Genomic DNA, 121,896 nt, shown 5'->3' with positions numbered 1-121,896 from the left:
ACAAAAGGGAGATGGTTTCTCTCAGTTAGAAGGTTCAGCACCTTCCTGGCATGTCCCAAGCCCTGGGTTCCATCACTTCCACCTCATCAATCAGGCGTTCTGCTGTGCCCTTAAGCCTTGGGCAGTGGAAGTGGAGGATGGGAAGTTCAAGAGCTCCTGGGCTGCATAATTAGCTACTAGCCTAGACTGTTGCTAGCCTGGACTGCTGCTAGCCTGGACTGCTGCTAGCCTGGACTTAATCTTAAAGGTCAACTTGAAGGGCATGTAAAGAACCTTCTAGATTGGGTTAGCTGAGATGGAGAGACCTACCCTAAATGTGGGTGGTACCATCCCACTGGTGGGTCCCAGGCAGAATAATAGAGGAAAGTGAGCAGACCAGTGTTCATCTCTCTCTGCCTCTTGATTTTGGATGCAATGTGCTTAGCTGCCTCAAGATCCTGATGCCATGGCATGTCCACCATGATGCACTGACAAGCCAGAGACTGCCAGCCCTCCCTCTTCCTCCTTCCTCTTTTTTCTCCCTCCCCTCCTCCCTCCCCATTCTTTCCTCCTTCCGTCCTTCCCCTCCTACCATCTTCCATCCTCTGTCCCCTCCTTCCTCCCCCCTTCCTTCAACTGCATTTGTTGGGCATTTTGTTGTCACAGCAACTAGAGAAGTAACTAATACACCTACCTAAAATGAAAACAGAGGTGCCCCAGGTTATGGTGGTACAGGCCTTTAATCCCAGCACTCAGGAGGCAGAAGCAGCCGGATCTCTAAGGTCTACAAAGTGACTTTCAGGCCTGCCAGAACTACACAGAGAAACCCTGGGGGCAGTGAGGAGACAGGTGCAAGGCCAGGTGGGAGGTTAGGCCTGTCCTGTCCTTCCTGGCTCATTACGATGACAAGATGCTAGGATTTGCATTTGGTGGCAGCTGAGCTCAGAACAGAGCTGGAAGGATCCTGTTTCACAAATAAGGAAGAGACCTTGCCTCCCCTGCACAGCACCTCCCCCTGCAGCTTCCACTCTCACTGCTACAATGGCCCCACTGCCTGCCCTGAGCCTCCTCGTGCCTGCAGAGTCCCAGAGAAGCCCAGAGGCTGCCTACCTCTATCCTCAGAACGTGTGAAGGAAGGAAACCCCAAGGTGTTGAGACCCCGATAGTGTGGCAAGGATGGTGGCCCAGGCCTAGAACCCCAGCGCCTGGGAGGTGAGGCAGGAAGAAGGGCTGGAGAGCGTCCTTGAGATTAGTCTGGGCCAGGTGAGACCCTGCCTGCTGGGAAGCGGGAGCCAGCCTGCCCAGATGTCCCACCGAGCATGTCGGTTGAATGGACTACCACACATTCCTACCAGGAAGACTAAGTATGGTTATACACAGTACTTGGGTGTTTTTGTATTTTCTTTCAATTTTTAAAATTGCATTTATTTATTTATAATTGGGTATGTGTGAAGGTCAGAGGACTAGTTGAAGGACTGGGTTCTCTCCTACCATGTGAATCCTGGAGTATCAAACTTGGGCCATTAGCCTCAGTGGCAAACAACTTAACCTGCTGAGCCATCTTGCTGGCCCAGGCACTTCTTACTGAAGCTCTACATGTCGGACACACTCTGTTTTAATTCTCACAACAACATTGTGAAGGGGAAGTTATTACTGACAGTGCAATGTAGATTGGAAGATTGCAGCACAGAGAAGTGAAGTCACTTAGCTAAGGTCACACAGTGTGTGAAAAGAATTGGGATTCATTCGCCATGTTAAAATGCTCTAGAAAGACCTTTTCGCTTGGAAACTGCTTTGACAAATTGTCCATGAAAAAAGCAAGGCACCCAATTGTGTGCTGTATAGTTTGTTTTTATGGGGGGAGGGTGTTAGTAAGAAAGTGTCTAAAAGGACACACACATAAAACAGTTCTGTTTATTTATGTTTTTAATTGCTCGGTGAACACAAGACACACACACCTGCCCTCACCTCATTTGATCTTCACGCCAACTTTATACAAAAAGAGGAAAACAAGCCGGGTGTTGGTGGCGCACGCCTTTATTCTCAGCACTTGGGAGGCAGAGGCAGGCGGATCTCTGTGAGTTCGAAGCCAGCCTGGTCTACAAGAGCTAGTTCCAGGATAGCCTCCAAAACAGTACAGAGAAACCCTGTCTCAAAAAACCAAAAAAATAGGGGCTGGAGAGATGGCTCAGCGGTTAAGAGCACCTACTGCTCTTCCAGAGGTCCTGAGTTCAATTCCCAGCAACCACATGATGGCTCACAACCATCTATAATGAGACCTGGTGCCCTCTTCTGGCATGCAGGCAGAACAGTGTATATATAATAAATAAATCTTTAAAAAAAAAAAAACCAAAAAAATAAAAGAGGAAAACAGAGAGACTTATTGTCTTGCCCAAAGTCACACAGCTAATAAATTGACGAGTCATGATTTGAACCCAGACCTCCCGGCTTCAAAGTTCATTAGGTATTGAATGAATGACCACCTAATGTCTAGAGCAAGCTCACACCCGGGGTGTGGAAAAATCTTCCAGAGAAAGAATGGAGGCCTTACCTACCTCATGGTCACAACCTGTGTTAGTGACCTCAACCATCACCACTCAAGGGAAACAATTTGAAGAAAAGAATTGTTATTTAGGCTTGTGGGTTTGTAGATGTTTACCCCCATAGTTGTTAATTACTGATTTCTAGGTCTGTGGTGAAGGTGAGCTTCACCACACTGGGAGTGTGTGACAGGGCTGCTCACCTTGTGGTAGGCAGGAAGCAGAGAGAAATAGGCTAGGCAGTGGTGGCACCTGCCTTTGATCCCAGCACTCGGGAGCCAAGAGACAGGCAGATCTCTGTGAGTTCAAGGAGAGCTTGGTCTACATAGCAAATTCCAGAGCAGCTAGAGCTACACAGAAACCCTGTCTGGAAAACCAAAAACAACAACAACAAAAATACGGGAAAGGGCCATTGCAAGAATCATCCCCCAAGGACACACCCCCACACTAGACTGCTTTCTCCAAGAGCCCCCACCTCCTGCCTCCTTCCTGCCTTTTGCCATGTCCCTACAATACCATTCTAGAACGGATCTGTCACATGAGGAAACACTGACTGGGTCTGTATCAGTTCCATTCCTGTTGCTGGGGTAAAAGACCCAACAAAGCAACTTTTGGAAAGACAGGTTAAGTTTGCCTTTCTGTTTGGGGTCCAACAAGGTAAGGAAGACATGGCAGCAGGAAGTCAAGCTGCTGCTCACATTCACAGTCAAGAAACAAAGGGAGGGGGCTGGAGAGATGGCTCAGAGGTTAAGAGCACTGGCTGCTCTTCAGAGGTCCTGAGTTCAATTCCCAGGAAACATGGTGACTCACAACCATCTATAATGAGATCTGGTGCCCTCTTCTGGCCTGCAGGCATACATGCAAACAGAACACTGTATACATAATAAATAAACAAATCTTTAAAAAAAGAAAGAAAAAAAGAAACAGGGGCTGGAGAGTAGAGATGGCTCAGAGGTTAAGAACACTGACTGCTCTTCCAGAGGTCCTGAGTTCAATTCCCAGCAACCACATAGTGGCTCACGACCACCTGTAATTAGATCTGGTGCCCTCTTTGGCCTGCAGGCATACATGCAAACAGAACACTGTATACATAATTAATAAATTAATATTTAAAAAAAAGAAAGAAAAAAGAAACAAAGGGGCTGGCAACTTAGGGCTCAGTTTCCAGCACTCACATACTGGTTTGCAACCATCCCTAATTCCAGTTCCAGGGGGTCCAGTACCCTCTTCTGACCTTTTTGGGCATCAGATACATAAACATAACTGTAGACAAAACACTTGTACGCAGAAGAGGAATAAACCCTGAAGAGGAAGATAAGTGCTCAAGCTCATCTCACTTTGCATTCTGTCCAGGATCCCAGCCCATAGAATGGTGAGGCCCACATTTAGGGTTGGTCTATTAGCCTGGTCTACAAGCTCCCTTAGACACACCAGAGATTTGTTTCCATGGTGATTCTAAATCCCATCCAGTTGACAACCAAGAGTGATCATCACAAAGTCTCAACCCCCAGGATTCAGTCATTTCCCAAATAGCAAACAGTGAAGTCATGAGGCTTTTGAGGACATCTCACATTCAAATCAGAACACCAGCCATACTGTGGTCTGGGAAAGGTGTCACATGTCCTCACAGAACCCCGATTTTACAGAAGGTACAGGACTGCATGTGAAGACTTGGGGCTCCTATTTGTGTCCACATTCCTGGGGAATGTCTGATCACTAGAACAAGATGCCACAATCACATTCCCTCTCTCCTCTAAGTTGCTTTTAGCAGAGGACTTTACTACAGCAACAGTAAAAGAAACCAAGACTCCTTCCCTTTTGTCAAAACAGTTGCTGGGACCTGAACCCTGAGCTTGCTTTGTGCTCCACCACAGGACCCCAGTATCAACTCTAGCCCAGGCAGGCCCTGCCTGTCTTACAGGGTAGACCAAAGGAACAAATAGAAAGAATGCGTGGGTGTCAATCGAGTAGAATGCTCTCCTTCAAGCTACACACAAAGCCCTGTGGTGGTGCTTGTCTGTAATCCTAGTGCTCAGGAAGCAGAAGCAGGAGGATTCCTGCATATCCAAGATCAGTCTAGTCTACATTGTGATTTCCAAGCCAGGGCTCCAGAGCTATACCCTGTATCAGAAAAGGTCAAATATATAAAATCAGGGGCTGGAGAGATGGCTCAGCAGTTAAGAGCAGTGGCTGCTCTTCCAGAGGTCCAATTCTCAGAGTTCTGCTCTTCTCAGAGTTCAGCCTCCTCGAGAGGTTCAATTGAACCCGGGTTCAATTCTCAGTACCCACATACAGCTCACAATTGTCTATAACTCCAGTTCCAGGGGATCTGACAGCTTTACACAGACATACATGCAAGCAAAATACCAGTATTCACAAAATGAAAATAAAGAAATCATTAAAATGAATAAATAAATAGATTTGAGCACAATAGGAGCTCCCAAGAGGAATTCAGCTAGGACTGTCTGATCCACCATGTTGAATAAATGTGTTGCCTCTTCCTCCCATGAAGTCCCTCTGCTCTCTTTAGGCCAGCCCAGCCAGCTTTGTTTGCATCCTGAGATAAGTAAAGCCTTTGGCGGGTGTCTCTCCTATCACTCCTTCCAGTGAGGCCCGGTGCTGGCAGAACCTGGGAGCGGCAACAGGAACAAGATGGCCTCTAAGTACCCACGGTCCCTCCGATGCTGCCTGCCCCTGTGGGCTTTCACGCTGCAGGTGGCTTTCATCCTTCTCCTCTGTTTTTTAATCTCCTCTGACATTCCCCAAATGCAACAGAAGTTCATGGTGACCTATCAAGGTGAGGGGCCTGGGGAAGTGGTAAAATGGACCGGGGGTAGGGAAGGTCTGTGGTTCCCCAAGGGCACAGGTGCTCCTTTTTACAGCATCCCCCGAAAGGAGTTCCAGCCCTTACATAGATTGCACTGAGGCCAGCTGACAGTGTGGGCTGGGCTTCAGCAGTGGCTCAGGCTTTGCCCGCTTCCCTGAGTCCCACCTGGGACTCAGAGCAGGGGACTTGTCTGTTGTGCTGAATTTCCTGTGCAAATAGCCTTTACAGTGTGCCACTTTCCTGTTCCTTCTCTCTCTTTGGCAGCAATGACTGTCACACTGTGTTGTGTTGTGAGGTGGGGGTGTCTCCTTTACTCACCTCTTTAAAAAACGTATTTGTGTTATTTTTAATCAGGTGTATGTGTCTGTGTATAGGTATGTGCACATGAATGTAGGATGCTCATGGGGGACAGAGGCACTGAATCCCTTGTTAGCCACGCAGTGTGGGGTGTTGGAAATACCGATGCTCTACAGGAAAGAGCCCTGGAACCGCCTCTCAGTTCTCCCTCGCCCCTGCCTCCTCTCCAGGGCAGGAAAGCCTGCTTTGGGTGGGAATCCAGAGCCAGAAAGAATGGCTGGAGGAGGAGGATGGCTTTTTGGTGAGCAGCTGTGTTGAGAGCAACCAGAAACAAATAGCTTGTTCACAGTGGTCTGTGTTTGCCTCTGTACAAAACATCCCGACATGGCTGGAGCCTCTCCCAGGCTGCTCGCAGAAAACACATAGGCCTCTTGAAAGGTGTCCCAGAGACAGAGCCGCAGCCCAAGCCTTGCAGAGTGGGACCTTGGACTTCGGCGATGTGAAACTGGCCCATTAGCTGGAGGCAGAGGCATGCATGCAAAGATTCCCGGTACAGTTCTAATTCCTTCTCATTCATCTCTCTTAAATCCAGCCCAGTGTTAGCCAGGTGGTGCTGGCACACACTTTTAATCCCAGCAGGAGGAGGAGGCAGGTGGATTTCTGTGAGGTAGAGGCCAGCCTAGTCTGTCTACAGAGCAAGTTCCAGGACCGGCAGGGCTTTGTTATACAGAGGAACCCTGTCACAAACAAAAACAAAAACAAAAAAATCCATCCTGGTGTTTACTGTAACTCTGTTCATTCCTGTTTCTCCACTAAGTTGAGTGTTGCATCCAGCATGGGGTCTGGACACACGGATCATGTGACTGGTTTTCATTGAGCACTTACTGTATACCAGGCACTTTTCAAACAGCTTCCTATTGGCCCCCACAACAACCCAATGAGACAGGCTATTTCCTCCATTTCTCATGGAGGAAATAGGTACTCAGATGTTAAGTCACTGGACCAGAGTTGCCTAGCAGGCATTGGGACATCAGGTTGACAGTCAGGCATGTTGGCTGGTTTTAGTTACACGCACCTGACTATTGTATCTCATGGCCCTTGTCACAGTAGGACTGAGCCACTTGTCCCCTAATCCGTAGGTATGGGAGCCACTCAGGCAGACTGATGCCTGCAAACTGACCTCTAACTACTATATGTCCCAAATAAATAAATAAAAACAGATGTAATCCTTTAAAGTTTTGTAATAAAACAGAACCTTAAAAAATTAAACTATTAGGGCTAGAGAGGTGACAGAGTGGTTAAAAGTCAGAGGATCTGGGCTGGAGAGATGGCTTAGCAGGTAAGAGCACTGACTGTTCTTCCAGAGGTCCTGAGTTCAATTCCTGGCAACCACATGGTGGCTCAAAACCATCTTGAATGAGGTCTGGTACCTTCTGCTGGCATGCAGGCAGAAGATTGTATACATAATAGATAAAAAAAAAAAAACAAAAGATCCAAGTTCAGTTCACACCATGCATATTTGTAACTCCAGCTCTAGGGCATCAATTCTGGCTTCCTTGCTAACCCTCACATAGCATACACACACACACACACACACACACACACACACACACACACACACCACCTTTAAAAGAATAAATAAAAAGGATTGAAAGCACTCAAGAAGTAGAGGCAGGTGGATCTCTGTGAGTTCAAGGCCAGCCTGGTCTACAGAGTGAGTTCCAGAACAACTAGGGCTGCTACACAGAGAAACCCTGTCTCAAAAAACAAAGAGTAGTGTGTATACGTAGATAAATACCACCAACTTTTATTACTAATCAGCTTAAATTTCTTTTTTTTTCTTTTTTTTTTTTAATTTTATTTTCCAGTTTAAATTTAGATAAGAAACAAGGTTGCTTCACAAAATTTCTTATGCTTTGTATAAAAAATAAACCTGGAAGTGCTAATGTTTTCTTCCAGAGACCTCTAAGGACTGTCTTGGGTACTTTCCAAGGCTCTGTGCTCTGATGACCATGTCTGGATGACTTATAATGGAGCCAAACAGGCAAGAGATGAGAGTAGAAGCAAGATCCATTTAGGAGATGGTAAAAGGGGGTGGGGGGGCCGGGCGTTAGTGGCTCACGCCTTTAATCCCAGCACTCAGGAGGCAGAGGCAGGCGGATCTCTGTGAGTTCGAGGCCAGCCTGGTCTAAAGAGCGAGTGCCAGGACAGCCTCCAAAACAATACAGAGAAACCCTGTCTTGAAAAAACAAAACAAACAAACAAAAAAACCAAAAAACAAAAGGGGGTGGGGGAATGCTACAGACATGTGATTGGACAATAGCTGTGTATATTACTTTCTATTCCTTTTTTTAAAGATTTACTCATTATATATACAGTGTCTGTCTGCATGTTTGTCTGCAGGCCAGAAGAGGGCACCAGATCTCATTACAGATGGTTGTGAGCCACCATGTGGTTGCTGGGAATTGAACTCAGGACCTCAGGAACAGCAGCAGCCAGTGCTCTTAACCTCTGAGCCATCTCTCTAGCCCTCTATTACTTTTCTATTACTGTGATGAAATACCATGACAAAGGCAACTTTTTTTCTTTTTCTTTTTCTTTTTCCAGACAGTTTCTTTGTATAGCCTTGGCTGTCCTAGAACTCACTCTGTAGACCAGGCTGGCCTTGAACTCACAGAGATCTGTCTGCCTCTGCTTCCTGAGTGCTGGGATTAAAGGTGTGTGCCACCACTGCCCAGTAGACAGAGGCAATTTTCAAAAGAAAGCATTTAATTGGGCTTATGGTTCCAGAGGGCTGGAATCCAGAGGCTGGAATCCATATTGGTGGGATGAAGTCAGGTGGCAGGAACAGATGCTCACCTATCAAACCTCAAGCAGGAGGCTAAGAGTGCAGTAGGGATGGCAGGATGCTTTTGAAGCCTGTGACACCCCTTCTCCAACAAGGCCACACCTCCGAATCAGTCTCAAACAGATTCACCAGTGAAGGACAGGTTATTCAAACATACAAGCATGTGGAGGCTATTCTCATTCAACTGCCACCCTGTGCCAGTTCTTAAGATAAAACACAAGTACAGATGTGGTGTAAATACACGATGACACATTCATCCTGGGCCAGAGGTTGAGATGCCTGTGAAATGCTTAAGGGAAGCAGAATCTATCAGTCACCGATAGCTGTGTAACAACCATCCCTAGCTTTAGTGCTTTAAAATAGCAATGGTGCTGTTTACCCATTTACCCACCACCATGATACTGTGGCTCCGCGAGTGGGTGTGGTTCAGCTGGCAGCTTCACTCAGGGACACTCATTTATTCAAAACCTAGAAATTCAAAACCAGGCTCCTCCTGGCCTCATTTCTCCATGGCAGGCAGATCGGGCCAGTTGGGAGCATCAGGTCAGCCCAGACTTCACATTGCAGCAGAGGCGTTCCAGCAGTGAGTGAGAACACAGTGGAGGTGTTGGTAAAATGTCTTCTACCCATACCCCATTCTCTAGAGCTAATGACAAGCTCAAACTCATAGAAGCAGCCTACATCCAGAGGCATGCTTCACTGTTCCATTACTGGAACACTTTGCCACAGACAGCCCATCCTAGGGATGCCAAACTGGGGAGCTGTCTCTTGGGCCTTTTGCTTTGTAAACCACTCATCCACCCCACTCCACCCCACTCCGCACACTTTCCTCAGGGGCAGGGAAAGGGGCTATGGGGAAAGAAGAGGGGGTTCCCAGTGGCAAGTGCTCCACACCGTCCACCTCAGGGACTCTCCGTCTCTCTTTCCTGCCTGCTGGGGTGACGTGGCATGGGAGGGAGCAGAGAATCTGGGTAAGGAGATGACACAGATGCTATGGCCCCGAGACTGTAGAGTTCCTCCCTGAGTCTTGTTCCCTCAAGCTATTAGGAGGGGCAAGAGTGGGCGGGCAGGACTGGAAGGGGACAGGAGACAGGTCAGGGTAGACAGATTCAAGGGCTGACCTGCAGTTATCCAAATGCACAGGCACAAAATGGGAATCGTCATGCAAAGTAATGCATGTCGCGTATGGAAGGCACAGGTGCTCCCGTCACAGCGCCAAGCCTTGCAGGAGCCAGTGAGCGGGTGCCACTACCCACTTTACAGATTAGGAAGCTGAGGCACACAGAGAGAACCAGGCCTTAGCCCTGATGTGCAAACTCAGAGGTCACGCTGCACCCGTAGGACGAGGAGTGGAGTTCAAATCTCTTTGTCCCCATTTACCAGCTGTGTGACCTGTGCTAGCCACAGCAGCCTTCTGTGCCTGTCTCCTCCATCTGTCATAGGACAGACAGAGACTGGGAAGTGGGTCTGTCATGAGGATGCTGGGGACTGCCTCTCTTGCCTCACTGCCGGACTCCAGGGTCGGTTTCCTTACCTCACAGAAGGCCCACCTCAGGCAGTGAAATTGTCTTGCCACCCAGTCCTCTCAGCTCCTTATCATGCCAAGCACCTTGCAGTCCACTAGTTTATCAGCCCCGGAGCAGAGCTGCACGGAGAGGCCTAGGCTGACGCCCAAGGAGGCGCCCTGATCCTCTGAGTGGGACTCAGTCCTAGGGTGGGGGTGGGGAGGGGCAGGAGTAAACCCTGAGAGCATTTCAGGATGCTGGAGAGGAAATGGGGAGAAGGGCGGGGTGGAGTCGGAGGTGGGAAGGCCAGATGTTATGCTAACCAGCTGGACTGTACAGGTTCCTAAAACGGCGAAACTGGAAACTGCTGAGCTGAGTCTCTTCCAGCCTAAGACACCAGTTCCTTCCTCAGGCGGACCGCCACCAGCCCCTATACCTGGAATTGGTGGCAGCTGGGCCAGGAAAAGCATTGCCCCACCGCATCCTCTCATTTTCTAACCTTCGGGCTCAACTCACCCTCTTCCTCTCTTACCCTCCCCGTCTTCAGACATCCCAGGGCTGTAAGGGCACAGAGACTATCAAGCCCAATCTTATGGTTTCCAGAGAGGGAAACTGAGGCTCAGAAAGAACAAAAGACTTGCCTGAGACCCTTTAGCATGATGAGGTGAAAACCAGAGCTAGAGACAGCCTCATTGGCAGAAAGGCGTTCTGTTCCAGTTCAGAGCTGAGTTCACTACAGGTGTGCTGTGTGACCTTGAGAAAGATCACTCCGGGAGGTCCCCCCCCCACCGCAACCTGCAGTGACTCTGCGTCCTGTGCATATATCAATGCTGCAAAGAGGCAGACAGGTTGTGTTTAAGAGCAGTAAGCAACGAAAGGCTTAATTGAAGTATTTCCAGGAGTGTGGTTTCAGTTGGCCACGGTTCTCATTCCCAAATGTGCACCGTACCTTCGCACACAGATTTCCTATTTGACTCCTGAGGAGTACGAACCATCCCAAGAGGGATGTACCAAGGATGCCATGTTCCTTACCTCACCCTTGGGATTGCCAAGAAGATGGACAGGGGAGAAGGAACCCCACCACCCCATCTTTCCTCCCACTTCAGGGGAGATGCTGGAGTCTCCTGGATGCTAGCATTTCAGCTATCCGATCCTGAGACAGTCCTCGATCCTTGGCCACCTCCTGCATCCCAGGGGTGTCATCACCGTTGAAGGCCTATGCCAGACAGCGTGCGTGCGTGCGTGCGTGCGTGCGTGCGTGCGTGCGTGTGTGTGTGTGTGTGTGTGTGTGTGTGTGTAGGGGGGAGTTCTTCGACGGAAGTGAGTTTCATTGGCCTCTGACGCCAAAGAAACTTTGTGGTAGTGAGGTAGTGAGAGAGTCCACCTCTTATGCAGAGCCAGGACTGAGACCCGAGGCAGATGATTTCCTCCTGTGGTGACTGATTGGTAAATGGCTCTCTCCACATGCCAGGCCCTGGACAGAAACAGCTTCGATAGTGCCCTGCCCATCAAATTAGCCGAATCCCCTCAGAGATTGTTTGGAAACCTCTCACTGTACACAAAAGTTGGGAAAATATGTCTCACCAGAAATTCCATTCTTTGGTGGACTTCTGCTGGCTAGGATTTGGGAAAGAAACTGCCAAGGGTGCAGTTGAGCCGTTTGGCATGTCACAGGGCTCTCTCTGCCTGTGATCGTGTTCATTCGCGCAGAAGAACACCATTTATACTGAGGTTATCCAGTAAAGACCATCAGGTGTGGTGATTCCATAGCAGATGGTCTGGGAATCACAATGAGGACATGACCAATCCAAAGTATAGTTGAGGAGGTTTTTATTGTAGGTATGAGGGAGATTACAGCTAGAGGCATCAGCAAAGGTCTAGATTGAACCAGGCCATGAGGGGAGAGAGAGAGGAAGAGAGAGGGTGGCAAGTGGCCAGAGCAAGCCAAGAGGGCAAAAGAAGACAAGAGAGCCAGAGACCTGAGAAAGCATGAAATGCCAGGGTCATATAGGAAAGAGGAACTGGGGGAAGGGAAGGAGAGGCTTAGGAGGGGGTGGTGGAGAGAAGAGCAGAGAGGAGCTGAAGGTACTGAGTGAGCCCGGAGGCCACTCTCTGCTTTGTTATGCTAATAGGCACCTCAGTGAGCCTTTTTTTTTTTTTTTTTTTTTTTTTTTTTGAGGCAGGGTTTCTCTGTGACCTTGGAGGCTATCCTGGAACTAGCTCTTGTAGACCAGGCTGGTATCGAACTGCCTCTGCCTCCCGAGTGCTGGGACTAAAGGCGTGCACCACCAACGCCCGGCCAAGGCTTGCCTCTTTTTTTGCTGCCCTCAGTATAATTGGAGACTGGCTCCAAGAACGACAGAGGAAGAGGTGGGAGTGTTTAGAGCACACGTTCCGGGGACTGGACAGCTGATGCCACGCCAAATTCAAAGACCCCAGGGGCCCAATATGGAGATATCTGATGATTTCTAGCATGCCATGAATCGGAAGGACTCTGTAGAGCCTGCTGAGAACCACACAGGCGCTGACTCCCTGTGGAACTGTGAGGGAACAGCCGGACTATCAAGAGGGGCATCTGGCCTCCCTTCCTGAAGATAGAAAGGCCTGACTCACTCCACTAGGGACGAGACAGCTGGCAAAGAGCATTCTTTAGGCAGAAGCTTGGGTGTGTAGGGAGGGCCTCTCTGATCTTTGTGACTGTCCTGGCTGGCATTTTAAAGATTGTGCATGAGGTCAGAGGTGAAGACTAACAAACACTGCCATCCGGGGCCTTCGGATTCTGAGCCAGCCCACCAGAGGCTCGTGGTAATACCCACGTAAGTATAAGCAGAGGGACAAGCGAGCCTCGATCCTCTGCAAGAGCAGAAAATGCTCTGAACCACTGAGTCACCTCTCCGGCCCCCCAGGTATAGCCCAGGCCAGCTATGAACTTCTGATCCTCCTGCCTCTGCAGCCACCAGTCTGCACCACAGCAGGCAAAATATTTTAAGATAGTGAAAGGGTGGCATGAACTCATGCTGAGAAAAGAAGACAGCAAGACAGTGAGTTGCGAGTGTCTGCTAACAAACCTCACACATCTGTCAAGGCGGGGGAAACCTGGGCAGGCATCACCCATGTGAAAATGGCCAGTGGCTGCTAGGAAAGCAGCCTTTCCATGCGTCATCCCAGGGTTTGAAGAGGAGGTGGAACTGGCCCCGTTACAAGGGTGGGAACCAAGCCCGGCGTTGGTGGCGCACGCCTTTAATCCCAGCACTCGGGAGGCAGAGGCAGGCGGATCTCTGAGTTCGAGGCCAGCCTGGTCTACAGAGTGAGTCCAGGACAGCCTTCAAAGCAATACAGAGAAACCCTGTCTCGAAAAAAAACAAACAAAACAAACAAACAAACAAACAAAAAAAAAAAACCAAGAGTGGGAACCAGAAGAGGAAGTCGTGGAAGCTGGGGGAAGCCTCCAACCAATGGTCTGTGGTGAGACCCCACCCTCCACACTACAGGAGGAAGTTGTTTAGCTTCTCCTTGTGGTGGGTTCCACATTCATGAACATCCGCCAACAGGACAGGTGTGAGGAGGACAGGAAACAGTTTACGTAAAGCAATCCACTTAGGTTGGACTTTTTCATTGCTGTGGCTAACACCTGAAGGGAAGGGGAAAAGATCGCCTTTGAGTTTGTGGGCAGCTGACTCCAGTTGTTTCTGGGTCCTGGTAAGACTGAACATCAAGGGGGAAAGGCACACTGCAGCAGGGATGCTTACCTTATAGTAGCCAGGAAACTGAAAGGAGCATCAGGGAGGGGGCAAAAACCAAGACATTGTTAGCTGTGCAGAGACATTTGGCTGATCTCCTGGGCATCTCATTACAGATGGTTGTGAGCTACCATGTGGTTGCTGGGAATTGAACTCATGACCTCCAGAAGGGCAGTCAGTGCTCTTAACCACTAAGCCATCTCTCCAGCCCTCTCCCAGGCATCTCAAAGCCCAATCAAGTTGCTGGTCAATATCAGCATCACTAGCTGTTAGCGGACATTTAGCATGGGTTCTTCTAAAGCTCAGAGAGGCTGAGTTCCAGATCAGATCACACAGCTAGAATGTGACCAGTCTCATCAAACCCTCTGCAATACACTTGCTAATTATTTTTCAAAACCAAAATCACATTAAAGTATCCCCCTCAACCTTCAACTGGAACCTCAGGGGTCACTTTTGCCTTCACCTGTCTTGGCAGCTGTCTCGTCTGCTGCGCGGCCTGTGTCCTAGAACGTGCGGAGGGTGTCGGGGATTGACAACACAGAGACTGGTTCAACGATATAAAGAAAACTTTAAGCAGGCCCCAAAAAGGTTCAAGAAAACTTCCTAAGAAAGGCTCCCACCAGAGAAGCTTCTGCTCTCTCCTCTACCCTGGCTGGTTCTGCTCTGACCCCAAAAACTGATCTGAGCGTGTCAGAAGAGGTGGTCAGTCTTTGGACAAGGTCGAGGTCAGGGTGGTTTCTGTGGGCAGGCCTTTTCCAGGAACTTATTGCCCCCGGGCATTGTATTGTTTTTAGTAAACATGTTTTTAGTAAACATTGTCTTACAGCTGCCTACTCCCAGGCCAAAGGGGAAGTGGGTCTCTGCTCAAGGTCTGGTGTTCCCACAATTCACCCCTTTTTATTTTCAAATGAGGCACTCCTGGCTTAGGTCAAGTAGGGTCACCCTCCCTTGCCCGTCTTCGGGGGACCTTGAACCCCTGTCTTAGGTGGGAGGGGTCTTCCCCACAAGTTGGCCGTCGTCGGAGACACCCCAACCTTAAATCATCTGTAACCAACCTTCATGGCTATCGGGATTGCCATGGGCTAAGTTAAGCAATACTTGGTTACGGATCTCTTGCCTCTGGAACAAGGCACGTTTGAGCTCGGCATAAAGCCAGAATGCCTACTGCCACTGTCACCATTTCCAGGACCCCCATTGACATAGCGCCTCTCCATCACCATACCCATCACCAGATCTGGGCCATAACATTCTACCAGCCTTCATCTGTTACAAGGGTAACATGCACGTGATTTACATTCTGTTACAAGGGTAACCCCCATGTGATTTACATTTACAATTTGATAAAGTTTACAATCGTTTCAAGATCTGCTCAGGAAAGCATTTAGAAAGTGCACTTGCACAGATACATTGGGCATAATCATTGATGTTACACATGTAACATTATAAAAAATATGAACAAGAGGCTTGTTGCACTATCCACAGAGCACCAATTTGTTCCTGTGGTGATGCAGTTTGTTCATTTAACGTCACTAGCCTCAGCTGAATATGCGACTTGAGCCAAAGGTCTCCTTTTTGTTGCATTAGGACAAATTGCATTTCTCCAGAAAAATACACTGGCCTAGGCGCGATTCCAGAAACAGGAACCACCAAGTCTGATATTTCAAGTGACCATGTCCTGTTCAAATACTGAAAAGAGGCTTTTGCCACTCATAGTCCATACCAATGTCCAAATGCTTTAAATGGGTCCTTTTTTCTCTGTTGGCTTCACGATGAAAACTCATGGGTCCGGAAGGTTGATGCAGCAGGTCTGTTGAGAAACTGGAAATCTCGAACCGACTGTTTTCTTTCTTTCTTGGGCTCTAGATTCGATGACATCAAGGGTCAGGAACACTGATTTAGGAGATCTCACTCAAACTGGTTTAGGTAGGCTCCCATGGTCTTAGGTCCAGTTTTTCTCTGCTCCATGCATCTCACTAAATGGTCTGACAGCTGCCAAAGCTTTATTCTTTTCCTGCAAGAAAACACAAACATGCCCTCGACCCCAAATTAGGGTCTTCTCCACTGTCTAGTGCATGGATGTCTCCATTTGGCCTGAGCAATGGTTGCTCAAGTTCCATCATGCCAGAATCTGTCTGAAGCTCACTGGCATTCACATTATAAAATTTTTAAACGAGGAGTGTATTATTTGATGAGTCATGTGGGGAATGGGGGCATTATTCCCCCTTTTTATTTTCTAAAAAAAAATTTTCTTTTTTGAACTGTTGAAGCTGGACCATAACAGTAGAAGGATTTGTCTACCCTCCTTGGTTAACTATCTAGGTAAATTGGGCTTACTACTTAGATTATTTGTAGATGCCCATTAAAAAGGACATATCCTTTGAATATTTCCCAAAAACTTCTGAAAATCACTCAAAGATTGTAAACTATACTGTATCCAAATAACTTTTGAAAATTATTTGAAGTCTGTGAGCAGTCTTTCCCAATCTAACCTGTAGAGCTCTCACTAGCTGACAAGGCCTCATTTGCATCTTAAATTTTTCTGTTAAAACATTAACATACTGGCTGGATGTTCCTTTTGGCTATATTTAAAGCAATCTAGGTAGCTTCTGAACTATTTTTGAAGGGATTTAAGTATCCTTTTAATCATATAAGCAGTTCACACTCACGCATTCACAATCACATTTCATACATACTGGTGTGGCCACACCATACATTCAGAATATATATGCATCTTTCAGTCATCCTTTTTCCCTAGGTCATGATTAGTCTGTTGCAATGAAGCTTCCTTAATTGAAATCTATGTAAAAGAACAACTCCAGCCAATCCTTGAACTAAAAGGGTTAAAAAGTCCTGTATGTTCTTTATCATTCCTCCATTTGAGCTACAGTCATGGGGTACAGCCGTACTGCTTGGGTTCTGAGGCAGGGAAGGCATTTTCTACTGGCCCATCAAGAAGTCCCTTGCAAGAACTGGGAAAGAACCAACTATTTCTCTCTCTCTCTCTCTCTTTCTCTCTCTTTCAACTTTCATCAGTGACAGTTCATACCTACAACTGGGAAGCAGAGACAGGAGGATCATTGTGAGTTTTTGTTTGTTTTGGGTTTTTGAGATAGCCCTGGCTGTCCTAGAACTCTCTCTGTAGACTAGGCTGGCCTTGAACTCAAATATGTGCCTGCCTCTGCCTCCTGAGTACTGGGATTAAAAGTATGCACCATCACTGCCTAGTGGATCTCTGTGAGTTTGAGATCAGCCTGGTCTACAGAGTGAGTTCCAGGACAGTCAGAGCTACATGAAACATCAACAACTAAACAAAAGTAAAAACAAAGAACTTTCATCACTTGCATGTGTGTGCATGAGCCTGTGGTCAGCTGTTGGGAGTTCATGTACCCTCCACTGTGTATTCACGTCAAAGTCAGGTCCCCAGGTTTGTGGGACAAGTACCTATTTCAACTGACCTATTTCACCCGCATCCCTGCTTCTTAGGAAGACGGGCTGGCTTGTGCCACAGTAACTCTGAGGCTACACCTGTCTTCTCTTCTCTATCTCACCTTGACTGCTCAGCTGCTGAGGCTGTGTGTACAACCAGGGTAGAAGCCTGCGCACAATCCCAGAGCAAATACCTTCACTGAATGCCAATGGTGGGCCGAGCAGGCACCCTGACACCGCATTTGTCCACATCAGAGTGTTTATCCCTCATAAATGTTGTCCATTTCCTGTGTGCTCCCATCTGCCTGAAGCACTTCACGAGCTTTCTCTCATCTACCCCTACCTCAGTCCTGTGTGCTCAGTAGTCATGGCCCCACTACTCAGATGAGAAAGTTGAGGCCCAAAGCAGAGAGGCAATTCTGCTTTGACCAAGTTCCTGTAAATGCTCTCAGCTGTGCCTTCCAGTGGCCATTCTGTCCAAGTCTCACCCGTTCTTGCTTTGTCTTCACCCACTCCTCTCCTTTCCTTTTCACAGTCATCCCGGATTTGACCCTTATGGCAGCCCTGGGCTTCGGTTTCCTTTCCTCGTCTTTTCGGAGACACAGCTGGAGCAGTGTGGCCTTCAACCTCTTTGTGTTGACCCTCGGGGTGCAGTGGTCAATCTTGCTGGACCGTTTCCTGAACCACAGCTTCATACAGGAAGTGACCATGAGTCTGTCGAGGTAACTGAAAACAGCTGGGTTGTTTTGGGTGCTTAGAATGCAGACAGAGAAGGTTCTAGAAGACCAGGGCGTCTCTCATTCTAGCTCTGACATCCATCACAAAATACTTGGGACATACTTTTTTTTTTTTTTTTTGGTTTTTTTCGAGACAGGGTTTCTTTGTGGCTTTGGAGGCTGTCCTGGAACTCACTCTGTAGACCAGGCTGGCCTCGAACTCACAGAGATCCAGCTGCCTCTGCCTCCCAAGGGCTGGGATTAAAGGCGTGCGCCACCAGCGCCCGGCGGGACATACTTTTTCTAGAAGATTTTCATTATTTACACAAAAATCTAATTTAATTGGACCCTACTGGGCGTTCCAACTCTGTGGTACCCAGGCATCTGGTGTTATAGCCCTCCCCGGATTCTCCCTGTTTTGCTTTTAATGCATCTGATTGTGTGACAGCCCTGGCTTCCATGCCCAGCCTACAATGAGAAAACAAAAGGAGGAGGAAGAAGAGGCAGAGGGGGAGAGGAGAGAGGAGGGGGAGACCAGGAAGTCAAGGAGAGGAGGGAGGAAGGAAGGAAGAGGACTCAGCTGAGATGCCAGTAGACAGGAAACAGTCACACCTTTATTTTCTTTAAACCAACACCAATCCGTGCAGATGTATTTAAATGAGATGGTACAAACTGGCACAGCTAGCCTGTACACACTCTGTGTTAACTGGGATGATGTTTATACAGGGAAAATCAGATTGATATGTGACCGGTGATTAATAAAGATGAGATGACTAACAGATGATTGATAGATACAGATTAGTCAGGGCTCTCAGAGGAACAGAGCCAATAGGATGAATATGTGTATATTATATATATGTATACACACATATATGTATATTTTTAAAATATTGAATTAGCTTACATTAAAATCATAACAGCTGCGCGGTGGTGGTGCACACCTTTAATACCAGCACTAGGGAGGTAGAGGCAGGTGATCTCTGGGTTTGAGGCCAGCCTGGTCTACAGAGTGAGTTCCAGGATAGTCAGGGCTACACAGAGAAACCCTGTCTTTAAAAGAACAACGATAACAATAACGTGTCCCACCCTGAGAGGCAGAGAAGATGGTAGTTACTTGATCCTTGAGACAGGGTGCCCCAGACGTTGGTGTAGTCCCATAGTGTCTGTCACATGCCAGTGGTGGACAGCCCGGTCCTAGCTCAGTCCTAGAGAGCGGCTGGTCCACAGTGGAAGTCTGGAAATGCTGGTTCTTCCATCAGCAAAGGAATCAGCAGTAGCAGGGTGGACCTCCTCTGTGGCAGGAGGGAGGGATGGGCAGGCAAGAGCGAACGAGCTTCCTAGCTTCCTCCTGCGGTGGCCCTTTTGTCTGGGTTAGCAGCAGCATCTTCCCACTTCAACTAGCAATTAAGAAAATGCCCCTCAGGCCAATCTGATGGAGACAATTCCTCAATAAGGGTCCCCTCTTGCCGGGCGGTGGCGCACGCCTTTAATCCCAGCACTCGGGAGGCAGAGGCAGGCGGATCTCTGTGAGTTCGAGGCCGGTCTGGACCGATAGCCTCCAAAACAATACAGAGAAACCCTGTCTCGTAAAAACCAAAAAAAAAAAAAAAAAAAAAAAAGGGTCCCCTCTTACAAGGTGATTCTAAACTAGCCACCACAGATAGTAGACAGACAGATAATTCATGTGGGACTCTACACTAAAGGGGAACTAAATACTTGATAGAATGAACTAGGTTATATTTTCCTCGAGAATGTTTTGTTGGCTGGATCGATTTCCAAGCTCATATACAGGTAAGGAAATAAAGGCTTAGAGAGGGTAAGACACGTGGCTGGGGTCATGCAGCTGGGGTCATAAGATTTTAACTTCCTTCCAGCTTCCCCACACACTGGAGAGCCGTCATGATGTTAAATGGTCCATTCCTTTTCTTTTTCTTTTCTTTTCTTTTCTTTTTTTTTTTTTATTTTTGAGACAGGGTTTCCCTGTGGCTTTGGAGGCTGTCGTGGAACTCGCTCGGTAGATCAGGCTGGTCTCGAACTCACAGTGATCCGCCTGCCTCTGCCTCCCGAGTGCTGGGTCCATTCCTTTTCAAATGCAGTTGAGTTAGCAGAGTGCTTGCCTAACGTGCATGAAGCCCTGGGTTTATTCCCAAAACTGCAAAAATAAAAAAAAAAATAAAACAAAACAAAACAAAGAAACTAACTAACAAAAAACCTGGATATTATGACACACTCAGTAATCCCAGTGCTTTGGAAGAGGAGGTAGGAAGCAGGACGATCAGGAGTTTTCAAGGTCACCCTCAGCTACACGGTGAGTCTGAGGCCAGCCTGGGCTAGGACACAACCCATGTTTAAAAATGACTTTTTTAAAGGCTTAGAGCTCCTGCCTGTGGGGATTGCATACCCCTTGGGTTGTGTCGAAGGACACCCTGGGGTTCTCACAGTGGCAGTCACCGCTAGGGCTTCACACAGATATTAGCCCTTGGCACACAAACAGGTCACACAGATATTAGCCTTTGGCACACAAACAAACCAGAGCAGGGCATTTCAGGACTGCTCCCTGTGATGTCCACAGGGACCTGTTGTCCTCCCTGCTACCCAGTTACCATTCTACCAAAAGCCGTTTGGATCCTCCCAGCTGAGGCACCGACTTTGCAGGGTTGAACAGTGGCACCCAACTGCCTGTCAGGCCGGGCTGGACCAGTGGGCTTTGCCTGCCCTGCTCCTTGAATTAGGGACAGAGACCACCCCCTCTCCTGATGGCCTGACTCAAACATGGGCTACTTGGCTTGGTACCAAATGGGTCCCTGCCTTCGGAATCCCTCCCACAGTAAGAACTTGGTAAATGTTCACTGGGATAAAAATGAAAACATAAGGGCCCTTCAGTGAGTAATGTCCAGCTCTCCACACACCTGGTGTTGGGGGTCAGACTAGGGCCTTTGCAAATGCTAGGCAAGCGCTCTGCGCCTGAGCCCCAGCCCCAACCATTGGTGATTTTTTTTTTCTGCTACTTAGGCTCATGTAACATGGACAGGTCCCAAATTCACTATGTAGCTGAGGATGGCCTTGAACTTCTGATCCTCCTGCCTCAACCTTCTGAGTGCTGAGATTACAGGTGTGCACTATCACACCTGATTTATGTGGTAGTGGGGATCAGACTCGGGGCTTTGTGCCAATTTATCCACACACCAGGTTCCAGGGATGTACTTTTAAAAAAAATGTATTTATTAGCTGGGTGGTGGCGGCACAGGCCTTTAATTCCAGCTCTCGGGAGGCAGAGGCAGGCAGATCATTGTGAGTTCGAGGCCAGCCTAGACTACAAAGGGAGTTCCAGTACTGGCACCATAGCTACTGGGAAACCCTGTCTTGAAAAACAAAAACAAAAAACAAAAGAGCATTTTTCTCTACCTGACTCCCCACACTGAGCCTGCACATTTGTCCAGGAGAGGAAGGGTTTGACAGTCTTCATAATGCCAGTCTCTATTCATGAATCCCCTTACATGCCTGCCTGTCTTTGCCTTAGATAGATACACGTATCCAAAGACTTCCTTCTAACCCCTGCCCAAGTTCAGGGAAACACATATGGTCGTTCCTAATCCCATGCTTTATGGGATTAAGTAGCTGCTTGGGTGGTAGAGCTGGGATGGGAAACCAGGTTTATTCTACTTTCAAGCTGCCAAACCCAGGCTCCACCTCCAGGAGAGAAATTAGGACGGTGGCGGGCCAGGCCAGCAGGTACAGAGCGCCCTCTATGGAGCGTCTGAGAGTGGGCTTGGGGTGGAATTCAGACAGCCATGTCCCTGGGGAAGAAGCAGCCACTTTGAATCACAGTGACATTTGTAGCAGAGGCTCTGAGCCTGTGGGCCTCCCTGTGCCATGGGTGTATGCAAAGAGAACTCAGACCACAGGTGTCGTCCAGGTGAGGGATAGAGCAGGTCCCCATTCTGTTGCAGCAGCCCTCCTGTGGGGGGACCTGATGAATGAGAGGTGCTCTTCCTTACTGGGTCTGTCTCTGTCTCTGTCTCTGTCTCTGTCTCTGTCTCTGTCTCTCTCTCTCTTTCTGTCTCTCCTCCCCCCCAGCATCCAGACAGGTACCATGAGCATCTCTCTCTCTCTCCCCTCTCTCCCCCAGCATCCAGACAGGTACCATGAGCATCTCTGTCTCTCTCCTCCCCTCCAACATCCAGACAGGTACCATGAGCATCTCTCTCTGTCTCTCCTCTCTCCCCCAGCATCCAGACAGGTACCATGAGCATCTCTCTCTCTCTCTCCTCCCCTCCAACATCCAGACAGGTACCATGAGCATCTCTCTCTCTCTCTCCTCTCTCCCCCAGCATCCAGACAGGTACCATGAACATCTCTCTCTCTCTCCTCTCTCCCCCAGCATCCAGACAGGTACCATGAGCATCTCTCTCTCTTACCTCTCTCCCCCAGCATCCAGACAGGTACCATGAGCATCTCTCTCTCTCTCCTCTCTCCCCCAGCATCCAGACAGGTACCATGAGCACAGTGCCTGTTCTCATCTCAGCAGTTGCTGTCCTTGGGAAGGCCAACTTGGTTCAGCTGGCTGTGATGGTGCTGATGGAGGCATCGGCCTTTGGAGTCACCAGGCTTGTTATCAAGAACACCTTCCATGTGAGTCCCAGGGGTGCCAGGGGGCTTTGGAGAAGGTAGGGAGACAGGACACTGATGCTCCTTGACGAGGTTTTACAGTTTTAAAAATAAAGATAGGCTCCAAGTGGAGCTGAAAGTCATTAGACGCCTCTGAATGTTAAACACAGCAAGTGAAGGCCTCAAGTGTCCCAAGATTATTATGGTATTCGCACATAAGATGGATTCCCAGAGTGTGTTAGTCAGGGTTCTCTAGAGAAACAGAACTGAATATATACAAAAAATCAAAACAAAAAAAAAAGAAAAGAAAGAGAGAAAAAAAGAAGAAAAGCAAAAGGAAAATTACTCACAGACGTAACTAGCCTCGAGTCTGGAGAGACAGCTGCCCTTCAAGAGGACCTGTTTCAGTTCCCAGCACCCACATGGCAGCTCCTAACTGCCTGTAATTCCAGTTTCAGGGGACCCAACAACTTCACATAGACATACATGCAGGCAAAACATGAAAGCACATGAAACAAAAATAACGAAATCATAAAAAAAGAAGTACCTAGGTTTTAGTTAATTCTAGATGTAGTCAACAACCAAGAGTAGTCAGAGCACAGAGCTGCCAAGGCAGTGGTCAACAAGTTCATATTGAATGTCTTATTTTATTTTTTTTTTGTTTTAGTTTTTTGAGACAGGGTTTCTCTGTATAACAGCTCTGGCTGTCCTAGAACTCACTCTGTAGATCAGGCTGGCCTAGAACTCCCAGAGTGCTAGGATTAAAGGCATGAGCCACCACTGCCCAGTCCTAGTGACTTCTTTTAGAGCAGCCATTGTGTTCATTACGATGTAGCATAACTTTCTCATCAGGGGAGAGTGTTGAAAGTCTGGGTTTGAAGCCAGCTTTAATGGTGCCAGTCCTAATGTCTCTCCCGGTTCCTCTGCCCTAACTCTGACTGCTGTGATCCTGACTGATGATATGGCTGGCTTTTCTCACATCTGAGAATATAAAGCCAATGCCTAGAGAGGGGAAGGAACTACTCCAAACCACATAGTTTCACAGCAGCATGGCCACATGGGTACCAGAGTCTCTTCCTGTATCAGGAGGAGAACCCTGGACTTCATGTCAGACTGGGGTGTGCACCCCAGCACTCCCCCCATCACTATAACTTCTTGGAGCCTCAGGCTCTTCAGCTGTCCCAGGAGGGTGATGCTACTACCTCAGAGGTCTGGGGAGTAAGTATATTAATTCACTGATATGACAGAGATCTTCAAGATGAGAGAAGTGTGGTGGGCTGCAGAGAGGGCTCCTTGGGTAAGGGTGATGCTGCCCAGCATGAGGATCTGAGTTCAAATTCCTAGCACTCCTGCAAAATCTAGGTGCAGTTGAGTATGTGCCCCCCACCACATCACACACCAAACTGCAAAGAGAGAGGGTCTTAGCGATGGTTTCTGTTGCTGTGATAAATACCACGACCGAAGCAACTTGGGGGAGCAAGGGTTTATTCTAGGGTTTTTGTTTGTGTGTTTGGGTTTTTCGAGACAGGGTTTCTCTGTAGCTTTGGAGCCTGTCCTGGAACTCACTCTGTAGACCAGGCTGGCCCCTATTCACATCTCCCTCCCATGGTCCCTTTAGACTGTCTTGACTTCTCCAGTTGCTCCATGCTGTATACATGCATCTGAAATTTTGAATATAGGAACAAAAAACAGTACACCACAGTTCTTGCCAATGATTCAAAGATATAAAATAAAGCAAAAGGGAGTAGGGAATGCTACAGAATTCTATTGATGACCTTTGAACTTTTATTGACTACCCAGGGCATTGAGATTTCCTACATCAAAACAGACTGGTGTGACATTATTGTTATTTGTTGCTCAAATCCACAATTCTGTATTCATTTAATTAGCATGCTTTTGTCTGGGTAGTAGCATAGTATTAAAATGAGACAGTAACATAAAAATTATATATCAAAGGGGCTGGAAGGATGGCTCAGAGGTTAAGAGCACTGGCTGTTCTTCCAGAGGTCCTGAGTTCATTTCCCAGGAACCACATGGTGGTTCACAACCATCTGTAATGAGATCTGGTGCCCTCTTCTGGCCTGCAGGCATACATGCAGACAGAACACTGTCTACATAATAAATAAACCTTTAAAAAATTATCTATCAAATAAAAAATTAGTTCTGAAAGACTCTCCTTTAAGAGAGCTGACATTGGAGCCGGGCGTTGGTGGCGCACGCCTTTAATCCCAGCACTCTGGAGGCAGAGGCAGGTGGATCCTGTGAGTTCGAGGCCAGCCTGGTCTACAGAGTGAGTTCCAGGACAGCCTCCAAAGCTACAGAGAAACCCTGTCTCGAAAAACCAAAAAAAAAAAAAAAAAAAAAAAAAAGAGAGCTGACATTGGAAATGTACATTTTAAATCCCCACAAGGGCTGGAGAGATGGTTCAGAGGTTAAGATCACTGACTGCTCTTCCAGGGGTCCTGAGTTCAATTCCCAGCAACCACATGGTGGCTCACAACCATCTGTAATGAGATCTGGTGCCCTGTTCTGACCTGGAGGCAGAACACTGTATACATAATAAATAAATCTTAAAAAAAAATCCCCACAAAATATGTATGCACTTTGGCCATCCATGTTGGTGGTTCAGTTGAGTCCAAGGGATCAGAAGTAATATCTACTTAGAAGAATTAATAGGAAGAATTAATAGGAACAAGAAGTGTGCTCACTAAGGAAGGGTGCTGTCTCAGCCATCGGTCAAGAAAACGCACAGGCCAGTCTGGTGGGGGCGTTTCCTCAACTGAGGCTTCCTCCTGTCAGATGACTCCAGCTTGTGTCAAGCTGATAAAAGGCTAGCCAGGAGGGGAGGGGAGGGAGGAAGAGAGAGAGAGAGAGAGAGGGAGAGGGAGGGAGGGAGAGAATGTTAGTGATTTCTTTGAGGTGAAAGACATTTGTTCACTGTTTTCGTCTCCTCAGAATAAGTTCATACAAAAACCTTGTCGCCGGGCGTTGGTGGCGCACGCTTTTAATCCCAGCACTCGGGAGGCAGAGGCAGGTGGATCTCTGTGAGTTCAAGGTCAGCCTGGTCTACAGAGAGAGTGCCAGGACAGTCTCCAAAACAATACAAAGAAACCCTGTCTTGAAAAACAAAACCCAAAAAACAAACAAGCAAATAAAAACCTTGTCTAGAGAGAGGAGGGTGAGATGGGGAGGGTGAGGATCAGCAGGGAAATGGAGCAGATATTGGGGTACAGAATGAGGGCAAGGGAAACTTTGCTTAAGATGGGTGATGCTATATAAAATAAATAAAAAAGTGTTATTCAAAGTAAAAAAAAAACATGGGCGATGCTGCCATATCAGTTAGACTAATCTGGAAAAACAGCTAAGACAGAAAGATGAACTCAAAGTGTCATATCTCTGAAGCAGAGAAGGAAAGGATTTGTTTAGTGCTTTCACAGTGGGGAGAGCTGGAGGGGTGGGGGCGGGGAGACAGGATGGTCTGCCAGCTCTGGGGTGGGGCCCACCCACAATGGCAGAGGGAGGACGCTTGCTTGGATGTCCTCAGGGGGACACAAGGTCAGGTCAGCTGCAGGGTGGGGTGGGAGGATGGGGAGCGGTGACCATCCGCAGTGACAAGAGCAGGCAGTGAGGTGGCAGGTCACCTTCCCTGGCCCTAGGGGGTCTGTGGTCAGTGCTCAGACCATGTGCCGCCTCTCTAGGACATGTGCAGAAGAAGGAGAGTGTTGGGGTACTCCCAGGAGAGGATGCAGGGTCCAAGAGCAATGACAGGTGGGGCTATTTGCAGAGCCAAGAGCAGAACAGGGAGCCAAAGCCATAGAAGGAAGGGGCGCCCTTCAGCTTGGGTCCAGCCTCAGCTCACTGATGGTTTATTAGGCAGAATTATGGGACTTTAGTAGACTCTCCAAGTCCAGAAAGTGCAGTTAGACGCCAAAAGTGACGAGAAATGGACAGGAAAGCCCTCCGAGGCCGCAGATGCCCAGATCATTTGGGTACACTCCTCCCAGAACAGTAACTTTCCCTTTCCTGAAGAATGGGGTCCATCTGTCCCGCTCTTTCCACTGTTGCTAGGTCCCAGGTCCTGTACAAGCAACACTCTTCTCCCTCAGTTTCAGTTCAAGAGAGGAGGGACAGAGCCTGTGTTATGGTAGCCTTGGGTCCAGCCAGCTGCCACTAGCAAAACATAATCTTCACGATAAAATGAAGTCATCAAGACAGGGTAAGGCCAGATGAGACAAACACCTGTAATCCCAGAACTGAGAAGGTATAAGCAGAAATTTTTCAGTCCCAGCAGCCGCTTCCCAAATAACCTACTCAGAGACTTAATATTAATTATAAATGCTTGGCCAATAGCTCAAACTTATTACTAACTAGCTCTTACTTTTTTTTTTTTTTTTTGGTATTTCGAGACAGGGTTTTCTGTGGCTTTGGCACACACCTTTAATCTCAGCACTCGGGAAGCAGAGGCAGGTGGATCTCTGTAAATTCGAGGTCAGCCTGTTCTACAGAGCTAGTTCCAGGACAGCCTCCAAAGCCACAGAGAAACCCTGTTTAGAAAAACCAAAAAAAAAAAAAAAAGAATAAGAATAAGAATAAGAATACTTTTTTGTTTGTTTGTTTTGGAGACAGGGTTTCATTTTGTAGACTATGCTTCTGAGAACTCACAGAGATCCACCCACCTCTGCCTCCTGAGTGCTGAGATCCAAGTCGTGCACCACCACCACGCAGTCACCTGATTTATTCTTTTTTGGGGGGGGGGGTTTCGAGACAGGGTTTCTCTGTGGCTTTGGAGGCTGTCCTGGAACTAGCTCTTGTAGACCAGGCTCTGATTTATTCTTGAGTAATGTCTGTAACCTTCTTTTTTTATATTTAGATTTTATTTATTTGTTTTATTTATTATGTATACAGTGTTCTGCCTGCATACCAGAAGAGGGCACCAGATCTCATTATAGATGGTTGTGAGCCACCATGTGGTTGCTCGGAATTGAACTCAGGACCTCTGGAAGAACAGCCAGTGCTCTTAACTACTGAGCCATCTCTCCAGCACCATGTAACCTTCTCTTTTTGCTTACTTTATTTTTTCAAAGATTTTATTAGGTACACAGTGTTCTGCCTGCATGTATGCTTTCAGGCCAGAAGAGGGCACAGACCTCATTATAAATGGTTGTGAGCTACCATGTGGTTGCTGGGAATTGAACTCAGGACCTTAGGAAGAGCAGCCAGAGCTCTTAACATCTGAGCCCTTTTGTTTACTTTTTTTTTTTTTCTTAGTGCCTCACTCTGAAAGAACAAATGTTCTTAGCTGCTGGGCTGTCTTTCCAGCCCCAACGTTCTTGTTTGTTTGCTTCTTTGTTTATTTATTTACCTATTTAGTTTTGGGGGCAGGGTTTCACTTTGTAGCTCTGGCTGTCCTGGAACTCATTATGTAGATCAGCCTGGCCTTGAATTCACAGCCATCCACTTGCCTCTGTCTCCTGAGTGCTGGGATTAAAGACATGTGCCCCAGTTTAGATGATGTTGGGGATTGAACCCAGGGCTTTGTGCTTGGGTTCAGCTGAATGGACTATGTATGAACTCCAATCTTAGATGTATCTGAGACAGGGTCTTTGTCCTGTAGCCCAGGTTGGCCCTGAACTCACAGCATCCTCTTGAGTACAGGCATGTCCTCTTTCTGGTCCTTAGGAAGAAGCAGTACAGGCTTGCATCTTTATGCATGGGTAAGGGTGCTTTAGCCTCATCCACCCATTTGAGAAGTACTTACCAAGTACCTATTATGTACCAGGCACTCTTGTGACCATGGGGAAGCACAAGTTCAGGGAAACCTGCTGCGGAAGAAACAGTTACCAATAAAAAAATGAAGTGAGTAAAAGATGTGTCATGATAGATAGGGACAAACTCAATAGGGAATCATAAAACAAAGGAGGGTGAGGCAGAGATGTGAGGGGCTGGATAAGACAGCAGGCAGAGAGGTAGGAAAGTATCATCAGGCAAATCGTGAGGCCAGCCCTGGAGGGTGTCTGGCAACAGCGGCCAGCCCCAGCAGGGTGTGTGGTAGATTGCATCTGTCCAGAGGCCTCTGTGTCTCTTGCTTCACACGTCTTGCCCCTTGGTGATAATAGGAAGCAGACAGATGTGTACCCTACTCCCCACCTAGGGCACACCACTTCCTCCCTGCCCATCCCCCTCTGCCCAGGGAAACAGCACTTAAGCTGTTGAACTACCTGAGGTGAGAGAGGGCTGGAGGTGTGCCGACTGGGAGAGGGTGTGGAGGGAAGAGGGTTGGGTGGGAGAAAGAGCAGACCTCACAGAGTCAGGCAAAGGACAGTCAGTCACTCTGAGTGAGATGGAAGCCACTGGATGATTCTGAGCTGGGAAGCGGCGGGGTCTGCAGCTGTTTAGAGAATAGTCAATAGGGACAAGGCTGGGAACCGGAAGTTCAGCTGGGAGGTTATTGCAGAAATCTGGGGTGTCTGTGAAGGTGGCTTTGGCCAAGGTAGCATCAGTGGGGAGTGGGTAAAGAGCCGATCAGTTCTGAGTGTTTGGGGAGACCCTGAAGACAGCCTTTACCCTAAATCCATTAAGAATGAGGCCTAGGGCTTATTAAATTTGCTATGCATGAGGCATGATTAGCATGAACCTGGCTGTGGTGAGTTATAAGACAGGCCGTGTCATCCATCATCACTCTGTCACTCCAGGTCTACCCGTGCGTGGTGGGCTTCTCCAAGGGGAGGGCAGCTGACTGGCCTGCATAAGCTCTGAACACCAGGTCAGAGTTCAAGTCAAACCTTCCGCAGGAAGCGCAGCAAGGCTGACCTCTTTACACAGGCCCGGGACACTCACCAAGCCGCCGTGTTCCATTGCAGGTGGACGGCCACATCTTCACCATGTACGGGCACGTGTTTGGGGCCTATTTTGGGCTGCTTGTGGCCTGGTGCCTCTCCAGGTCTTTGCCCAGGGGACTGGATGAAGAAGCCCAGACAGAGAAGGTTCAGATGGCTACAAGCTCCAGTCTGTTTGCTATGCTAGGTAAGGACAAAAGGGCAGGGTAGTCTCCAGTCTGAACAGAGTTGAGAACACATCCTGCTGAGAAATCTCTCCTTGGCCTATGACCTGAGAATACTGGTTCCTTCCATAAAGGCCCTTTAGGTTTTTGTTTGTTTGTTTGGTTTGGCTTGTTTTTTTTTCTTAAAAGATTTGCTTATTTATCACATATACAGTGTTCTGTCTACACGCCAGAAGAGAGCACCAGATTGAATTGTAGATGGTTATGAGCCACCATGTGGTTGCTGGGAATTGAACTCAGGGCCCCTGGAAGAGCAGTCAGTGCTCTTAACCTCTGAGCCATCTCTCCAGCCCTCGTGGGGATTTAAAATGTACATTTCCAATGTCAGCTCTCTCTCTTTTTTTTTTTTTTTTTTTTTTTGGTTTTTCGAGACAGGGTTTCTCTGTAGCTTTGGAGGCTGTCCTGGAACTCACTCTATAGACTGGGCTGGCCTCGAACTCACAGATATCTGCCTGCTTCTGCCTCTTGAGTGCGAAGATTAAAGGTGTGTACCACAGGCTGGAGAGATGGCTCTGTGGTTAAGAACACTAGTTGGTCTTCCAGAGGTCAGTCCTGAGTTCAATTTCCAGCTACCACATGATGGCTCACAACCATCTGTAGTGAGATCTGGTGCAGTCTTCTGACCTGCAGGCATACATGCAGACAGAACATTGTACCTAATAAATAAATTAAAGCCGGGCGTTGGTGGCGCACGCCTTTAATCCCAGCACTCCGGAGGCAGAGGCAGGCGGATCTCTGTGAGTTCGAGACCAGCCTGGACTACCAAGTGAGTTCCAGGACAGCCTCCAAAGCCACAGAGAAACCCTGTCTCGGAAAAAAAAAAAAAAAACAAAAAAACAAAATAAATTAAAAGAAAAAAAAAAGGCATGGGCCACTACTGCCCAACAAGGCCCCTTGTTTCTAGTAATGTTGTTGAGTTTATGTAGCTCTCTATACAGTTTTTATATTATAACACATTATGTTATTATATATAAACTGTAGTTATGTTACATATATGAACCATGTTATTATATATACACTATATATTCTATATCAACTATGAAACATATATATATATATATATACACATATATATATACATCATAGGGGCCGGGCATTGGTGGCGCATGCCTTTAATCTCAGCACTCGGGAGGCATAGGCAGGCGGATCTCAGGCGGATCTCTGTGAGTTTGAGGCCAGCCTGGTCTACAGAGTGAGTTCCAGGACAGCCTCCAAAGCCACAGAGAAACCTTGTCTTGAAAAACCAAAAAATAAATAAATAAATAAATAAATAAACATCATAGGTTTATATAGAATATCCTTGAGTTTATGTAGCTTTAGATTAAGCCTTTCCTTTTAGGGACCTCTCTTCAATAATATTCGGTGGAGACTTGGGTGTGGTAGTCACCCCTGGACCTCAGCCTTTGGAAAGCAGAGACAGGAAGACTGAAAGTTCAGAGAGGGCCGGGCAGTGTGGCGCATGCCTTTAATCCCAGCACTCGGGAGGCAGAGGCAGGTGGATCGCTGTGAGTTCGAGGCCAGGCTGGAACGACAGCCTCCAAAACAATACAGAGAAACCCTGTCTCGTAAAACCAAAAAAAAAAAAAAAAAGTATGCACCACTACTGCCTGACCTATTCTCTATATTTTTAAAAAGTATAATCTTTTAAAAAATATTTCGTATGGGGCTGGAGAGATGGCTTAGAGGTTAAGCGCACTGACTGCTCTTCCAGAGGTCCTGAGTTCAATTCCCAGCAACCACATGGTGGCTCACAAAGATCTACAAACCAATCCGGTGCCCTCTTCCGGCATGTAGGCAGAACACTGTACATGTAATAAATGAATCTTAAAAAAATTTAAAAAAATATTTCGTATGAGTGTTTCACCTGCATGTATGTGTGTGTACATTTGTAAGCCTGATGCCTGCAGAGGTCAGAAGAGGGCACAGGACCATCAGAACCAGGGTTAAAGGAGGCTGTGAGCCACCATATGGGTGCAGGGTCCCCTGCAAGAGCCATCAGTGCTCTAACCACTGAGCCACCTCTCCAGCTCCTCCCTCTGTTTCCTTATTTTAATTCTTGCTCTTACTCACAATGTTTACCTGCCCATAGGCTTCCTTTCTGTAAGAGACAAAAATATTGCATAAACTCACTTAAAGTCTAATGTAGGGGCTAGAGAGATGACTCAGTGGTTGGGAGCACTGAATACTCTTCCAGAGGACCTGGGTTCAATTCCCAGCAACCATGTGGCCCAGCTTGTGGTGCACACCTTTAATCCCAGCATTCAGGAGGCAGAGGCAGGCAGATCTCTGTGAGTTCAAAGTCAACCTGGTCTACAGAGTGAGTTCCAGGACAGCCAGGGCTACACAGAGAAACCCTGTCTCAAAAAATTTTTCTTTTAGTTTTGTGTATGACTATTTCACCCGCATACATGTATGTGTGCTATGTGCATGCTTTGGATTCCCTAGAACTGGGGTTACAGATGGCTGTGAGCCACCATCGGTTCTGGGAAGGAAACCCAGGTCCTCTGCAAGAGCAGCCGGTACTCTTAACCACTGAGCCATCTCTCCAGCCTCTGCCTTGCATTTTAAAAGGAAGTGTTTGATCGCTGAAGAGTGGAGTGAGGCCTAGCATTACATTCAATGCTCTGGGCATTAAATTCCTTGTCGGAAAATGTGTGTCTGTCTCCCACCAACCTGAGACTTCAGAGGGGAGAGGTGACTGATGGGGGATGTCCTTCTGTTATACTGTGAATAAATGTTTCCCTTATTGGTTGATGAATAAATGCTGATTGGTCATTAAGTAGCCAGGCAGGGGGTATAGGCAGGTCTACCAGACTAGGAGAATGCTGGGAAGAGAAATGCAGAGAGTCACCAGAGAGAGAGAGAGAGAGAGAGAGAGAGAGAGAGAGAGAGAGAGAGAGAGAGAGAGAGAGAGAGAGAGAGAGAGAGAGAGGCCATGTAGCTGCTGAGGGAGGAAGGGGCCAGGCATCACTGGCAAGCCAAGACAAAGTGGAGATATATAGATTAATAGAAATGGGTTAATAAATAAGAAGCCTGAGCCATTGGCCAGCTTATAATTAATATAGCCTCTGTGTGTTTATTTGGGACTAAACAGCTGTGGGATCAGGTGGAACAGAACCCCATCTTCAGGTGACTATTTAGTCACCCAGGGAAGGTGACCAGACTCACTTGCTAGCTTCAGACTGTTCCTCTGCTGTCCTTGAAGATGGTGATTTCAGAAATGAGCATGATCCTGGCTAACCCTTGCTCTGCCCTCCAGGAACCCTCCTCTTGTGGATATTCTGGCCAAGTTTCAACTCTGTCCTGGTGGAGGTGCCAAACGACAAGAGGAAGGCTGTGCTCAACACCTACTATGCCCTTGCAGTCAGTGCGGTGACAGCCACCTCCATGTCAGCCCTGAGTCACCCCCAGGGAAAGATCAACATGGTGAGGAGGAGGCTACCTCTTGGGCAGCATGTGTGTCTGTGCCTAACATACATGTTGACAGCTCCCACAAGCCAGGCTCTGGATGTGACATGTGTATCTGTGCTAACACATATGTTGACAGCTCCCACACAGGGCCAGGCTCTGGATGTGACAAGTGTCTCTGTGCCTAACATACATGCTGATAGCTCCCACAGAGCCAGACTCTGGATGTAACATGTGTATCTGTGCTAACACATATATTGACAGCTCCCACACAGGGGCAGGCTCTGGATGTAACATGTGTCTCTATGCCTAACATACATGTTTACAGATCTCCCACAGGGCCAGGCTCTGGATGTGACATGTGTCTCTGTGCCTAACACACACATGTTGACAGCTCTCCCACATGGCCGGGCTGGGGCTGGGGGTAGGGGCGATCCTGTGATGGGCCCTTCCTTCCTTGTCTGTCATTTGGGAACATCAGGATACTGGTGACTGGACAGGCTGTCTGGGGGCTGGTGCGTGTATGTGTGTGTATCTGCATGGTCACATGTGTGTGTTTAAATCAATGTTACTGTCACACAGACCCGGCTGTAGACCCCGTTTCCACTAGTTGTTGAAGCCAACAAACCACAAGCAGGAGTCAGCAGAACAAACTGGAATAAAATTAGCCAGCCTCTCTTCTTCCTTCAAGAAATTTTGCCAGACAGCAGTAGTGGCTCACGCCTCTAATCCCAGTTTTCGGAAGGCAGAGGCAGTCAGATCTCTGTGAGTTTGAGGCAAGACTGATCTACAAATTGAGTTCTAAGACAGCCTAATATACTTGCGGACAGCTCCCGCAGAGCCAAGCTCTGGATATGACATGTGTATCTGTACTACACAGGAAAAAAAATCTCAAAAGAAAAACAAGAACAAAAGAAGAAAGAAGTTTTAAGAATGCAATGAACACAATAAGAAGTTTTCTGCTTTGTTTTTTAAAGTCCCACTGGTTAGTTCAAACCATATCAGTACTTTGAGCCTTAACAATGCAGGAAGGCCGCAGAGATGGGCCAACCGTTAAGAGCACTTGTTCTTGCAAAGGATCCAGGTTCAGATCCAAGCACCCACATGTTGGCTCACAACCATCCAGAATTCCAATTCCAGGGAATCCAACGCCCTCTTCTGACTTCCTTGGGCACCAGGCACACATGTGGAACACATACATCCATGCATGCAGGCAAAACACTCATACATGTAAAATAAATACATCTTTTGAGAGAGAGAGAATTCAGGGGCTGGGGACAGAGCTCAGTTGGTAGAGTGCTTACCCAGCATGCCTGAGGCCCTGAATTCAAACCCCAGCACTGAGCATAGTAGTTAGTACCTGACTGTGATCCCAGGACTCAGGGGGTAAAAATAGGAGGAACGGGAGTTCTAAACTATCCTTGGCTATCGAGGGTTTGTTTTTGTTTTTAGAGACATTTTTTTTTCTGTGAAACAGCCCTGGCTGTCCTGGAACTCGCTCTGTAGACCAGGCTGGCCTCAAACTCACAGAAATCCCTTTGCCTCTGCTTCCTGAGTGCTGAGATTAAAGGCCTGTGCCACCACCGCCTGGTCTATATATCTAGTTTGAGGCCATCCTGGACTATATAAGACTCTGCTTAAAAGAAAAGAAAAGGAAGAAAAGGCAGGTGATATTCGAACAGTACTCTGTGAATGGGTGCTGGCACAGATACAGTGGGGACGTTTTGTGGAGAGGGATGGGTGAGAGTGACAAGCCAGGCTCAGCCCGCAGAGGCACTGGGAAGAGCTGGCAGATGGGGTAGAGTGGAGTGGGCTGTGTGTGGGGGAAGCTGTCCACAGGTGACAGGCCCCCAGCACATTTAGTCACTAGGGGAGGTTGGTGTACCCACAAGTGAACTTGTTGGTGACAGGAAGTCTAGGAGTAAATAAGGCAGAGTTGCTTAGGAAGACAAAGAGGCAGGTGTCAGGTGAAAGCCCAGAGCTCTGAGGCCTGGAATGGAGGGGTTAGAGAAGACAGGCTTCTCTGGGTCTAGCGGGAGGGACAGCAGAGTAGATATCTGACCCAGGAGCCAGAAACGGCATATTGGAGCCCACTGTGGTCATACAGGTGCCTAAGCAGCAAGTAGCTTTCATTAATGAACATGTGACAGTGGCTTCTGAGATCTGTGCCGGACCCTGGTCTAAGGTCTGACTCAGTGCCTACAGGAACTCTGGAATGAAGGCTGACGGTGGCTCAGCGGCTAACAGCCCAACATGATCCCCAGGTCCCATATGGTGGGAGGAGAGAACAGACTTCCAAAAGTTGTCTTGGGTGAATACATGTTCACACTGACACCTACACTAAATAAATGAAAACAAAACAAGAAAACCTCTAGGGCTGGAGAGATGGCTTAGGGGTCAAGAGCCGGCACTGCTCTCAGAGAGGAACTGGGTGGCTCACAAATGCCCAAAACTCCAGCTCTAGGCCCTCTAGTGCCCTCTTCTGGCACTGCAGGTACTGCACCCACAGGCACAATTCCCTCCCCCAGCTTCATTAAAAAAAAAGAAATTAAACCGGGTGTTGGGGGCACACACCTTTAATCCCATCACTCGGGAGGCAGAGGCAGGCGGATCTCTGTGAGTTCGAGGCCAGCCTGGTCCACAGAGCGAGTTCCAGGACAGCCTCCAAAACAATACAGAGAAACCCTGTCTTGGAAAAACCAAAAACAAACAAACAAACAAACAAAAAACCCAAAAAAGCAAAAAAAAAAAAAAACAGAAAACAAAAAACAAAAAAGAAATTAAGTGCCGCACACTTTAAATACCAGCACTTGAGGGGCAGAGGCAGGTGGATCTCTGAGTTTGAGGCCAATCTGGTTTACAGAGTGAGTTCCAGAACAGCCAAGGCTATACAGAGAAACCTTACCTTAGAAAACCAAAAATAAATAAATAAATCAAAAAATAAAACTTAAAAAATAAAGACAGGATCTTGGGGCTGGAGAGATGGCTCAGAAGTTAGGAACGCTGGCTCCTTTTCCAGAGGCTCTGGGTTTGGTTCCAAGCACTGATATGATAGCTCCATTACCAGAGGATCTGATGTCCTCTTCTAGACTCCACCAGCAGCAGACATGCATGTACTGCACAGATGTGTATGCAGTAAAACACTCACACAGAAATATAAAAATAAACACATCTTTTTAAAGTTAAAAAAAAAAGACAGGATCCTACCCCATGGCCTAGGCTGGTCTTGACCACAAGATAGCTCTGTCCTAGCCTCGTGAGTGCTGGGATTATAGCTCGAACTCTTTTAAGTGCTCAAGGGTGTGTTAGTAAGGGGTGGCCAGGATGCCGGGTCAGAAGGCTCCTCCCTGAGCCCCAGGGAACCTGTGGATGAACGGCGCCTCGTGCCAATGGACAGGAAGGAATGGCTTCAGGACCTGTGAGCCTGGAAGGTCATTAGGAGGCCGCTCATGGCCGATGTGCTGACAGGCTGTGGGCAAGAGTGTGCCCGCCCTGAGCCTCGCTTCACCCACCCACAGCTGTTTCTTTGCAGGTTCACCTCCACAATGCAGTGCTGGCAGGAGGCGTGGCGGTGGGCGCCCCATGTCTCCTGATTACTTCTCCTTGGGTTGCCATGGTGCTGGGCCTCACAGCTGGGTTGATCTCCATTGGGGGAGCCAAGTGTCTGCCGGTAAGGAACTGGACAACTACTGTCTTAGGGTTTCTATTGCTGTGAAGAGACACCATGACCACTGGAGCATGATCCTGACTGGTCTTAGCAATAAAAACCCAGAGTCAGATATCAGGTAAAAGCTGAAAGATCAGAGAAGCAGAGAAGCCACAAGTCACCTCTTACCTCTCTGAATCCTCAGAACAAAAGGGCTGAGATCCTGCCTCATCACTTCCTGTCTCTTCTCTGTACAGATCTCCAGACCTATATTTCCTACCTTTTCCCCCTTTTTGTGTAAATAAAAAGTGAAGGTTATAACTACCATAGAAAAACTATACAATAAGTACAATAACGATATACAATTATATACAGGCAATAATTACATTAACAGTGTCTAGTCCATTTGTATTTGACAAATTCAGAGAAAATACTCCATTATCTATCCTGTCTTGGTGAGTCCAAAGTCTTGTGTAATTCACTTTCTATCTTAACTTGTATTACCAACTCAAAACAATCCTTTGATGTCTGTCAGCCTTATAGACTTTACACCTCTTTGTGAATTTCTTTTCTGAATTAGTTAACAAGGAAAATTGTAACTATCTAGTCTTCAACTCCCTCAGAGGCTTGAGAAGGAAATAATATCACTTGAGTAAGCAGGAAGTACAAGCAAATAACTTCCAAAAGTTGTGAGAAATGACAGAAACATCTGGCTATTAGACAGTCACCCAAGGTTCCTCTGCAGTGTTGGGGCATCCATCTTCAGCCTACAGGTCTAGCATACCTGACAGGTTTTTCTGTGAAGCAGGATATTCTGAAAGGCTGTCCTACCTTGTCTTGGCAAAGTTTGGCAGTGGCTAACTTTTGCCCCAAAGAAAGTAAACTCCATGTGAAGTTTCTTTGATGCCCATCATCTCCTCTGAAGTTCAGGTGCTGCCAGGAGCAGACATGTCTCATTGTCATAAAAAAGAAACTTATGTTAATAAAACATCTTAAATGCCATATTTGTCGAACTCTGAAGTATTTGAGGACTACCTATCTAAAATATATGTCTGTTTGACCTTGAAAGCATACTTAATATGACTAGTTTGATTGTAATAGGTGACTATTTCCTGCATTTTTAATTATTCTATATAGTTTATAATAATAAATTTCAAGGACTAGAAATTTACATTGCATTGTTAAGTGAGCTGTATAGGTACAATACCTTGAACAAGTGTAGAAATCTATGTACAGTGTGTTCTAACAAAAATGACCTTAAGTTTGTCTCAATGTACAAAAATCGCATCAATGTAAAATATTTAAAACTAGTAGTTGCTTTTTTGGTTTAAAAGTAGATTCAATAACCTACTTTTTTATCTTATCATTTCTTTTTTTTTTTTTTTTTTTGGTTTTTCGAGACAGGGTTTCTCTGGCTTTGGAGGCTGTCCTGGAACTCTCTCTGTAGACCAGGCTGGTCTCGAACTCACAGAGATCCGCCTGCCTCTGCCTCCCGAGTGCTGGGATTAAAGGCGTGCGCCACCAACGCCCGGCGCTTATCTTATCATTTCTATAACACATATACAGTATAACAAAAGTAACCTTAAGTTTGTGTCAGTATACAAAAATTCAAGCCAATGTAAAAAAAATTTTTTCAAGACAGGGTTTCTCTGTATTGTTTTGGAGGCTGTCCTGGAACTCGCTCTGTAGACCAGGATGGCCTCAAACTCACAGAGATCCACCTGCCTCTGCCTCCAGAGTGCTGGCATTAAAGGCGTGCACCACCAATGCCTGGCTCTGGCTGAGATTTTAAAATCAAGATTTTTATTTATTTTTTATTGGAATGAAAGTTTTGCCTGAATATACCTTTGTGGACCGCATGCAGAATGCAGAGGCCAGATCCGCTACAACCAGAATTACAGATGGTGGGAAGCCACCATGAGGGTGCTCAGAACTGACCCTGAAGTTCTGAAGGACCTGTAAAAGAGCAGCCAGTGCTCCTAACTGCGGGGTCATCTCTCCAGGCCTCTCCTCTTGGCATTTGAAATGTTTCCTGGGGGGGATGTGAATGTACTGTATGGTATCTTTCAGTGAGCCTGTGGAAGAACTAGGAGAAACTATGGGTCTTGCTTATAGATCTGCTTATAACACCATTTTGTCACTAGGTGTGTTTGAACCACATTCTGCAGATCCAGAACCCTGGTGGCATCCACTATACCTTTGGCTTGCCGGGTCTGCTTGGAGCAGTCACCTACATTCTGATGAACAAGTACGGTATATTCGAGTGGGTACCTTGGCCTCTTTCCTTAACCTGCATTCAACTTGGGAGGAAATATACCCAGAGTCAACTAATTCAGAAAACCTTTTTTCTTTTTAATTATTAAATTTAGACCGAATAAGTTGGGCATGGGGGTGCATGCCTTTAATCCCAGCATTCAGCAGGCAGAGACAGATGGATATCTGTGAGTTATAGGCTAGCCTGGTCTACAGAGTGAGTTCCAGGACAATCAGCTGTTACACAGAGAAACTCTGTCTTGGAAATTTTATTTATGTATTTTATTTTATTTTATTTGGTTTTTCGAGACAGGGTTTCTCTGTATTGTTTTGAAGGCTGTCCTGGAACTCTCTCAGTAGACCAGGCTGGCCTCAAACTCACAGAGATCCACCTGCCTCTGCCTCCGGAGTGCTGGGATTAAAGGCGTGCACCACCAACGCCCGGCTGGAAATTTTATTTTTTTAAGACAGGGTCTTACACTGTAGCTCAGATTGGCCTAGAACTCACTCATGCCTCAGCCTCCTGAGTGCTGAGATTACAGGTGTGAGCCTCATCTGTCCTTGTAAATGTTCCTGACCTATACTCTGTATGGAGTTACCAGATCTCCAGGTCACCTCTTCTCAAACAGGAGGCAGCTTAAGACCAGGGCACAGGAGCACAGGTACATAGCTTGGAGGATCTACAAGTCTACACAGCAGGCCAATAGGGTTCAAGCCCACTGAGACACTTTTGACAGCCATGGTAGTTTGAGGTCAAAATGTTAAGTTTTACTATGGAGTCAAGAGTGGCATTGAAGCCATTGTGGGGGTGGTAGTGAAGACTTTGGGGTGCAGAGAAGAGAAAACTGTATTTCAAATTTCTTACAATTGTCTTTTTTTTTTTTTTTTTTTTTTTGGTTTTTTTGAGACAAGGTTTCTCTGTGGCTTTGGAGGCTGTCCTGGAACTCGCTCTGTAGACCAGGCTGGCCTCGAACTCACAGAGATCTGCCTGCCTCTGCCTCCCGAGTGCTGGGGTTAAAGGCGTGCGCCACCAACGCCCGGCTCTTACAATTGTCTTAGAGTTCAGAGAGAAGCAAGGAGCGCCGCCTAATTACAAGACAAAATGTGTAGGCAAGGGTGATGTTCTGGTAGCTGCGCCCCGCCTTCCATTTCTTGTGTTTCTACTCGTCTGTGGACTATTGACTCAAGAAAGCAGTGCTCAAAGACGCTCGGTTAAGAGAGGGGCTGTGGCTCAGCTGGTCGTGTTTTCCATCCGCTAGCACAAACACTGGGTGTGGTGGCACACATCTGGAATCCCAGAACCTGGAAGGTGGAGGCCGGAGGACCGAGAGCTCAAAATCATCTTCTGCTTGGTAGAGGTAGAGTCTACCTCGTAGCCTCTTGGAGGCCAGCCTGGATTAATGAGGTCTGAAGGGGAAAGCTGGGTTGTTCAACGCCTCTGACTGTATGATTACACTGAAGAGCCAGTGTCGGCCAGGCTTGGGCTGACCCGCGGAGCCTGGAGACTTTGATGTGCCAGAGAGGGCTGTGCAACCTCTCCTCCTGTCCCAACTACATTAGCATAACTCTACAAGAAAGTGGCAGGGACATGGCAGCTGGGGAAAGGCCACTGGGTTTCTTTACAGTCCTTTTTGGCCATGTCACCACTAGTGCCATCTGTCTTGTTTGTCCCCATGCCTGCAGCCTGATATGTGAGTGACCTCTCTGCTTTGTCCATTCTAGGCTTCCAAGCCAGTTGATCAATGACTTTGGGGCTCTCAGCTTTGTTCTGGCGATGGGAATGGCATCTGGACTCCTAACAGGTCAGTGCAGTACTGGGCTTTAGTTCACTAGAGGGCGCCATGCTACACATGTGCATGCCTGGTCTATTTCTCCAGAATGCACCCCTCAGGTCCAGCTTTTCTCTGTGTAGCTCTGGCTGTCCTGGAATTCACTCTGTACACCAGGCTGGCCTCGAACTCACAGAAATCCACCTGCCTCTGCCTCCCGAGTGCTGGGATTAAAGGCATGTGCCACCACCCATCTTATTTCAGTAATTTCTGCATATTTTTAAAATATATTTATTTTTATTTTATGTGCACTTGTGTTTTGCCTTCATGTATTTCTGTGTGAGGATGTCAAATCCCCTGGAATTGGAGTTACAGACAGTTGTGAGCTGCCATGTGGTTGCTGGGAATTGAACCCAGGTCCTCTGGAAGAGCAGCCAGTGCTCTTAACTGCTGAGCCATCTCTCCCGCCCCGCTCTCTGCATATTTTAACATTTAACTATCATTTGTTTAAGGTTGTCTCCTAACTGCCAAAGTGTGGAGAGCTCCCCACACATCCAAGTACTTTGATGATCAGGCTTTCTGGGAGGTAAGATTTTAAGTTATTAGTATGATAAATGTATTGTGTGTATGGGTGTGTGTGTTCAAGGAGATCAGAGGACAACTCCTGGGTGTACTCTTCAGGTACCTCAAGTTTAAACATAAGAAAATAGAGGCCCATTAGCAGGCTACAACAGGAAAATCTCAAACTGCTCAGAGGCTTGGGGAAAACAAAAGAAAATCTAGCCAGTTGGGCAGTGACTCCAGCATGAGTCTTGTGTGCAGCTCCAGCCTGTGCTGGTGGCTGCAAAGCCACAGGCAAGTGGCTTTTTCATGAATTTGTACCCCAACAGTTGGGTGCCAAATGTAGCATGAATAAAAAACAACCCAGTGACAGATATGGGGTTAAAGCTGAAGATCAGAAAAGCAAAGCAGTCAAGCCTCCACCAAGAAAGGGCCAGTCCTCAGGGTGACTGCAGACTACACTGAGCTCCTACCCTAACGTGGTGGTAATTGGGAGTTCCAGGCCAGCCAGGGCAGTTACACAGAGAAACCCTGTAGATCAGGCTGGCCTCCACCTTCTTTTTTTAAAAAGAATTAGAAGTCGCCGGGCGTTGGTGGCGCACACCTTTAATCTCAGCACTCGGGAGGCATAGGCAGGCGGATCTCTGTGAGTTTGAGGCCAGCCTGGTCTACAGAGTGAGTTCCAGGACAGCCTCCAAAGCTACAGAGAAACCCTGTCTCGAAAAAAAACCAAAAAAAAAAAAAAAAAAAAAAAAGGAATTAGGAGTAATTAGGAGTAATTTAAGCACACAAACACACACCAAAAAACAAACCAATGAAAAATAGAGAAAGAGAAATATAGAACTAAGATCTCTCCTAACTTAAGATTTTGAAAGTGACAGCTGAATCCCACCATACCCTACATAGTGAGTTCCAGGACAGCCAGAGCTAACACAGAAACTGTCTCAAAAAACCAAAAACCAGCCGGGCGTTGGTGGCGCACGCCTTTAACCCCAGCACTCGGGAGGCAGAGGCAGGTGGATCTCTGTGAGTTCAAGGCCAGCCTGGTCTACAAAGCGAGTTCCAGGACAGCTTCCAAGACAATACAGAGAAACCCTGTCTCGAAAAACCAAAAACCAAACAAACAAACAGACCAAAAACCAATGAAATAAAATGTGTGCTTTGCCTTCACAGTTCCCTCACTTGGCTGTTGGGTTTTAAACAAAAACATCTGAGAACGAGGATGGTCGTGATGTCCCTCTCCTTGCATTCCATTTGTGTTTGCAACGTGTTACAAGAAAGTCTTCCAAGTGGTGATTTGCGTTTAAATAGGTTTGGTTTCATGACAGACACCATCAGTACTGCTTGCTGCAGGCACCTCATTAAAGTTCTGGTCCAATTCTGTGGACAACTGTTTCGTTCTTCTCACACTTAATAATGCCACTGCCCAGGTGGTTAACTCCTGGCTGCAGCAGCACAGGGAGTGATGGGCAATAGGGAACGAAGAACCTCACATCTGGCCACGGCACAGAGGCTTTGGATGCCCCAGACTGTGCTGTGCTGAGTGGGGCTGGTTATGGGACGAGGGTGCGTGCTCTTAAGTCCCTAAGAGGTGGACTCAAATCCATTCCCTGTGGGTGTGTGACGCCGTGGAGGGCAGCAGTGAGGCAGTCCTCTGTGTCTTGACAAGTCAACATCATTCAAACACACAGCCAGTGGATGTGGAGGAGTCCACACATCTAAGCCATCTATGACAGGGATCATGGCTCCCAGTGAGCAACTGCAGCAGCCCAATGAAGGCCAAGACTTGCAGCTCTGCTCAGAAGAATTTGTACTATATTACGTGAGGTGGGAGCTGGGGGGTGGGGGTGGCGTGGGGGTCGTATGATGTGTTGGGGGGGAGGCCAATAGTTCCAGCGGGGGACAAACAATTAAGAGTCCATGGTAGCAGGTCTGTGTAATGCTAACCAACTCTGGGGTGTGCTGAATTTAGATTATCTGTTGAGACGTAAAATGAAACAGATTTCAAGCCACTATCAAACCAAATAGTTGCCGGGCAGTGGTGGTGCATGCCTTTTATTCCAGCACTCGAGAGGCAGAGGCAGGTAGATTTCACTAGTCTGGGTGGCACTGGTGTTCCTAACATGAACAGATATTTGAAGCTCTTTATTTACACGCTTTGAAAGGTCTTCCAGTGTGAGAGAGTCGGGAACTATTTTCACAGGTTATGTTAGGCCATTTTCATGAAAAGGAAGCCGCACAATTTTCTGGTAGAACCACACAAGCCATACATATAATGTAATGAAAAAGCACTGAGTACTGAATAGTTTTTTTTTGGTTTTTTTTTTTTTTTTTTGGTTTTTCGAGACAGGGTTTCTCTGTGGCTTTGGAGGCTGTCCTGGAACTCGCTTGGTAGTCCAGGCTGGTCTCGAACTCACAGAGATCCGCCTGCCTCTGCCTCCCGAGTGCTGGGATTAAAGGCGTGAGCCACCAACGCCCGGCCTGAATAGTTTTTAATAACAAGAAAATGTTTATACATTATTCCACACTGGACACGAAGAGGCCATGCTTAGTAAACACTTTGGATCCCAGAGCAAATCCTCACCCCCATGACTCCACCATTTCATAATCGACTCTTTAGACCATGATAGAAGCTGACAACGTTACTCATGTCAACAGTTTCCTTTCCCATTGCAAAAGCTGAACGGGCACGCCACACTAGACTGTTGCAGTTTACACAGAAGTTCTCATGATTCTAGCATTATACAATTTTAAGCTGAGGTTATACTCAGAAGTAAGTTTAGAAAACAGCATTACAAAAGACGAGGTGAGCAGTGAAAAAAAAATCCATGCAGGGCGGCTGTGCTGCAGAGGCGGTGTCTTCATTGCCATAAGTCCTCCGTGCGGCCGAACTTAAACACCAGCCCTCTGTGGATAGAGTGAGAAGCACAACATGACTGTCTGGGTTGGGAAACTTCTAGAAGGATAGGAAGCATATGACAGAGAAACATCACGAAGCTGAAGAAAAGCATCCAAGATCCACACACACACTGACTGTCCTAGAGACAAGAATTACATAATGCCAGACTGCTACTTATTGTCTTTATCCCCAGACCTGAGTTCTTACTGCTGAGGCTTCTGAAAAGCCAGCCAGTGTTTGGCAGTGACCATTACCTCTTGATTCAACAGGACTTTTTGGGGGTGAGCGAGGGATGGAACACAAGGCCTGGGCTGAGCATGCTAGCTCCAGCCCCGTCCATGCACCTTCATGGGCTGTCTTGGTGTGCTAGGCCCAAACAGACAAATAAGACACACAGTCTTTGTCCTCATTCTGCTCACATCTGATGACACACATACTTCAGTGGGTGGCGGACACATATACCAAACACAAGGAGGCCTGAAATACATAACTCATTCTCCTTGAATGAGTTCAGTGTTTTGCTTTTATGAGATGGGGGGTAGCCATGGCTGGCAAGGAACCTACTATCCTCAAACTTAGGCAATCCTGCCTTTACTTTCCAATGCTAAGATTGTAAGCACAGGCCACTATGCCTTGCTGTCAGTTTCTGAATTCATTTGAAGATGATTCAGACAAAAGCAGGGCAATGGCTCCCCGGGTAAAGTGTTTGCTGAGAAAGTCTGACAACCCGAGTTCCCTGGAACCTGTGTAAAACTGGAAAGAGTGAAGCAACTGTTAAAGCTGTCCTCTGATGCCACATGTGTGGTCACACGTGTGCACATATGCACACTCACCTCCATGTGCATACACAATAATAATAAACAAGTAACTAGCCAGGCGGTGGTGGTGCACGCCTTTAACCCCAGCACTAGGGAGGCAGAGGCAGGCAGATCTCTATGAGTTCAAGACCAGCCTGGTCTACAAGAGCTAGTTCCAGGACAGCCTCCAAAGCCACAGAGAAATCTTGTCTTGAAAAAACAAAAACAAACAAAAAAAAAAAAAGAACTAAAGTAAGAAAAGGATCCAAAGGATGGCCATATTTGAAATGGGCTTTGATTGATAAACAGGAGTTCCAATGAGATGGGGTATACTGTCTAGTTTTAGGTTAACTTGACTCAAGCTAAATAAAATCACCAGAGAGGAGGGAATCTCAATTTTAAAAATGCCTCCATAAGACAGTAAGCAGCACTCCTCCATGGTCTCTGCATCAGCTCCTGGAGCCTCCAGTTTCCTGCCCTATTTGAGTTCCTATCCTGGCTTCCTTCAGTAATGAACACTGATTTGGAAGTTTAAGCCAAATAAACCCTTTCTCCCCAAGTTGGTTTGGTTCCAGTGTTTTATCACAGCAATAGCAACCCTAATTAGGTACTTTTTTTTTTTTTTTTTTTTTTTTGGTTTTTTGAGACAAGGTTTCTCTGTGGCTTTGGAGGCTGTCCTGGAACTTGCTCTGTAGACCAGGCTGGCCTCGAACTCACAGAGATCCGCCTGCCTCTGCCTCCCGAGTGCTGGGATTAAAGGTGTGCGCCACCAACGCCCGGCTCCTAATTAGGTACTTTTGGGTGAAGAAACAATGCCTCAGAATTCAAATGCCAAGAAGCCAAGGGCTAAAGGGCTAAGGGGTGGAGATCCATGGTAGTACCAGTGCCTAGAATGCATGAGGTGGGGAGATCGCATGCACGCACGCCTACACACACACACACACAGAGTTAGGAATGAAAATCAGAACTTACCCAAAAAAGATGAAGGCATTCTGGAAAAATACAGCAATTCCAGGATATACTATGGGCTTTTCTGTAAAGACAATGGTAACACTTAGAGGGTTACACTCTCGGAACAGTTAGGTCCAGGTAGACTAGTAAAAACCAGGATATACTGTGGGCTTTTCTGTAAAGACAATGGTAACACTAGAGAGTTACACTCTCGGAACAGCTAGGCCCAGGTAGACTAGTAAACACCAGCTTTCTTGCCTAGCATAACTGCCGGTTCTGGCAGTGGTGGTGGTAAATTAAATGACTTAACACATGGCAGGCAGCACTGGCTCAGCAGGTGTCAGCGCCCTCTGTTCAGGTAATACTACTTCCTGAGGGCACATTATACATGAAGGACTCTGAAACACGCTGAGGACCCCGCAGAACAGAACTGACGATTGTCTGCACCACCTGCCCTTGGGACAACCAGAGAAGACAGAACAACCTAGAAGAGGGAGTGGGGCGCATGGAGACATTAGACCCAGAGGCCAGAAAGACCCCAGGAAGGGCAGACGCCAGAGCGAGGGCAGGGGACAAGCAGAACTGCAGGGGACAAAGGCCCTGAGGCAGGAGCAGCTGGCATGGGAAAGGAGTAGCTGCCGGATAAGGGAAGTGAGAACAGGGGAGTGAGGGGACAGTCCTGAGGGCCAGGCAATCATGACAGAGGACTGTGACATGAGCCAACCTGTCCTAACAGGACCCCACTGCAGACAAAGGGAGAGGCATGAAACCTCCCAGAAGTCCTTTCAGGAAAGCAGCAAGAGACTGTGGTGGGCCGAAGAGGGTGACAGCCATGGGAATGCCAAGAGGTGGCTGTGCGGTGGGTAGGGTAAGGATGCGCTACACCCCAGACTGCATGCTCGGGGTGAGAGAAAGGCCTGTTCTTTGACAGGCCACACATCTGGAAGGGCTCAGTAGCCTTAGCTGAGAGGAGGAAGACACTGCAGGGCCCTGTAGGAACCCTGAGCTGAGATCTCAGCATCTCTGCCCCAGGCTGTTAGAGCGCTCACTGAATGACAGCTCAGAGCCCAAAATAGCCTGAAGTTTTGTCTAGTCCTCTACCACTCCATGTTAATAAACACTGCCAGAGCTACATAATGAGTGTGTGTCTCATAACAACAGCAACAAAACAATCAACCAAATCAGACTAGGCTGGTCCAAGCTTTGTCAGGCACTATGTTTTTACTATGATAGCTATGGTCTATTTTCTCTGGATTATTAAATATGTTTCCTATTTCTCTAGGGTCCCTCAAGTGGAATTTTAGTCAGGGACCCAAGACCCTTTCCAGCTCTGGCCTTAACAGCACATGTAACTGCTAATTATTTTTCCTATGTAAAAGGAGATTAACACCGCATTACCAAGGAGACATAACTGAATAAATGTTGATTAAATATGACAATGTTGTAAGCACATGTAACTTCAGCACTTGGTAGGTGGTGAAGGGGAATTGCTAATCCCAGGCCACCCCTAGGCCACACTGGTGTGATAGTGAACACCTATAACCCCAGAATTTGGGAGTCTGAGTGAGGCAAGAGGGTCGATGGGGATCTGAGGCCAACGCTACACAACAAGAGTCCGTTTCACCAAAATAAATACACAAAACGCCCGAATCAAGGGCTGTAGACTAGCTCAGTGGGAGAGTGCTTTCCTGCAAAGGCTGTGGGTTCAATCCTCAGCTGTTAGAGCTCTGCAGGGATGTAGCAGTTAGTCACTGACAACTTGACTAGAGTGTATCCACAAAGACCCCAATGATAGATCACGAGTACATTGACCTAATCAATGAACAAATTCCACCATGGATACAAACTCTTGAGACCAGTGGGAGTGGGGAGACTGGGCAGGAAGCCCCCCTCCCCCGGAAGAGGTGGGTCACAGGGGACATGCTTGAATTTGAAGGCCTGTCGTGGTCCTGGCTCATTCCTGTTGGTTCTCTCTGCTTCCTGGCTGCTGCATGGTGAGCATCTCTGGTACACTGAGCCATGCTTTCCTGCTGTATCAACACCAGAGCCATGGAGACGGATGCCCCTGAACTGTATGCTCTGGCCTGAGCCAAGACACACCCTCTCTTTTTAAGCTGCTCCTCTCGGGTCACAGGACTGAAGACAGCAGGGCTTGGGAGTAGTATCCCATGCCTTCAAAGCACCACGTCAGAAGAAAAAAAAAACATGCAAAACTATTTACTGATTACAGGAGAAGATGTCTCCAGGTAAAATACATTGCAATAGTTGGCTCACCTACATATAAAATATTATTTTTAAAAAAGGTTATCCTAGGCCGGGCGTTGGTGGCGCGCGCCTTTAATCCCAGCACTCAGGAGGCAGAGGCAGGCGGATCTCTGAGTTCGAGGCCAGCCTGGTCTCCAAAGTGAGTTCCAGGACAGTCTCCAAAGCTACAGAGAAACCCTGTCTCGAAAAACCACAAAAAAAAAAAAAGGTTATCCTAAAGTAGTTTTTACCTCTTTTCTTTTCTTTTTTTTTTTTTCTCTCTGTGTAGCTTTGGAGCCTCTGTCCTGGAACTCACTCTGTAGACTAGGCTGGCCTAGAACTCACAGAGATCCAAACTCAGAGATCCGCCTGCTTCTGCTTCCCCAGTGCTGGGATTAAAGGCCTGTGCCAGCTACCGCCACCCGGCCAAGTAGACAATTTTGATGTAAAATGAGATTAAAATGTAGCCAGCATTTCCTTACCCTTAGCAACATAACCTCCAAAGAGAATCCACATGGATGCAATCAGGGATCCGAAGGCCAACATGAAACCGATGAAGAGCCAGATGCGAGCGCCTGCAAAGACACCATGTTACCACAGCCGCTCAGCAGACAGCTGTGGGACTTCACAAAGACAACCAAAGTCCAGGCTGAATGTGTGTGCATGCCTGTGATCCCAACAATTAGAGGCAGGAGGGTCTGAAGTTCAAGGCTAGTCTATGCTACATAAGACCCTGCCTCAAAAACAAAAGGGCTGGAGGAGGGGGGGACGACACTCAAGTAAGGCGCATGTGGCCAAGCCTGATCCTCAATCCAAATGGTAACAAGAGAGAACTGACTCTAATAAGCTGTCCTCTAACCTCCACACATGCATGTGTGCACCCACACTCATTCCTCCCCCAACAGATATGGGCGATTGAGGTAGAGGGAATGCTAGCCTGAACTACACAGTGAGGTGTGGTGTAGGCTAGCAAATGCTACAGAGACTCTGTTTCAAAAAAAAAAAACAATCATATATAGTATACATATTCTCAGAAACATGACATAACGTACATACACACAACTGGTGGCCGCGGCACATGCCTTTAATGCCAGCACTTGGGAGTCAGAGTTGATTGATCTCCAAATTCAAGGCCAGCCTGGTCTACAGAGTGAGTTCCAGGACAGTCAGGACAACACAGAGAAACCCTATCTCAAAACAACAAAAAGAAATAAACCAACATTAAAAAAAACCCATGGCTGGGCGTTGGTGGCTCACACCTTTAATTCCAGCACTAGGGAGGCAGAGGCAGGTGGATCTCTGTGAGTTCGAGGCCAGCCTGGTCTACAAAGTGAGTTCCAGGACAGCTTCCAAGACAATACAGAGAAACCCTGTCTCAAAAAACCAAAAAAGCAAAACAAAAAAAACCAAACCAAAACAAAAAAACACAATGGGCCAAGCAAGACGGTACACGTCTATGATCCACACTCTTGAGGGGTTGAGGCAGGAGGATCAGAAGTTCTAGGCCATTCTTGGTTGCATAGAGTTGGAAGCTAACATAGGCTACCCAAGATCGTGTCTCAAATCCAATGAGATGGCTCAGAAGGTAATATGCTTGTTATTCAAGTCTGATGACCCAATGGCATCCCTTGAACTTTCTTAAATAGCTACATGCAGAGCTTAGAAAAGGCACAGCAGATTAAAAACACTGCTGCTCTTCTGGAGGACCTAGGTTTGGTTCCCAGCACCCACATGGAGATCCAACACTCTCTTCTGGCCTCTGCAGTCATCAGACACATATGTGGTACACATACAAACAAACACATAGGCAAAACATCCACACACATTAAAAAAAAAGGGGGTCTAAGATTACAAACTATTTCAAAGCGCTAATGCAAGCCAGGTATAGTGATGCACACCTATAGTTCCAGGCCAGCCATGGCCACATAGTGAGATCCTGTCTAGAAAAACAGACAAACAAAAAGAGCTAATACAACCAAATAAAGGTCATTTAATGTGCTTCAGACTCTGCTTTGCAAATATTGCCAGCTCCTCTCTCTGCTGCAGCCTGGAGACAGTTAAGGCTACTTATTATTGCTGAGGTCATACATTCAAGCCTGGTGGTTTTTGCATTCATAGTTTGCTGTGACCTATGCCTTGGAATCCAGCACCCTGTCCTGGACCAGGGCCCAAGCAGCTTGACAAGCACCCTTCTGTGTAGTCATCTCACTTCAAGGAAGAAGATTCATGGTAAGAGGCCAGGGCCTATTTTACCTGTCTGGCCGAGACAGCCTTCACTGTAGCTGTCACCTCGTACTTGTCCATTCGACACTGCGTTAATCCTGTGGGAGGAGGAAAAGCGAGAAGTCAGGGGCTTTCCCTCCAAGGAGAAGCTGTCTATAACATCAGATTATTAAATGCAATAAGCTAGAGTTGTCCAAATTCAAGGTGAGGCCTCCTAAGTCTTGAGTCATGGGTCCACATGACTCAAGTCACTTAAGGAAGTCCCTTCAAGTGAGACATGTCCTGGAGCCAACAACTGTGGTCTAGACTGGGAGAAATGGTATTGTTTGAAAGCTTCTGTCCTCACCCTAAACTTATTGAGGCAGAATCTACGGCATGTAGCCACCAAACCTAGTTCTAACAATTTTTTTTGGGCAATTCAAATGCTTGTAAAAAACTGAGTGACAGCTTGGCAGTTAAGAGCATGCATTGCAAAGCAGAGGACCCGAGTTCACATCCTAGCTCACCAACCATCTGTAACTGGGGCTCTAGGGGGATCTGCACTCATATGCACATACCCTTATACATAATTGTTAAAAATTAATCTTCAGGGGCTGGAGAGATGGCACAGACGTTAAGAGCACTAACTGTTCTTCCAAAGGTCCTGAGTTCAATTCCCAGCAACCACATGGTGGCTCACAACCATCTACAATTCAATCTGGTGCCCTCTTCTGGCATGTAGGCAAAACACTGTATATGTAATAAATAAATAAATATTTTTTCAAAAAATTAATCTTCAGCTGGGCAGTGGTGGTGCACGCCTTTGATCCCAGCACTGAGAAGACAGAGGCTGGCATATTTCTAAGTTTGAGGCCAGTCTGGTCTACAGAGTGAGTTCCAGGATAGCCAAGGCTACACAGAGAAATCCTGTCCTGAAAAACCAAACCAAACCACCACCACCAACAACAAAACAAACAACAAAAAATTCTCAAAAACTTGTCTCAGAACATGGAAAACAGAGGCAGGAGAACTGTCTTGAGTTCAAGACCATTCTGGACAAGAAGTGAACCCTGTTCAAATACAACAAGATCAGGAGCCACGTTTGCTCTGTGGGGTGTACCTGTTCTCTGGGAACAAGGTGTGCTCTGTGGGGTGTACCTGTTCTTTGGGTGGTCTTCCTCCAACACGAACAGTCTTCCCACCCCACTGAGACTCCCACCCTTCTGTTCCCACCACAGACCTTCACCTTGTGTGGCCCTAGTGCCTATGTGAGACTGCCCTCCTGTGGGGACCCTTGGCCCACCCTGCCTCAGCCCTGCTTGTGCACCTGAGGGTGCCTGCCATCTCTGACTCCACTCATTGGAGTATCTTCTATTCATTCTTCCATTTATTCGAGACAGGGTTTCTCTGTGTAGCCCTGGCTGTCCTGAAACTACCTTTGTAGACCAGGTTGGCCTCGAACTCATAGATCCTCCTGCCTTTACCTCCTGAGTACTGGGATTAAAGGTGTGCACATACCACTGCCCAGTCAATTTTGCAAATATGTGTGAGTGAGAGCAAATCAAAGAGGAAGTCTGGCCGGGCGTTGGTGGCGCACGCCTTTAATCCCAGCACTCAGGAGGCAGAGGCAGGCAGATCTCTGTGAGTTCGAGACCAGCCTGGACTACCAAGCGAATTCCAGGACAGCCTCCAAAGCCACAGAGAAACCCTGTCTCGAAAAACCAAAAAAAAAAAAAAAAAAAAAAAAAAAAAAAAGAGGAAGTCTGGAGGGACATTCATCAACATGTATGAGCCCACGGTGGTGGCGCAGGCCTTTATACCACCTGGGAGGCGGAGGCAGGCAGGTCTCTGTGATTTCGAGGCCAGCGTGGTCTATAGAGCAAGTTCCATTAGAACCAAGGCAACACTGAGAAACCCTGTCTTGAAAAAAAAGTTTCAACTTGGGGCTAGAGAGAGATTTCAGTGGTTTAGTGCCTGCTGCTCCTGCATAGACCTGGTTTGGGTTTCCAGGGTTCACATAGCTTACCACTCTCTAATTCCAATCCTAGGGTACTAAACACCCCCTTCTGGCATCTGCAGGCACTGTGCACACAATGTGCACATTCATGCAAGCAAAACACTCATGCACATAAAAACAAATAAAACTTAAACCCTCATGTTCATAAAAATGGGGAGAGCAGAGTGCTGTGCACTAGCTGAACACCAAAGACAAGTGCCTGGAGCTCTGCTGTCAGGCGAGCACCGAAGCTGGGCCCGCTCTGTGCACAGAGGTCCCATCCCTCTAGACACTGCTTGCTGAGATCAGTGCCTTGGCTGGTATGGAGCTTCATGCGTAGACCAGGCTGTCCTGAAACTTGCAGCAATCCTCCTGTTTCTGTTTCCTGAGTGCTGGGATTGTAGGTTTCAGTAATGTGCCACTGTGCTGGGCTGTCTTTCTTACCTACTAGAATTTTTTTCTTTCTTTTTTTTTTTTTTTTATGAGACAGGGTTTCTCTGTATTGTTTCGGAGGCTATCGGTCCAGCCTTGAACTCACAGAGATCCGCCTGCCTCTGCCTCCCGAGTGCTGGGATTAAAGGCGTGCGCCACCACAGCCCAGCACCTACTAGAATTTTAAATTGTGTCTGGGATCATTTAGTTTGTGACACTCTAGGTAACACCACACTTACATGAGGAAGGCTATGGTTGCTATGACGCCACAAGCATGGTATGAGTGGTTGAATTCCTCCATATTGGGATAAATAACAGCTGCATCTATGATGATCCACCATCCTGTGAAAAACTAAAAACAGACAAAGTAAGGTGACATCAACGAGCCATGACAGTAACAAACAGCACACGGGTTGCTACGGGGTGTTGAAACCAAGAAACCCCTTCAAATGAATTTCCATATTTCATCAACCATTCCAGCAGCTTCACACTTCAATCTGTAGGCTGCTCACCAGCTGAATAAATATCAGGTACCCGGAATCTGCCTCCAATAGCACAGACTTTACAAATCTGTGGGCTGATTTTGTGACCTGTAAGTTACATGTCCTGGAGAAGGAGGAAAGCCAAGTTGGGTGGGGTTGTTCACGCCTATAAACTTCAATGCTCAGAGGGCTTCAGTATAACTGCATTGAGTCTGCGTCAGATCCCAGCTGACAGAAGAAGCACCCTGCTGCAGGTCTACAATGTGTCTCCAGACAGATAATGTGGGGTATGGCAGCACAAAGCACTCCAGAGAGGTTGAGGCAGGAGGAGGGCTGAGAGTGAGGTCAGCCTGGGCTATACAGCAATACACCCCTCCCTGCCAAAACAAGGACGTTCATGGGAAGGACAGTTATCACTGGAAGACTCTTAGCTACATCTTGGTATCATGAAACAACAGGTCTGCAATTCTCTATTTCTAGTTACTACAATCTGATCTTTGGTGGTTTCTGATATGATTTTTAAATTCAATTTGAACATGAGATTATATATTACCTAACTAATTTTTTCTGGTTATTATTAAAGGAAAATATATAAAACAATAAAATTCGCCGGGCATTGGTGGCACATGCCTTTAATCCCAGCACTTGGGAGGCAAAAGCAGGCGGATCTCTGAGCAAGTTCCAGGACAGCCTCCAAAACAATACAGAGAAACCCTTTCTTTTTTTTTGTTTGTTTGTTTTTCGAGACAGGGTTTCTCTGTATTGTTTTGGAGGCTGTCCTGGAACTCACTCTGTATACCAGGCTGGCCTCGAACTCACAGAGATCCGCCTGCCTCTGCCTCCCGAGTGCTGGGATTAAAGGTGTGTGCCACCACTACCTGGCCTAAGTATACATTTTAAAGCCAACACACACACACACAACCCAAAAGGTCTACACTGACACACATCAACATAGGAAGGGCCACAGCCTCAAGGACACTCACTAGAATGCCAGCAGCGATGGAAGCAATAGTATTCCGCTTCTCACCCCAGTCCATGCATTCAGAACATCTTGCGCCTTCTAGAAATCCAGACATCTTTTCAGGTCACTAAAACAAGATCAACACAGCCAAGTAAAGTACTTCTGTTTATTTGCTTCAAACCTGGAGGCGCTCCTGAAAAATAATGCTCATTTGTAATCTAATACAAGTTACAAACTATTTTTATTCTAGCTCTACATATTTCTTCAGAATATCTGGTGTAGCTTTTGGGGTGAGTGAAGTACTTTGGATTAAATTTAGGGCTTCATACATATTGGGGAAGCACTCTTCAGATAAATTAAGTCCCCAGCCTGTCCCTGCTCCTAGGTTTTGTTTTGTTTTTTGGTACGGGGTGTGTGTATGTTTGTGTGTTTGATGCAGGGTCTTTCCCAGGCTGCTCTCACACTCCAGGTAATCCTCCTGCCTCAACCTCCCATATACTAGGATTATAAATGTGAGAATCAAGCCAGACTTTATGTAACTTTTGATAAACTGCCAAATTCTGACTCTGGGAAACAAAATTTTGATTCACTCAGCACATATATACTTGTAATTTAAAACATGGTGTTCGGGGATCTGGGAGTGGTGTGGTGGCTTATGCCTGTAATCCTAGCATTTGGCAGGCTGAAGAAGACAGCAAGACGATTACACTCAGGTAGAGGCCAGCCAATGAGTTTCAGGCCAGTCTGTCTCAAAAAACAAAACAATTAACAAAACCCAAAACCAAGAAAACAAAATAGGATGGTTTTAGCATATTTACATAATGTGATTGAATGTGATTACCCAAACCTTAACAAAAATGTACTGAGCTACTCAAAGTTGTCATCTTTTATTATTCCAATTCCATTGTTAAATTAATTTAAGCAGTCCTTTAAGTAGGCAAGCACAATGATGCTTAGTCCTCCAGGACTGTTTTCTATAGTGTTAGTTCCAAACTAAGGTTACTATTTGGTTTTGCTGAATGAGGACCTGATAAACTTTGGTTCTAATTTTAAAAACATGTACTTGGATGAAAAATATTTCCCCTAGGAATTTGCACATTTTGTCATAAAGGTGTGCTTTTTCATGCCCAGATTACTAAAGGAAAAGTATGTGGGGCAGCGGTGGCGCACACCTTTAGCCCTATCACTCAGGAGGCAGAGGCAGGCGAATCTCTGTGGGTTCGAGGCCAGCCTGGTTTACAGAGTGAGTTCCAGGACAGGATCCAAAGTTACACAGAGAAACCCTGTCTCGAAAAAAAAAAGGAAGAAAGAAAGAAAATATGAACTACGGGTTTCATTACTACCTCCTTTCTGTTTCATTTCTTCTCTATGTAAAAGGCATTCATTTCATTTAGTAGCTCTAACTCTGCTTCTAACAATGTTTCAGCATCCCCCCACAAAAGTGCAGAACTGAAATTAATTCAGACTAAAAAGAAGAATGTGCTGGCAAATTACCACAGCTAAACGACATTGTGTTAACAAGTTATATAAAAACCTCCTTCAAGCTCAACTGTGCAGACCCGGTCGGAGAAACATCACGTGATCTTTACTTCACAGGATAATGGGAAAACCTCAATTATACACAACTGGCTCACAGTGAATGAACACCCCAATTCCCACACAACTCCCTAAAAAGTAACGATTTCAGTTTTAGCTTCCTCTAAAGAAGCTAATAAAAACTGATATACCTTTGTGATGACTTCGGGTCTGAAAATACACTCTTTTTTTTGTTGTTGTTTTTTAACCTAATGCTTGGAAAGAAAAGCAACCCACTATGTGTTAATTGTCGGTTCACAGCAAGTGCTCCACCCGAGTCCATTTTTCGCTGCACAATTACTTGAAACCTCAAAGGCAGACCCGCCCTGCAGACGCTGGAGGAACAGGGCGGGGCCTCGCGTGGGCCGGCCGCGCTGCTCTGTCGCGGGGTCTGCATGCCCAGCTCTGCAATTCTGGGTCGAGACCCGACGACAGGAAGCAGCAGGGCAGGTCGCTCCAGCTCAACCGCGGTGGCGGTGTCTAAGTGCTGGGGGGCGGCCCGCACCACCGCGAGTTCGAGCCCGGCCCGGCTCGCTACACCGCCCTCCCGTCCGCACTCACATCCAAGTCTGGAGCCGGGAGTCGCCGCTTTCAGTGGCCTCTCGCAACTCCAGTTCTGCAAAAGAAAACAAAACAGCCACAGGCAACCAGACTCCCGGATGTCAATGTACAGACCCCGCCCTCGAGCCAGTGCGCATGCGGATCTGAAGTAGAGGGCGGGTCCCAGGGCAGGGTCTGTGGGCCACGCCCCCGCGCCGACAAGTCTGCGCAGGCCCAAACCCCCTTTTCTAGTCCCTCTGGTCACCGTGGGAAATACTAGAGTTGAGCCTTCCTTTTGGGACCGAGGAAAGGAAGCGACAGTCTGACCTTACTAGTTGTTTTAATTTTTTGTTACACTTTTATTTATTTATTGTTCTTATTGTGTGGTCAGACAGGACAACCTGCGGGAGTCGGGTCTCTCCGTCCACCGTATGGGTCCCTGGAATCAAACTCAGGTTTTCCGACTTTGCAGCAAGTACTTTTATCTGCTGAGCCATTTTTCAGGCCCAGTGGTGACTTTAATGAGACTGGGGTTGGCCCCACTCTGATCACAGGTCTATGTGGGTGGCAGGTAGCGTCAGGTACCTGTGGCACATAAGAGGTGGGGGTGGTTCACTGCCTGACAGAACTAGGAGCAGGGACCATCTCCCCAGACCCATATTTTTCTTTTGATGCATTAAACTCTGTAGCTTGGGGTGGGACATTAGCGGATTAGTCTATTAAATTAGTATCGTGCTCTCCCCTCTGCCCCTCAGTGCTGGGGCTGGAACCCAGGGCTCTACTACTTAACCCTGGCCCTAGACCCACAACCTAGTCAATATGATGAGTATTTTTGTTGCTAAAACGTTTAGGTTTATCCAGTAAGGAGACACAGACCGCGACTCAACGATCCCACATGGAGTTTATTGGTGGACGGGGAGGGAAAAGGGGAGCAGAGAGAGAGAGATGAGAGAGAGAGAGAGTAAGAGAAAGAGCAAAAGAGTAAGAGAGAGTAAGAGAGGAAGAGGAGTAAGAGAGAGTAAACGGGCAGGGGTCAGTCCTTTAAAGGGGTCCTTTGCACCTGCCTGGTTCTCACGGAACTCTGGGCTGGCCAGAGTGTTGCCTGAGCGCATCCTGCCAGGTAACAGGGCAGGCCAGCGTAATGCCTGAACCTTTCAATTTTGCCTGCATGTACATTTACGCACCACTTGTGTGAATGGCGCTGGCTGCCTGGAACTGGAGTTACAGCCATTGTCAACATCCATGTGGGTGTTGGGAATTGAACCAAGTGGTCCACGAGAACAGCCAGTACTCTTAACCACTGAGCCATCTCCCCAGGCCCTGGGCCATGGCCTATTTTTTAAATGGACATGTTTTTTTTTTTTTAACCTTAAGATAGAGATTTATTGTGACTGCCTAATTACTGGTTAATGTCTCAAGGCAGGGGAGTCTAGGTCAAGCAGTTCTCTCTCTCTCTGTCTCTGTCTCTCTCTCTCTCTCTGTGCGTGTGTGTGTGTGTATTTACTATCTATATATCCCTGCTGACGATGTTACTACGCTGGGCCTCCACATGCTAAATTGGCACCCTACCCAGTGAGCCATATGCCCCATGTAGATGGGAAGTTTCTGTCCTGCCTGGCCCCACAGCCATTCAGTCACAAATAAGCACACAGAGGCTTTTATTAATTATAAACTGCTTGGCCTATGACTCAGGCTTCTTATTGGCAAGCTCTCTGTTAATTAACCCATTTCTATTAATCTATGTATCTCCATGGGGTCTTGACATACCGGTGGTGCCTGGGTTTCTTGCTTCCTCGGCAGCTACATGGAATCTCCTCAACCCTGCCTACTACCTTTCTCTGTCCCTGTTTGGATTTCTCACCTGGCTAAATCCTACATATCCATTGGCTGAAACAGCTTTATTCTTCAACCAGTAAGAGAAACATACATTGACAGCATAAAGAAGGACATTCCTCATCATCCCCAGCTCCAAAAGTCAGAGCTCCCCCACGTCCACCTTTTCTGTGTAGCCCTGACTGTCCCAGAACTCCCTTTGTCGACCAGGCTCTCCTTGAACTCACAGAGCTCCACCTGCTTCTGTTTCCCAAGTGCTGAGATCAAAGGCATGTACTACCACCAACTGTCCAAAGACAGAAATTTAATGAAATCTCTTAAATGTCTATTGATAACATTTTTTTTTTTTGGTTTTTCGAGACAGGGTTTCTCTGTATTGTTTTCGAGGTTGTCGGTCCAGCCCAGCCTCGAACTCACAGAGATCCGCCTGCCTCTGCCTCCCGAGTGCTGGGATTAAGGCGTGTGCCACCACCGCCCGGCGTTGATAACATTTTTTTACCAGCTCTTACTAAGATTTCTACGAAGCTAAGAACTAGCTTTTCTTTGTGTCATCTCTGCTCTTTTTGACCTTTACTGGCTGTATTGGTTGCTTTGCTGCTGCTGTGATAAAACAAACAAACAAACACGATCAATGCAACTTAAAGATAAGAGGTTGTTTTTGCTTATAGAGGCAAGAACCCAACATGGGGTGGGCAGGGAGGGTGACAAGTGACTTGAGCAGGAAGTTGAGAGCTTATGTCTTCAATCATAAGCACGAGGCAGAACTAAGGAACTTGCAACTGGACAAGGCTTTGTAATCTACCCTCATACTTCCAGCTACTTCCTCCAACAAGGTTGAGCCACCTACAGTTACCCAAACAGTGCCCCTAACTGGGGACCAAATATTCAAATGCCCCAGACTATGGGGGACATTTCTCCTTCTGTTATGAAGACCAATACAAATGAGAGATCTTAGTCTCTGTACATGAAATTACAGGAGAGCATGAAGGAGAGAAAGAGAGCTGTACATAGGCCAAGCATCCTGCAGGCCTGACTGGCTGATGAGAACTTCCATGACTGGAGAGCTGGAATGTGACAGGGCCAGGGCCAGGGCCAAATTGTTCTTGGCTTTTGTTTGTTCATTTTTTGAGACTGGGTTTTCTCTGTAGCTTTGGAGCCTATCCTGGAACTTGCTCTATAGATCAGGCTGGCCTTGAACACACAGAGATCCACCCGACTGTTCTGGACTGTCTTTAGCCCCCTCAGTAGCCACTTACTGCCATCTCTGTCTGATTAGCATTCTTGTGACTTAAAGTCTTTTTTGAACATGCAGTGGTGGCTCACACTTTTAATTCCAGCACTCAGGAGGCAGTGGCAGGTGGAGGACAGGCTCCAAAGCTACAGAGAAACCCTGTCTTGAAAAAAACCAAACAATAAAAAAATAAAACCCACTGTGGAGTATAAAAACTCAGCATCAGCTCCACCTGGCCTCCCTGATGCTGAGGTAGCCTATTAGAATTGTTACCCACCCGTGTGGTTCTGCCATCCATTTATCTGCCTGTTTACCCATCTGAACCCTGTCCTGCCTTTCGCCTCCCCAGCCTCTTTGGTCTCAATAGTCCTGCACCTTGACTGGGGGAGCTCCACCCTGGGTTCTGCTCAGCTTTGACCCTGCAACTGCAGCAGACCTCCTATAGGGAGGGTTTCATTATCTTATTCCCACAGAGAAGTTCTCCGTCTCCCTATCAGCCTTCTGCATGCCTTTTGTGTGATGTCTCTCAAAAGCCTCGGACTCAGCTATGATCTCTTTAACACTCCTGGGACATCCTGTAACCTAAATATACACATATATAGACTTATTATGTGCTGTGTGCTGTGTCACAGAGAGATAATGGCAGTAGTGAAGATTGGTATAAAGGATTCTGTATTTAGGGCTGGGGAGATAGCTCACTTGGTACTTGGCAAATTGCTGCTGATGAAGGTGACACAGCTTGTGAACTTATTATTATTCAGCGAGTTCTGACAGTCTGGGAAGGCATAATGTGTCCATCTATGTTTCTGACATAGTCTGCTTATGACACAATGGCAAGTGTGTTGTGACTTTGAGACCAGCCTGGACTACATGATACCTTTCAGGACAGCCCTTGCTTTAGTGTGAGATACTGTCTCTCTTGCTTTTTCTATTAACAATGTGAGTCTGAGCTGGGCTTAGTGATGCTTTAGACTCAGCACTCAGGAGGTAGAGGCAGCAGGACTTAGATGAATTTGAGGCCACCCTGGTCTACAAAGTGAGTTCCAGAACAGCCAGGCTTACAGAAAAACACTTTTTTTTTTTTTTGAGATAGGGTTTCTCTGTGGTTTTGGAGGCTGTCCTGGAACTAGCTCTTGTGGACCAGGCTGGTCTCGAACTCACAGAGATTTGCTTGCCTCTGCCTCCTGAGTGCTGGGATTAAAGACGTGCACCACCATCACTGGTTGAAAAACACAGTCTTGAAAAAATAAAATGTGTGTCTGGTGTCCTCAGAGGTCAGAAGTACCCTCAGATACCCTCAGACTGGAGTTACAGATGGTTCTGAGCCACCTAGTGGATGCTGGAAACTGAGCTGGTGTCCTTGGGACAAGCTGCAAGTGCCCATAACTGCTGAGCCAGCTTTGTAACATAGGTGCCTCCCGCACCGGGGCTTGGTAAAGACAGCGTAGTGAACCATTCTTCCTGGCTGTGTCTTATCCTTTTCCTGAGCACGCACCTATTCTCATACTGACATGTATGTTACAATTCCTTAATAGGCTCTTCCTCCCCTTCAACTTGGCTGCTCCTAAAGCTCTTTCCTGTAGTGATGTCAAGGATCCAGCTTTCCCTGTGTGGAGGTCTCTGCTGCTTCTCTGGCTGTGGTCTTGATGCTCTGGGGATGACACCTGCCCCTTTAACTGAACACAAAGACACTGGCATTCTGTATTAGGGGAAAGTCCTGTTTCACACTTTCCCTCTGTTTCAAAATTCTTTTTTGTTTTTGTTTTTCGAGACAGGGTTTCTCTGTGGCTTTGGAGGCTGTCCTGGAACTGGCTCTTGTAGACCAGGCTGCTCTCAAACTCACAGAGATCCTCCTGCCTCTGCTTCCCGAGTGCTGGGATTAAAGGTGTGAGCCACCAATGCCCAGCTTCACTTGTTGTTTTATGACAAACTGTGAGGGGAACATTGGCAGATTCCATGACACACAAGGGTGACCAAGGTGGGAGACAAGCATGCCAGGCAGACAGAACTTAGTGGGAAGTTGTTAGAAAGGGAATTGGCAGGGAGAAAAGAGAAATGGGTAAAGAGACAGAGAGAGGACAGAAGAGAAGAGGGAGTGAGGAAAAGTCCTGTCTGCCCCAGGGGAACAGCAGGAAAGGAAGAGAGGAGCATAAGCGGGCAGGGGTCTTTCATAGAACCCTGAGCTGACCAGAGTACTGCTTGAATGCATTCTGCCAGGTGACAGGGGCAGGCCAGCATAATGCCTGAATCCTTACGCCTGTTCTTGGGGTTCTGACAGGATACACCCTCAGCTGCAGCCACTAAGAGCACCACCTGTGCATATTCACTATGTTCCCTTTTAAAAGGCCCTGATCCCCTCCATCCTTCTCTCTTTCTATCCCTGTCTGTTCCCCTCCCTCCCTCCCTCCCTCCCTCCCTCCCTCCCTCCCTCCCTCCCTCCCTCCCTCCCTCCCTCTTTTCTCTCTCTCTCCCCTGCTGTTTCTTTCCCCTTTTGATGATCTCTTTCCCTAATTAAAAACAAACCAACAAACCCTATGCTTGAACCCTGTTGCATAGCGTCTTTCTCTCACACTTTTCTTAAATTACAACACCTTTGCCAACATTTTTTAAGGTCACTGTTATGCTTTATGAAAATGAATGTTTGGAATCTGCCCCGGAAATAAGTTTAAACGTCCTGCACTTATCACACTTAAATCTTAGGACAGACCTATTAGCTGCAGAAACGGCTCATTATTAGGAGTAAAAGCTTTTGCTGTGTTTCAGAGCCCACGGGCTGTGGGGAGGGGGGTCCCCACTACCCGCAGCATGCTTGGTAGCCCACAACCGCCGGTAACTCCGGTTCAAGAGACTTAGGCTTCTACACACATATAAAATAGACCTATCAACCATTCTTTTTTGTTGCTTTTTCAAGACAGGGTTTCTCTTTGTAGCCTTGGCTGTCCTGTAACTCACTGTGTAGACCAGGATGGCCTCGAACTCACAAAGATCCACCTATGTCTGCCTCCCATCTCAAGTGCACCACCACCACCCAGCTATCAGCCACTCTTACTCCTCAAAGGTCAACTGTGGTTGTTTTGGAATTTCTGTCTTGACTTCAATTACATTTAGTAGCTCAAATAAGCAAGTTAAGGCACCCTTTCTATACTGAAACTGCATTTCCGGGGCCCTATGATGTGCCTTCCCAGGCTACCCTGGAGAAGGTCAGGAAGGACAGCCAGGCCGCAGCTGAGCCGGGATGGGCATGAGGGTGGGGAACGGGAGGGGGATGGACATCACCGGTCCGGGGAGCAGGGGGAAGGGGGAGCGGGGACGTGGGGTCGGGTCGCTGTTGTCTGCACGCTGAATTGTTGGCGACCCCACCTTCCCCCGAATTTGGGTGGAGCAACCAAAAAAACAAAACAAAGGAAAACAAAGTTGGGCGTGGTACCGCACAGGCCGGTAATCCTAGTACTGGGGAGGCAGGGGCAGGAGGATTGCAACGAGTTTGAAGCCTGATTGAGCTACATAAAGCTAGTCCCTGTCTCAGAACATCAAACCCCGAAACCAACCAATTATCTAACCCACAAACAAACATCCCTGAAAACAACAATTTCCCAAAATACCCGGATGTACAACGCCGGGATGGGGTGGGGCGGGGGTGGAACGGAATGGCGGATTCTACGCATGCGTGTCTCGAAGGCGTAGCCGGAAGCGACCGGCAGAGCGCCAACGTCGAATGGCGATTGGATGAGAGGAGAGCCCACCCCACCGCGCTGACGTTTGCGCGCATGCTCCGCACTAGCTTCTAGTATTTTCGATGCTGACGTCCGCAGTAGGTTCAGTTCGCGTCCGGACTTCGTAGGTGGAGGTTGCCGTGCTCTCAGTTCGGTGGGAACGGTAAACGCGGACGCCTTCGGACCCTGGTCTGAGAGGGAAGTGTCCACTAGGCTTTCCTCTCGACTTTGCGAGCACGTCACCGGTTTAAGGTGAGTCGGGTGGCGCAGTCGCGAGGGATCGAGTGCACCGGCTCGCCTGTTCGCGCACGCGCGCTCCCGCCTCCGGGATTGACCTTTGCCCTTTGCCGTCGTTCCTAGACGCCGTTGCGTTTGCGGAAGGAGCCCGCTTCCGAGAAGGAAGTCACGTCCTCGGCCGCCGTGTCAAAGTACGTAAACGATATGTGGCCCGGCTCTCCGCAGGAGAAAGCGTCACCATCGGCGTCGGGCTCGGGCCGCTCCAGCCGCCTGTCGTCGCGCTCCCGCAGCCGCTCTTCGTCCCGCAGCTCCGGCCCCGACTCGCGCAGCGCCAGCCGCTCGTCGCGCAGCCATAGCCGGTCGCGGCGGAGCAAGCGCTCCCGGTCCCGGTCCCGCAGGCGCCACCAGCGCAAGTACAGGCGCTACTCGCGGTCGTACTCACGCAGCCGGTCCCGGTCCCGAGGCCGCCGCTATCACCGAGGTAGCTTTTACGGGCCGTCGCGGAGGTACTGCCAGTCGCCGTCGCCCTGCCGGTCCCGGAGCAGGTCGCGCTCCCGCGGGAGGTCGTATCACAGGAGGTCGTACTACGCGATCACGCGCGGCCGTCGCTACTACGGGTTCGGCCGCACGGTGTACCCCGAGGACCGCCCCCGGTGGAGGGAAAGATCCAGAACCAGGTCGCGCAGCAGGAGCAGAACTCCCTTCCGCCTAAGCGAGAAAGGTGGGTCTTGGTGTCACTTTGACGTTTGTGCCGGTGGGGTTCTGGGAATGAAGAATGGAGGACGCTCTCATCCAGCCGTCGTCGGCCAGGGACTAGTCAGGTGGTTTAGTTGGATTGGTAAGATTAAACCCGGGACCTTTTAACTGGACTGCCCCGGCCCCGGGCGCTTTCCCAGAGAGTTTACTTCGGTGCCAGAAAACTTCAGATTTCTTGGAGGGGGAAGAGGAGAATATTTTTAGCTGGTAAATAGAGTGAAAGCCAGGTGTGGTGGTACAATAATTACCAAAATTATAAGTGCATTTATGGTCTCGCTGTCCCAAAGAGAGGAGTTTCTTTCTTCTTTTTGGTTTTTCGAGATAGGGTTTTCTCTGTGGCTTTGGAGGCTGTCCTGGAACTCGCTTGGTAGTCCAGGCTGGTCTCGAACTCACAGAGATCCGCCTGCCTCTGCCTCCCGAGTGCTGGGATTAAAGGCGTGCGCCACCAACGCCCGGCGAGTTTCTCTCTTCTAATAGTAGGCTGTTTTTAGTACGACCTTTAACGTATGTTGATGACTTAGTTTAAGGTGGGAAGAACTTAAAACATTTTTAGACGATTTACTGGAAAAAAAAGATCGGATTTTGCTAACTTTCAGGTGAGTTGGTATTACTATAAAATAAATAATAAACTTTGAATATGAATGCTTAACACTGTCAAGATTAATAGTAGTGTTAATTGGACTTATATAGTTACCAAACCCCCTAGTTTACAGAAATACTTGAAGACAAAACAGTGCTGTTTGTCAGGACAGCTAACTGTAGCCAGTCTGGAGGCAGAGGCAGGTGGATCTTCTTGAGTTCGAGGCCAGCCTGGTCTACAAAGTGAGTTCCAGGACAGCCAGGATTGTTGAACAGAAGAACACTGTCTCAAAACCAGGAGAAAAAAAAATAAAAGTGAGTTTTTGAGGTAGTTTTGGAAAGCTTCTTTTTTTCCTCAGAGTAAAATTGTTATTTTTGTTGTCCAAAGAGTAAAATTGTTATTTTTGTTGTCCAACAATGCTCATTAAAAGGAAAGCATTACTGTTTTATTTGGGGGCTTACTGAACTAAAGGGTAATGAATGTCTTAATGCTCTTAGATCGAATGGAGCTGCTAGAAATAGCAAAAGCCAATGCAGCAAAAGCTCTTGGAACAGCCAACTTTGACTTGCCAGCGAGTCTCCGAACTGTAGCCAAGGAAACAAGCCAGAGAGCAGCTGTTTTGAGCAGTGGCGCAAAGATGGAGGTAAGTATCTTCAGAGGGCTACTGCCAGCAAATCTCCTTCCCCTGTTAAGAGTTTACTGTAGACAGCCCTCCTGGGACATCTTAAATCATTTGTCCAGAACAAAACTAACCTTAATCTGACAAGTACTAGTTCATCTCCAGGAAACTGAGAGGTGATGAACTTGTTTTCATTCTGACACTTGGCCAGTTTCCAAAACAGTAAAGCCACTGGCTGTATTATTGGTAGTACTTTGTTTTTTTCTTACTCTGTCTAGTCTTTAGAGACTGGAGTGTTCTATCAATAGCTCTCACTTACAGCATTGTTCCCAAAAGTCTGTGTTCAGTATACAGTATAGTTTATCTGCTTTATTTCTGTCTTATAGAAATCATGAATGTGGTCTCCAGACAATGATGAAGAAAATCTGTTGGTAATTGATCATGGGTTAAAATGCCAGAGTTGATGTTCAGAGAGTAAAGCTTAGCTTTTGTGGAAGGTAGTCCCATGTGCATGTTAGAGTTTTGGGCTAGGGCTATTGTGGAAGGTAGTTTGACGATTCAGCCTGGATGCACTGTGTAATGGTGGGGCATCTGTGCTCTAGATGTCCCGTTCATAATATATGCAATATATTCCAGATGTTTTGAGTGATTACAGAAGAAGAGGCCTGCTTCACTTGCAGATAAGTTTATTACAATTCTCCAGAATTACAAAGGATGTGCATTGGCGTATTGCACTGTACTTAGAAGTTATTTGGTGTGAAACCTGAATCTTAAAAAGTTGATAATTTGGTCTGGGGATATAGCTCAGTTGGTCTAGAGTACATAACATCAGGGTTAGTTCCCAATAGTGTAAACTGGGTGTATAGTGCTCTACCCCCGTGATCTCAGCACTTGGGGGACAGGATTATTCAAGGTCATCCTTGGCTACATAATGAATTAGGAGGTCAGCCAGGGGATGAAGAGACCTGGTCTCAAAAAAATTGCTTTATGGAAATTTAAGGTAAAAGTTGTACAACGAAGGTGGTTTGTCTGTGACCTTGGGGTCCGCCTACCGTTTGCTTAGGCAAGAAGTGCTTCTTGAGATGATTGAGGCACCCTCTGCAAATGCCTCCATTCTTTTAACAAAGCATTTTCTATTGCACTTACTCAAAAATGAGTTATATTCACAACAAAGAATCAGGTATTCCTGGGGAACTGTCTACTTCTAAGTCAGTCTTAAGTGGAAACAGCAGTTTCTTTGTTGTCTATAGCTTGTTTACTGTGGCAATAGATTGAATTTGGTTTGTGTCCACATCTACATTTGTGTGCAATTGGGCTGTTTTTTATACAGTATTCAAAATCTGAGGCTATGTTTAAAAATTCTCTACCCCTCTAGCTCTCAGAAAAGCAAGCTGAAGATGAAACTGAAACTCCCAGTGAGAAATCTTCTACACAAAGAAACATAGCCTTCAGCTCTAATGTAAGTGTATCCGAACATTACCCTTGAAAATTAGATCTACTTATGTAACTTTTTAAATTTGTGTTCATCATTTCTGGTAAGTTGACTTTAATTTGTCTTACAGAATTCCATAGCAAAGCCGCTACAGAAAACAGCTAAAGCTGCTACTGAAGAGACATCATCAGGATCACCAAAAATAGATAAGAAAAAAAGTCCTTATGGACTGTGGATACCTGTGTAAAGGAAAACTAAGGGCTGGGGTTCCTAAAACTGCACTTTACTGAGATTTCCTGACCTCCATCATTAGCCTACCTGCCTGAGTATCATGACAGTAAATTAAACTCCATTACAGAAAGATGCTTAATGGTGACACGTTCACAGTTGAGGTTTCTCTTGAAATTATAGGAACACAGATGGACCAGAAAATTGCATACAGGTGGAAGTCTTATATATACTTGTAAGTATTGTATAGTATTGCATATGTGTGAATTTTGTAAGACACAGTTGGATACTGTGTATTTTGTATATTTGTTAATAAATTTTTTTATTATTTGTCTTGATTTTGTGGATATTGAATGGATAATGGATATACTTATAATGAAAAAAACCTTCCTAATCCCAAATCTGAGTCTGAACATACAAGATGTGTAGTGGGTTGGAGGGGAAAGCTGGTCTTTTTTTTTTTTAAGTTTTAAATGTGTATCAATTGGTAGATCAGCTGGCCAGAATCAGACTTAAAAACTAGTCTCTGCCTCCGGAGTGCTTTTAGGTATAGCATAGGAATACTAAGGATGAGGGTTAAAATGCCAAAGGATCCCTCTGGCTGGAGAGATGGCTCGGTGAGTTATGTACTGTTTGTTCTTCCAGTGGACCCAGGTTGGAGTCTGAAGACCCATAAGGTGTCTCCTGTAACTCCCAGTTCCTGGAGATCTAGTAACATCCTCTTGCTGCATGTGGGGCACTGACACATCACCATAACACATAATGCTTTTAAGATGGCACATACTAGCAGTCAGGAGGTGGATCTCTGTGAGTTCAAGTCCAGCCTGATCTATAAGAGCTAGTTCCAGGACAATCTCCAAAGCCACAGAGAAATCCAGTCAAAAAACAAAACAAAGATAATGGGCCTGGGGGCAGAGGCAGGTGGATCACTTCTTTGATGCTAGCCTGGTCTACAGATTGAGTTCCTAGGACAGCCAGGTATACACAGAAGCTCCTGCTGTCATTATAGGTGGCAGGGAAGCAAATTCAAATCCCTCACAACAATACCAGTCATAAGATTATCATGTTTCACAGTTCAACTTGACTTCGTGTTGAAAGCCAAGGTATTCTGAGAATTTGCCAATAAAGAGCTCAACCTGATAGATGGGACACAAAACTTAAAAAGGGTATGAGTTGCCGGGCGTTGGTGGTGCACGCCTTTAATCCCAGCACTCGGGAGGCAGAGGCAGGCGGATCTCTGTGAGCCTGGACTACCAAGTGAGTTCCAGGACAGCCTCCAAAGCCACAGAGAAACCCTGTCTTGAAAAACCAAAAAAAAAAAAAAAGTATGAGTTAGTAACCAGATGAAGATGGCAAAAGTTCAGAACCAAGCATGCCTGTGAGATTGCTAGCTCTTAGACACTTAAGTTGGAAACAGCTGGGCTTTGGTGGCGCACACCTTTAATCCCAGCACTTGGGAGGCAGAGGCAGAGGCAGGCGGATCTCAGTTCCAGGACAGCCTCCAAAACTACAGAGAAACCCTGTCTCGAAAAACCAAAATAAAAAAGCTGGGAACCCTGTAGCTTTAGTTGATGGAGCTTCCATCACAGGGGTGATGGCCATTGGGTGGTTAACTCTCCATCTCTGTTCCCTTCCTGAGGCAGAAAGTTACAACCTAAGGTGGGGTTGGTTTATTGTGTTGGGAGAAGTTAACTGAATAACAAAATTCCTTACTCCTTAGAAAAATATTTTGAGCTTTTCCAGGAAGTGGGGGTGAGCAAGTACTCCATCTCATTCTCAAATATAGATTGATAAAGCCATGCAGTAGTTTTGGTTGGCATCTTCCAACAAATCAGCCAATAGGTGTGTTTGTTAACTGTGGCTTACCTACTGTCTTCAAACAAGTAGTAGGATGGGAATGTAGCGGACTTGGTAGACTACTACTATATAGCATACTCTGCCCTGAGTTTCTTTGAACCGAGTACCATTTACATAGGTCTTGCTGGTGTATGCCTATAATCCCAGCTCTTCTGGAGGCAGGATTGCATATTGAAAGACAACCCAGCCACCTGTGTGTTTCCCCCACCCCCCAACGAAGAAGTTTGAGACCTTTTTTTTAAGGAATTTGTTTTTTGAGAGAGGGTCTACTTATCTCTGGGCTGTCCTGAAACTATATAGGCTGTGGTTGAACCCCCCCCCCCAAATTACTGCATTCAGTTGTACAGAGCATCCTTGAGAATATGACCCTATGAAGAATTTAAAAATACAATTTAAAAACACAGTGACCAACTGGGTGTTGTGGGCCACACCTTTAATCCCAGCATTTGGGAGCCAGAGGCAGGCAGTTCTCTAAGTTCGAGACCAGCCTGGTCTACAAGAGCTAGTTCCAGGACAGCCTCCAAAGCTACAGAGAAACCCTGTCTCAAAAAAATAACCCCACAATGTCCTAGACATGTATTCCTGGCCAAAGTAATTTGTACTGAATGACTTCACACTCTTATCAAAGTAGCACTAAATTGCTGTAAGCATGAGTTTCAAAGACAATGAGTTACATGCTGGGTAGTGGTGGCACATGTCTTTAATCCTAGCACTCTAGAGGCAGAGGCAGGTGAATCTCTGAGTTTGAGGCCAGCCTGGTCTACAAAGAGTTCCAGGACAACCAGGGCTACCCAGAGAAATCCTGTCTTACAAAAACAAAAACCCCGGCCGGGCGTTGGTGGTGCACGCCTTTAATCCCAGCACTCGGGAGGCAGAGGCAGGCGGATCTCTGTGAGTTCGAGGCCAGCCTAGTCTACAAGAGCTAGTTCCAGGACAGCCTCCAAAGCTACAGAGAAACCCTGTCTCCAAAAACCAAAAACAAAAAAACAAAAAACCAAAAAACAAACAAACAAAAAAAACCCCAATACTTTACTCAGGGCTGGGGACATGCTCAAAGAAAAGCACATGGGTTCAGTCTCCAGTGTACACAAAATTCTTACAAAACATCAAGTGATAGGTTTTTGGGATGGTAATGTACTTCTAAATCAACGAGAAAGTTAATTATATGGATGGATGTTTCACCTGTGTATCTGCTCCACCTGAATGCCTGGTGCCCACAGAGGTCAGATGTGGGTGTTGGAGCCCCTGGAACTAGAATTAGGGATGGGTCTGAGCCACCCTGTTGGTGCTGGGGATGGAACCTCCTTCCTCTCTTAGAACTTGTGGTTGTGTCTGCGTGCACATATAGCTATAATTGCCAGAAGGTTTTGTATCTCCTACAATTGGAGTTTCAGGCAGTTGGCAGTATGGGTGCCAGGAACCAGGGTCCTCTTAGGAGAGCAGCTCGCACTCAGCCAGGAGTCATCTCCAAACCCGTGACTGTCTTCTCATGTCAATATAGGCATGTCTCATTGCACAGTTGTATGTAATTCTACAATTCCTCCAGTGCATACTGAATTTGCCTTTTGTCATCATCTGTAGTTTCCACCACTGTCATTTCCTCAATTTCCTTCTGGTATGTCTGTATTTTGTTTTTTTAGGCAGGGTCTCTCTGTAGTCCTGTCCTGGAACTCACTGTGTAGATCATGCTGGCCTTAAACTCATATTCTCTTGCCTCTGCTGGGATTAAAGAAGTATGCTATCGCACTCTGCTGACCTTGAACAACTTTTTTTTTTTCTCCTCGAGACAGGGTTTCTCTGTGGCTTTGCAGGCTTCCCTGGAACTAGCTCTTGTAGACCAGGTTGGCCTGGAACTTGCTCTGTAGACCAGGCTGGCCTCGAACTCAACAGAGATCTGCCTGCCTCTGCCTCCAGAGTTCTGGGATTAAAGACAAGAGCCCCCACTGCCCGATGACCTTGAACTTCTGATCCTGCCTGTCACCTCCTGAGTGCTGGGGTAACAGACTGGCACTACTATACCAAGTGAACTGTACCTCTAACTCCTCATTCTTTTCTTCCTTTAAAAACAAAAATCTCGGGCTGGAGAGATGGCTCAGAGGTTAAGAGCACTGGCTGCTCTTCCAGAGGTCCTGAGTTCAATTCCCAGCAACCACATGGTGGCTCACAACCATCTGTAACAAAATCTGGTGCCCTCTTCTGGCCTGCAGGGATCCATGCAGACAGAATACTGTATACATAATAAATAAATCTTAAAAAAAAAAACCCAAAAATCTCAGCCAGGAAGTGGTGGCACACACCTTTCCCAGCACTGGGGAGCCAGAGGCAGGCAAATCTCCAGTTCAAGGACAGCAAGGTCTACAGATTGAGTTCCAGGACAGTCAGAACTAACCGAGAAACCTTGTCTACATACACACACACACACACACACACACACAAACCAAATCAACTAACCAAGCAACAAAAACACCAATAAAAAGAAAAAAAAACAACCTCCCCTGAGATTCTGATGGGAATACTTTTTTTTTTCCCAAGACAGGGTTTCTCTGTAACTTTGGAGCATATCCTGGATCTTTGTAGACCAGGCTAGCCTTGAGCTCACAGAGACCCACCTGACTCTGCCTCTCAAGTGCTGGGATTAAAGGTGTGTGCCAGGGGCTGGAGAGATGGCTCAGAGTTTAAGAGCACTGACTGCTCATCCAGAGGTCCTGAGTTCAATTCCCAGCAACCACATGGTGGCTCCCAGCCATCTCTCATGAGATCTGGTGCCCTCTTCTGACCTGCAGGCATACATGCAGACAGAACACTGTATACATAATAAATAAATAAAATCTTAAAATAAAAAAGGTGTGTGTCAACACAGCCCGACTGATGGGGATACATTTACAAACACTTGTTTGAGATATGTCACAATATGTTTTCATGATAGTTTTCCAACTAGAAAATAGGTATCCTTTATTTTTTAGATTTAAAATTGTGCTTTATTTTTGATTTTCCTTTTTTGCTTTACTCATTTTTTTTTTTGCGACATGTTCTCACTGTGTAGACAAGGTTGGCCTTGAACTCGAAAAGATCTGCCAGCCCCTGCCTCCCAAGTTCCTGGCTGCTTTTATTTTTGAGACAGTCTCAATGTGTTGCCTGACTTAGAATTCACTAGGCCTAGAATTGGCCTAGACCAGACTGTGTGCCACCATGCCCACCTTGCATTAAACATTTTAATTATTATTATTATTATTTTTTTTTTTTGGTTTTTCGAGACAGGGTTTCTCTGTGGCTTTGGAGGCTGTCCTTTTATTATTATTATTTTTTTGGTTTTTCGGCATTAAACATTTTAAAATTCTTGTGGGATTTCGTTTTTTGCTTTTGTTGTTTTTGAAGAGCAAACAACTTTATTACGCTCGAGAAGCAGCTCCTTACAGGGAGGGGACTAAAAAAGACAGTTGTGCTAAATTTCCATTTTTGTTTTCTTGTCACTGCTTAAGCTTTTAATTTAGAGACGCCTCGCTTCTTCTGTTTCTTCTTTTTTTTTTCCAAGACAGGGTTTCTCTGTATTGCTTTGGAGCTTGGAACTCGCTCTGTACACCAGGGTGGCCTCCAACCCAAGTGCTGGGATTACAGGTGTGCCCCACCAACGCCCAGCTAGATATCCCCTTTTTGTTTGCTGAAAATAAACAGCCATGCCTTGTAGCACTGGCTAAGTCACTGTGTAGCCCAGACAAGCCTCATACTTGGTACCCTCCTGTTTCCAGTGATGCCAGGAGTGTGACAGACACCACGGCTATTTGTAATCAAGTGTCTTTACGCTGGGCAATGACATTTTCGTTTGTAGTTGTCATATTAGAAAGGAACACGTTTCAAATATCTCTGTCGTATTCCTGCATTAGCTTAGTAACTTTGGTAGTTACCGTGGTACTGGGGTATGAGTGAGCAATGGAGTCGGCCCTGTTCTCCTGCAGTCAGTAACATCAGAACATTATCTGCTCTACGGAAGGGACCTAGTACTGACTGCACTCAGGCCTACGTGACACAGGATTCCCAATCAGGCTCCTTACGGGCATTCCATTCTAGGTGACGTTTTAGAGCTTTTCCTTACCCCAGCCTATCCGCCTCGCCCATATAGGCCATTGCTTGCTCAATCTGCGCCTGCGCACGATCACGCTCAGCGTCTAAAGGGGCGGGACAGGCCCGAAAAATCTGCCGCCATAGAAGGGGTGGGGCTTGCAGTCGCGGGCTAGAAGCCGACGGAAGTACTCGGGGTTGTTGCCGGAAGTACAGAGAAGTCTGTAATGGCGGCTGTGACTGAAGTTGCGGTGAGTGTCACCGGCCTCGCGTAGGGTTTTTGTCGGGGTGACGCCGGGGCGGGACATGAGGCGAGTCCGGGCGAGGCTATCGGGGTGTCGTAGGGGACGCCGAGCCTGACGCTGGTTGTGATCGCAGGTGCCCGCGGACGGCGCGGAAGACCGGCCTTCGGCGGCCGAGGAGCTGGCGGCGCAGAAGCGCGAGCAGAGACTGCGCAAGTTCCGTGAGCTGCATCTGAAGCGGGTGAGTGACTGGGCTGGAGGAGGAAGGCGCGCCAGCTCGCCGGACTCCGAGGCTGGGCGCCCCGGACCGGAAGATCTCGGGTGGTGGGTCTGACCTCAGGATGACACTCGTCCAAAGCCACACCCGCTCGCTCCTCCCAGGTCCCACCCACATGAGTTAGTTTAGCTGGGGTAGGTTAGTTCTCTTCCTAACAGCTGTCCTGCTCCATGATTCTAACAAATCATTCATTTTCAAATAGGGAAATATTTAGCTAGGAATAGGAAGAAACTCCTTAGTAAGAGTTTCCTCACTTTAGCCGGGCGTTGGTGGCACACGCCTTTAATCCCAGCACTGGGGAGGCAGAGGCAGGCGGATCTCTGTGAGGTCGAGACTAACTTATTTTCCATCTCTTGTTTGGATATCCACTCAAACCCTAAGCATGGCTGCCCAGACACTCTGGACATTATTGTCACTCTGACGACAGCCCCTCCTCACTTCCCATGTGGCTGCTTGCTGACTTGACCCCTTTGGCTGACCTGCTTTTTTGGAATGTAATTCAAAAGACCTGGCTATATTGTTCTCTTATCTCCCTTCTCTGGGCACCTGCTAAAATTTACAGCTTGCTTGTTATTTTCTTTTGAACTTTAAGAAAATGGTCCTAGCCGGGCGTTGGTGGCGCAGGCCTTTAATCCCAACACTCGGGAGGCAGAGGCAGGCAGATCTTTGTGAGTTTGAGACCAGCCTGGTCTATAAGAGCTAGTTCCAGGACAGCCTCCAAAGCCACAGAGAAACCCTGTCTTAACAAACCAAAAAAAAAGAAAAGAAAATGGTCCTTAGATTGGTGACATTACTTAGTCCTTAGAGAGCCTTGTCATACAAGTTTGGCCACCTGAGTTTTCATCCCTGGCACTCAGGTAAAAGTGGAAGGAGAGACCCAACCCCACAAAGATGTCCTCAGACCTCCACACAAGGCTGAGGCATGTGTACGCATGCACATATACAGAAATAAGAACACATTTTCTTTCTTTCTTTCTTTCTTTCTTTCTTTCTTTCTTTCTTTCTTTCTTTCTTTCTTTTTAAAGACAGGATTTCTCTGTATTGCTTTGGAGTCTAGCCTTGAAATCACAGAGATCTGCCTGCCTCTGCCTCCTGAGTGCTGGGATTAAAAACATGGGCCATCACCGCCTGGTGATTCTCAGCCTTCCTAATGCTTTGATCCTTTAATACAGTTCTTCATGTTGTGGTGACTCCCAACCATAAAATTATTACGCTGCTACTTCATAACTGTGATTTTATTACTGTTATGAATTGTAATATAAATATGTGATATATGACCCTAGTGGGGTTGCAACCCACAGATTGAGAACCACTGTTCTAGATACCGTGGATCAAAACTAAATTTAGTGGATTAAGCACTTGCTTCAAAAGCATAAAGGCCAGAGTTGAGACACCCAGAACTCACATACATGCTGGGTAGGTGTGGTGGCCTGCCTTTAATCCCAGCATTTTGGAGGCAGAAACAGGATCCCTGGAGCAAGCTGACTGATCAGCCATGCTAGCAGAACACTGAGTTCTGAGTTCAAGTGAGAGACCTTGCCTTCATATGTAAGGTGGAGAGCAATTGAGGAATATACCCAACATCAATCTTAGCCTTCGTATGTATGCATGTGCACTTGGACATGTGTGTCTGTCTATATACATATGAATATATACTACACCCACAATAAATACTCAAAACCAGTGTTCATATGCTAAGCAAGAGCTCCAATCCCAGAAATATCTCTCTTCAGAAAAGGTTAATATAATAAATAATTGTGTTTAAATGTTGACTTACAGAACATGTGCCTGGGAGCTTGGGAAACCTGGCTTCCTGAACCAAATGTCACAAGCCTGCAGCCTAAGTAACATCTAAGTTGGAGTTCCGTAAACTAATACACTCTTTTTGGTTTTTTGAGAAAGGGTTCTCTGTGTAGCTTTGGAGCCTGTCCTGGAACTCACTCTGTAGACCAGGTTGGCCTTAAACTCACAGAGATCCATCTGTCTCTGCTTCCTGCGTGCTGGAATCAATGAGGAGTGCACCACCAATGCCCGGCTTAAACTAATACACTCTTGTGGCTTGTGCCTGCCAGTCCTGGGCTTAGGAAGTTTATAGTCTCCTTGACTACATAGGGAGATTGAGATTAGACTGTAGTATATTAGACCATGGTTTGAAACATGCTAATTTTACACAGTGTTAAGTTGGCCTGAATAAGAGCTCTTACTACCTAAGGTGGAAGTTTCTTTCCCTTGTTACGGACTAACCTTCTAAAATATTGACATATGAAAGGATTCAAGATAAAGAGGTATTAAAACCCTCCAAAACCCAAACTGAGGCTTTTTAAGAAACTGGGTTGGGCTGGAGAGATGGCTCAGAGGTTAAGAGCACTGACTGCTCTTCCAGAGGTCCTGAGTTCAATTCCCAGCAACCACATGGTGGCTCACAACCATCCATAATAAGATCTGGTGCCCTCTGCTGGCGTGTAGGCATACATGGAGGCAGGATGTTGTATTCATAATAAATAAATCTTAAAAAAAAAAAAGAAACTGGGTTAAATGTAGAGCATCTTTTAGGCAAGCCAAGATGCTGAGCTGGTGCCTGCACTTGCTGTTAAGCCTGAGGACCTAAGTTTGATCTCCACAACCCATATGGTGGAAAAAAGAGAACTAATGCCTGGGAGTTAACCTCTGATCGCCACACAAACCACATGGCATGTGTGTATCCACATACAAACACACATGATAAATTCATAAAAAAGCTGTTATGTAAAGTATAATGTCTTTGATTGCCACTGTACTATGGTATGGCCCAGTGAGGGCACTTTGCCAGCCTTTATTCTAATAATAAAGGGACCACCCAACTGAACAGGCAAGTCTGACAGTAACCCCTAGGGCTCCGGAGCAGCAAAGCTTTGCAGCCCAGCAGTCTCATTTAGTGATACACCTTTATGAGTCTGTTTCTGTGCTTAGAGTCACTGGGTGGTCTTTATTGCTTGTAACATTAAATGGGGTCACTTAGTCACTGCAAAGAAGACAGGGTCTATTTGGGCCCCTCCCCTGTTTTATCTGACTGCCTTTTTGTCTTACGGTTTTAGAATGAAGCTCGTAAGTTGAATCACCAGGAAGTGGTAGAAGAAGACAAAAGACTTAAGTTGCCTGCAAACTGGGAAGCCAAGAAAGCGCGTTTGGAGTGGGAGCTGCAGGAGGAAGAAAAGAAAAAGGTTAGGACGCCCTGGCTGCTCCCTTCCATTGAGGCAGGAGAGCCTGCTAGCTGAGTAGGTGGGCGAGTCATTTACCTCAGGGAACCTTACTTCTTTATATGCTTTGTTTTCCTTTTCTTTTTTTTTTTTTTTTTTAAGATTTATTTATTATGTATACAGTATTCTGCCTGCATGTATGCCTGTAGGCCAGAAGAGGGCGCCAGATCTCATTACAGATGGTTGTGAGCCACCATGTGGTTGCTGGGAATTGAACTCAGGACCTCTGGAAGAACAGGCAGTGCTCTTAACCCCTGAGCCATCTCTCCAGCCCTGTTTTCCTTTTCTTTTTCTTTTTTATTTTTTTTTGAGACTGGTTTCTCTGGCTTTGGAGGCTGTCCTGGAACTAGCTCTTGTAAATGACCAGCCTGGTCTCCAACTCACAGAGATCTACCTGCCTCTGCCTCCTGAGTGCTGTTTCCCTTCTGGTTTTTTCAACGCAGGGTTTTTCTTTGTAGCCCTGGCTGTCCTGGAACTCACAGAGGTCCACCTGCCTCTGTTTCCCAAGTTCTGTGATTAAAGCTGTGTGCCACTACTGCCCGGTTGAACCTTACTTTTCTTGTCTGTAGGACAAAGACTATGATAATGGTTACTTGAATGAATTATGAATTCTGTGAGTTAACATCTGCAAAGCATTTAAAACACTCTGACCTCTGCTCGGTACTGTTGCTGTTGATTTCAGTTCTTGCATGTGAGGCCTGAAGTAGAATTCAGGTGGTCGTGACTGGCAGCAAACACCTTTACCCACCGGACTATCTATTTTTATTAGATCTTTTCTTCATTTAAAATAGGTCAAATAGCTGGACATGATGGGTCATGTCTATAGTTCTAGCACTTGGGAAGCTGAGACAGGAGGATTGCTTTGAATTTGAGGTCAGTCTGGGCTCAACGTTGCCTGTCTTTTCAGGAGTGTGCGGCGAGAGGGGAAGACTATGAGAAAGTGAAGCTGCTGGAGATCAGTGCAGAGGATGCCGAGAGGTGGGAGAGGAGGAAGAAGAGGAAGAACCCCGACCTGGGCTTTTCAGGTAGAGCTGCCCTGGGCTTTACTGAGTGGGCCTATTGGACCAAGGCTTTACTGAATGGGCCTATTGGACCAAGGGTTCTGCTTTAGTGAGAGCACATGCCCTTGAACTTCATTCATGGAATGTTCTAGGAGGCCAAGGAGGATCTCAGGGCTGCTTGTCTTTCTGCTGGCTGCTTTGGTCCTTGTCCTTTGTTGCTGCCATTTTGCTTAGTCTCACTATGTAGCCGAGGCAGCCTACAAACTCAGGATCCTCCTGCCTCAGCCTCCTGAGTGGTGGGTCTACAGGAGTGTGTTACCACTCCTGACAGAATTAGCCAGTTTTCCTATTAGCATGTTCAGGGTAGAGACTGTGCTTAGGTCAGTACCCTTTGCATGTAGGACAATAATATCTTGAGTTTTCTCTAATACATAATGTCCAGATGAGGACACAGATTACCTCTGGTTCTCATTTTGTTTAGATTATGCTGCTGCCCAATTACGCCAGTATCACCGGCTGACCAAGCAGATCAGGCCTGACATGGAAAGTTATGAACGACAGAGAGAGAAGTAGTAAGTTCTTGGGTAGAATGCAAGGCTGTGCTGGGGAGTTGAGTACAAGTGGATTGTTACAGACACGTGTAAATGCAAACTAGTTAAACTAGTTGTTTATTTACTTGAGACATTTCTTCTGTGTGGCTTGGGCTGTCCTTGAACTCACAGCAGCCTCCTGCCTCAGCCTTCTGATTGCTGGGATTATAGGTGTTCACCAATTTGCCTGACCAAACTCAGTTTAATGGTGACTCTTGGATTATCAGTGGCCGTCTTTTGATAGTCTGTCTTTTTTTTTTTTTTTTTTTTTGGTTTTTGGTTTTTGGAGACAGGGTTTCTCTGTATTGTTTTGGAGACTGTCATGGTACTAGCTCTGTAGACCAGGCTGGCCTCGAACTCACAGAGATCCGCCTACCTCTGCCTCCCAAGTGCTGGGATCAAAGTCGTGCGCCACCAACACCTGGCTTTGATAGTCTGTCTTGATAACACTAGTTATTATTCTTTTCATCACAAAGTAGTTAAACTCTGATTTCCCTTGGAGACTTTCACATGGCTAACACCAGGTCATCAGATCGAGGTGCTCTTGTAGGAGCTTCGTGCTTTGGTATTGGGGCAGCTCAGCTTTAGAAAGGACCAGATGGTAAATGTTTGGACTTAAGGACCTCAGTGGTCTTTATTCACAACTGCTCATAGCTGTGGTGTGAAAGCAGAGAGGTTGTATGAGTAGGCATGGCTGTGGCAGGTCGGGTAGACGCCTGTTTTTTTTGTTGTCGTTGTTTTTTGTTTGTTTGTTTTTGAGACAGGGTTTCCCTGTGTAGCCCTGGCTGACCTGGAACTCAGAGATCAGCCTGCCTTGGCCTCCCAAGCACTGGGATTAAAGCCGTGTGCTGCCATGCCCAGCCATGCTCTTGTTTTGATGTAGAGGAATAACCTTAGACACTCTGCTCCAAGCTCTTTGTGACCTTTGACAAGTCTTTTATACTGGCCACTGTTGATGCATCTGAAGAATGAAACTGTTGTGGTGTGAGCCAGCGTGACCTGGGACCCAGAGTCCTGCCTGGGGCTGGCTTTATAGTTATGCTCACCCAGCCTGGCTCATCTCTGGCCTGCATTTTCTTTTCTTCCGTTACCTTTGCTGTGTAAATAAGTATACTTCGTCATCTCTCATCACCAGTACATGTATATATATTGAAAGCGGAGACTGAAGCACTCATGTTTGACCGGAAATCTTTCTTGCTGTCTTCTCAGTGGAGAAGATTTTTTCCCGACATCCAACAGTCTTCTTCATGGGACACATGTGCCTTCCTCAGAGGAAATTGACAGAATGGTTTTAGATCTGGAAAAGCAGTAAGTACTCAGTAGGGCAGTCTGGATGTTGTCATATTTCACAAGAGAGAGTGGGTGGGGTGTGGATCTGAGGCTGACATGCTTAGATGACTTGAAGACCACAGAGCTGACATCAGCTCATTTCTGACCCAAAATCTGATGGTTTTGAAGCTGAACAGCAAGTAACAGACTAAGCCTATAGAATTTGGAGATGGCAATATTGATGCAATCAAATTGTCACAGTGTCCATTAGCCTTCTGTCACTGTAGCAAAATGCCTAAGATAAGGTATTTTGGCTCCTGGTTTTAGAGCTCAGTCCATTGTCTCCGGCCTGTGGCAGCACAGTGAATCATGACAGAAGTACATGCCAGGAGACCTAGTCAGCTCATGAGGACTAGGAAGCAGGCAGGTTGGCGGGGAGAAGGAGAGTCCTGATGCCCTATCAAGGGCACACCCCTCAGACCACCTGCCTTTTATAAGCATCACCTAGAGGTTCCATCACCTTCTAGTATCCCTATCAACTGGACCAGGCCTTCAATACCAAGGCCAGGGGAAGGTTTCCAATCCAAGCTAATATTTAGCATTTTGTGCCTGTTTGTTTAAGATGGGCCTCATGTAAACCAGTCTGGGTTGGAACTCAAGTAGCGCAGAGATTACTTTGTGTTTTGTGTGTGTGTGTGTCTGTCTATCTATCTGTCACTGCCTGGGGATATTTGTTTATTATATTTTATTTTATTTATTTTTATTTATTTATTTATTTTTTTTTGGGTTTTACGAGACAGGGTTTCTCTGTGGCTTTGGAGGCTGTCCTGGAACTCGCTTGGTAGTCCAGGCTGGTCTCGAACTCACAGAGATCCGCCTGCCTCTGCCTCCCGAGTGCTGGCATTAAAGGCGTGCGCCACCAATGCCCGGCTTAATTTTTTTTTTTTGAGGTAGAATTTCACTATGTAGGCCAGGCTGACCTCAAGTTTGCAGAGATCCTTCTGCCTCTGCTTTCCAAATGCCTGACCATATTTATTTTGATAAACTGCAGTTATGTTTTAGGACCATACAGATGGTGCAGTGGTGTATACCACACACTCTGCACAGTGCTTGTCATCACTGATAGGATTATTAGGGTGCTTTACTCCAGAATCACACTTTTTGTCCCTATTTTTTAGCATCTTTAGAAACATTGTTTTGTTTTGAATTTTTGAGACAGGCTCTCATTATGTCACCTAGGCTGGTCTCTAACAGGTGGCTGTCCTCCAGCCTCTGCTTCCTGATTGCTCAGATTACAGGTATGGGGGCTTCCATGAAGATGTTCAGAAGTGCTGTGAGCACAGGCTGCAGTTGCTTGATCTCATTGCTTACACTGAGGTTCTATTAATTAGATCACCATCTGAAGCTGATGAAAACTGCTCCTGCTTTTTTTGGCCCCCCCAAGGTGTTTTATTATGAACGCTGATTCTCTGCTGAACTTTTTGTCCATATTTTTTTTTTTTTTTTTTTTTTTTTGGTTTTTCGAGACAGGGTTTCTCTGTAGCTTTGGAGGCTGTCCTGGAACTCACTTTGTAGACCAGGCTGGCTTCGAACTCACAGAGATCCGCCTGCCTCTGCCTCCCGAGGGCTGGGATTAAAGGCGTGCGCCACCAACGCCCGGCTTTTTGTCCATATTTTAAGATCAAAGAAGAGGGCAGTTAGACCAGCCATGGTTTGGGAGGCAGAGACAGGTGGATCTTTGAGTTTGAGCTTGAAGAGGTCTGGAGAAGGTGATTCTGAACCTCCTAACACCCTCCCTCCCCCCCAGGATTGAAAAGAGAGACAAATACAGCCGCAGACGTCCTTACAATGATGACGCTGACATTGACTACATCAATGAGAGGAACGCCAAGTTCAACAAGAAAGCCGAGAGGTTCTACGGGAAGTACACAGCTGAGATCAAGCAGAACCTGGAGAGAGGAACAGCCGTGTGAGCCCTCGGGAAGCTACACAGAAGCTGGAAAAGGGATCGGAGGCTTCTGCTGGCAAATTCAAACTTCATGTGTCCAGTAAAGGAGAGCTCCCCCTGTGCCTCCCCACCCAGCACTCTGAAATAAATGTCTTTTCTCAGCGTCTCTTCCACTTGCCTATGTCCACATCTCGTGCTTGGATGTAAGACGTATTTCTTGTAGTGACGTTGTTTTGTAAAAATCTGATTTGTATAAATCCTAATTATTATTTTTCTATGTATTGTAAATGTGCATAACTGTGTAACCTTTGAATCACTTGGGGCTTAGATGGTTGTGTGTGCAGGTGCAGTCGCTGCTGTTTTGGGTGTCATTAGGAAGTGGACAGAAGCTACAGCTGGGCTCTGGAATTGGCCAGGTGAGCACCGAGAAACAGAGACCTCAAGACAGACGCTCCTAGGGTCTGGCACTGTCTGTTGGGGCTGGGGTCAGAGGTCATGACTATTAACCCTGCACATTCCCTTTTAAAAGAACAATAAAAATCCTTTGGAATAGACTCCTGAACAGTGTCTAATTTAAACAAGTGCATGTGTGCATTGCGGGCACTTCCACAGCACAGAAATATTTGTTACATGTTTCAATATAGAGGCTGAGCGAGGGTCAGCTCTGTTTCATGTCTCTGAAAGACTTAAAAACTTCTTACAACTGTCCAAAGAGACAGTTCCTTTCCATTGGCTGAAATGCTAGGATAGTCCAAATTTAACCTAAGGAGCTGGGTGTGGTTGCTTAGTCTGTAATCACAGCACCAACAGGTGGAGGCAGATGTATCTTTGAGTTCTAGGCTCGCCCGCACTGGTGAGACCTTGTCTTAAATAGAAAACCCCAACCCTAGAACTCAGCACATTCCACCTCAAATACTTCACTTTTTAATGTTTGAAGATGCCATTGATTCATTACTCCTGTAAAATTAACTTTTTTTCCCTTTAGACATCCAGTCAAAGCTGGCCTTGACCCCACTAAGCTGAAGGTGATCTTGAATTCCTGATCCTCCTCCCAAGTGCTAGGATCACAGTGTGCACCACCATGCCAGGTTTACTTTGTGTGATTGAAGGTCTGAGGACAACCTTAGGTGTTAGTCCTTGCCTTCCTGGACTCCAGGCTAGCTGGTTGAGCTCTGGACTGTCTCTTGCCCACCTCATCCTCATCTTTTTTTTTTTTTTTTTTTTGGTTTTATGAGACAGGGTTTCTCTGTATTGTTTTGGAGGCTGTCGGTCCAGCCCGGCCTCGAACTCACAGAGATCCACCTGCCTCCGCCTCCCTGGGATTAAAGGCGAGTGCCACCACCGCCCAGCTTGCCCACCTCATCTTAAGCATGCTAGGGTTACAGACATGTGCACTATTGTGTCTGACTTTGCATGGGTTTGGGGTCTGAAATTGGGTCCTCACGCTTACATGGCTAGTGCTTTATCCTTTGGTGATATATTATTAATCATGATTTACTAAAGTTTGCCTGAGGATTCAGAAAGCAAAGCCAGCCACAAGCCATAGAAGTCAAGCACATACCTTTAATCCCAGCAACCAAAAGCTAGGAGGTAGTGGTACACACATTTAATCTTAGGGCTCAGGTTTAAGAGGTAGACAGATTTCAGCCGGGTGTTGGTGGCGCACACCTTAAATCCCAGCACTTGGGAGGCAGAGGCAGGCAGATCTCTGTGAGTTCGAGGCCAGCCTGGTCTACAGAGCTAGTTCCAGGACAGCCTCCAAAACAATACAGAGAAACCCTGTCTCGAAAAACCAAAAAACAAACAAACAAACAAACAAACGAAAAAAGAGGTAGACAGATCTCTGAGTCCAAGGCCACCCATATGTACACGAGATTAATCCAGTCCTAAAGAAAAACAGCTCACACAAAGATGCTCTCAGCACCTGGGATCACACACCTTTAATCCCAGCATTAGGGAGGTAGATAAGACAGGAGCAAGGTCTCAGTTTTGAGCATTCATTCTCCAGCCACATTGAGGATAGGGAGACATTGAAATCTCCAACCACACTGAGGAGAGCTCACGGATCAGCCCTTTCAGCCTGAGGTAGAAGTAAGGATTAGTGGCTTCTGCTTTGCTTTTCTGGTCTTCAGTTTGAAGCTTGAACCCCAATATCAGTCTCTGGGTCTTTTTTTTTTTTTTTTTTTTTTTTGGTTTTTCGAGACAGGGTTTCTCTGTGGCTTTGGAGGCTGTCCTGGAATTCACTCTGTAGACCAGGCTGGCCTCGAACTCACAGAGATCCGCCTGCCTCTGCCTCCCAAGTGCTGGGATTAAAGGCGTGCGCCACCAACGCCCGGCCGGTCAGTCTCTGGGTCTTTTATTTTTTGAGCAACATTATCCACGGAGACATCTTTCTAGCATTCATTCCTCAGTACCCTCCCTCAATACCACCATGTTTTGGTTGACTGGCCTTGAAGTCTTGTGATCCTCCTCCCTCTGCCCATCATCATCATCATCATCTTGTATTTCTGGCTGCACAGGGGATTGAGATTTAGGACTCATGTACCGAAGAACATGATCCCAGGACTTACTTTTACTTGTTGTTATTTGTGCATTTGTGACAGCTTCATGTAGTAGTTTCTCTGCCTTCACCGTTTGGGCTCTGGGACTGAAGTCCAGTCTTCAGGCCTCAGCACACACCTTTACCGATTGTTCGATCTCACCAGATCCTGTTTTTATTGTCTGAGACAGGCGCCAGTGTAGCTCTGGCTGGCAGAGAACTCACTGCATAGTGGAAGATGATGTTCAATACATAATCCCTTGTCTCCATCTTTCATGCTGGAATTACAGATGTTCACTACATTTGACTGACTTTTTAAAAATACATGAATGTGTATCTGTGTATCTGTGTGTTCATGTGAGTGCAGTGCCTGAGGAGGCCAGAAGAAGGCATCAAACCTCTTGAAGCTATACTTACAGGCAGCTGAAAGCTACCTGACACGGGTGCTACGAACCAAATCCAGGTTCTCTGTAAGAGCAGTACTTGTTTTTAACCACCGGGCCATTTTTGCAGCCACTAAAGACTTCTGTTAATATAACAGTTTAGCCAGTTGAGTTGTGTAGTCAGAACATCAATGGTATCCCAGCAGGCCTTGCATCCTATAATACTGACCTGCCTGGCAAGATGTGCCCATTGTTGCAATAGCAGTACAAAGGCTGTGGGGATAATTAACCACTTTTGACTTGAGACGTGTTCCACAGGAAGGGGTTCAGGCCCGCACTACAAACCTGGTCAAAAGCCCATAGCTGGGGAGGTCACAGGAATTAGTGATGGAGCTTCTGTTGATTGTTTATCTTTTGTTTTTTTTGGGGACAGGGTTTCTCTGTATTGTTTTGGAGGCTGTCCTGGAACTCACTCTGTAGACCAGGCTGGCCTCAAACTCACAGAGATCCCCCTGCCTCTGCCTCCCTGAGTGCTGGGATCAAAGTCGTGTGCCACCAATGCCCGATGAGCTTCTGTTGTTTTGCTAAATGGAAATGATGTCTTTTAAATATTTATGTTTGTATCCATAGGTCAGTGCTCCCTTCAACCTTGGCCAGAGTAGAGAATGGTTTCTGCTGTGGGGTAACCTTTTTGTATGCTGTGAACATGTCTTATTCCCATTGGTTAATGAAATAGCTGATTTGGCCAATAGCCAGGCAGAATATATTGAGGTGGGAAATTCTAGCAGAGGTACAGAGAGAAGGGCAGAGTCAGGGGAGATGCCAGTGAGCTACCAAAGTAACAAGATATACTAGAGAATAGATAATGTCACAAAGCCATGTGGCAAAATATAGATGAATAGAAATGGGTTAATTCAAGTTGTAAGAGCTAGTTAAAGCCGGGCATTAGTGGTGCACACCTTTAATCCCAGCACTCGGGAGGCAGAGGCAGGCGGATCTCTGTGAGTTCGAGCCTAGCCAGGTCTATAGAGTGAGTTCTAGGACATCCTCCAAAACAATACAGAGAAATCCTATCTCAAAACCCTCCCCCAAAAAAGAAAAAAAGCTAGTTAGTAATAAGCTTGAGCAATAGGCCAAACAACTTGTAATTAATATGAAGCCTCTGAGTGATTATTTTAAAAGCGGTTGTGGGACCAGGCAGGACAGGAAAACCTCTCTTTACACTCACCTGTTTTGTTTCTTGTTTTTTGTTTTTTGTTTGGTTTTTCGAGACAGGGTTTCTCTGTATTGTTTTGGAGGCTGTCCTGGAACTAGCTCTGTAGACCAGGCTGGCCTCGAACTCACAGAGATCCGCCTGCCTCTGCCTCCCGAGTGCTGGGATTAAAGACGTGCGCCACCAACGCCCGGTACACTCACCTGGGCAGAATGCTGAGAATAAGTATATTGAGTACTCAGCATAAATGGGACACCTATATTAACCCCAGGCACAGGGAACATCTTAGAAGAGGCAATCAAAGGAATGTTAGAGTGGGAGGGTGTGGGTAGTGCCATGAAATGCTGTCTTCAGAACCCGTCACGGCTATCACACGCATGAAATCACTGCAACATGGGTCACTGGCTCACTACCACAAATTCAAGTCAACAGGATCAGTCATCATTCCCATAGGGCTAAGGGGACTTGGTGGGTTCCTAACAGGGAAAGAAAAGCCAGGGATAATGTGGTACATAACTTAATCCCAGCACTCAGAGGACAGAGATATGGGGATCTCTGTGAGTTCTAGGCCAGCTTGGGCAAGATAAAACTCTGTCTCAACAACAAACAAACCAATAAAACAAAAGCCAAGCAGAAGAATGCTGGAAGGCACACATTGGGGTGCATGGGAGATTGGGAAGGAGGAGTTGGGGTATACATGACCAAGATGCATTGTTTGCATGTATGCAATTGTCAGAGAATGAATACAAGAAAGACATTTTATTAAAAATAGTTTATGTGCTGTGTTAGTTTGAATGTAATCCTATAATCCCAAAGAGAGTGGCACTATTAGGAGGTGTGGCCTTGTGGGAGGAAGTGTGTCACTGTAGGGGTGTGCTTTGAGGTTTCCTATACTCAGGATACCTCCCAGGCTGTCAGTTGACTTCCTGTTGCCTGCAAGATATAGGACTCTCAGCTCCAGCACCATGTCTGCCTGCACACTTCCATGCTCCCCACCTTGATGACAATGGACTGAACCCCTGAAACTGTAAAGGAGCCACCCTAACTAAATGCTGTCTTTGTAAGGGGTGCTGTGGTCATGGTGTCTCTTCACAGCAATGAAAACCCTAAGACAGAAATTGGTACTAAGAGTGGGGTATTGCTGTGAACAGCCTGGCCATGTGCTTGTTTGAAGGAATTTGAACTTTGGTACGTTGGATTATGACAGCAGTGGAATATTCTAAGCACCATTTAATGGGTCATACTAGTAGGAATGTGGAAGACAGAAGTGCTAAGAGTTATTTGAATTGTTGGGGGTTCATTCAAGAGGTTTCAGAGAAGGATTTTAGTATGTTGATTGGAGATCGATTGTTCTTGTGATATTTTGGTGAAGAAAGTGACTACATTTGCCCGTATCCAAAGATTCTGCCTGAGGCTAAAGTGAAGAGTTTTAGATTAATTCTGTTGGCAGAACAAATCTCAAAATAGCCTAGTTGTAGACTCTGTCATGTGGATGTTAGTGGTAACTCTACTGAAGATTTACAATGAAAAGAAGGAAGCCAAGCAGGGTAAATTACAAACTAATTTTGAGGATAAAAAGAGCACCAGGGAGTGGAATGGAGCTAAATCCTGTGTTCAAGGAGATAAATAGATTAAGAAATGGAATAAACTGGTCATTGGTGGAGCACGCCTTTAATCCCAGTACTTGAGAGGCAGAGGAAGGCAGATCTCTGTGAGTTCGAGGCCAGCCTGGTCTACAGAACGAGTGCCAGGATAGGCTACAAAGCTACACAGAGAAACCCTGTCTCAAAAAATAAAACAAAAAAGAAAAAAAAAAAAAGAAAGATGGAATGAAAGGAGTGGTGACCTTGGGGCAAGATCTCACCCAATTAAGTTTCCATTTTTTTTTTTTTTTTGGTTTTTCAAGACAGGGTTTCCCTGTGGCTTTGGAGGCTGTCCTGGAACTCGCTTGGTAGTCCAGGCTGGTCTCGAACTCACAGTGATCCGCCTGCCTCTGCCTCCCGAGTGCTGGGATTAAAGGCGTGCGCCACCAACGCCCAGCCAATTAAGTTTCCAACTTGTGGAAAGAAACTAAAGAAAAACTTAGAGCTGGGTGTGGTAGGGCACACTTTTCCTTTCTTTTTCTTTCTCTCTCTCTCTCTCTCTCTCTCTCTCTCTCTCTCTCTCTCTCTTTCTTTCTTTCTTTCTTGTTTTGGAGCCTGTCCTGGAACTCTCTTGGTAGAACAGGCTGGCCTCGAACTCACAGAGATCTGCCTGCATCTGCTGGGATTAAAGGCGTGTGCCACCAGTGCCTGGCTGGTAGGGCACACTTTTAATCCTGTCACTGGGAAGGCAGAGGCTGGTGGGTCTCTGAACATGAGGCCAACCTGGTGTACAGAGCAAGTTTCAGGACAGTTAAGCTTGGGTAGGGAAAGACAGAAAGCTGCTGAAGATGTAGTTGAATGAGGGGGCAGCAAGCAGAGAACTTGGCAGCTTTGGCCATGTGGTTCTGGCTTCAGAGTTAAGGAAAAAAGCTGCTAAGGCCAGGTATGCGTCAGGCGTGTCTCTGAATGGAGGCCTGCTAGGGCCATCTCATTCATGAAGCTGTGAAGTTGAAGCCTGCGTTGCCTTGGAGAACCCAAGATGTTAGAGATGCCAGAGTCATAGGATACCTGCCGAGGAGAGCTGCTAACAGGGAATGGAACCAGGCCAGGAGAAAAGACTAAGTTGCAGTCGACAAAACTTTTTTTTTTTTTTTTTTTTCTTCGAGACAGGGTTTCTCTGTGGCTTTGGAGGTTGTCCTGGAACTCGCTCTGTAGACCAGGCTGGCCTCGAACTCACAGAGATCCGCCTGCCTCTGCCTCCCGAGTGCTGGGATTAAAGGCATGCGCCACCAACGCCCGGCTGCAGTCGACAAAACTTAACAGAGCTGGAGATCTGAAGAGCGTTTTGGCATCAGTTGTGGAGAAGCAGAGTTTGGAGTTTGCTCAGCTGGTTTTCAGTCTTGCTTTGGTCTAGTTTTTCTTCACTATGCTCCCTTCCCTACATTTTGGAATGGTAATGTATATTCTGTGCCATTATATGTTGGAAGCATGGGATCTGCTTTTTAAATTTTTTACAGGTGATTATGGTTAAGAGATTATATGAATCCCAGAAGAGACTTTGAACTTTGAACTTTAAGACATTGTTGAGACTGTGATAGACTGGGGACTTTTGAAGTTGCACTAAATGTATTTTGCACTATGATATTGTTGTAAGCTTATGAGGCCCAGGGAGTGGAATGTGGTAGTTTGAATGTAATTGACCCCCACAATCTCATAGGAAGTGGCACTATTAGGAAGTGTGGCTTTGTTGGAGGAAGTGTGTCACTGTGGGGGCAGGCTTTGAGGTTTCCTATGCTCAGGAAACCACCCAGTGAGTCAGTTGACTTCCTGTTGCCTGCAAGAGGTAGGACTCTCAGCTTCAGCACCATGTCTGCCTGCATGCCACCATGCTCCCCATCATGATGATAATGGACTGAACCCCTGAAACTGTAAGTGAGCACCCCAATTAAATGTTTTCTGTAGCAAGCTTTATTGTTGGACTATCTTTGGATCATTAACCCCCAAATAATGACATGGAGACTTCTTATTAATTATGAAAGCTTGGCCTTTAGCTTAGGTTTGTTCCTAACTAACTCTTCTAACTTAAATTTACCTGCTTATATTAATTTATGTTCTGCCATATGGCTTTTTACCTCTCTTCCATTCTCTGTGTCTGACTTGGTCCACGTCTCATTGGCTGGTTCAGTGCTTGGCAAAGTTGTCAGGGACTTAGGGCCACTCCCTCTTTCTTGTTGGGCATCTCCCGGCCTCATCGTATTGGCCCTCTTTCTCTCTCTGTGCTGGCTGGACATACTGTCTTTATCAGTTAGCAGTTGGGGTGTTTCCTAAAGGGTGTTGTGGACAGCTCTCTGACCCTCACTCAGGGAGCAGCAGCTGTTTGGGGAGCCATAGGTGGCTGGAGTCTGCTGGTAAAGGCTGGACTCAGTGGGGCATGGTTCTAGGCTTGTCAAACCCACCAAGTGGATCCACATACTGCAATCTGGATATGAGGTTAATGGCCCATCTCCAACCACCCTTCTAGAGGCTCCAAGCATGCATCCAACCCAAACAAGTCCTGTGGCTGAGCCCAAAGTTGAGGCTCACAGACGCAATCCCACTTGAGGAAAAGTCAGCCGGCATGGGTCATCTTTGTCAACGATCATGGACTTGGGATGGTCACAAACATCTCAATCCAAGATCAAGCATAGCCTAGGAACTTATATGATGTGAGATTGAGAACTAGGGTTCTGGAGAGGTTTTTCAGGAGTCACTTTTGACTCTGATTCTTTATCTGTTAAATCCCAGTCCCCACAATGCCTACTGTCAGGGAAACTGTGATTATTGTCTAGCTTGCAGGAGGAGGGTGGCATCATCCTTAGTTGAGACCTCTGGGGAGAGGGTTCTGTGCTCCTGCCCTCCCTCCAAACTGGAACTCAGAAGCCTGCAGGCAGGAAGACAGAATGGAGGCACCTGTGGGGACCCTCACATCTGTTGGGCAGTTTAGTGCTGGCTCTGAGCATTTTCCCCAACCTCTCCCACACAGCTCACCAGAGATTGCACTGCAATTGGGGTTTTATCATCAGCATCACAGCTCATGCTCGGTAGCTTCAGATTGCTGGGGCTGGCGGTTAACAGGGATTCTCCTCCACTGCAACTCAGAGTTGGACAATGCCCCCTCCCCTCACTAGCATAGACAGGATCATTGTCTCAGTACCAAATGTCACCTTGATACCTGCTCCGGGATCAAGCCTGGTGGAGAAAGACTGAACCATGTAGGTCCCACAAGCCAGAGCTCCAGATCTCAGGGCGTCCAAGAGTGTTCATTCCAGAGACTTCTCCATCAAAGCTCAGCCCCAGGCAGACACGTGTTCATATTGGCATGCCTGCAGCATGTGTGCAGAATGGGGGGTTTGTGGAGATCTGAGCTGTGCTAATTAGCTGTCAGCTGCTTCGCATCTGGAGATCAAATATAAACTGCTGGCATCAAAAAGCCGTTCCGGTTGGTCCCTGTCATCTCTGTTCTGGTACCACGCCATCCTTTGTAGAATGGCTCTAATGCTTCTCCATGCAGACAAAACTGCAGCAGCCGCCAAGCCGGGAGGCCAAGTCATCTGCAGTGGGTGGCTGTGTGTTCCTTTATTTGGTGCCGGGTGGAGTTAGGGACCTGGATCTTGGCAGGGCTGGGCAAGAGGAAGTGGCTAATTGCTGCTGCACTTTGGCAGAGTATCATTTTCCTTCCCTTTATTTATTTATTTATTTATTTATTTATTTATTTGGTGTGTGCATGTATGTATGTGTTCTCGTGAGTAAGTGCACATGTATGTAGAGGCCCGAGGTTGATGCTGGGAGTTTTCCTCCACTCCTCTTCTATTTTCTTCTCATTCATCTTAGTTTTTCTTTGGGTAGCTCTGGCCGTCCTGGGACTCACCTGTAGACCAGTCTGTCTGGAACTCGCAGAGATCCGCCTGCCTCTGCCTCTGCCTCTGCCTCCTGAGTGCTAGAATCAAAGTCGTGAGCCACCACTGACTGGCCCCATCTTGTTCTTTGCATCAGAATCTCTCTCTGAATCAAACCCAGAGCTCACTGTTAGGGCTAGTCTCCACCAGCTTACCCCAAAGATGTCCTGTCTGACCTCAGAGGCAGGAATTACAGGCAGCCTGCTGTGTGCTTACATGTATGCTGGGGGTTCAAATGACTGTCCTCAGCTTCTGTGGCAGTGACTCTTACTGCTCACCTGTCTCCCCAGCTCCTCCATCTTGTTGTTTGAGACGGTGTCTCTCATTTGGCCTGGAGCTTCACCAATTACAGTAGGCTGGCCTGCCAGTGAGCCCCAGGGATCCTCTGCCTCTGTCTCCCCAGCCCTGCTAGTGTTAAAGGCACACACTGCCTCTGTGTCTAGCTTTTTTTTTTTTTGAGACAGGGTTTCTCTGTGGCTTTGGAGACTGTCCTGGAACTAGCTCTTGTAGACCAGGCTGGTCTCGAACTCACAGAGATCCGTCTGCCTCTGCCTCCCGAGTGCTGGGATTAAAAGCGTGCACCACCAACAACCGGCATGTCCAGCTTTTTAATATGGATTCTGGGGGATTGAACTCAGGTTCCTGTGCTTGCACTGCCTGAGCTCTCCCCAGCCTCTCTTCCCAGCCTTTTTGAATGTCTTGCTATGTAGGCCTGAGGTCTTGCTGCCCAGGCCTCCTGAAGTATCAAGGAGATAAGCCACTGTGTCTAGCTCAGAAGGCAGCATTAACAGGGAAAGATGGAAATACTTGAAACTTCAGATACACAGTGGAAACCAGGTACAAATTCAGGTCAATGCAGCTGTGACTTCAAAAATGAAAACTAGACAATTTGCTCTCAATTTCCTTCATTCATAGGCAGGCTCTCATGCGTCCCAGGCTAGTCTGGGACTTGCCCTGTAGCTGAAGGTGACCTTGACTTCCTGATCCCCCTGCCTCCATCTCCAGGGTGCTGAGATAGCCAGTGTGCCCAACTGTGCCCAGCTTATGCAATGTGTGGGTTTCATGTGGGGCTTCCTTCATCCTAAGCAAGCTCCCTACCAATCAAGCGGAATCCCCAGGCCAAGGCCTTGGTTTTTAAAAGGGCCTTTTGCTTTCCTTCGCCACTGCTGCTATTTTGTGTGGACTTAAGTCTGGAAAGACCCCAGGTTAGTCGCCTCCTGCTGGATCTCAGGGGCTGCACCAGGTCAGGGGTGGGTTGCTGGCAAGGACTGGAAGAGCAGGATGTGGATTTGCTTTTTAGAAGAGGTATGAGCATCTGGTGATGGGAGAGTGGCCAGAGAGGATGCCAGCAGCAGTTTGCTTCTATTTAGATATTTAAGATGTTTTTTCCCCCCTGGTGGAAAATAGTCTGTTTCTGGTTTGAGTTGATTTAAAATCACTGCCATATTATTGTAAATAACGTGACACCTCATTTTTTCAAGGAGCTTGGAGTACTGTAATGGAATCCCAAGTATACAGGCAACAGATTGACCTTCAGAACAGATTCTTCTCCAGGACAAAAAGATGTGTGGTTTTTTGGATACATTTCAGAAGCAAGAGATTGTAGGCAGAGGTGCTTCTGGCATCTGTCCACTAGGTGGCAGCAGACATTTAGGTTTTCAGTTTGCACACAGCCAAGCAGTTTTCTGCATGGTCCTCTGACCGCTAGCACATCATTTTGGGAGGAGGGGGTATTAGAAGCAGGAATTCTCTGGTTCCATCTAGAACCTTCGAGTCAGATGCTTTGTGAGTGGTGACCAGCAACCTGGCCATTTTACTGCTCCCACAGGTCTCATCAGAGCTCAAAGCTTTCCTGTGATCTGAACATGGCAGGTGTAGAGGTGACAAGGTGTGGGGGCTTTAGGATCATGTGTCGTGACTAAGAGACACTGAAAGGAGCCCTTGTGTCTACTATCTCTTATTCTGGATCTTTCCCCATGTCTAAAATGACCCCAATGAATCATGACTTGGGTCTCAAGCAGAGAAGGCCCTAATGATCAAAGAAAGTGTTTTCTAGTCCAATGGATTCATGGAAGCACTAGGGTCTGGGCCAAATCTAGCACATGGCTTGTTTATGTAATTAAAGTTTTATTGGGACAGGGCCATATCCATTTTCATGTTATCTACAGTGGCTTTCATGACACGGCAGTAGAGTCGAGTGGTTTGATGGGTGGTGGCCTGCAATGACTCTTTAATTACCGTCTGGTTCTTTATAAATGAAGAATGTACAGATTTAGGGCTGTGGATATAGCATGAGCTGGGCCCCAGCTTCCATTCATTAACATGGAGGTGGGATGAACTGGGATGGAATTACTGACAGAGATGAAGATGTTCTCAGGTGCCAATCATAACTACTTGCTTATTCATGATCAACTAAGATGATGCTTATTAGGATCTTTTTTTTTTCTTCTCGAGACAAGGTTTCTCTGTATTGTTTTAGAGCCTGTCCTGGAACTAGCTCTGTAGACCTAGCTGGTCTCGAACTCACAGAGATCCGCCTGTGCTTTCCCAGTGCTGGGCTTAAAGGTGTGCACCACCAATGCCCGGCTGCTTATTGGGATCTTAACTCATATTTACTTAAAAAAATTCCAGGCCTGAGGATACTAGTCTGTCCATAATAAAGGGGAGAGAGATTGACGAAGACACCCAACGTCAGTCTTTGGCCTCCACAGGCACAGACACATATACTTACCCATATATATATATATATATTATATATATCCATCTCACATGTGCTTTAAAAAAAGTTACCTAGGCTGGCCTTGAATATGATACATAACTCATCAGGCCTTGAATGTTCTATTTATGCTTGTTTATTTTATTTTATTGTGTGTGTATGTGTGTGTGGGGGCACACGTGTCATGGTGTACATGTGGAGGTCAGAGGACCACTTGTGTGGAATGGTTCTTTCCTTCTGTCTTGTGGGGCTTGAGGACAGAACTCAGGTTGGTCTCTCGGCCTGAGCCTGCCTAGTCAGAGCCTAGTCTACCCACAGGCTCCCTCCATCTTGAACATGTGTCTATTTGTGCTATCATGCCTTTCTTTTTATAGACTGGCAGCTAGGCCTTGCAGTCTTATTTAAGCTCTGATATTATTATTATTCCTAGTAGTACCCTAATTAATTAATCATATGGCATCAGTTCCCTGTTTAGCCCATTAAGTTACATTGAGGTCTTTAATGACAGAAACCAGAAGCCCCCATGAGGCATGGCAGTGGCTGGTTGTGGGTCAGACCAAACATCTCTGACAAAGGCCCTTAGAACTGGGTATCTGCAACTTTTGGGGCTCTGCGAAGGAAACTAGCTTTTAGCCTTGGCCATCCCGGCTTAGGTGTGGGCTCTTGAGTCTACCCTGAGGATACTTGGCTTGGGAGAGTGATCAGAAGGTACCACAAACAGGCATGTGACTTTCTTACTCCCTGGTGTTTTAGGATTGATGCCTTGGGGAGTGTCAGTGGGTGTATCCACAGAAGTCCTCTTAGGAAAGAGTCTGTGGGCACTCTGGAGAGACCCTCTCTCAGCCTCAGCAGAGTCCCAGGGTCCTTTTGTGTGGGTGATACTCAGATTGGCTCAGGGCTGCTGTTCACAGACCAGACGTGTGGGTAATTAGATCCCTTCAGGGTACAGAAATTTCTTGGATTGTATTACCTTCAGGGAAGAGAATGCCCTGTGTTCTGAGGATGAACATCTTGGGTAGTCACTTATTGGTTGAACTGATCTCTTGGTGGTCTCCAGAGAACCTGTCCCCAGTAAGAGACTTACAGTTCTCTGGAGGAGAAGGCTGGGGAGTGACCACAGTGTCTGCTGGCTGGGCAGGTCCATGGGACACTAGGTGACGTGCAGGACAGCAGGGTTGCAGACACAATTTGGTTAGCAGAGAGAGGATCACTGATGGGATGGGAGGATCAGTAATAGGGGATGGGGAAGGAGGGGCTAAGGACCCACCCATGAGCTCATGGGACGCATGCAGGACCCTTAGGGAATGATGGTATTCTTTGTCTACACACAAGGCGTTTATACTTTATGCTGATGGAGGCTTGGCTTCAGGCCCCCATTCCCATTACGGGGCGTGGTGAAACTAGGATTTGGAGCTGAGACCCAAGTGTTTGTTCCTTGTGCACACATCTCCTCATTGTCCCTGAGCTGAGGCTCTTATAGAGGCCTGGGTGCCACCGTCTGCTCCTCCTGAACTCTGACCTGCCAGAGCTTGGGGGCCACCTGGTGTTTGCTTTTTGACAGGCTTCCCTGCCAATGTCCTGGCATGGTTGGCCTTTCATGACCTGTTTCTGTCCTGTGTTTATGCTGCCCTTGGTGCCTCTCCTGAGGACCAGGGAACACACTGAGAGCTGGCCAGGTCCTTGGAGGCTCAGATTCATGCTGCCAGGGCTGTTTTCAAGCGCTTGCCAGGTGCCGAGACCGGGAGCTTGCTTGACAGCTGCAGACAGTAGTTTGGGCCAGGCAGGCTCAGCTCAAAGATGGAAGCAAATTTCTTCTGAGTGAAACAGGCAAGGGGCTGGCTATGACTCTACCTGGACTGCGTCGACTTCACTCCCAAATCTGGGGAAAGTCCTGAGTTGTAGTTCCGAAGTTCTGTTTTTGGCCAAAGCAGAAGTAAAAAAAAATTTTTAACTTGTTTTCACTTTATGTGATATGTGCTTTTTCATGAATCTATGCATGTGTATCATGTATGTGTGTGGTACCCATGGAAGCCAGATCAGATCTCCTGGAACCAGAGTTCTGTGTGGTTGTGAACCACATGCAGATGCTGGGAACTCAACCTGTGTCCTCTGCAAGAACAACAGAACAAGTGCTCTTAACTCCTGGATCATTTTCTTGTTGTTTTTTTGAGCCAGGGTTTCTCTGTGAAGCTCTGGAGGCTGTCCTGGCACTAGCTCTTGTAGACCAGGCTGGCCCCCCCAACTCACAGAGATCCGCCTGCCTCTGCCTCCCGAGTGCTGGGATTAAAGGCGTGCACCACCACCACCCAGTCTAATCATTTCTTTAGCCCCTTGTTTCCTTCATTTTGCAGTCAGGGACGTTGAAGGTGATCTCCTTTGCTGTCTCAGAGTCTTGTAGTCAAGCAGGAGTGAGAGCTGGTGATGGGAACAGGTGGAACGTTAGAATCCTACTCCCATAGTGCACCTGGCTATGTCCTTCCCACAGGGAGAAAGCCCCAGCGACAAGTCCCTCTGTCACTCCATGGTGACACAGAAGACTCTGTGAGTGTGTGTGTGTGTGTGAGTGTGTGTGTGACTGTGTGTGTAGGTAGATCAAAAGTTGATGCTGAGGATCTTCCTGTGCCACATCCCCTTATTTAAAAAAAATTATTTCTTTTTATTTGCATGTAAGTGTGTATGCCTGTGTGAGTTTATGTGCACCATGGGTGCTGGACAAAACCAGAGGTCATCAGATCCACTAGAACTGGAGTTATAAGCAGTTGCAAAGTACCTGATGTGGGTGTGGGGGCTCAAACTAGGGTCCCCTGCAAGAACAGCAAGTGCTCCTGACTGTCTTCCTGGCTCTCCATCTTGTTTATTTGCTTATCTAGAGAAAGGTTTCTCTCTGAACCTGGAAGTCCTGATTCAGCTAGCCTGGCTGGCCAGCAAGACCCAGACGCCCTCCCATCTCTGTTCCCCAGAGTGGCATAAGAGGCACTCGGTGCTGCACACAGCTGTGGGTGCCGGGGTTGGAGGTCTGAACCCAGGTTTTCTTGCTTTTGCAGTATTTTATCGACTGAGTCATTTCCCCCAAGCCCTCTTCTGTTTTCTTTTTTAAAAGATTTACTTATTTTAATTGTTTTTTGAATGAGTGTTTATATGTATGTATGTATATGCACCATATGTATGCAGTGCCCATAGAAGCCAAAGAGGGCGTCGGATCCCCTGGAATTGGAGTTACTGGCAGTTGTGAGCTGCCATGTGGGTGCTGGGAAGTGAACCCACATCCTGTACAAGAGCAGTCAGTGCTCTTAACTGCTAAGCCATCTCTCCAGCCCCCCCCTTTTTTTTGAAAAAAGAATTCTTTTAAGCTGGGTGTGGTGGCACACGATCTGCAGGGCTCAGGAGGCAGAGGCAGGTAGATTGCCATCAGCTCAAGGTCGGCCAAATCTACACACTGAGACTTTGCATCAAATATCACATTCTATTATTAGTTAACTCGCGTGTGTTGGGGGTGGGCATGCCAGTGCCACAGCACCCATGTGGATGAAAGTCAGAGGGCAACTTCCAGGGGTCTGGTCTCTCCCTGCGGGTTCCAGGACTGACTCAGGCTGACAGTCTTGGAGCACCCTTACCCGCTGGGTCAACTCATTCTTCTCTGGGTTTCTCCAGATATTCTAGACTCCAAAGCTACCGATGCCCCAGGTCTGTGATGCTGTAGCCAGACAGCCTAGGCTCCCGTTGACCTCGGGTACCCTTCTTCTTAGCTTTCCCCAGCTTTCTCGTCCCTGTGCTACTTGACGGTAGGAGGCTCTGTGCTGCAGTCTCAGGAGCTTCAGTCTCTGTAAGGAGACCCAGGGGCCTGGGGCTTTGAGCTAGATCTAGGGTGATGCAGAAACAGCTGCCCACTGCTTTGGATCCTGATCTCAGGCCTGCCTCACCCCCTGCCCCCAACCCTGCTCCCCATTTTGAGCCTCTGAATCCTTGCTGGCAGGGTCACAGCATGCCTCTGGCTGCTCTAGTCACCACATGGCTTGCAATTGAACTTGGGATCAATACTTCCTGCTTTGCTCCTTCACAGGAACTCAGTCAGCTCCAGTCTGCCTCAAGATTTCAACCTCATGTTGGAAGGATTTGCAACAGTTGCCTTCTGAGTCAATTCCGCTGGGGCTTTGGTGACAAACCGCTCCGGCTGTGTCGGGTGGTTTACAGTGTGCATCAGGGCCTTTGATGGAATTACAGCTTCTGCTCGGTGCTGGCTGCCCCCCACCGCCCCCTCGCGCGCGCCTCTCCACATGGAGAGAGCAGGAACCAGAAGAGAATGTGTGTCTGGGCAGCCGTGGCCCTGCGTGCCCGCATGCTGCCGTGTCTTGGCCACGGCAGGCGGCACAGCCTTGTTTGGCAGAGCTGAGCCCAGGAACGGGCTATTAAACATGCCAGTTTCCTGGGTTCCATATTTATTACCTAAGTAAAGGGCATTCGCGGCCTGCCAAGGAATGTTAGACTCCTCCTGAGTCAGTGAGCGTTTCAAAGGCGGTTCCGATTAAAGGCGGTTCCGATTGCCTGTCTTCGCCTCCCTTTGTTCCAGCCCCTATCACAGCTTTAGGCTTTGGGTCATTTGCTGTTAATCTTGTGTTAGGACCCTGAGAGTCTGGCTACCGAACAAGGTGGGAGGGACAGTCTGCTCTTTACTCTGGTGGTCATATGATGGACTTGGGCTTGGGGTGCAGGAAGAGAGGGATTAGGGTCTGGTGGCTCTGACCACACTGCGGTTGGCAGGGCTGATGGGGACACGAACCATGCACCCTTACGTCAAGCCCACCATCCCTATATCATCTTCTCTTCTTCCCCCATCCCTGTCCACTGACTTCCCCCTCTCTCCTGCTTGGTCTTGTTCAAGATGAACATCTTTTGGGCCAGAGGGAAAAACATTGAGACATATGACAGCTGTCACTCTTCAGTGGCCCATTAGAATTATTATTATTTTTGGTTTTTGAGGCAAGGTTTCTCTGTGGCTTTGGAGGCTGTCCTGGAACTAGCTCTTGTAGACCAGGCTGGTCTTGAACTCACAGAGATCCTTCTGCCCCTGCCTCCCCAGTGCTGGGATTAAAGGCATGCACTGCCACCACCTGGATTATTATTATTTCTAAAAATTTTATTATTCTTTAAGATTTATTTATTATGTATACAGTGTTCTATCTGCCATGTATGCCTGCAGGTCAGAAGAGGACACCGGATTTTATTACAGATGGTTGTGAGCCACCATGTGGGTGCTGGGAATTGAACTCAGGACCTCTAGAAGAGCACTTTTTGAGCCATCTCTCCACCCCCCTCCTTTTTTTTTTTTTTTTTTTTTGGTTTTTTGAGACAGGGTTTCTCTGTATTGTTTTGGAGCCTGTCCTGGAACTCACTCTGTAGACCAGGTTGGCCTCAAACTCACAGAGATTCCCCTGCCTCTGCCTCCCAAGTGCTGGGATTAAAGGTGTGGGCCACCAACGTCTGGCATATTTTTTTTAAAGAATTATTTATTCGGGGCTGGAGAGATGGCTCAGAGGTTAAGAGCATTGACTGCTCTTCCAGAGTTCCTGAGTTCAATTCCCAGCAACCACATGGTGGTTCACAGCCATCTATAATGAGATCTGGTGTCCTCTTCTGGCTTGCAGACAGACATGGAGGCAGAATGTTGTATTCATAATAAATAAATAAAAAAAGAATTATTTATTCATGTATTTTATGTTCATGAGTGCTCTGTCTTCGTGCACACCAGAAGAAGGAATCTGATCCCATTACAGGTGGTTGTAAGCCACCATGTGGGTGCTGGGAATTGAACTCAGGACCCCTGGAAGAGCAATCAAGTGCTCTTAACCACTGAGCCATCTCTCCAGCCCAGTTATTATTTTTAATCAGATGTCTGTGTGTGGGTTTGTGCGCATGAATGCAGTACCCATGAAAGGCAGGAGAGGGCATCAGATCTCTGGGAGCTGAAGCTGACAGTGGGCGCTAGAAACTGAACTTGGGTCCCCTGTAGTATGTGCTCTTAACTGCTGTTGCCAGATTGTGCCTACTAAGGTGGGACAAATGGGATCAAGAGAAGTCGGGAGGCTTGGGTTGTGGCTCAGTTGGTAGAGAGCTTGACTGGACATGGTGGTGCAAGCTTGCAATCCCAGAACTGGGGAGGTAGAAATGGAGGATCAGAGTTCAAGGGCATCCTCGGTGCTACATTGTGGGTTGGAGACTGGCCTCAGCTATGTGAAGTCTCAGTGGAGACAGGAGGGGGACCTCGGGAAGGTGTCTCAGTTGGTAAAGTGCTTGCTGCACAATGTAAGGACCTGAGTTCAGACCCTCATATCCATGTAAAAGTGGGGCACAGTGGCCTTGTCTGTAAGCCTGGTGCTGGGGGAGTAGAGATGGGTGACTCTCTGGAGCACATTGCTAGTCAGTCCTGCTGAGTCACCGAGCCCCAGGTTCAATGAGAGACCCTGAAAAGATTAAGGTAGACACGACCATCACCATCTTGAACGGGCCCATCCATACTCAAGCATAGACGGAGGGGCTCGGGCCCTACTGCTCACTGCTGAGTTGTCTGCTGCTGGTGGATTCGGGGAGCGTGGGAATCACTGGCTGCAGTTGTGGACTCTCTGGTGACTCCACCCCGCTCTCATTAAAGGAAATGGGCCACATTCTGGACAAGGGATTGGTAGAGGTGAGGCAGGTAGAGAGGAGGAGGTGGGAGAAGGTGTGGGGCTTAGAGTAATCGAATATATTCTAAACATGCATGGAATTGTTAAGTAATATAATAAAAAAAAGATGGCAGCCAGGCATGTTAATTTATGCCTTTAATCCCAGCACTCAGGAGGCAGAGGCAGGCAGATCTCTGTGAGTTTGAAGTTAGTGGGTGTCTTGATAAGCATCCTCATGCACACACACACACACACACACACACACACACACAAACACCCCAAAGAGAAAAGGGCCAAGATCAAGGACCCAACGAAGAGGCCCTTCCTCTCTCTCCTCCTGGCTCACCGGGAGGTAAGGCCTCACCATTAGAGCCATTAACCAGAGCACAGATGACTCACCAGGGACCCTGATCCATCAGAGTGCTGTCACCAGTGTGGTTTATGGCTTCTGGGCACCAAATCCCCCGTGGTCATACGGCCCCTCCTGCCTCTGTTCAGAGTGAATCTGGAGTGTCTGTCTGGGAAGAGCTGATGTCCATGATTGACCATAGTTCTAGGGGGGCCACAGGCATCCAAGGAGCCCAGTTGCTCAATCTATCCAAAGATGCCCAGGGCAGGGGGATACCTGTCAGCTGGTGGAAACGTTTGATCACTGACACCTATTTAGGCGTTGAGCAACAAACTTCCTATCCCATCTGTAGCCCAACATCTGTACTTCCTGTCAAGGCCTGATGTTGATCTCTGCCTGGCAGATGTGGTGGCTCCTCAGATCCCTACAGGCTCTGCCCCTCTGCATCACCACCCTTCTGGTTACATCCCTTTCACTACCAAGGTGGTTCTGCCAACTCAGAACCTTTTCTGGTGGGTTCTATTAGCAGAGGTGGATCCTCAGGACTCATGAAGATCAGGGGGCAGGGCATGTCTTCCACCCGTACCCCGCCTGCTCTATCCAAGCTCTCCAAGGTCTCTACTGGTCCCCAGCTCTGGTATGTCCAATCTTCATCCCTTCAAGTCCTCACACATCTACTGGAGCCAGATGGTGGCCTTCAGGTCCTTGCTCCATCACAGGTTGTGATTTTGGGCACATCAGTTCCCTTCTGTGGGCCTTTGAAAAACAGGTTCTTAGAGAAGCCTGCATCGCAGAGTGGTGGGAAGGGTTTGGAATATACTGCTGTGTGCCTGGGGTCTGGCTTTTAGTATGTAGCTGATGAGTTTGCTTTTTTAGGAAATGTTTTATTTATTATTACTAGGCAGTGGTGGTGCACACCTTTAATCCCAGTACTCAGGAGGCAGAGGTAGGCGGATCTCTGAGTACAAGGCCAGCCTGGGCTACAGAATAAGTTCCAGGACAGCCAGAGCTATACAGAGAAACACTGTCTCAAAAAAAAAGCCCAACCAGCATATACTATACGTTAATATTGTTTTGATTGAAACTAGGTTTCCTTATGTAGCCTTAGGTGGCCTGGAACTCATAGAGATCCACCTGCCTTGCTTCCAGAGTGCTGGGATTAAAGGCATATCTCACTGCAGCCAGCTTATTTTTTATCTTATATGTATGGATGTTTTGCCTGCATGTATGTATGTGCATCATGTGTGTTCCTGGTGCCCGAGGCTAGAAGAGCACATTGGATCCCCTGAAACTAGAGATATGGATGGCTGTGAGCCGCATAGTGGGTGATGGAAACCAAATCCAATCCTCTGCAAGATCAGCCAGTGCTCTTAACTGCTGAACCATCTCTCCAGTTCTTTTATTTTTATTTTTTGGAAGCAGACTCTCATGTAGTCCAGGATGACCTTAAACCTGCTGTGTAACTGAGGATGCCCCTGGTTATCTGGTTCTTTTGTCCCCACAGCGCAACTGCTGGGGTTACACTTGTGGGCCACCACACTTGGTTTATGCAGTGATGGGTATGAAACCTTGGCCTTTGCAGGTGCTGGGTAAACATTCCACCTGCCGGCTTTCACGAGTGCTAGGTGAGCTTTCCACCTTCTGGGCCCCAGCCTTCAGATGCAAACTTTTTTTTGACAGATTTTCACCATCAGGCCATCCTGTCTCACACTCCCTGCCAGTCCCCATGGCTGACAGCCTGGCGTCCTTTGTGTATGTGGGTTCAGCTTATTCCTGGGAGCTCTTGAAGACACTGGATCACCCTATGGTCCCCAGATGGGCTTTGCGTGCCGGAACACAGATGGCCTCCCAGGTCATGAATCCCGGGGAGGCAGGCTAGGTCTCAGGCGTGCTGGTTTGGGTTTCTTGGGATTTGAGGTCACACAAGAAATGTTTTTGCATGGGTGGGTGAGATGGCTCCAGTGGGGAAAGATGCCTGCAGCCAATCATGGCGACCTGAGTTCAGTCCCTGAGACTCACATGGTAGAAGGAGAAAACCACCTTCTCAAGTTGTCCCCTGACCTCCACGAGGACACCATGACACGCATACACCCATATGTGGACACCCCCTCCCAAACACACACTCTAAATAAATGCTTGGTTTTGAAAATACTTATTCTTTTATTTCATGTCTATGCCTCCATGTATGTCTGTGCACCACATGTGTGCTGTGCCCTCGGAGGCCAAAATGGGTTTTTCGATCGGATCCCCTGGGTCTAGAGTTACTGGCAGCTGTGAGGCACTTGTGGCAACTGCGTACTGATCTTGGGTCCTCAGCAAGAGCAGCAAGTGCTCATAGCTTGCTGAACCATCTCTGCAGCCCCTTGTTTTCAGAGAGAGAGAGAGAGAGAGAGAGAGAGAGAGAGAGAGAGAGAGAGAGAAAGAGAGAGAGTCCTACTATGTAGCCTTGGCTGGCATGGACCTTACATGTAAACCCTGTTCCCTTCCAGCACACAGAGACTCTCCTGCCTCTGCCTCCCAAGTGCTGGGATTAAAGATGTGTGCCACCACACCCAGCAGTAAATGGAACATTAATGTTAATGGAAAGTTTTCCCAGAGACTCCCTGGATCACCTACAAGCAGAGAGTCCAGGTCTAGCTGGCTTTCCCCTTCAGGTCACTTTGAAGTCCCTAGGCTAATCCCAAAGTGTGCTATGCTGCTCCACGTATCACATACATCATGTATCCTATGTGTGGAGCCTGTGTGTACCTACTGCTCCCTGCCTGCACTGTTCAGGGGAAGAGGTGTCTGACAGGCCCTGCCTGGGCATCCAGAGTTGTGCCAAGTCCTTCTGTCAGGGTGAGAGTGTGTCTTTGCCCCCACCCTGGAACATTTTCTGGGTAGACAAAAGACAATGGAATTTTGGTTTCAAGGTGTGATGGAGCTACATATCCATCAGGCCCCGCCAAGTCCCTCTTTCTTTTTCTCCCCTTGCAATTTCTGCTTTGGGGTACGGAGGGAAAATAGCAATTGTGAAAGGGCCACTTGTCAAGATCAAAGCCACACTACCCAACAATGCTGCTGCCCAGCCGCCAGCAGCCAGCCCTGGGGCTGTTGCAGGGGACAGGGCCAAGGACTTCACAGGCTGGAGGGTGAAGATGCCCCGCATGGCTCCCAAACCTAGCACTGTCTTTTTCAGGCTGTGCCCCAGCTTCCTCCTGTGTCACATTGGGATTATAACCGTTCATTCCTGCACAGCTGCTTGGAAAGATCTAATATGTCCTTCCCTGCACTACTCCTGGGACAATGTCCAGAGGTGTGAACTTCCTCTTTCCCTCTCCTCCTCCCTCCTCCTCCCCCTCTTCTTTTTTATTTTGAGGCAGGGTCTCATGTAGCCCAAGCTAGCCTCCAGCTCATTATGCAGTGGATGGTGATCTAGGACTTCTAATCCCCCAGCCTCTATTTTGGGATAATGTGTGTCCCCCACACTTTTTTCTTTTTAAGTATTTATTTGTTTATGTGCATGGGTGTCTGTGCACCATGTGCGTGCAGTGCTCTTGGAGACCAGAAGAGGGTGTCAGAGCTCCTAAACTGGAGTTACAGTGAGCTGCCATGTGGGAATTGAACCCCTGGTCCTCTGGAAGTGTAGCCAGTGCTCTTAACCACTGAGCCATCTCTCTAGCCCTGGTCCTGCCTCTTAATGTCACCGCGGTGACAGTTACATCTTAGGGTGAGTTTTGCAGTGGATAGTCAGACCATAATAACAGTCAAAGGCAAAGAGAGGAGTGTGTCAAAAATCTGTGCCCTCATGCACTGCAGGGAATGTTCACAATAGCCTGAGTCACTTCAGAGCCCGAGATGCTCAATCTTATAGTGCTGGGGTGCTTGTGCACCTAACACCGTGCCTACCTGATCTGGCCATCACTGTTGATGAGGCATAGTGGAACACACTATGTAATCCCAGTACTTAGAAAAGGGGCAGGGGGACCAGGATTCAAGGTCATACTCCATTGTGTGACTTATGCCTGCCAGTGGTTCAGGAGACTGTATCTCAAGAAACAAACAAACAAACAAAAAACCCCACCGCAACAACGGATGGCGTCTGTACATTAGGGACCACCAAGATTGTTCTGTCAAGTTCCTCCTGGCTTTGGATATTTATTTCCATATTTATTTATTGGGTGTGCATATGTACGTGTGTGCTGTGGTGCCAAGGTGGAAATCAGCAGACGACTTGTGGGAGGCAGTTTTTTCTTTCTGAGTTCTGGGGATCGAACGCAGGTCTCCAGGCTTGCGCAGCAAATGCTCTTCCCTTGTGAACCATCTCGCAGGCCTGGTTTTGGGTTCTGAGTCCCGTGGCCCAGCTCTCCGGGGACAGCCCACCAGCTCCTTGTGGCCGTAAAGCCAGGGACTGCTGCTTTACTACCCGAGTCTTTTCCATCTGTGGGACACTGGGGGACTTTGGCTCAGTTGTGGGCCTGTGGGAGCTGCTCAGCACTGGGTGGTTGGACACAACTGCTACATCTTCAATAGCTTTGTGAGTGGACATCATTAAGAATCAAATCACAAGCTTACAATTAGATCAGACTTAAAAAGACCGCAAACATTCTGAGCTCACCACTTCCTAGTGACTTTCCTGCGCTTTGCCTTGACGGATGCTCTGAGGCCATTTGCTGTGTCTCAGGGTGGAAACTGCCAAGTGACTTCATGTGAGCAGTCTGGAATTGGCTGTGGAGGGAAGTAGTGACACCGCAGAAATCAGCAAATGCCACAAGCTGGGACTCACACCACCACATCCGCCTGTGTTTGGGAATCATCCTGACAGTGGATATGCACTGTTCCTTTCTAGCCCGGAGAAATCCAGCTAGGTTGGAGCCTGTCGCTTTTCTGAACGCCAAATCATGTTCAAGTTTATTTATTTATTTGGTTTTTCAAGACAGAAATTCTTTGCGTAGCCTTGACTGTTCTGGAACTCACTCTGTAGATCAGGCTGGCCTTGAACTCACAGAGATCCTCCTGCCTCTGCCTCTCGAGTGCTGGAATCAAAGGTGGGCACCACCACTGCCCGGCTTATTAATTTATTTTTTTATACACACCACACTATGTAGCCCTGGCTGGCCTGGAAGATGCCCCTCACCTTTTTGTGTTTAAAAACCTGTACAGCTTTATTGAAGTGTAGCTGGCGTATAGCAAGATGTATACCCAAGTCTGAAGACACAGGTCTGGGTTCCAGTTAAGGTAGGAGAAGGGCAACTGAAGGCTAGGAGGCTGGCTCAAACAACTTGATTAGACCCTGCCTCAAAAAAAAAAATAAAAAGAGGGTTGTAAAGATGACACAGGTGTCAAGCCTGATGACTTGATTTCTATCCCTAGGACCCACATGGCGGAAGGAGAGAAGCAGTGGTCCTTTGCCCTCCACAGGTGTGCTGTGACAAGCGTGTGGCCTCCAAATAAAGGCAAAGTATTAAAACTGCCCGTGCAAATTTGGTTTGATGAGTGTCAGCACGCACTCACCTGCTGAGCCATCACCACGGTCTAAGATGGCTGCAAAAAAAAAAAAACCCCAAACAACAACAAAAAACAACAAAAAAACCAACCCCCCCAAATCACCCCTAAGAGGCTCTTCATGGCTTTGTCACCCCTCTCTGCAGACTGCCGCTGAGTTTGCTTTCCAGCAGCCCCGAGCAGGGTGTGTTCTGGAACTCTGTGTGAATGTCGTCTGTAGTCTGTCATCTCCTGCCTCCGCTCCCTGCGTTTTGAATCTGCCTTCTTTCCCTTAGTGTAATGTTTTTGAGGCTCCCCTGTACTGCTCATAGATCATGGTTTATTTCTTTTTATTACTGAATAATATTCCCTGTAGGGAAAACCACATTGTTTTCCATTCACTCGGTGAAGTTCATTTGAGTTACTTCAAGGTTTTGTTGTGAATAAAACTGCTATACACATTTGGGCACAAGTCTTTTTCATATAAAGATTTTATTTTATTTTATCTTGAGACAACTTGAACTCATAGAGATCTGCCAGCCTCTGCCTCTCGAGTGCAGGGATTAAAAGTGCCTGGCCCTCAAGATTTTATTTTTAACTATGTATATTTGTATCTGGGTAGGTACACATGAGTGCAGGTGCCCTTGCAGGCCAGACGGGGGCAGCAGATCCCCTGGAGCTAGTCTGAGTTGGGTGGGATGCATGGCTGGAAATGGAACTCAGTTGCTGTGGAAGTGCATGTACTCTGTGCCATCCCTCCCTCCCTCCCCGACCATGTGCATGGACGGTCTAGGACAGGGTGGGGACTGTCCTGCTTTGGGAGGATTCAGGGGCCTCCTCTCTTGGTGTTTTTGAGCTTTCTGGCCATGAGCGACTATGGGGCTGTATCTATCTATGGGGAGACCCACTCTGTGAGGAGGGCAGGAAGAGTAACAATAGGGTGGGAAGGATTCAGTGGGCAGGTAATGTGCCATGTCAGGAGACTTCCTCTGCACTGTGCAGAACCATGCAAATAGAGCCTGCAGATGATCGTGCTGAGTGCCCAGCTCAGCGCAAGGATGGGGTCTCTGGGGACCTTGGCACGCAACACAGATGCACAGCTGCACCTTCAGAGGGGCATGGCTCCCCTGTCAGCATGTCTCAGCTTCCAGGGCAGCTCTCCATCTCTGAGCTTGAGGATTGAGGTAAAGGGTGGGGGAGGAAACCACCATGCAGAACGAGGAATAACAGAAGCGATTTGCGTCAGCAGAATGAAGGAGCCAAGCTTTTCATGTGTTTTGGGGACTCTGGGAGAGTGCCCACCCGGCTGTCTCGTGCTGTACATCAAGTTTTTGCTGCTGGCTCAGCATTCATGTAGCGCTGGCACCTGGGCATAGGACACTCGTGAAAACTGTCCCAGGCAAAGGACCTAAAAGCAAACAGGAGCCAGCTAGTAAAATGTCCCCAGAGGTGGAGGTGCGGGGCAGGGCTATATGAGAATTCGTTTTCCTTTCTTTTCTCATCAGATCCAAGTACAAGATCAAGTTCTTTGCTGTAGATAATGAATTGTTGGAAGCTTCTTTTTGATGTGTGCAGGGGGCGGGAGGACACCTGGGGGCTGGATGGAGGAAAAGGAGCAGCAGTTGCAGAGAGTGTGGGTGGGCTGGGGGTGGGGATGACAAGAGTTCTTTGTGAGGGTTGAACCCCGCTGGATAGCCGGGGATTCTGGGTGGGAGGGGGTATTTTAGTTTGAGGACTGGGTGAGCCTATTCAGAGGACTGGGAGCCAGCAGGGCAGACTTTCTGGAAACCCATCCCAGGGGTTTGTCCCTTCCTTTCCCAATGGCAAGGAGGCTGGGGTCTCTGGGGTCAGCTCTCTTCCTCCACCACGCTGGCCCTCGGTTCTGTCAGGCTGTTAAGCTTGGCAGCCAGCTCCTCTATCTGTTGAGCCAAGGTCCTGAGCTTAAGCCTCCAGGCTAGACTTACTCATCTATGGGTCTGGGTCTCTTTTTAGGGCTCCTTGTCTCTTGGATGATCTCCGTAGAACTCATTGTCACGTATGTACCTGTGCGCACAGGCCCCTACATCTTTCCCATGGGTGTGTGGGATGTACAGCCTGTTTGCCAGCTGGGAAGTCTAGGTCACCTGGTAAATCCCTTAGAACCTTCAGGCCTTGGCCAGACCAAGGGAGGGACTGTGGAGTGACTTGGGAGTGGAGTCAGGCCCCCGATCTGGATGGTGTAATTGAAATTTTCTTTCTTTCATTTTTAGTTTTTTTATATATTTAGTTATTTTATATGTATGAGTGTTGCACATACACCATGTGCATGCCTGGCCCTGAAGAGTGTTTCAGATCCTGGAACTGGAGTTACAGGTGGTTGTGAGTCATCATGTGGGTGCCGGGAATCGAACCCGGATCCTCTGCAAGAGCAACAAGTGTTCTTAAATGTCCATCCATCCCTCCAGCCTCGTGACTGAAATTTTCAAATGGCTAAACTGGAAGGCCGTTGGTGAGACACACCAGAGCGTGCTGCCCCCTGAGCCCCTCGTACAGAGCCATGCCATGGCGGGCGGCAAGAGCACTAAAAAAAAATCCCAAACTTAGACATTTGACTTTTTTTCTGAGACAGGGTCTCATTTGCTCAGAATGGCCTTGACCTTCTGCTCTTCTTGCCTCCATCTCCCAAGTGTTAAGTAATATGTAAACTCATTGCGCCAACCGAGGGAGGGGGGCGGAATCAGCATCATCCCTGCTTTGCTGGGGGCGGGGACTGAGGACACAGACTACCTGTAAATGGTCATCTAGGCCAGGCCTGATTGTTTGCCCAGAGAACTACATCTGCCCTCCCGCCCCTTGGAAGTGGCTGTCGTGTTGCGGGAGGCGAGGGGTAAAACGTCTGTGGAGACTGGCTCTCTGGCTTGAGTTGGAAGGAGCCTATTTATCTTCTTCCCGCCACCTTCTCTCTTCCGCCTTCCGGAAGCCTGTGGAAGGCCTGAGGGCCTGTTCCACTGCCAGCGAGCTCGGTTTGCAGAGAGTGAGGCGACAGCTGAGGGTTCCTCCTCAGATGCGGCTGGGTTGGTCTCACGGGAGCTAAAACCTTGATCAAATTCCCCTCTTTGCCTTGCCATGACTGGCACCACCCTGCAGTTGACCCTTCATCAAGCTTCCTAACATGCACATTTGAACACTGAGCCCAGTGACAAGCCACACTTCCCCAGACACATGGCTGCTTCATCAAACTGTTCCCTTCTCCCGAGGAAAATCTCTTTGTTGTTTCCCCAGGGGGATTGTCCTGACTCTCAGCTCCGCCCCCCCATCCTCCTTGTCCTCCACAGCCTGGTTGAACGATTTTCATCTCTGCTCAGTAGGCTAGGGTGACAGAAGGAAGAAGAGGAATATTGCCTCACCACACATGGCTGTTTCTGTCCAAGCTACCAGGCCACCGTCCCTCGCTGGCTCCTTCCCTGTGTTCTGCAGACTCTAGCCCAGCTTGGGCTGCATGAGAACCTTTCTCAAAACAAGCAATCGACCAAACAAGCAAACAAACAAACAAGAATTCCCAGCGCGGATAGTTTGTCTATTTCTCTCATTAACCATCCCACTCCCTTGAGGAAGCCTGTGTTTTCTATTTCTTTAAACCAGCCAGAGCCTGCTTCAAACTGGCAAGGACAAACACATGTGGAGGGTCTGGTCTGGGTCAGGCTGTGTTCCAAGGACCCTATCTCAGGAACTGTGGTGTGTGGTGGTTGTTCCCATTGTACAGATGAAGAGACTGAGGCACAGGGGTCAGGTGCTCTGGGAAACAGCATCCATTCTTAGGAATGCCCCCCCCCCGTTTTTTTGTTTTTGTTTTTTAGTTTTTTAGTTTTTTTCGAGGCAGGGTTTCTCTGTATTGTTTTGGAGCCTGTCCTGGAACTCGCTCTGTAGACCAGGCTGGCCTTGAGATCCACCTGCCTCTGCCTCCCGAGTGCTGGGATTAGAGGCATGCACCACCAAGGCCCGGCTGGCCCTTTTCCTTAACATTAGGTTCTCAAGCGCCTTCACATCAGAACAGAAATGCTACTCAGTGATTCATTGAGAACCCCACTCTCTTCTGGAATCTTTCCATAGGATAAGGACACAGATTCTGGAGTCAAACCACATGAGTTCAAGCTTGGCTCTGCCAGTTGGTAGCTTGAGTGGTCACCTCAACCCTTTGGACCTTAGTCTTTTAGTCTGTAAAATGGGAGTAAAGACAGACCCTGCCTTGCAGCGTTGATGTGCAGGCGTGGAGGCCAGAGGACAACTTTGTGGAGTTGGATCTCCCCTTTCCCACCTCTGCCTGGGTTCCAGGGATCAAACTCAGGTTACCAGACTTTCATAGCAAACGCCTTGACCGGCTGAGCCATCTTGCAGGCCTGTGGTGTCCACATCCCAAGTGCTAAGATTGCAGATGCATTTGTGGGGAGAGGCTCCCTGGGTCTCGGCTCCCTGGGTCTCGGCTCCCTGGGTCTCGGCTCCCTGGGTCTCGGCTCCCTGGGTCTCGGCTCCCTGGGTCTCGGCTCCCTGGGCCTCGGCTCCCTGGGCCTCGGCTCCCTGGGCCTCGGCTCCCTGGGTCTCGGCTCCCTGGGTCTCGGCTCCCTGGGTCTCGGCTCCCTGGGCCTCGGCTCCCTGGGCCTCGGCTCCCTGGGTCTCGGCTCCCTGGGCCTCGGCTCCCTGGGCCTCGGCTCCCTGGGTCTCGGCTCCCTGGGTCTCGGCTCCCTGGGTCTCTGCTGTGTGCTGTGGGGAGGCCAGTCCATGCCGGTGGCGGCTCCTCCTTCTCCTCCTGCTCCTTTCCCTTCCTCGTTTTCTTCCTTCCAGGCTCTTCTTTTTTTTTTTTTTTTTTAATTTGGTTTTTCGAGACAAGGTTTCTCTGTGGCTTTGGAGGCTGTCCTGGAACTCACTCTGTAGACCAGGCTGGCCTCGAACTCACAGAGATCCGCCTGCCTCTGCCTCCCGAGTGCTGGCATTAAAGGCGTGCGCCACCACCGCCCGGCTCCTTCCAGGCTCTTCTGTGTGCTTGCTAATGTCACCCACCTCCTCAGCCTTGAATTGCAGCAGGGAGAGGCCGCAGCCCTGACGCCCTAGCTGCAGGAAGCTGCAGAAGACAGCACGGGGCTTGCCAGGGCCTCGCTGGGCTCAGTTCAGAAAGAGAAGAGGTGCATGGCTTCGACGGTGGAAGCGGCATCTTGGCCAGCGACTGCAGACTGCCCAGGCTGCTCACGAGGCTTCCTGAGCGGAGACCCTTGCTTACAAAGTAGTGGTCGAGACTAACGTGTGCACACTGATTTCACAGGAACACTTGGGAGCCTCCCATCAGTCCTCGGGTCTGATGGTCACGTGACCCGCGTTTACTTATGGGGACACTGAAGCCTGGCTTCTGCAAAGTGGATAGCAGAACAAGAATACCGAGTGTCTGACAGCTGTGGTGGCCTCTGGGCACTGCCCTCACCTGGAGAATGTCACATCTGCAGTTAGGGGTGGGTTGGTATTACAGTTTGAATGTGGAATGGTCCCACAAGCTCCTGTGTTTGAATTCTTACCCCCTAGGTAAGAGCTGAAGGGTGTGGCCCTTTGGGGATGGGTGATCTGACTGCCAGAAGTGAGGTGCTGGGTGGGGACTTGAAGACTCTGGTGAGGCGTCCACGGTTACTCTCTTTGCTGGGTTTGGCCACACGCCCCACCTCTGTGGACCAGGTCGCTCTGCAGTCTTCCAGAGGGCAGCTGTCAGTAGCAGCTAGCTCAGCAGGTGGTCACCGCAGCTGGAGGAGAGAAGTTGCTACCCCCTGGTGAGTTCCAGCCTCCTCCTTCATCTGGAGACTGCGGACTCCCTGAAGGCAGAGGCAAGGTCTTCTAAGTTTTTCTGCATCTCCTTTCAGTTGGCGATTATCAACCATGTGAAGACGCCACCGCTCAGCACTGTAGCGATCTGGTCAGTTCCCACTCACCGTGGGTTCTGGGAGTGTCATATACTAACCGCCTAGAGGCAGATAATCCTCCCATTTCCCAGTGAGTGAGAACTAATGGATTGTAGTCCATACGTGCTCCTGTGTCTCCAATGCCACATGGGGCCCTCACCAGTGAACTTAGCACTCTTATTTCATTTAATGACACAGATAAGAACTTTTTTGAAGCAGGGGCTCAGGTAGCCCAGGCCGGCTTCATACTCACTATATACCTGACGATGACTTTGAACTCCTGATTCTCCTGCCTCTGCCTGCTGAATGCTGGGATTACAGATGTGCAGCAAGCCTCCACATTTGGATTGTGTGTTTCTGAGGACCATGCCTGGGCTTCATGTGTTTGGGGCGGGCACTCTACCAACCGAGGTCTCACCAGTCCACAGGGATGGGCTCGCTCAGTTTCAAAGAAGACTTGCAATCTGTCTGGCAAAACAAATAGACCAGAATGCTAGCTACAGCGGCTGTCTTCCTGATAAGCCGAGGGTCTGGCCTCTGCCTTCATATCAGTGTGCCGTTCTTCTTTATGGCTACATAGTATTCCACTGTGTGCCTGCCACGCTTATTTATCCATTTATCTGTTGGTCAGCATCAGGGTTGTTTCTGTTTTTGAGGCTTTATGAATAAAACTATGAATGTCCACCTACAGGTCTTTGTGTGGGCATATGCTTTCATTTCTCTTGGGTAGGTTTTCCCAAGTTTTTAGTAAAAGCATATTTAACTTTTTCAGAAAATGCCAACCTGTGTTGAAAGTGTTGGCGTCATTTGTCACTCTCGCCAGCAGAGTCCCAGGGTTCCAGCATCTCTCCACACCCACAAGCCCGGGCTGTCATCTTGTCATGACTGCAGTTAACACCGAAAGGCGGCTGTCTTTGTTTTCTGTTGCCAGCCTAACGAGCCTGAGACTGGGTCTTTGGAAGAATAGCTCATGGTTCCGGGACTGAGAAACCCCGAAGCATGGCTCTGGCATCTGCTTGGCGCCTGGTAGAGACTTCCTTCTTGTACCAGATACAGGAGAGGGCATCACCTGACAGGTCATGGAGGACCTGATTTTACAACAAGCCTACTCTACAGCCAGTAATCCCCAGGTCCACAAGGGGCCAGACACTCACTGTTCAAGCACTTCCCAAGGTCGTTCCTCCGAATGACAGTGGTCTGGGAAATAAAGCTTCTAATAGCTGAACTTCAGGGAGACCCCAAATCAGGCACTCCCCATTGGTCAGATTCTCTTCCCTGGGCTTGGTCATCCCTTCTCTGTGAGCCTGGAAACCACACCAGTCCAGTAGATGGAGAGACCAGAGCACAGGCATGCTGGGTGACTGTTGGCCAGACAGAAGGCTGAGTGTGTGGGAGCACGGAGGAGCAGGAAGTGGTCTTAGAGAGAACACTGGGCCTGTCCTGAGGCCTGGGGTCAGGAAGAGACCAGAAAGGAAAGCTGGATAACGTTCTCTGTGCAGGAGGTCACACAGTGGAGAGGAGTGGGACATGGGCTGACCAGAGACACGCACCTCCTCGAGATTCCGATAAAACTGTCCTCACCGTCCCTGGGCTCGGGGAGGGCCACAGTGTCTTGCTGAGGACACTTTCCCCTCAGGTCCTCGCTCTGCACAGTCAGCAGTCAATTCTGACAAGAGACAAGGAGGCGTGTTCTGGGCGCAGAGGCAGGTGGCGGCCGCTTGGGCGGCAGAGTTTGTACTCAATCACCCTGCGCTGGATCGCAATTACAATCCTTCAGGCCCGACACAAAATCATTGGGCTGGTAAGAGGAGAGTACCTGGGTAATGTGTTTAACAAAAATTAACCTGGTTAAGCCCTGACTCCATTGAAAATGAGAAAGTGCGGATGAGCCTAATCGATTCCTCCCTGGTCCAATTTACCCCAGGGTCGGCTTTGGGTTTCAGTTAAATGGGCCAGCCCCCAAAACAGGGATGCTGGCTTTATCAAATTACCTCTTGAGTCACTGGGTTCTGATTGAGGTGAAGTCTGCTTGTGTCATGGGGGCTGGTGGACGGGGACATGCTGCCTTGGTTCACACACAGTTTGACTCACACTTGCCCCCTTGTACACATTCGCCTGCCTACACAGCCATGCACACAAACCTCATCAGGACGAGAAGGGTTAGTAAATATTTACTCCTTTCCCTGGGGAGCTGAAAGTATGGATTTGATCAAATACTCATTTATTCTTTGCCCACCGCTGTCCTCCCCGCCTGCCCCCCGCTGGCCTCTTGGCAGATAAATGATGTTATTTGAAGGTATTCTGGAAATTTCTGACGGAGGCTGTGTCTTAAGTGCTTTTAGAGCAGGCCTATACTTTGTAATACTTGTCATGTTCTGGCTAGTAGACTCCTAGCCTCTAAAAGCCGGAACCTCATTCTGTTTCCTGCATGCGAGGGCTAGGTCATTAGCTGTGAATTTCAAATGAAGCAGATTTACAATACAGATCGCAGAAAAATACTTTGACAAGAGACAGCAGGTCCCAAAGAATTCATGGAGCAGAACAGACAAGCGCCCAGAGACGGACCAGCTTGTCTGGGGAACAGGGCTTTCTTTTCAAGGGCTTAGGGGTTCACTTGGGTGAATCCAGGTCTCTTTTCAGGTTCCCGAGAGTTCTGAGGCTGATAAAGGTGGTACAGGCCTGTAATTCCAGCTACTTAGGAGGCTAAGGCAGGAAGATGACAAGTTGAAGGTTAACCCGGGAAGCTTGGTGAAATCTTGCTTCAAAATGGAAAGTAAAAAGGAGGCTGAAGTGCAGATTGGCAGAGAGGGCTTGCTTAGCACAGACCCCAGGGTCCATCCCAGCTCTCTCCACTCCATCCTACCCCCTCTCCAGTGTGGACCCTGCCAGGGATGCCACCTGGATACTCCTGGATAAGGATGGGAGAATGGGAAGTGGGAGAGAGCTCAAAGAAAGCTTGCTGGGGAGGATGGGGGCGGTGTGAAGCTATGGGGGCCCATTGCTCAATAACACAATGTCACTGTGACTTTGCCATTGTCCTTCAATCTGCAATCAGTTGACTTTAAGAAAGGGGAGTTCCAGCTGTTGGTGGCACACATCTTTAATCCTAGCACTCCGGAGGCAGAGGCAGGTGGATCTCTGTGAGTTCAAGGTCACCCTATTCTCCAGAACGAGTTCCAGGACAGCCTCCAAAGCAATACAGAGAAACCCTGTCTCAGAAAACCAAAAGAAAAAAAAAAGGGGGGGGGGGAGTTCCCCTCTGTAAGGTGGGTGGGCCTCATTTGATAAGTTGAAGACACACTCGGCCTCAGGCTGCAGTGTTGGCTCCTGCCTGGTTTTTCAGCTTGCTGGCTGGCCCTGGAGATTTTAATCTGTCAGTCTTCGTAGTCACATGAGCCTATTCCTTAAAATAGTGTATTTATCTGTCTGCCACTCAGTCTATCTGCCTCTCTATCTAGCCACCCATTCATCTACCCATCTGTCTACCCATTCATTCCCATCTACACATTTATCCCAACTACTCATTGATCTCTTCCATTTACCTACCTGTGTATCAATGTATACACCCATCCACCCATCTATCCACCCACCCACCACCTATCCTTTCATCTATCACCCATCTACCAGCTCATCCATCCACCCACCCACCCACCCACCCATCCATCCATCCATCCATCCAGGCCCAGAAAGAGCTGTCATCAGCAGGAAGGGCTACTTCTGTTCTTCTCCCATGGCTTCTCCCTCTCTGTGTCTCTCTGAAGGCTGTGGTTTCTTCAGGATCCCAGGCAGCCCAGTATCCATATGTGTCACTGTGCACTGTGGCCTGGTGCCAGGCCTACATGGAATCTTCCAGAAGCCCATGTCATTACAGCCAGGCCTAAGGGAGGCCGCAAGATGGGGAGGGTGGGATGACTTGCTGACTAGAGATACTCACTCACAGGTTGGTGACATACAGCATAGTCCCAGCAAGCCTTAAGTCTGAACAGTCAGAGAGGCAAAGTCAAGTTTCCAGGACACAGTTTAACTTCCTTCATGACCCATTAACCTGTAGGTCTGCCCCTCCTGATAAGCCCACATTCTCTTAAGTAATGGTGACATCTCAGATTTCCCCAAAGCCACCTCTCAACCTTGTCCTGCAGTAAGTGGTCACTCTGCTCTTCCAGACACTAGAACGAAGGCCTAGGGACAGTCTTTGATCCTCTTATTCTAGTAGTGGCCTTGAGTGTCTGGTCCTCCTATCTCAACTTCCCAAGTGCTAGGATTTTAGGTGTGTGCCTCTGCGCCTGGCTCATGGTGAAATTTAAATATCCTTGTTATAGTATTAACCAAGGGGAACACCAGTCATTGTGGCGTGTGCTTATAATCTCATCGAGGAGGCTAAGCTGGGAAGATGGTGAGTTCAAGGCTAGCCTGGGCTGTGTAGCAAGATCCCCCCCTTTTTTTTTCTCAAGACAGGGTTTCTCTGTATTATTTTGCAGGCTGTCTTGGAACTCACTCTGTAGACCAGGCTGGCCTCGAACTCACAGAGATCTGCCTGCCTCTGCCTCTTGCTGGGATTAAAGGCGTGCGCCACCAATGCCTGGCCAGCAAGACCCTTTCTAAAACAAAACAAAAAGGATAACAGAGCAGTTGGGGATAGAACATCTGGGACCTCTAAGAGGTGGTTAGGGCCTGAGGGCTGCAGCCCCCTGAGTGGACACATGCTGTTGTCCTTGGAGAGGATTTGGGGGAAGGATGAACTCAGTCTGGGTTTCAGAATATCACTCCGAAGCAGTTCCTGGGTGTTTCTGACGTGTTGTCATGTATGGAGAAGGTCCTTCCAGGAAGTGGGCTCTGGATTTCCAGCCTGCAGAACCTTAAGCCAACTAATTCTGCTTTCCAGGATGGGCTCAGTCTTGAATGTGCTGTGGCAGCCACAGAAAGTGGACTGAGACAGCAAGCTGGTTCAGAGTCTACCTTTGGGGTAGATTCTTCCCTCACCTAGGGTTGCCCTGGGCAGCTCTGTTCCGCCACAGCCCTGGGCCTGCTTGTGTTTTATTCCTTGTCACCTGGAACAGGTGAGCTACTCTTTGGTCTTGTGTCTCTACCACAGTAAGGAGAACCAGTGTTGACTGACACACATCAGATGTCTTTTGGCACCCCACAAGTTCAAGATCAAGAATGCTATTGTCAACTCAAGGACCCCAGCTACCAAGTGATAGGGCTTGGGGCTTTTCCTGGCTTTTCTACTTGTTCCTTTGTGGCTGCTGGGTGGAGGTATCCTGTGCAGATAGGATGCCGGCCTGGGAAATGGAGGTGCTGGCTGCCTGTATGACTGCGTGACGGTGGCACACTCCGGTCACCATTTCCCTAGCTGACCACGCCAACAGCAGCTCTCGGTAGGTCGAGATGCTGTCGGGGCTCCCAGTGCACACAGGTAGTGCCCTTTAGTTCCAGCTAGCTCCCTGCCTTCACCTCTCTTCTCAGCTTCCAGGGTGAGATTATGCCTCCTGGGAGTCCTTGGCACCAGGTCTGGGCTGTGTTTGACTGGTTGCTGGAGCTTTGACGTCATGTCTTTGATGTGGGGCTGTTGAATCAGGCGGAATCCCGCTCAGCTGGTCCAGCACAGGGCTCCAGACAATCATGTCTTTATGTATGTGCCCCGGGGCATCTGCCCACAGAAACCTGGTGGCCCCGAACACCTCTTTGGAAAAAGTAGTCTGTAGGAAAGGGGGACAATGACCTTGTCATGTTCAGGAGAGAGCAAGGCCTGAACTGGGGTGGGCACTGGGTGATTGCAAAACAGACCGAGGAGCCCTTGGGAAAACTGTAGGCGGGGAGGGACCAGGGCCTCTAGAATGTGTGGTAAGGGTGCTGCTCCTGTGGCTTTGGGGTCCAGTCTCAGTTAATTCTGTCACCCTGGTGCCACCTTGCCTGTTGTTCGCTGCTCTTGGAGTACAGGGGCTGCGTCTCATCCACCCTGCCTCGTGGCCTTTGTATATGCAAAGTCCTTTCCTGAGAGCTTAATTTTTGGTTATGCAGAAAAATGGCAAAGCATAGTTATTTGATCACTCAGGTTCCCTTGTCTGTACAGACATTCATTCACATTTTGTCTTTTTTTGCTGCAGATCACGACTTCACAACTTCTCTCTCTCTCTCTCTCTCTCTCTCTCTCTCTCTCTCTCTCTCTCTCTCTCTCTGTGTGTGTGTGTGTGTGTGTCTATGATGGGGGATGCCCTTCTATATGTTTCTCTTATTGGTTGATGAATAAATGCTGATTGGCCAGTGGTCAGGCAGAAAGTCAGGCAGGGTTACCAGAGTAGGAGAATTCTGGGAGAAGGAATGCAGAAAGGAGCCACCAAGGAGATGCCATGTAGCCATCAAAGGAGTAACATGTCAGGGCATTATGGGTAAGCCACAGCCTCACGACAATACATAGTTTAATAGAAATGGGTTAATAATTAAGAGAGAGCTAGCCAATAATAAGCCTGAACCATCAGACAAAAGTTTATAATTGATATAAGCCTCTGTGTGCTTATTTGGGAATAAATGACTTTGGAACCAGGCTGAACATAAACCTTCATCTACATATGGTGCCCAATGTGGGGTACAGAGCCTCCACCCTGAGATTAATCGTCTCATGCTCTACCAACTGAGCTAGCCAGGCAATCCATTTATATGTGCACCCATCAGACTCTTCCCCTGGGGGCCAGGTCAGAGTCCACTGTGGTGTTCTATCAACCTTTGTCTTGTTCCTTCGTGACAGGGTCTCCCTATGAACCTGAAACTCACTGTTTTGGTCAGGGTGATTGGCCAGCAAGTCCCTAGGGTCTGCTTGTCCCTATCCCTCCACCTCTGGGGCTACAGGCACATGTGGCCATGTTTGGCTTTTATGTGGGTTCCTGGGACTCAGGCTCAGCCTCACGCTGGTGCAGGAAGCACCCTTATCTGCTGAGCCACCTCCAGCCTTCTGGAATACTACTTTTAAATGTCATTAGTATTCAAATCAAAGGGTAGAGGAGGCTTCCCTGTGTCCTTCCTTCCTGTCCTTTACCACTGATGAACTATCACAGGCCAGAGGAGGTTAAGGGAACATGACCCTTTAACACGGTGTGATGATTTGGATGGCGTTCGGGAGCAGGGAGTGAACGTGGTGTGGGAAGCATACAGGGAAAATAGGAGAAACCTTGGGCCTTGCTGGATAGTAAAGAACTGATGTTGGCCCCTTGTTACTGAAAACTGGACAACACTGGTAAGAGGCTAAGGATAGGGAAAACTGGGTAAGGGTGGGTGTTAGTATCCAGGCACCTGTACTGGCCGGCCCTCGGGGTTCTGACCGGATACGCCCTCAGCTGAAGCCATCAAGAGCTCCATCTGTGCATATTCACTATGCTCCCTTTTAAAAGGGCCCTGCTCACCTCCCATCGCTCTCTCTCTTCTCTCTGTTTCTCCATCTCTTTATCTCTTCCTTTCTCTCTTTTTCTGCTCTTCTGCCTATGTCTTAGCGTCGCCCCCCCACTTCTCTGCCTGTCTCTTTGCTTCTCCCTCCCTCTCTCTTCTGACACTCCTGTCCCCAGAGGCCAGTTTCCTCTCTGCCCTCCCCTTTCCCATTCACTTTCCCCCGTAAAAACCCCTTCACCCAATCACTGTCACATGGCATCTTTCTCTCGTGTGCTGCTTTTTAAAATTACCACAGTGGGCAGGAACTCACTATGTTGTTCTTTATAACTTTTCTGCAAATATTCAACTGTTCTAAAATAGAAAAATCACACACATGATTTATTTTATACTTTTTTTAATTTTTAAGGAGCAGATAAGCTGGGCATAGTGTTACATGCATATAGTCACGGCACTGAGGCTGAGGCAGGAGAATGCCTGGCCTGTTCTGAGGTTTTTGCAGTTGGTGATGGATTCTTTTCAGTTTTCTACATTAAAAATGAGAGTCATCTATGAAGAAATACTACTTCCTTTCTTCCATCTCGATCTGTAATTTTTTTTCTTTTCCTGCCTTAGCTGGGGTGTCTAGTATGATCTAAATGGGGATGTGAGAGGAGACACGCTTGCCCTATTCCTGATTTCAGCGATCTTCTAGTTTCTCATCATTGTTAGTATAAACAACTGCTGTGTGATATTTGGAACATAGCAATTCTAAAAATGTGTTTGTAGTTTATCATCTGAAACTTAAAGTTAACTCTAAAAAATGAGAATGAATCCACCTAATCCGATTACAAAACTAATCACTATCCTTTTCTCCCATTATAAAAATCTTCTAAAATCCCGGCAGACCTCATGGCTCAGACCCGGAACCCCAGCTACCTGGGAGACTGGGGCAAGAGGATCACAAATTCAAAGCCGGTCTGGACTACAGAGTGAGTTCAGGTCAGCTTATGAAACTTAGTGAGAACCTGTCTCAAAATAATAAGTAAAAACAGAGGGCTGGAGAGGTGGCTCAGTGGTTAAGAGCATTTGCTGCTCTTGTAGAGGACACCAGGCTCAGTTTCTAGCACACATGGCCACTCACAGCCTCCTGCAACTCCAGTTTCAGGGCATCTGACGTCCTCTTCTGTCTTCCACGGGCACATACATTTGGGCAAAACTCATGCACATAAAATAAAAACAAGTAAATCTTAAAAATGAAGTAAAAAGAGGTCTAGGGGTGTAACTGAGTTGTAGAGAGCTTACACAGCTTGTGTGAGATCCTGGGTTCAAATTACACACACACACACACACACACACACACATACACACGTGTAAACACACTTCTCAGCACTTGTGTGGGATCAGAGGACAAGTTCAAGAGTTGGCTCTCTCCTTCCAACATGTAGGTCTTGGGATTGAACTCGGGTCATTAGGCTTGGCAGCAGGTACCTTTACCCTCTGGTCTGCAAATACATTTACAGTATCACGATGGAGTGTATTTATAGTAAATACTCTGCTATGGTCTTAATATTGTCAACCTGACAGTGTCCAGAATCACCCACGAGGCGAACCTTTGGCCATGTCTGCGGGGGAGTTTCTAGGTTGGGTTGAGGAGAGAAGAGCCATCCTAAATGTTTCAAAATCCTGTGCTGGGAGAGCCCAGAGTCTGCTCTCTTGTGTGTCTGCCTGGTGTTCCTGCTGATGCTTGATCACAGTGCCCCACCGAGCTCCTACAGCTCCTACCTTGGGGCAATCTCTGAGACTACGTGGAAGGTGGATTCCCACAGAAGGATTTGTAGCAACTTCTGCCAGGAGCCTGTGGTCATTACTGACTTGGGACCACTTTAGACTAAATTCTTGGCTAGGTATTTTGAGACCACCCACATAGAATGAATTCGGGCTGCAAACCCTCTTATTAGGGTTGGCTTCCCCTACAAACTCTAAGGAGGGAGTTTCACCCCGGTCCTTGCCAAGGTTCCACAGGCACAATTTGCGTGGTCGTCTCCAGGGAGTAGAGGGTAGTCCAGGGAGCTTTGTTCTAGTCACCTTGTCACCAGTGAGTGACTCTGGGAACTTAGCTTTTTGCAGAGAGGGTTTCTACTAAAACCTTCACTCTGGGTGGGCTTCCTGCCTTGCTTCTAGTCTCCCCTCCCTGCGGCTTCTGAGTACACGAACCCCCCCACCCCAGCCTTCCTTTGAGGCTTGGTTCTGAATGTACCTTCTGTTTCGGAGAGTGTATCAAGTGGTTAAATCCATGCTGCTCTATCTGGTGCCTTTGGTTGTTTGTGGTTGGAAGGCATAGAGAGTATTAGTACTATGTCTTTCCACAAGCACAAGACCCGCAATTCTCCCTGCTAGCAATTCCTCAGGAAAACC

The 121,896-nt window shown here is 47.6% G+C and overlaps 4 protein-coding genes across 7 annotated transcripts; 3 read left to right on the top strand and 1 right to left on the bottom strand.

Moving 5' to 3' along the window:
• Window positions 1-5,171: 5,171 nt before the first annotated feature.
• Window positions 5,172-42,563, top strand: Rhce (Rh blood group CcEe antigens). The gene is made up of 10 exons (XM_040756370.1): window positions 5,172-5,316; window positions 17,698-17,884; window positions 22,360-22,510; window positions 29,347-29,509; window positions 32,806-32,972; window positions 36,487-36,624; window positions 38,745-38,863; window positions 40,576-40,655; window positions 41,135-41,208; window positions 42,357-42,563. The coding sequence occupies exons 1-10, from the start codon at window positions 5,172-5,174 to the stop codon at window positions 42,381-42,383; spliced, it is 1,251 nt and encodes a 416-aa protein (XP_040612304.1). The 3' UTR covers window positions 42,384-42,563.
• Window positions 42,564-43,222: 659 nt separating this feature from the next.
• On the bottom strand, window positions 43,223-56,429 carry Tmem50a (transmembrane protein 50A). Its single transcript, XM_040756371.1, has 7 exons — window positions 56,284-56,429; window positions 54,170-54,274; window positions 52,944-53,056; window positions 50,328-50,395; window positions 48,557-48,649; window positions 45,852-45,912; window positions 43,223-44,090 (listed from the first exon to the last, which is right to left on the bottom strand). Exons 2-7 carry the CDS (start codon window positions 54,260-54,262, stop codon window positions 44,045-44,047), a joined length of 474 nt encoding a protein of 157 aa, XP_040612305.1. The 5' UTR covers window positions 54,263-54,274; window positions 56,284-56,429; the 3' UTR covers window positions 43,223-44,044.
• A 6,690-nt stretch (window positions 56,430-63,119) lies between these two features.
• On the top strand, window positions 63,120-67,229 carry Rsrp1 (arginine and serine rich protein 1). 3 transcript variants are annotated; one of them, XR_005881191.1, is made up of 5 exons: window positions 63,120-63,291; window positions 63,400-63,997; window positions 65,110-65,662; window positions 66,607-66,690; window positions 66,794-66,860. XR_005881191.1 is itself a non-coding variant. In XM_005079593.4 (5 exons), the coding sequence occupies exons 2-5, from the start codon at window positions 63,481-63,483 to the stop codon at window positions 66,908-66,910; spliced, it is 864 nt and encodes a 287-aa protein (XP_005079650.3). In that variant the 5' UTR covers window positions 63,123-63,291; window positions 63,400-63,480; the 3' UTR covers window positions 66,911-67,229. The 3 variants fall into 3 exon arrangements, 1 of the variants encoding a protein (XP_005079650.3); XR_005881190.1 differs by having other exon boundaries at window positions 65,868-66,690; XM_005079593.4 differs by having other exon boundaries at window positions 63,123-63,291; window positions 65,110-65,255; window positions 66,794-67,229.
• Window positions 67,230-72,899: 5,670 nt separating this feature from the next.
• On the top strand, window positions 72,900-81,921 carry Syf2 (SYF2 pre-mRNA splicing factor). Of its 2 annotated transcripts, XM_005079594.4 has the most exons (7): window positions 72,901-73,055; window positions 73,183-73,287; window positions 76,398-76,523; window positions 77,467-77,584; window positions 78,042-78,132; window positions 79,360-79,458; window positions 81,227-81,921. In XM_005079594.4, exons 1-7 carry the CDS (start codon window positions 73,032-73,034, stop codon window positions 81,390-81,392), a joined length of 729 nt encoding a protein of 242 aa, XP_005079651.1. In that variant the 5' UTR covers window positions 72,901-73,031; the 3' UTR covers window positions 81,393-81,921. The 2 variants fall into 2 exon arrangements, with proteins under 2 accessions (XP_021088391.1, XP_005079651.1); XM_021232732.2 differs by lacking the exon at window positions 76,398-76,523 and having other exon boundaries at window positions 72,900-73,055.
• The last annotated feature ends 39,975 nt before the right edge of the window (window positions 81,922-121,896 follow it).

This window comes from Mesocricetus auratus, unplaced genomic scaffold, assembly GCF_017639785.1.
Source record: "Mesocricetus auratus isolate SY011 unplaced genomic scaffold, BCM_Maur_2.0 Super-Scaffold_100014, whole genome shotgun sequence".
Classification (NCBI taxonomy): Eukaryota; Metazoa; Chordata; class Mammalia; order Rodentia; family Cricetidae; genus Mesocricetus; species Mesocricetus auratus.
The sequence above is the reverse complement of the archived record's forward strand: the minus strand, read 5'-3'. Positions and strand labels throughout refer to the sequence as shown.

Coding starts and splice junctions, on each gene's coding strand:
- Rhce (XM_040756370.1), top strand. CDS start 5,172: ATGGCCTCTAAGTACCCACGGTCCCTCCGATGCTGCCTGCCCCTGTGG. Junction 5,317..17,697: donor GTTCATGGTGACCTATCAAG/GTGAGGGGCCTG, acceptor TCCTTTTCACAG/TCATCCCGGATTTGACCCTT. Junction 29,510..32,805: donor CAGTCTGTTTGCTATGCTAG/GTAAGGACAAAA, acceptor TCTGCCCTCCAG/GAACCCTCCTCTTGTGGATA.
- Tmem50a (XM_040756371.1), bottom strand. CDS start 54,262: ATGTCTGGATTTCTAGAAGGCGCAAGATGTTCTGAATGCATGGACTGG. Junction 53,057..54,169: donor CCATCGCTGCTGGCATTCTA/GTGAGTGTCCTT, acceptor GTCTGTTTTTAG/TTTTTCACAGGATGGTGGAT. Junction 48,650..50,327: donor AGGCTGTCTCGGCCAGACAG/GTAAAATAGGCC, acceptor GTGTCTTTGCAG/GCGCTCGCATCTGGCTCTTC.
- Rsrp1 (XM_005079593.4), top strand. CDS start 63,481: ATGTGGCCCGGCTCTCCGCAGGAGAAAGCGTCACCATCGGCGTCGGGC. Junction 63,998..65,109: donor CTTCCGCCTAAGCGAGAAAG/GTGGGTCTTGGT, acceptor TAATGCTCTTAG/ATCGAATGGAGCTGCTAGAA. Junction 66,691..66,793: donor ACATAGCCTTCAGCTCTAAT/GTAAGTGTATCC, acceptor TTTGTCTTACAG/AATTCCATAGCAAAGCCGCT.
- Syf2 (XM_005079594.4), top strand. CDS start 73,032: ATGGCGGCTGTGACTGAAGTTGCG. Junction 73,056..73,182: donor CGGCTGTGACTGAAGTTGCG/GTGAGTGTCACC, acceptor TTGTGATCGCAG/GTGCCCGCGGACGGCGCGGA. Junction 77,585..78,041: donor CCCCGACCTGGGCTTTTCAG/GTAGAGCTGCCC, acceptor CATTTTGTTTAG/ATTATGCTGCTGCCCAATTA.